Here is a 134,124-nt window from a genome sequence, read left to right as displayed (position 1 = left end):
TTTTTTTAAAGCCAGCATTTAACCCATTCACAAAACACTCGGTGAAACCCTCCCCACACTGGAAGAGCAATCCTTGATGGGCTGCAACCCACAGAAAATGCAGTTCTCTGTGTGAGAGGATCTGGGATTGTGCTGGAGTGCAGGCAGGGCACGCAGAGGCAGGGATGGTGCTGGCCAGGCACAGGGCTGCAGGACCTGCATGTGGGTGTAGTTTGTGCATTCATAGTCCCTGTGGGTTCACAGGTACAAGGTGAGGAAGCCCCTGCAAGTGTTGGGGCTCCCCAAAATGTGCCCAGCCCACGCAGGGATGGCACAGCCCCGCAGTGTTCACTGCTCCCTGCAGGCTGGTTCAGGGCAGCCCCCACCCTGGGTACCACTGCTTTAGGAAGGAGAGAGATCCACCAGCAGCCCTTTGGCAGGACACCCATCCCCAGCCACGGGCACAAGCAGCACTCACATGCCCCCAGCCTGTCCCCACCACACAGTTGCCCTCCAGGCCTCCTCCCAGATCTCAGGTACAGGATTTGCTCCACCACTCTTTGGCACATGTCAGCACCCCGAGCAGCCCCAGAAAATACTGAGTGCAAGCAGGACCCACCACCTTGGCTACTGAGAAGAAATAGGTGTCCAACAGCCACCTGCAATGGAAAACCCACACACGTCCAAGGCATTAATGGTCAGTGCAGGTCCTCATTGCCCTGCCCAGATACCACCACGATGTGCATCTTAAAACAAATAACCACCAAGACCGGTGTGGCTAGCCCAAGATCTCTCTCCCTGCTGGCTCCCAGGCTGCTGCAGCCCCAGCTGTGTGGGCACCACAGCTCTGCAGGCAGGGCTGTGCTGGCCAGGACACCACAGGCAGGGAAGTGTCACATTTCCCCCAGTGCATGAGATGCTAAACATTGCTGCAGCATCCACGACCAGAAGGAGATTTTAAATCTGCCAAAAACACCCTGGCCATCGGCCAGGAGATGGGGTCAAGATGACCCACATGTTAAAGGCAGAGAAGCAACTGACTGCAAATAGGTTTTGTCGTGGCTCTGGGATCTCTAAGCACAACTGAGGGAGAGCAGCACAGCAGAGAGACCCGGTGACCACAGGAACCCCTGGGTCTGTGGGAACGGTGCTGCCCTCAGCATCCCTCCATCACTGGAGCTTACCTGTGGATGGAAGGAAGGTTTGCCCCATGCCCTGGGCACAAAAGAGCTGAGGAAGGGGTCGGCATCATCCCAGCACCCTGCGGCTGTGCCGTGCCCCTCCGCTGGTGCAGGGACCCGCTGCACACCCAACCCAGCCTGGCCTTCGGGATGAAACCATGGCAATTTGTTTAACATTCCTGGCTGCTCATCCCAATCTAAAGGTCACTGCAAGCCTGTGTACATGATATTGATATGTAGGTATGGCAGTGACACCTATATAAACCAGGCTGTGCAAAATGTATCTGTATAATCCACACCAAAACCAGACACAATGTGAGTGTGCAAGCCTGTGTGCGCGTGTGCACATCCCTCTATCCTTCTCTCTCCATATACATATAAAAAAATTACATCTGAAAGGACAAAGTTGCCTGAGACTCACAACCCAACAAAATATATTTCACCCCCGGCCCATATTTTTCTTCCTGAAAAGATGCTGCAAATCTTCCCTCAGTCCTGACACATCTCATCTAGACTCAGTTAAAGTTCGTATTTATGGGCGTCAGCGCTGACCTCTTCCACCTCCGCCCGCGCGGCCTCGCGCCGCGGCTGCCTGGCCGGCCCTCGATAAACAAGCGGGCCCCCAAATCCCCCTCTGCCGTGCAGCGTTATTAGTCTTGGCTCCGAAGGCCAGCGCAGTCCGTAATTCTCCCCCTGGTGACACGAGATGAACGCCGCGACATCAGTCTCCCGGCGGATTGGCATGGGGACCCTCGTTTGTCAGTGGCAGACTGACAGAATTACTGGCCCTTAAATGAAACGATATATCTGGGAAGTTAAATCTGTTTTCAATCTGACTGCCCCGCGCCTGCGGGCGGACGTGGCGTGTGAGCCGATGTCAAGAGGCCATTAGCCCGTGGCCCCCCTCCTTCCCCTGCTGGAGCCAGGGGGGCTCTCCCCAATGTCCCCCAGCCCAACCAACACGCCGGGAGTGTGGAGACAGCAAAGCACCCATTCGGGCCCTCAGCAGATTGCTAGGGTGGGAATGGGAATGGGAGCAAGCTCCAGGGGAAACTGGGAACAAGCTCCCACTGTCCCTGGGCAGGGACCAAAGGCTCGTCCTAACCAGGAGTGAGCCAGCAGTTCCCCATGTCCCTGCGGATTTGCTCCTTCCTCTCCAGGCTCCCTGTGAGGCCTCGGGTCTCTGCTAACAGCCCTGTGGAAGGAGCACAATGGTGCTGGGTGGGCTCAGGCAGGGCAATCCACCACGGGGCAATCTGCCCACACCTCCCCTTCTCACCTGCCTGGGCTTCCTCCCCACGTAGTGCCAGCCTGGCACGATGCCCTGGAGGGGTGTCCCAGCACAGGGCCTTTCCACCTTGGATCCCTGCACTCAGCCAGCAGCCCTTCCCTGCTGGAGCTGGGGACAGTCACCTTCACATAGCGCCAGGGGAGGGAGAGGGCTGCTGGCATCCCTGCCCTGAGGAGCCCGAGCACCCAGCGGGGGCTGCCGGTGCCATCGATCTCAGAGATTGCCATGTTCCTCCGTGCTGGCTTTAGGGCAGAGCCATAAACCCTGCTCTAGTAGGAGTTCATTTACCACCCCAGCAGCCACTTGTTTTTATGTGCCAGGCAGGAGCGGGAATGGGGATTCAGGATCTCAGACCTACTCCAGTCCCACTGGCTTCTCTCCCTCTGGCTGTGGGGTCTGCAGCCCCAGGAGAAGCTGGGAATGCACCCCACAATCACTATGTGGGTAAGGTAAAACGCTTGAGCCCCCAGGACAGCAGTGGTGGATGTGGGCACCCACTGAGAACTGAACCCCATGTCCTGAGCAGGGCAGGACACGTGCTCTGCTCCCAAAAGGACACTGGTAGCTGTGCCCAGGTGAGGCTGTGGCACTGCCATCCCCCCCAGAGTTCCACGGCAGGAGGAGCACCCTCCAACACCGATTCACACAGTGCCTATTTTGGTGGCACAATCACGCTGACAATGGAGTTACAAGGCTACACAACTATACAGCTGGGAACTGAATTTACACTGTTTACAATATCTCCTGCAAAACAACAACCACCCTGTTCCCAAAATCCAGGCTGGACACTGATATGATTGAAACAAGCCCAACCCACCCCCACAATGCCATTTCCTGACACTGTTCTGGCAGACGGGGGCTATTTTGAGCCATGAGGCTCGGCCACACTCAGCCCCATGGCACAGGGAAGAGCCTGGTCCTGTCCTACAGCACAGTCCCATTGGAAGAAGGTGACTTTGGCCAGAGTCAAGCAGCACAATCTTATGCTGGAAACACAAGAAAGCACCTGAGTCTCATCACAGCTTCCCCAGGATGTTGCTCTCTGGGTTTTGGCCATGTTGCAAAAATTTCTCTCCCATTTTTTGCATCAGTTTGGGATCTTAGGTCATCCCAGAACATGAATGGAAAATTTCCAAAAGCTTGGCAAGGTGTGCAGGATGGCAGAAGCTGCTCCAGCCCTGCTGACCCTCTCCTGGTCCCTATGAATGTCCAGGGACATTTGTTAGGGGGGATGTCTTGGCAGGATGGAGGTCAGCTCCGTGTCTCCCAGCTGGGCACACTCGTGAGCAGGCTCTGGAGCAGCCTGGGGCTGCCCTGGCTGCCTGGTGCTAATAGGACCCACCTGACCACATCGATTTTCCTCCTAAAGGCAGAGGACAGAATTGTCTCAACTATAATTCCTCAACGTTACATTTTTCAATTATATCTTGAGCTTGACACCCCAGTCACTCTGCCGGCGATTGCCTCAACACCTGCCCCCGCCGTGATGAATCTGAAATCATTAGCCCCACACAAGAGTGGGAACTGTTCTGGCACCTCCAGCCCTGCTGTGCAGGGAGCTGAGAGCAGGACTGGGATGTGCCAACAGACCTGCAGTGATGGCCCCAGGCTTGTGACCACGGGTGTTGCCCTATCCTCACAAAATTTCACCCTCAATCCTGCCCCCACAGCCACATCCCACCCTCACATGGTGGCAGCCTCAGTCCTGCCCGCCTCCCGTTGTCCCCCCAAGCAGCATCCATCCCACTGACAGCTCCTACCTCCAGCTCCTTGAAGAAGATGCAGCTCCGTGCCCACTCCACGATGGAGAAGAGGGTCTGGTCGGCCATCTTGCACATGAGGCCGAAGGTGCTGAGCTTCTCGTGCCGGCCTTTGCCCTGCTCTTGCTGCAGGCAGGACAGTATCCGTGCCTTCACCTGGGCCTCGTCGGGCTCCAGCTGCAGCAGCTTCAGGATGACCTCGGGGATGTCAGGGGGGGAGCTGCTGGGGTAGGTCTCTGGGTACATGTAAGCAGGCACGGCCTCGTGGGCATTTGTGTAGTGGTCGGGGTACTCGGACTTGATGGTGCGGTTGGGGAAGGAGGGGTAGTGGTAGGCGGGCAGGGGCGCGTGGCCGGGCACTGTCATGCCCAGGGAGGGCGTCCCGTAGGGGCTGCGCTCGTAATCCACGGGCGTCAGCGCGGCCGGGTTGGGCGGCAGCGTCTTGGACATGGCGTGGATGCTGTGGATGGTGGAGGACAGGCTGTAGTCGTTCTGCACTGGGGACATGATCTGAGGCACGGTCTCCAGCTTGAAGCCGTTGGCACGGATCAGAGCTTTCTTCTGCTGCTTTAAGGCACGGTCCCGCTTGTACATGGGTCCAAACTTGTTCCTCCCTCCACGCATCCGGTCTGCACGGACAGCTGGGGACAGAGTGAGGGCAGAGACTGCGGTGAACCCACATGGAGAGAGACCAAGGCTCCCACAGGGCACAGAGACAATGCTGCGGGACACGACTTAGTGGCAAAAAGGGTTTGGGGGCACTGGGGAGACCTTCCCAGAAAGCCGACGGCAGATTGTGTCACTCCCAGCCCAGCCAATGTCACCCTCAGAGCCTCTGGGGATTGCAGGAAAGGAAGACACATTTGGCTTTCACTACAAAACGAGCTGAGGGATAAAGCAGCTTTCATTCTCCGTGGGTTGATGGGACAGCCCTTAAAGCCTGAGCAGAGGAGGGGATTTGACACTCACTTTAGTTTTAACAACCCGTGTCACTGGACCAGCCCTGGGATTTCCTTGTTTCAGCAGAACCTGGGACCCCACAGCCCCCTCGGGACCCTGGTTCTTTCCATGCAGGCTGCATGTGCTACTTCTCAGAAAATCTCTGCCCCTTTCTCGGGCAGCACAGCTGGCAGGTCCCAGCGCATGCACTTCACCCCACTGGCCTCAGGCTGCCAGTCCTGGCGAAGACTCTGCTGGAGCATCCCACTGGCAGAGTCCCTCTGACGGCTGTAGCAAAGCAGATGTTCCCACCAAACTAAAAAAACCCCAAGGATCTGCCACCGTGCAGGGGAGCAGGTGCTTCTCTGCAGAATTAGCCTGTCCTCCTGCACCGCCTTGCTGTGCTCCGGGGGCTGCTGCCCTGGCATCGCCTTGGAAGAGCGTCAGACCGCTGGAAGGCAGGAGCTGGGGCTGCGGGGCAGCGCAGGGACACGGAGGAGTGCTCTGGGGGGAGCAGCCTGCAGTGAGCATCAAAGGCAGAACCCCTCTGCTAGTTTGTGCTCCTGCTGACAGCCAGCGGGTCTTGCTTTGCCTCTCAGCTGTTACCTCTGCCTTTCTTTCGCCTACTTCTCCTGGGGCCCACAGCCAGCCCCCCCGTAGAGCTGGAGCACCTCCCAAGCGCTCCCGAGGCAGGCTGCAAAGGCGGGAGCGTGGCCGGGAGCAGCAGCATTTCCAGGACGAGCAGGAATGTGCTCCCAGGAGAGCCGCCCTGGCTTCCTCCCTCATTCTTTATTCATGAAAACAGCATCTCACTGGGAGCGGGCTGCCAGCGGCAGCCTCTGAAGAGAGGGGTGCTGTGGCCCCCGCTGCCGAGAGCCGGCCCACGCCCCTCTGGGCAGCAGAGCTGTCCCGGGGCAGTTCCTGACTCGAGTACAAGGCAGCTGGCCCCAGCCAGGGTCCCACATAGGCAGCCCGAGCTGACACAGGCAGGTCTGGTAGCCCTGGCCACACACCCTAGAGCCAGAGCACAGCAAAAACCAAATCTCACACCCACTCGAAGTGATGGTATCCCACCACTGCTCGATGTCGGACACTGACGCCCAGAGATCGCATCCCAAAGCAAACCCCGGTGACCCTGGGAAGGGGTGCACAGGCAGAGACCCTCCCAGCGCTGCTGCACTCCCACACAGCGAGAGGTGCTCACGGTCCGGTCTCACAAGCCCTCCAGAGGCAACTGCATACACCTCCTCCCCTCTCCCAGCAAGAACACAAAGGGAGAAAAGGCCTTTTAATTCCCTCCTGCTCTGCTTTTCCTGCCGTTTGTGTTACATTTGGGGTTGAGAGCAACTTGCCATTTGCTGTGTCCCAGCTGACAGCCGAGGAGAAAATGATGCATCCTGACCTCTAGGGTATGGGGGCTCAAGTAGACCCACCCAAGAAGAGTCTGCACCCCCAGCAACCCCCCCAAACCATCTGCAGGCGACCCCACACGGTGGCAGGAGGGGTCTCCAGCACACTGCAGCCCCCTTCCCACCTGCACTGCCTCACCTGCTCTCATCCCAGTGCAGAGCCCTGGCTGGGACAGGCTGCTGGCCAGGCTCTGCCTCCTTTTGGCCACCTTTCCTTGCCTGGGCACAGACATGGAAAGTGCCATGGGTAGTGCCTGCAGGGTGCCTAGGGCTGTGGGCAGCCTTCTGCTAGGGCTGTGCTTCTCCTCCCGGGCAGCTTTCTCTGCCACCTCCCTTCAGGCACTTTGAGGGGTGCCTGTGTCAACACTGTTCCCAAAATCAATCACCTCGGGGTTGCTCTTGTCGTGTGGACCTGTAGATTCACCTCCAAAGCATCACCTTAGATGCCTTGCCCAAAAATACTAGGAGCTGAAAAAGGTGGTCTCTTTTTTTACCACTAAAGAGACGGTTCCATGAGAATATCGCCCTTGGCTGGGTGAGTGCCTCGTCTGCCCAGCTCTGCTAAGGAGCCAACAGCAAGAAAATACACAAGGAAAGGCTATTGGGACAGCTCTAGAACCAAAGCACCTCCATGGTGCACACGACAAAAATGGCTGGAAAGGGACAAATTGAGACCGTGCCTTTTCCCTCCGGGCTCTCCAAGCACTGTCCCTGCTCATCTCTCGTAGGGTCTCCAGCCGCAGCCCAGCACCCAAATCCCCTTGCGACATCGATCAAAACGGCCAGAGCATGCACCGAGGGATTTAGGGCACCAGTAACTCCAGCCCAGGGAGGAGAGTGGAACTGGGATCTGTTTTGGAAGCAAGCCCACGCCGGGAGTTTGCAGGGGTTGAATTTGCAGCTCGATGTTGTGTCTTACTCCTGCGCTTCTGCTCGCAGGCTCCCACCCCGCTCCCGGAGCGAGCGGCCGCCCTGCCAGAACATGAAGGACTTTCCGATGAACCGCGCTGTGTCCCGAGCAGCGAGCCCTGCGGGCGAGGGGCTCAGCCCGGCGGGCGAGGGGCTCAGCCCGGCCAGACTCAGATCGCTTCCAGCCGCTGCAAAACGCAAACGATTTCAAGGGCGAAGTGAGGAGGGGGCGGCTGACTCTGGGGCCGGGGGCTCCTTCTGCCTCTGCTTTTGCTCTGCCACCCCGTGCCAACGACCTGTCCCCCCCAATAAATTTCGTTGCCGGATGCTGAGCATTGCAGAAACCGCAATACCGGCTGGCGGGACCCGACTCTGATGTCGGGATCCTCCGCGCCGACAGAAGAGAGGCGGCGGCTGTGGGGCTGGAATCGCCCCCCGGGGGTCAAAAATCCGTTATACTAAATGTCACCGAGAGGAAAAATATAATTCGTGGTGGGTCTGCGACAGTTTTATTGCTATCCCTATAATTTTTAACGTTTTTCCTTAAGTCTCGGTTTCTGGAATTATGTGCTTAAGGAAAACAGTAATTTATTTGCTATTTCCCAACCTTCCTGCCAGCAAAAAAAAAAAAATCCTGGAAAGTTTAAGCCGTAGCAGCAAGAACCCCGGGGAAACAAACAAAATGAAACAAGGAAAAGAAGGAGACGACGAGAAAAAACGATTTTTTTCTTAACTTGGGAGGGGAAAACGGAATCGAAGCGGCGGCGGGACTGACCGGCCCGGGAAGGTGGCGGCGGCGGCGACAGCGCGACCGGTCCCGGCAAATGCACAGTCCCCGCACAGCCCCGACACAGACCCCGGCCCCGCCGCCCCCCGCCCGCCGTGCCGTGCCCGGACCGTCCCTACCTTCCAGGCGCATCCCCACGGTGAGGCACTTCTGGAAGCGGCAGTAGGGACAGCGCTTGCGCTGGGTCTTGTCGATCTTGCAGCTCTGGCTCTCGGTGCAGGTGTAGTGCTTGTTGTTCTGCACCGTGCGCTTGAAGAAGCCCTGCGGCGGCGGGCGGCGGCGATGCGGTGGGCACCGACGCCGGCATCCCGGCACCGACACCCCGTCCCCGCCACCCGCCTTCGTCAGAGGCTCCGCCGCGCTCGGGGCTCCCGTCGCGGCCGCGCTCCCCTCCCGCCACCGGCCGCGAATCCGCCGCTAACGAAAACGGGCGAGAGAAACCCCGCAGCCGGTCTCGCTGCCCCGGACCCTGCAGAGCCCCCTTCCCGCTCCCTACAGAGCCCCGGACCCCTTTTCCCCTCGCAGCCCCGGCCCCACAAGGCGCCGGTCACGCAGAACCCCGGCCCCGCACGGCCCCAGCTGCGTTTCCCCAGCCCCGCACGGCCCCGGCTCCGCAGCCCCGACCCCGCGCGCTCCGGCCGGTCCTACCTTGCAGCTCTCGCAGGTGAGCAGCCCGTAGTGGTACCCGGAGACCTTGTCCCCGCAGACCGGACACAGCTCGTCCAGGTCCTCATCATAGGAATAGTCCATCCCCTCCAGCGGCCCTGCTGCGGGACGAGCCGCGGTCAGCGGGACGGGATGGGACGGGGAAGGGGACGGACGGCGGCCCCAGCCCCGGCGCTGGGTGCGGACCGGGAGTGGGCGCGGTGGAGACCGAGCGGCAGGTGCGGGAGCCGGAGCTCTTTATAGCGCCTGGAAGAGCATCTCCATGTTGGTGCGGGCTCACGGCCAGCCCCCCGGGGCTGGGGAACCTCCTCTGGGAGAGCGGGCGGCTCGCGGCGGCAGGGACGGGGCGGGGGCGGAGGGACCCGCCGGCCCGGGGACCGGGGACACGGCGGCCGGGCTGGGGAGAGGCTCGGCCAGGCCTCGGCAGCATCAGGGATACCCCCAGGGACTCCCCCAGGGACAGTCAAGGGGCATCGCTTGGCGGGAAGGGGCTCAAGACCCTCCTTGCTCCCCCTCACCATCTGTAGGGAGGGAACAAGTCCCCCAACCTCTCTGAAATGTCTGGCCTGAGAGAGGCAGGATCTGTTGAGAACCAGGAGTCTCGGGGCTGGAGCAAAATTGACCATGTCTAGGCATGAGCCTGTTCTGCTCAGTGCACAGCCCTGGACCACCAGCTTTGTCAGAACATACCATTACCTCCCACCAGCTAGCTGCTCCTGCCAGCCCAGGGAGAGCTGCGTGGGGAACACTGGGGTGTGCAGCAGCTCCTGAAATCTCCTCTGGAGCCACCACTGAGGAGATGAGCTTGGACCTAGCACTGGCCACCCAACCCGGAGCACCCACTCCCAGTGGTGTCCTGGTCTGCCTGTTAGACAGCAGGTGTTGAATCAATGCTTCACAATTAGGCTATTCTGATTAAACGTTCCATCAGGCAACAAACCAGCACAGCAGCACCCTGGCTCCTGGCATGTCCTGTTTGCCAGGATGCTCCCAGGCCACACACCACGGCCTGGGACTTGGCTATGGGGAGGCCCCAGCTCTGAGCCAGGCACTAGAGCTGAGCCTGTCCTGCAGGGCTGACCCACTGAGTCACGGACCCTTCGTGGCTGGTGCAGAGCCTGTCCCAGCATGGTGGGAGCACAGCAGCACTGGGGCCCGAGGCTCTGGTTGCCTGGAGCCCTGGCACAGCTGAGGACTGTGCTGCTGGCAGTGCCTCGCAAAGGGAAGGCATGGCTGATGTCCCCATATGGCTGATCCTGCCAGGCTGACCCTGCATGGTTTGTCTTGAAGGGCTCATCCCACAGATCTCATCCCACCCAGCTCATCCTACACTCTCACCCTACACACCAGTTGCCCACGGGGGCAGTGGGTAGGAAGCGACGCTGGCAGGGAGAGCAGCAAACAGGAAATGGGCTCAACGGAGCATCACTCCAGAGCCACCAGAAATGGAGCCCGGGCTAAGAATAGCAGCAGAGCAGCCTGCAGTGCGGGTCAGCCGCTGCTCGGCCGGGAAGGAGCACTCCCACCGCCGGCAGAGCCCCTCGGCCACGGCCCCCCCAGTCTCCACGAGCTCCGGGGGGAGCTGCCAGGCAGCCACGGAGCAGGAGCTGCCATCCGGGAAAAGGAGTCCAGGAGGGGCTCTAGGTTGGGAGAACTGCGCAAACACTGCGGGGAACAAAAGCAACTCAGAGCCGAAGGCTGTGATCCCTGCCAGCGTGGGATGGGGACAGGACACATGCTCAGCCAACTCCAGGAGTCAAGGGGTCCCAGATGCCTCCCATGCCCACTCCAGGGTGTGGAGCTGCCTGTGCTCCTATGGGCAACTCCCAACCCTTGGGTGACCAGGGACCCCCAGGCACCACCAGCTGGGCTCCCAGGGCCCCTCAGCAGCCAGATCTGTCATTTCTGAGCAGCAGCTTGGCCACGGGGCCAAGGCTGTGGTGAGGCCTCGCTCTGCTGCCCGTGCTCTGCAGAGCCGCCATCCCCACGCCCGCTGCCGGGGACGGGAAGCGGAGGCCCACACACGACTCCTGCTTCCTCGCCAAGCCCTGCCGCATCCCCAGCTCCGGCCTTGGCTGCCACCATGCCGGGGAATGGCGGCAGTGGCTGGCAGATGGGTGGGACGGGGACCGCGGTTCCCCCCACGGACACGTACTCACCGCGAGGCGGCTGCACGGCTGCTGCGCGTGGGGCCGGCGGGTGGGAGAGCCTGGCTCGGCCACCGGCCAGGAGTTGCGACCCGAGGAGCCTCCGTGGGGTGCGGGTACCGCTGCCCTGTCCACGCCGGGTTGGGGGATTTATGGGGACCCGTATCTCTTGGGAAGGTGTTGGGGCTCTGGCTGCGCACACGCCGCCCCGGGCAGGACACCGGCCAATCTCCTCCCCATGGGGGCCAGGCTCAGCCAGGATGGACCCACTTCGGTGCCTTATTGGCTTCTGTGGCCACGTGACCGTGCTGAAAAACATCATAATTAAGCTACAAAACGCTGCCCATAAACTAGCATTAGAAAGTGACAGCGAAGATAAGTGGAACCCCTGCAGCAGATAAGGTACCCCGGGAGGGAGATCCAGCAGGGAGGTGGGGGGCACCAGAGTGCCCCAGCACCCACGGCCACCCTGATTTACGGCCCAGGGCAGGAGGGAGGGAGCCGAGGGCACAGGGCAGGACACCTCTGGGAGGAACATGAGCTCACCTCACCCACTAAGCACTGGGATGCAGCCACGGCCTCCTCAGCCCTGAGAGGTCTCCTCTGCAGAGGAGGACGGGAGAAGGCTCCTCCATGCTCAGGGCCCCACTCCCGGGTCCCTGGGGCTCACAGTGCCCACAGCCAGCAGCTCGTCATTTGCCAGAACAGCACTCACAGAAAGCCAGTGCCCCTGGCCCGAGGCAGCCACGCCTTGGCTGTGTTTTTGTCATGTGTGATTTCCCCATGTTTGACTGCCATGCTTGGTCCTACCCACGGGCACTGTGCCGGCAGATCGCAGCTTCCAACTGCCCTATGTAACACGGGAACTGCAATGCCAAGGCAAGAGGCTGCAGAGCCCCTTCCATCCTGCCAGAGTGGGGATCTGCTCTCACTGCTGGCCCCGTGCTCTGTCCATCCATCACCACAGTGTCTCCCCACATGTTTGCACAGTGTCCTGCTCTCTGCCTCATCCCACAGTGACGAGAGCCTTGAGAAGGGGTGGCTGCCTCAAGCCCCACACCAGCCCAGCAAAGGCTGTGCCACGGCTCTGCTCTGGCCAAGGGGCTGCTGATAACCAGGGTAGAACAGCAGGATCACAGTCCTGGGCTCAGGGAAAGATTTGTCCTCTTTCCGTGTGAGCACAGCCCTGCCATGGTGTGACAGCGATGTGCCCTACAGCATTCCCATGCAGAGTGAGGGAAGCAGCGAGCCCCGGGTGCTGAGAGGAGAGGAGTGGGAGTGCAGGCTGCACAGCCCTGCTTGTTTTTTCCTTGCTTTGCAGCTGAAGAGAGGAGAAAAACTAATGAAAACAGAGCTCTGGAAGAAGCGCCAGGCCTGGAGTGGCTTCCGCCCCGATCCCCAGCAATTATCAGCCACATGCCAGATGTTCCGATGCGATGCCAATGTCAGAGAAAATAAATCTGTGTCAGGTTCAAGGTCCCTGCCGGGCCGGCACGCAGCGGCTCGCGGCTCAGCGCCGCACAAGGCGGGACAGAGCTGCGGGCCGGCCGCGGCCGCTTCCTCCTGCCAGGCATTGTTCCCCTGGGAAGCCCCGGCCTCACACCGGCCACTTGCTATTTTTGCAGCAAGGTGCTCTCGGGGGTAAATACGTCCCTGCCGGCCTTGGGCACTTTCCTCTGCGCGGGCCCTGGCCAAGGCTGTGGCCTGGCTCCTGCAGCGGGCGCGCGGCCACGGTCAGGGCCAGCGCCTGGGCCTGGCTGTTGGCGTGAGGGTGGATTTCGGAGGGTGGCTTTGGGAAGGCCACGCTCCACAGGCACCAGGTAGAGCCAGCTCCTGGCAACCTTAGGGGTTCCTGGGGACAGCGAGGAGGTACAGGAAGGTGACATTTTGGAAGTCACAGCACCTAGGAGGGAAGGATGAGGTGGGCCTGGCTTCCAGCAGCACAGAGAGGGGATGTTCAGGGCGGGGGATAGGTCCCAAAGCTGCTGCCCTGAGCAGCGTTGTCCTGGCCAAGGGAGCAGCACAGCTCTGTTCCCTCGATGGGACCAAGCACTGGCACGTCCATCACTGAAGCCCTGGCTGTTGGTTTGGAGACCGTCCTGCCCCATCTCCTTCCCTCACGGCCACGGCGCAGCCGGAGCCCACAGATCCGCACCACCCGCTGCGGGCCGCAGCGTGCTTTGGCTCCTTGCTGGTGCTTAGCCTTGATGCTCAGCAAAGCATATCTCCTGCTCGGATTTTATCTCCATCCACTCAGCTTATCGGCGCGGGGCAGCCCTCCTGCCTGCGCCACGTTCCCGGAGCGTGCCTGCAGCAGGTGTGGCCGGCACTACCGTTTGCCAAACGCCGCTGCCTGCCCGCAGTCCCTGACTCCGGGCCCTGCTCTGATAATGTGCGTGCGGCGAGGACTTCGGCGAGAGCGTTCCCGATGACATTACCTTGTCCCCCGCATTCTTCCGATGCCACACACGCCTTCGCTCGGGGCGCGGGCGGCCCGGCCATGGCGGCGGGTGCAGATGCTGTGCAGGCAGCCCTGGGAAGTGCTGGTGGTCTCCTCCCGGGGGGACTCATTGACATATCAGTCACATAGTTCTGCATAATTGGGACTTGGATGCAGCCTCTCTTTATGTTTCCTCTTGGCAGTTGCCAACAACATGAAGCACTCCTGGGTCAAAATGACAGCCTTTTGTTTACTATTCCTGCTTATGTACCTCATTTTCTTCAAGGATAAGAGCTCTTTATAGGAATCTTTATTGTGATGAGGTTAGCAGAGAGAAAGATTTCTCTCCAGCTTTCTCTCTCTCTTTCACAGTTGATTAGCAGGGTCGGCCCACGAGGACAGTGATGTGGAGCACAGACCCAGCATTTGCCTCAGGGTCCTCCCAGACATGAGTCATCTTCTCCAGCACAGCCCCAACCTGCTGGCCGCTCAGCACCCAGCCCTGGCACTGCTCCCCTCCCACCCATGGCAGGCTGCAGGGAGAGGATCCACCCCAATAAAGGTACTGAAATCCCAACTGACCCCAAAAGCTTGGACAGGAGCTTACCTGGAGCACACACCTCCTCTCCATGGTCTTGCCAGCCCACCCATGGTGACCCATCCTTCATCTGACCAATGCAGCAGTGATCAACCCCATCAGAAGCGTCCACACTTGGAAAACTGAGATGTGAGAGACTTGTGATGGACCAGACAATGGAGATCCACCAGTCTGCTGCACTCAGAACTCTGTTTTTCAGGTGTGAATTCCAAACGGACAGTGACTGGGGAAAGGACGAGGAGAGATGTGGGAACAGTTGGTGACAAGATGGGGAAAGCTCACGGAATAGACATGGGCAGGGTGGACATCAACAGAGAACCTTCCCCAACTCAGGAGGAGGCCCCACAGGGCCATCCCAGCAGATCTTTCACCCACTGCTGGACTGACTGTGCTGCTGCAGGGAGGTGACCCAGCTGATCCCCCAGCCCTGTCCGAGGCAGGGCCCATGGGGTGACACCCTCCTGGGAACAGCCACTCCTGTCAAGAGGAAAGCAGCTTACCCTTGAAAGTTACTTTGCGAAGGTCAAGAGTGGGACTGTGACAGAGCAGCCTGACAAACACATCTCCCTAAGTCCTTGGGCCCGATAATGTATGTCCCATGCAATGTTGACACTAGTGATCCACCAAAGATCAGGTTAACAAGTTTGACGTTAGTGACAGCGTGATTTGTTCCGTGCTGGCTCTGGATTCATAGAGCCGCTGGCCTTCGGTGATAAACTATTGCGCCGTGCACACGAGGCTGTGGCACTTGTCACCCGCCACAGCACCGAGATGAAAAGGAAGCAGAGCTCTAATCAAAATACAGTGGTCAGTAGGGGTTGAGCTGAAAATTAAAAGGTGCTGGTACTTTTCCCACTCCAGCCTGGCTTTCCAGGCAGCCCAGGGTGAGGGGAGAGGCTGCCTCTGCACAGCTCCAGCTTCGTTTGAAGGTGAGGACAAACCCATCACCCCACGTGTGCAGAGCATCCTGTGCCACCTCACAGGGAGCCCCAGCACTGCTGATCTTCAGGGTCCCTCACTGGGAATAAATTCTGTGTGGCACAGTGCCCTTATCCCAGTTCCCAGCCACAGCAGCAGCGCCAAGGCCTTCCCCACAGTCACAGTCCATTGCAGAAGCACAGCAGCAGACAGGACAGGGCCACAGCCACCAGCCAGAGCAGTGCTGGGCTCACCCTCCCTGAGAGACAGCCACCACCAAAAGGAGAAGGCACAAACAGCCAGGAGACACCAGCGGTGCAGAACATTTCACATTTATTAGTTCATACAGCTAAACACTCACTAAACATGCATTCAACACTTATTGGTCACATTTCCACAGGTAGTCAAGTCCCAGAGCAGAGCAGGGGCAGGGGCAGGCCGGGCTGGCAGGGAGCTGCCAGCAGAAACATTCATTTGGTCGTGGCGCGGTGAGGGGACAGCTCCCGGTGCCTGTGCCCCCGTGGGTGACACGGGGCCAGGCCACCCTCCTGCCCCAGCCCCAGCTCTGAGTGTGCCAATGTTCACTGTGTGTCATGCCAGGCAACATCCTGCTTCCCTGATTTACACAAGGGATTGTGAGAAAAATGAACGGGAGAAACCATCACTGGGAACGTCACCAAGAAGGACCCAACGACTGGGACTGAGCCTCTTGGAAACATCCCTCAAACCAGCAAGGGGCTGACACAAACCTGACCCAGGATGGACACACGAGGCCCTGTGAGGTCACAGGTTACAAAGGCAGCCTCTGCACCAGGACTGAGCTGGAACCAGGTCTGTGGCTTGATGGGCACTGACAAAACCCAAAGTGCCATGAGCCACATCCTCCCCAGGGAGGGACAGCAGAGCTCAGCCTCAGGCACGGGACACACAGCAGTGACAGGAGCCAAGCCCCAGCCCACGGGAAGGGAAACACAACTCCAGCAATCACAGCCCCTGTTCCTCACTGGCAACAGACACTGGCAGTGTTTAGTTTTTCACACAATCCCTTTGAGATGATAAACAGGATGTCACACGAGGTAGTTTAGTTATGGAAATTGAGTCAATAATGTTATCAACTATTACAAGACATTTTATAAATTGAAAGAAAACAATGAATCACAAAAGGCTTTGTTAAGGTTGATCGTCATCTGGTCTCAATTCTGTTTCTTTTTGCCCTTGGGGGCATTTCTTCCACTGAACCATGTTGCTTCTTTCACAGACTTGTCAGAGGGCAGCTCACAGGAGCTATTTTAATTTTTTTTTTTTTTTCCAAGGGAAAGGCACTGCCTGGATTGGCCTTCCCAGCTTTTTGTGAGGCTGATTTAAACTCAGATTTGCAGATCCTGGCTGAGGGTGCTGGGAGGAGGTTTCAGCCCTTCAAACTTTTGCTGACCCAGTGCTGGCTGTGTCTGTGGCTGGTCGGGGTCATTTGGACACTCATAGCAGCTGTAACCCAACCAGAGTCACACACCTGTGCCCTTCTCAAACTGACTGTGTCTACAGCCACAGTGAGAAAATTGTACTGATGAAAATTAAGAATTCCTAAGCAACAAACAGAGTACAGAGCCCTGTAACTGGCTGCCAGGGACACAATGAGAAATTCCTGTTTCCCCTTTTCCATGAGCAGTCAGACATTTAACACCAAAGGCAGAGGGATGAGGTAACAGGGGCAGAAATTGAGCCCCACAGACAGAGCTGGTGCCCAGCTGCTGCGTGGTGCAAGGGCACAGCCTCATACAGCCCCGTGCACCTTTGGGATGCTCTGCCCACGGGACCACATCTGAGCCTTTGGCAGGCAAGCTCCCACAGCCAAACACAAAACTTTTCCCCCAAAATCCCCATATGGGGTTCTTGGTGGGTCCTCCAGACAAGCTGGGAAAGAAGCAACTGTTGCAACATCAAAACTAGGGTTTCTCTGGGTCACATTTTAAATACTTATCCCTGAGCTTCTGTGCATTGAAACAACACACCGTGAACCCAGAGAAACACCACAGCTTGATACTGATAGCTATGCACTCCCCTCCATTTACACATCATCTACAACTTAAAAATTAGTTTCATACTTTAACTAGTTCCCCAAGTTTCCCCCTTTCTCCTGCCTTTCATGTGGCAGGGATGATTGCCGCTTATTATCCTGAGAAATAACAACATTTTCACAGACACTGAGCTTCATAGCTTCAAATCAAAACCAAGAAGGAAGAAAGAACGAATGGGAAATAGCACATTCACAGGAGAATCTTTTTTTTCCTTTTTTTCCTTTAAAAAAATGTAAAGATAAAAGAAATTCAAGTGGTGGCTTTTTTTTTTTTTTTAAAGTTGGTTTGAAGGACAAGACTTAAACACCTTTACCTGAAGTGGCTGTGGGTCTGTGCAGAAGCCTGAGGAGCAAGGACAGATCCTGCTGGCACAGGGAGGGATGGCAGCAGAGGCACTTGAACCTTTGCATGGGTGGGGACGGGGCCACCAAGGCCCTCACCAGCAAGTGAGAGCAGCCCAGGAGCCTTGCTAGCACCCCTGGGACCCTTCCCTTTCATGGGCACCCTGAAAGCAACAGCCCAGCACTGGAAAATGGGTGGTAGGAGGGTGGCAGGTCCCCTGCAGCTGCAATGCCACTGAGCACTGGTCACTCTGAAAACGCCATGCTCCCCCTTCTGCCTGTGTGTGATGGGAGATGGCAAAAGGTTTAAGAATGAAATCTCTGGATTTAAGAATTACAGAAGAATCCAGATGCTCCCTGATGGCCCAAAGCATGCAGTGGCTCTGCAGAAGTGAGAGCATGAAGGGCACTGGCACAGATCACAGCTGAGCAGCACAGGGGCAGGGCAGGGAGTGCCAGGTCCAGCTGCTCATCCCCTGCCCAGGGGCTGGACATGCTGAGAACAGGGATGGCAACTGACCCACACTGAGGGGGCAAGGCTCAGCCCACTTGGAGGAGCCTGAGCTGAAGGGGAACAAAACTCACTTTGCAGAAGGTTTTGTTGAGGCTCCGAGGTCTGGCATTCTCCTGGGACTGAGTCCTGTGAGCAGGGACCCCTTCCAGCCTCCCCTGAGCACGTGAGCCTGAGCACTTCAAATTTATGTCCCAAATCTCTGTTTAGATTAAAAGTAACTCTTCAGCTTTCCATCTGCACAGATGCTTTGAAGGAGAAGAGGGGGTCAGCCAGCCAATCTATCTTTCAAATCGGGGATAAAAATTGACTTGTCATGGCAGAAAATTCTACCAAAGACTATTATTGTTGATAGATTTCTCTATGACAGAAGGTCAGATAAGCAAGAGCAGATAGATACCAAAGATAATGAACTTCCCCCTAGTAGCATTAAGCACAAATAAAATATGAGTCCCTGTAAACTGAATGTTACGTGAAGAATGGAACAAAAATTCCAACCTTTCCAGGGTGTCCTTCAAACCAAATTCACAAATACATCTACCTAACATCTCTACATCTCTAGCTACATTCCTACCTTCTCATAATACCTGAGTTTGCAATGCAACACATTCACATTACCCTGTTTAAAAAATACAAGTCATTAGAGGACTTGGTGCAGAAGATATCAGGAATGACTGTCCAGTGATTCTGTCTGGTCTGTTTGCTGCTTCCTTACCTGTCAGTTCAGGAAGGATTTTCTACTCCCTATGGCAAATGTGTATTTGGGAACGGATACTGCTGCCAATCAACCTTTGTAAAATTTGCTTTCTACAACAGAAAGTGGAACATTCCTGTCTGTTTGTCATCATAACTGAATTTAGGTTTTTGGTTGTTGTTGGTATAGCATTAGTTTTGGGAGGCTATTTTTGAAATTATTTGAGATTATCCAATAGATTATTTTTGTTGGATAGCTGGCAACAAGATGACTGCTTTTATGTACACTAATTAAAACACTTATTCATCAACAGATTATAATAATTCAGTAACTGTAGAATAAAATTACTCCTATGCAATTTTAACAATTCCTTGAGTGTAAAAAACAGCAAGCCAGAAATAACCCGTAATAAAAAGATCACATCAAGCTATTTGGAAATTAAACTTAAAAGCTGAGAAATACATTCTAACTTACAAACAGATACACTAAAATCTTCCCCTGAACACGTGAGGTATGGGCTGTATGCAGAAGGCTTTCCTGAGAATACACACGTGTCTCATTGTACTGGCAGAAAGTAAATGAGATTTATGGAACCACCTTTGGGTGCGAAGCTCCACCGAGCTGAGCTGCTGCTGTGCCCAGCAGCTGTTACCCGTAACATCCTGTTAAATAATGAGAAATGAACAGCTATGGACTTTGAGAAGAGGGAAACCGTTGAGCTGGGAGATGCCCAAGCGGGATGCCAGCGGTGTGACCAGGATGTGCCAAACCAGCAGTGACAGCCCCCTCGGGCTGCAACCCAGGGAACACCCACTGGCCACGGGAGGGAGGGAGAGAGGGAGGGAGGGAAAGACGACTTTGGTGAATGGGATTTTTCTCCTGCTCACCATCACATTCATGCACAGCAGCTGCAGCCCTGCTGAGCTGTGCTCACTCTGTGCCACGCAGCTGTCACCAAAGGTGGTGACTCGTCCCTCCTACCCTGAAGGAACAAAAGTTGTTTCCACAAGTATTTTAAAACAGCATTCAAACACTTATCACCTTGCTAAGTGAATGCCAGATTTACATCTGAGGAGGAAGGGAAGGAAACCCAGCCAAGGCTGTCTAGGAGAGTGACTGGAGTCTTTGAATATTAATTCCTAATGAAGGAGATGAGATCAAGAGCATCTCATCCAACCTCCCCACCATAAGCAGGAAACCATGAGGTCACTCATGAGAATGCCCAAGTTTAGCTAAACACCAGCACTCAGCAATCACTCAATCAGCTAATCAGCTGCCATTAAACCAGTTCTCCATCTGGAATTGTGGCGAGGCTGAGAGGTGGAAAATCCAAGCCTTGCAACACCTAGAACATGGCAGGTAACCAAGTACAGCAGTAATGTCCTTTTTCCTGGGATTCCACAAGGAACAGGGCAGTCCTGGCAGGATATAATTATGGAACACCCATTCCCTGAGTCCAGCAGAGAAAGCCTTGCCAGAGGACACTGGAGTCCCTCACCCCACTACACAGGCCCCATTTAACACAGGATACAGTAACTGCTCCCAAAATGGGAATTGCTGTAACACAGAAGCCTCTCGATCCAGGTACCATGTTGGAGGAACACATTAACAGGGGCAATGCTGCCTCTTCTCTAAGTAGGTTTTTCCTGCTTTTGTAAACCTAAAATGGATTTTAAGGAAGTGATGATAAAGTCCTTGCTGTTCTCTAGCAACAGCAGCACCTTTGTGTAATGCCAGGAGCCTGTAATGAACTGCAGGAACACAATTTCAGAGGAATTGGCAGGTGCTGTGGCAGTAGTAAGAGAGCAGCTGGCCAGGAGGGGCTGGGGCAGACCCCACCTGCAACTCTCCAGAGAGGACAGGGCCAGGGAGCCCCTCAGAGCACTGCCATCCCACTGGAAACCTGCATCTGGAAACTGCCAGGGGAAAAGAAACCAACTGCCTAGACAGACTTCTCCACTCCCTGCCTTTTTAAAATTAAAGAAAAAGCTTGGCACTTCTCTAGCACCCACTTCTCCAAAGTCGTCCCTTTGGGATATAACAGCTCTGTCAACATTTGCTCTCTATGACAAATGCTTTGGATGCAAATCATGGAAAGAGCAGTGCGTGAACAGCATCTTCTCCTTGAGGTAGTCTTAGTCATCTCGGTCCCCAGCCCCAAATACAAAAGAACTAACCCTAACAAACACTGTAACATTAAACATCTTCACATTCTGTAAACCGCTGGAGAATGCATCTGCTGCATTCTTACAGAACCATGTGCATCGTGTTGAAGATCATACATTCAACTCTGTCGTGAAATAAATATATAGGAAAAAGAGTAAAAAAACAAAACAAAACAAAAAACAAACAAACAAAAAAAGATTCTTGCTACAAGGGCAGGGAGGCCCCCTGCCCTGTCTCCTGCCTGGATGGCGTTTGCCCCTCTCCCAGCCCGAGGCTCAGTGTAAGGCACCGGCCAGGGCCAGCTGCGCTCACTCCTTGCTCACACTCGTCTTGCAGGAATGTAGAACGGCCTTAAAAAGGAGAGGCAGCTGCTCCAGGGGGACATTCACCATTTTTCCTGGTAAGAAAGAGACCAGAATTAGCAGCCACTCCCGAATCAGATTTCAGAGACACCTAAGCCAGCAGCACTGGAGACGGTTTTTACCTTGAACCTCTCACAGAAACAGTTAATCATCCTACAGCTACATTAGATATTTGATATGCATTTGGACACAATATGATTTATCATTTAACAAACAGAAAGCAAAATAAATGGGCGAAGTCAGATCAAAATGATTTCTCCACATTGGAGTATTTATAGAAAGTGGGAAAGGCTAAATCCCATCTCACCTCACACCCCCTTGTTGATGTCTGTGAGTAAATTACGAGAGCTACTCTGAGATTATTATCTAGCTCATTATGACGAAGTAGGATGAAGCATACAGAGCCTTGACACAGGCAGGCAAGCATCTCCCTTTGCCATAACATTCAGGAACATTCAGTTTTAGTAACACCAGACCTTGGAGATCTAATTAGCAACACAACTGTAGCTGAGACTTCACCTGCGGATTTCCGAGGTCCAGACGAGGAAATCTGGGAGTTACAGCCTGAACTCTGCTGATCACTTTCTGCTCAGTTCAGGGATCTCCCTAATTCTGATGAGATAACTACTCAAACGAGGATTACACCCTTTTGAGACAAAATGCTCCTCAGATGGGAGTGAAAGAAGAATAAGGGGAGACTGAACAATGTACTTGAATGGTGTCAGGTTGGAGCAAGGCACCTCTTCCCAGAGTGGGACTAACCCTGTGCCCACCTGCATCACCAGGACCATGCCAAGAGCCCCTCAGACTGGATGAGCTCAGGGCAACGGGATGAGCTTAAAGATGGGCAGAAGCTCTTATAGAAAATGGTCCCACACAAACATCCTCAACCAAAGTCCACAAGAATTTCACTGCAGTAAGTTGATTATCTTTCAGAAGCAAATTTCCTTACTTGCTCCCAGCGGGAGCAGTGCTCAGAAGTTACCTGCAATATACCGAATCTCTGGCAAACACATCATTAAATCCGGGAAGCGGTTTGGCTGGTGGGGGTATTTGTACTCGGTGAAGTCCTGGCACACGTACCAGTACCGCTTGTTCAGCTGCTCCAGCTGGGAGGCGTTGGTCAGACCCCTGATATCTGGGAAGGAATACAATTAGAGCAATGAAGACATGACAAAAACATCTCAGAAGAGCAGCAGCCTCACACTTACTGACATTTCTTTGTGACAGACTTTCTGTCACTCTGATGTGGGCCCCTGCTTTGGGGCTTCTGGCTTCCAGCACCCAGTTAGACCAATACCAAAATTCCCATTTCCCTTTCAGCTGTGCCTGCATCACGGATGTGTCTTTATATGTGTGTCTGGATGCAGGATGTCCCTCCACAAAAGGCTGGGAAGAGAACAGCTCATGTCCTACACTGCTCATCTGCAGCTCAGTGAATGCTCTTGGAGAGAACAGCCCCAGCAACTGAAATCCCTGCCTGGCACAACACAGCCAGGTGTCAGGGTTTGGTTCTCAGAGCAGATCAGTACATCACCTCCTCAGACAGAAACACATTGTTTTTAGCTGTATCATCTCAGCTGAGGACAGCACTCGCTCTATAATTTAAGATACCACCACATTTCTCCCCATCTGCTTATGAATTATGTCACGGGAGCTTTATAAACTTGTCAAGCTCTTATTTTTAAATTTAGCTTTGCCAATGTCAGGCAGCACACACAAAGGAAAAACGGACAGGCAGGAAGTCCCAGTGGCACAGTGACCAGCAGCATCAGCACTGACAGGTCCTGGGGAGGATCCAGCACAGAGGAAACTGTGGACCCTCGGAGCAGGCTCGGAGCTGGGAGACCACCTGACGGAAGAGGCATTGATCTACTGCCCAAAAGCTGACTTTTAAAAATAAGTCTCAGGTATTTCACATAAAAAATTGCAAACTTCAACTAAAAATAAAAGAAGACAGGAAGTTAATGAAAATACATTTTGGAAAACAATGGAGACAGCTCGAGAAGTGCATTATCCAGTGTCAGGAAACTGCCCAGGGAAGCAAACCGGAACCTCGGCCCGGCACAGATTGAAGAGTCAGCATTATCTGCCTCTGGAAATGAGCGGGGGAGGAGGGAGCCCGCAGCACATTTTTACAGACTGCAACTATCTTTCATAGTACAAAAGACTTTGGGGACATTTATTTCCAAAATTACAGCTGAACACTATTCACCGAGCATTTGTCTCCACATGGATTTTGAAACGGCCAGGGTCTTGAAGGAGCCTCAACTGCCAGCTTTAATATGCTGCTTAATCAACAGGAGGATACAGCCCTTTCCTGAATTCATGGCCTGCATGTAAATACTTCATTCCTGATTACCTTTCACTGTGAAGAGTCAGATTTAGGTATAGAACCTGAAAAGCAAGAACCCAGCCTAAGAGACCTAAGGATATATCCTGAAGGTAAACATTTTAAAGAGTCTGAAAAGCTCTAAAAAGAAATAAACCAGTTCTACAAATTCACCCTTTGGAGCATAAAAATGAACAAGTGGGGCTGGTGCCTCCTCTCTGCTGCCTCACCTTGGTTTAGGAAGTTGATGGCTTTCATGCATGCATACTCCTCGTTGCTGACCTTCAGCTGGTTGAATTTGCGAAAGAGGTAGATCAGCCGCTCCATCACCTCCATCCCCTCCTCACTGAACCTGCAGGACAGAGATCACACATCAGCACACACAGCACATGCACTGCACACTGAAGGCACGAAGCTTTTTAAAGAGACTTCAGAGATTTTAACAGCTTGCAAGAGAATTTTAAAAAAGAAAATCATCAGAACTGCCTGAAGTCTGCTGGTACTAAAAATAAGGAGGAAAATGTCTCAGTTACAAATGCAGAATCATAGAACCATGGAATGGTTTGGGTGGAAATTACCTCAAAGCTCATCCAGTTTCATCTCCCTGCAAAGGGCAGGGACACCTTCCACTAGACCATGTTACTCAGAGTCCCATCCTGCCTGGCCCAGGGACGGGGGGTCCACAATCCAGAGAGGTTTTTTTCCCTACAAATATCTCTTGGTGATTCAGCTCACCACCAGCCTGTTCTGACTGCAGAGGGGGTTTCACAGAGCCAGGAATCTGTAGTGAAGCCAGTGACAGAGACGGGCAGCACAGGGCACACTGATGCAAAACCTCCTGGAAAATTGCCTGATGGAGATTTTTTGGGTGCACAATGAAGTCCTCCTGCTAAAGAGGGTGCCACATTTCATCAGGAACAATACCCCACGTGTGCACCATGAAAAAAACCACGGGGAAAGAGCAGGCTGGAGCAGAGCAGGAGGGTGTGGAGGGCTGTGGGTGTCTGCAGGCACCTCCAGACCATCCCACGCCTGCCCAGGGCCAGAACAGCCTCTTGGGAACACATCTCACAGCAACAGCCCTGGCTTGAAAGCAGCCACATATTGCAGAAGCGCTCAGAAGTGGGACAGAAGTGTTTCGGGAAGCTTCAGCGTGCTCTGGCATTGTGCAGCACAAAGAATAAGAGCACAGCCAGCAAACCATCTCTGAATAGAACAGAAATAGAACCTTTTTCACTGAATAATACCTTATTTTGGCATGTGTGTTTGTTTACTTCAAAGTTATTTGTAAAATGCATGGTGGGGTTTGACCTCTGCAAAGTGAAAACAAGCTGTCTGAACTCCGGGTCAGTTCTTCAAGAAAGTAATATTGTAAGTGATGAAAGCCTTGTCGGCTAATCTAAAGTTGTACAAGTTTTCTTGCTCTCCAGTTGACATTAAAAATCTTGCAGGTGCAAGATTGCAAAGCTCAAGAAGTTAATGAGCACAAAGACCACTCAGTCATCTGTTGGGTTTAATTGTTTTTAGAGCATGCACATTTTTACCAGCCACTCATCACTTCATAAATCCAGGAGAGCTCTTCTCTCATTCCCGCAGTTGAACTGTCTTACTTTTCTGCACATACTTTCCTCCCCCTTTCAAACAAAGCTGTTCTGTTTTTCACAGCCCTATTTCTTCTCGAGGACTAACTCCTCCACACACTTTTCCTCGCAGTTTACACCAGGCAAGTTTCTGGCTGGGAGTTGTCAAGATCAGCTGGGGAGGAGGGGGAAGGGAAGCGCTATCAGGAGTGCTGGGGGAGGTCAGGAGTCTATTCATTTCATATTCATCTTCAGAAAAACAGCATAATAAAAGAAAACATTTGATCTAGCAGGCAAACAGAACATTTAGCCAGTTGTCAGAAGCAATTAAAACAAAGGGGCTGTGGAGCTCATTCTATGCCTTTGTTTGTCACCTATGCCTTAGCACTGCTCTTGTCATTTTAAGAGCAGAAATTAACCCTGAAGTGCCAGACCATCAGCTCAGCGAGATCTCTCCAACCAGGTGTGAGCCCTAATGAAGCTCCCTTTGCAGTCATTCCTGATCAATGCCAGAAGAGCCAGGGGCTCTTTGAGAACACCCACAAATGGGACACCTCTCCAAAAGAGCCCCTCTCAAATCCAAAGGGACCAGCTTTTCCACGAGTGTTTTGGACAGGGAGACTGATACCCATGAGCTATCCCACTGCTGCTGGAGACAGCCAAGCCAGGGCTGAAGGACCAGTGGGAGGGAGCCAGGCAGCTCCACACCCCTCATCTGTGCAGCTTCCTGATAAATGGCTTTTTGGGGGTGCACTCTCCCAGGTTACTAACGACAATTAGTGACACTTGAAAAGCTAAATCACAAGAAGAGACTGCAGAAGCATTCCTCTCCCAAGAACATCTATTTTCATCCATGTGCACAGATCTCCTCTGAAGGACCTTCAAGGCAACCAGCTCTGAATTGCTGGTTTCTGCAGGGCGAGGATTCCTCCTTTGTCTCGCTGTCTTACCTCTCGCTTGCATTTATCACAAACTCAAAATGAAACAAAAACTTCTCTTGTGAGGCTCTGACCAGGACAGCAGGAACAAAAGGACAGCTGAATGCATGAACAAGTGTTATTGTGGTTTTCTATGACCCTCTGTGCTCCTCGCAGGAGCTGCACCAGATGCACGATGAATGGCTGTGCAGAGCAGCGCTGCACAGGAACCTGTCCCAGGAAATGGGACACCTGGGGCCAGCTCCTCAGCCAGCCAGGGCCTCTGCTTGTCACAGCAGATGAACAAAGGAGCCCCCAAGAATCAGGAGACACTGCAATGGCCGAGGACCACAGCAGTGTTTTAAATCCCTGCTCATCAGACATCCCCTGGTGGCTCTGGCAGCATCGTGAGCCCAGAGCAAAGGGCAGGTGTTTAAAGGGAGGATGGGCAGCAGTTTCTGTAAACCCTGTTTTACCATGATATGGTGAGATTGGGACTCTACTACCAAAGGAAGAATCTGTCTGGCACCAAGACTACAAAATAAAACATCCAAACCAAAAGACAACGACCTGACCAAAATGATAAATGAAAGGCAAGTTCCTCAGAGCATCAGATAGTCTGTACTGTGGAAAAAACAAGAGCTAAGTTGCAACATCTTTAAATTTATCTAATCAAAACAATGAAATAGCAATTAATAATGAACACTTTGATAGTACAGACAACCAGCTATGTGAACTTTCCACTGGACCAAAAGGTTTTTAAATAACACTTTCTTTCCTGTGTGTCAGGGTTACCCAAAGTGTTGGTTACTTTTAACCTCCTCATAAAAAGGTGCTTGTAGGGCTCTGTTAGAGTACAATAGCATTGCTCCATGGAATTCAAACAGCCCCACACATCACCGTGCCCTTCCCTGCAGAAGGAAGTTGTGATCCAGCACTGACTAACCATGATGTGCTTTCTAAGCCGGGAACAACTGTTCCCTAAAAAAATACAAAAGGAAAACAGCCACAGGTAAAGTGACTGTCCCAGGAGGTGGTCAGGGGACATTTGTCTGTTGGGTTCCCATAGCTCCTCATCTCCAGATGTCACTGCCTCACCCTGGGCTCAGCCCATCTCACCTGTGCAGCTCATCATCAGAGGGAGAGTACTTGGAGGTGACATCTGCAAGGTCCCCAAAGATCTGCTTGCTGTAAACAGTCAGCGAGGAGAGCAGGATCAGCTCCTGCCACGTCGAGCTGAGCAGGCAGGTATAGTCCTTGATGGAGAGCTCACAGAAGAACGGCAGCTTCTTGATCCAAGCAATCTGCCTGAAAAGCAATTCATCTGCCAGACGACACAGCAACGCAAACAGCTCTGCCTGAGTCACTTTATACCTGCAGCACAGTTAATACAAAGGCAGAAAAAAAAAAACATTAAAAGCACTGAATGACATCATCTGATGAGGCACTGGGAAACAAGGCAAACGCCAAAGGAATTTTCCAGTGTCCAGGGTGTCACCTGGTGACACCACGATGGTCACCCCCCACCCTGCCCGGGCTGGGGCTGAGGGGAGTTCCTGCAGCCCCTGGGGTCACCCCCCTGCCCAGCACCCCATGCCAGACCCACACGCCCCAGCAGGATGGGATGGGGCGCGGCTTGCTGCTCGCACTTTGGCCGTGCCCCGCCCCAGGGGATGTCCCCGCTGTCCCCGGCGGTCACACGCACCCGTCCTCGATGAGCATGGGGGTGCCGAGGGGCTCCAGGTCCTCGGCACACAGCAGCTGGCTGATGAGGCTGTGTGACTGCGGCTCCAGGCTGCGCGGCTGCGGCGCCAGCAGCGCCGAGTGCGCCGAGTAGCTAAAAAGGTGCGGCAGGTACTGGTAGTGCGTGGACACCGGCGTGCCCAGGTACTGATCCCTGAGTGCAGCGAACCCGTTCAGCTCCACAGACCTACTGGAAAAGGAAAAGCTCTTCAATACGCCCCCAAAACTCCACCTGGCTCGTTGTAATGTCGCATCCAGCTCCATTAACGTGAATACAATAGGGAAAGCATGCAGAATGGAAATGCTTTTGTGCTCAGACTCTGCCCTGGAAGGAGCTGGGTGTGCACTGGCCACAGCCTGGCCGGGCACTGGTTCCACGTGAGAAGATCTGGGAGCTGCTGCTGAGCTGCCATTCAGGGAGCAAAGCAGAAACCCAAAACCCACCTGTGCCCAGCCTTTCCACCCCAGCTTCCTTACGGAGCCAGAATTTAGGATTGCACATTAAGTACTCACACAGCCAGTGAACACAAACAAGGCCAAGCTTAAACTGCAACTGGAAGCAGAGGGATCAGGTCTGAGATTCTTGCTGTGTTTGCAATCAAAGGCTGCATCAGGAGGTTTGCACTCACAGTACCCGAATTTAGTGTAACACCACCAATTACTAACATAAATGGTTTTATTTTCAAAATCTGAGCACAGTGCAGAGGAAGAGCTTATGCAGAATGAGCAGTGAAAGGTGATCAAGTTCTCAAGATCTGCAGAACACAAATCAATATAAACTGAGGGTTATTTTAAATATAATTTAAATTTAAGATTGCCTTTCTTTTCTCATGAACATCTCACTTCCCAGTTCAATTCTTTTCAATCCAGTGCCTGTTTGTCTTAGAACACAATCAGAGAGGTAAGAATCTGCTGCATGACCAGTTTACACCAAGATGCACTCACATGTTTTCCCTACACTGACCCCAAGTATCATTCAGGGAAAGAAATCCAAGATTCCTGTAACACCAAATTCTTTCAGGGGTCATTCCCACCTTGAAGATGGAGTAGAAACAGGTGAAGGCTGGTTGCTCTCAGAAACTCCATTTCCAGGGGAACTGTGGTCACTGTCTCCGTTGTTGCTCCATGACATGTTTGCCTCTCCCTCAAATTCTTGCCCAGACATAATTCTCTCAATCTCTTCCTCTGATATCTGTCAAATACAGGACACAATGGTTACTTTGGCTGGGAACAGAAAAGCAGAGACTCTGTTTGCAAACACCTTGTTCAGTCACATCCAACAGGGCTGACCCTCCTGCCCCCCTGCAGGTACCACATCCTTCCTCTGCATTTAACAGCACACATGAAAAATTCTATTTACAGGTAATCGTGGTGACCTCCAGCCCCTGCAGCACCATTCAAGTGAGGGTAGCACAGCAGACAGGAACTGACACATGAAGAGATGATGTCAGATGGACATGGCAATGAGCTGTAAATCAGACCACCATCACACCATGAAAAACCTGGGAGTAATTGAGGCCAGAGCATTGGGAACATCACTCAGGGCTGAGAGGGAAAGGCAAAGAGGAGGTGGGGCAGGCTCTGGTTTGATAAAGCAATCAAGAGAGGCAAGGTGACACATATAAAACCAGTCAGGAAAACATTTACAGGGAGACACAGTTCTCTGTTTTCCTCCAGATAAGAATCAGGTGGCACCTGAAGTAGCAATTGAGCATCTAATACTTAAGTTCTAGAGAGTAACATATACAAAGCTAAAATGGACTAAATTTTTTTTAATTGAGTTCACTGTAATATAAAGTTTTAAGAAAGTGCTGGGCATGCTCCTGGAGGAATGTTCCACCACTAATGGAGAAAAGGCAACAAAATTTAGAGGCTGCCTTTTTTTTTTTTTTTTTTTAATTCTATGTTCCTTAATGTGAACAGCAGGAAACAGGTTTGTGTGGTTCCAGGCAGGTTTGTGTGGTGCTTGCTTGGCTCTGGGCTGAGTGCTCCTTCCCAGGCACTCAGACTCACAGAAACTCCTTTCAGTGTTATTTCTATTTTGCTAAAATAAACAGTAAACTTTTAAAAGACCCCCTTTCCAGAAGCAAGCTGGAAATGGCCATCATTCCTCAGGCGTGTGGCACAAGCTGCTGTGCTGAATTACCTCGTGCTTTACAAGGCATCTCTGCACAAGCTGTGCCATCAATCAGACAGACATTTACTGGTGCCCTGCTTGCCACAACTGAAGGGATTGCAGCAGGCAGATTGAGATTTACTGGGAGCCATGGAGGGACAGACGTCCTTGTGTGGCTCACAAAGGACAGGGTGCTGCTGGCTGTGTGTCCCTGCAGCACCCCAGGACAGCAGCACCTAGCTCCATTCACACCCCACAGCTCGTGAGGTGTTTCTGGCAGAGTCAGAGCCCTGCCATGCTGCAGAGGCACAGCCAGGGATGATGGAGGCTCAACCAGGCCAGCCCCAGCCCAGGCTGAGCTGCTGCTGTGGCCTGAGCCCAGCCCAGCCAAGGCAGGAGACCAAAAGGGAACATGGGGGGACAGCCACACGTGCTCACCTGGACAGGTCCGATGCTTTTGTTTCTGCCTCCTGGCATGCCATCCTCCCTGATTGCTGCAAGACACAACCAAACCTCAGTGAGCAACACTGCTGCCAGCTATTCCCAATCGACATAACTAGATACCTATGCTGAAAGAAGTTTTTATACCTTAAAAGATTAATTTTTTAAATTAAAGAAGTTTACAGAGAAACCTCCAGTGCCTGAGCAGCCCACACCATGGTTCTCACCCCAAAGGCACAGACACATTGATGGGGCTACAAGCACTACTCAAGGATTTTGGTTTCTTCACATGCTCCTTGAGTGACAGGTAATGAAGAAATAGCAATCCTTTATCACAATTAATTCCAGCATAATTTGAGAAGTGGCACATGGTAAGGAACCCTATCTGAGCCCTGGAAATAACCCAATGAATGCCCAGGACTGCTGAAAAATGAGATGTGGAGGCCAAATCCACTGCCCACAGCCCCCTGAAGCACCATGAGCCAGAGTCTCCCCAGACAGACACCAGCAGGGCTGCCTCCACACAGACACAAAGCTCTGCACTGGTGACTGCAGACCCTGCTGTCACTCCAGAGTGACACAGTGCCACTCCACATCTCCTACAGCCACCACAGAAAACGGAGGGGAGATGTTTGGTTGCTTGTTTAAAACTCCAGTTACCACACTGAGCTGCACAGCTGCATTTCAGAGGGCCAGCCCCATCCCTCAGCTGCATTTTTAAGGTTCTTTAAACGATTTCCAGGCAGCTCCAGTGAAGTCCAGCTAAGGGGATTAAGCTGGAGCAGGTTCTCAGCCTTTCTCTCCCCTCTGGCTGTCTCTGCAGGGGCCAGTGGCAGCCCTGCTCCTCCTGTGCCTCCCTCCCAGGCTGCTCCCCACGTTTATCAGGGCCCATCTCTTTCCCAGCACGACCTGGGCAGACTTGGCAGGAGGCTCTCCCCAGCTGCACGGTGACCTTGCTGCTGCACAGCCTCACCCTGGGGCTGCACGAGGCCCTCCCGCAGCACAAAGTGACACAAAAATTAAGAAAAAAAAAAAAGTTCTGTCCCAGAAAAGCCACGCTGCTGCTTGGTTTGAGATATCCTCAGCTCAGATGCTCCTGGTGCAGCTCAGGGAGAGCCTCAGGAGGGCAGAGGAGAGGACCCAGGGACCTGAACTTTGGCTTCCAAACCCCAACCACTGACCCAGGCAATGCACAGCACTGGCTGTTCATTTCCTATGAAAGCTCTTTATAAAAAATATCAGTTTCTCACTAAAAGAAAAAGAATAATGTAAAAAAAGCTTCATAATTAGTTGTTACCCTCTTTAGGCTTTTTTAACTTACTGGAACTACAGGAATTCTGGGGGAATTTTTCTGATTTTTCAACATATTTTACCACTAACTGTGCTTTAGAAACTTTCCTTCAGCTCATTCCATTATGAGCCCTGGGCATAAATTGTCTTAGTTTTTTGATTTCAGAGCATAATTTTAGCAGACAATAGCTTACACCTGCAACAAAATGTAGGAATGTTTTTGCTGGTGGTCCATCAAAAAGGCCTCAAGAGACCCAAATGATTCCCAAATACAGATGGAGTCTCTGGAATATCATCCTGGCCCTGGGCTGCATGACAGCCACTGCCCTCAACACTGGTTTTCCAATGCCAAGCTCTGCATCTCATCTTAATTTAAAAATGATTGTATTTAGACCTAATATTGAAGGGATTTTGATTTTCCAACCCAACAATACTGTAACTTGGGCACCAGAGCTGGAAGAGAAAGCTCCAGAAGCCAACACCGAGGAGCCTCAGGGCTGCCCGTGGCCTCCCTGGCCTTGGCAGAAAGAACAGTGGTGAGGGAAATTCACGCAGGTGTTTGGAGACGGAAGAAAAAGGGGAGGAGAAAATGAAGAGGAAAAGGAAAGGGATCAGGGAAGGCAGGCGAGCGACCACCAGGTGGCGCTGTGCCCCCGCAGGTGAGAGCCACCCCCAGGTGAGGGATCTGAGCATCCCCCAAAACCAGCACACACCTGACCCCCAGGTGAGGGATCTGAGCATCCCCCAAAACCAGCACACACCTGACCCCCAAGTGAAGGATCCCTGAGCCACCCCCAGACCCACAGCACACCCCTGACCCCCCAGGGCTGATCCCAGCTCTCCCAATCTCGGCCCTGATGTGCCTTCTAAGAAAGATCCTGGGGGATTTGCAGTGGATTTATGGAAGTTTCAGTGCCTCTGACAGGCGGCTTTCACATGAGCAATGGCCCAGAGGCCACCAACAGCCACATCTAAAACCATGTGGTGACACTGGGGTTTGGCAAACTGCCTCATGGCCAGGGGAGCACAGCCAGCTCCTGCTTGTGCCACCAAACCAAGGAATCCCAGCTTTTAACGGGTAGCATCAATTCCAGAGGTTAAACACACAAAAGACTGGAGTGAGGAGTGGAGATGTGACACTGAAATCAACTATAGCCTGTTCTTTACCACCAATTTCTGAGTTACTTCACACTGTCTATCCCGAAGATGGTACCAGAGCCTTCCATCACCTCTGCACTCGTGGGGATAAAGAGTGCCCGTCCCTTACCCAGACCACAACTTTTCAACCAGAGCACGTGGTCAGTGAAAACCCTCACACCTCACTCATGGGCAGCAGCTGCTGGTCTAAGTCCCCACAACAGCAAACAGGAATTTTGGAATTTTCTAGGGATTCTAAAATCCTGTTCAAATGCTTTGATTTTTGCCTCGTTAGCAGATTGAAGCACAGAAACAGTGACCACTTTCCTCATTGTAAACACAAAATACTCTCAAAATATTTATATGTGCTTTCAACTCACACAGATCGTTCCTCCACACAGGAACGAGGTTATCTCAGAAATCAAAATCCGTGCCTCGCTTTCAACCCACGCACGATTTTGCTTTGTTTCGTTTTGCCGGGAGTTTCCAGAACTGCGGTCCAGGACGGCAGGTGAGGGAGGGGCAGCCCCCACTCACCCAGCAGTGCTGTGTGTGTGTCCGTGTGTGCCCCCCGTGCCCGTTACCTTTGCGGTTCATGCCCATCTGCAGGCACTTGAGCAGCCGGCAGTACTGGCAGCGGTTGCGCTGCTTGCGGGACATGACGCAGTTCTTGTCGCGGCTGCAGCGGTACACGCGCTTGTTGCAGATGCTCCTCTTGAAGAAGCCCTTGCAGCCCTCGCAGGAGATGATGCCATAGTGCAGCCCCGTGGCCCTGTCCCCGCAGATCAGGCAGGTTCGCTGATCCACCCGCTCATCTGCAAGGCAAGAGGGGGGGAAAGGCTGTGAGCAGGGCCTGGGGTTCTGTCGGGTCGGGGTCACTGAGGGGCAGCCCGTGAGGATCCATCCCACAGCACTGCAGGGGCGGCTCCATCCTCCCCTTCCCCACTGCCAGGCACGGCCCTGAGCAGCCTCCACTGACCTTCCTGCTGTTCTCAGCAGAGAGAAACAAACTCTGGAAAAAACTCCATTTTTCCCAATGGGGAAAAAAGGGGGTCTAAAATGTCCCACCTCAACTGCACAGAGCAGGGTGTGCAAATACAGAAACCTGGCAGACACCAGCGACAATGAAATCCTGTCACATCTCACACACTCCATGGGACACCTCCAGGCTTCAAAAGCCTCACTGCACCAGCCACCAAGAGAACATCATTACAGAAACCAGGGTACAGCTAAAGCCACAGTGATGTTACTTTACTGATCCTTTTCCAAACCTTTGGATGACTAAAAATGTAAATTGCAGGGCTTTCCACAACAGGAGCTGTCACATTAAATTCAGTATTTTAAGACTCTAACACTGCCTGAGAGAGAGAGCAGAGATGATACTCAGCCTGGTGAGATCTCCAGACAGGGATGTCAAACAGAAAGGAAAAATAAATGATGGTGAAGAGTCCCAGGTATTTAAGCCAGAATCTGCACAGAGGCCTAAACCCCAATTCAACCAAGTCAGCTGTGCCTAAAATAATGCCAGTAAGTTGCACCAGCAGCTCTTCCTGTAGCAGATGTTTCACAGCTCAGCAGTTTAACCCCTTGCACACCAGGCCAAGCTGCCTCCAGCCCCCACCTCGTGTTTTAACCCATTAAAATCCCAACAGCTGCAAAGAGACCTGCACTGCAAAGGTGGGAGCTATTCAAATATATTCAGGGACACACAAACCTGCAGTATGCCAGTATTCTCCACGGGGTTGCTTTCCCAAATGTCAAACAGGCATTACCCAGATCACCCTGGCTGAGGCAGGCACCGAGAAGGGAAAGGAACCACTCCACCAACCCCTCCTAGGGATGCAGGTTAAACCAGGCTGTTTCTGCTGTTCCTTGGCCTGATGGCAGGACAGTGGCATTGCCCACGGGGCCCAGGCAGGACCCAGGAGGTGGCACTGGGCACAGAGCAGGGCACAGAGCCCCCGTGCCCACCATCCACTCTGGGAGCTCAGACGCAGCTGCACAAACCCACACCCCCCGCTCCTGTTTGGACACAGACCTTGAAAAACGCCCCCAGCCTTTGGATGGCACTGGCTTGTGAAGCTGAGCTGAGTCAAACTCGCTTCAGCACAACAACACCAAGCCTGACTTTCCTCGTTTAGATTTGACCAGGGAGTTTTCTGACACAAAGCTGTTTATCTACAGGATGGATTTTTGGAGCAGCAGGAGGCAAGAGTCACAGTGCAGTCTTCTCCAGCCTCAGTAAAGCCCAAGCAAGCTGACAAACCAGGGTGTAGCTTCTTACTACTGCAACACATGTGAAGGCAAGGGAAATGAATGAGCCAAATGTACTGGGACCAGAAATTAAACCAGTTTTCAGTTACACAAGCCAAGTAAAAATCTAAACCAGCTGCTCCTACTCACAAGCAGCTTTCTCCAGAGCTTAAACCCAGTAGAAACCAGAACCAATCTGTGTTAATCTCTAAAAGGTTTGCTATGCACAGCATGCACATTTGCACTGTTCTGCAAATTTCACTGTTACAGAACACTAAAATAAAGGGATGAACAAAGGAAACACAAACTTTAAGACAAGAAACGTTCCTGATCCGCACCAAAACATTCCCAGTTTTACATGATAGACCACCTCAGGTATGTGCTGAACCCAAAGGAATGTGGGTACAGATCAGGAGTGGGGCTATCTGAGCATCTCTGAAGGGAGGCAGCTAAACATGACTTTGTAGTCACCAAGGGCATAATCTCCACCTTCAGCAATCTGATAAACACGGGGAGGGGGCCGGGGATTAGCCAGGACAGAGGAGTCCTCTATCTGCAGGGTTTAGCTCAGGCTCAGCTTCACCCCTGGCCCTCCCCCTGCTCGCACAGCAGTGCCATAAATCCCGGGTGTGGGGGATCCCGGGGTCAGCAGCAATGCCTGCGCTGGGCAGGAATCACCACCGGGTACCACACATGGCCAGAGGCAGGACAGGACACCCTGGGTGTCCAGCACAGCCCCCGGGGCTCCCTCCTCACCCCACAGCCCTGGCTGACCATGTCAATGAGGGCTCATTTCCAGGCACAGCTTTTTTTGTTGTGGGAAGAATAGGGCAGTCACCCAGCCAGTGTGGGAAGCCCGGATGATTAAAGGGAGAAGGAACCAGAATCCTTCCCCTGCCGTCCCCATCTCCCCAGGAGGAATCAGAATCCTTCCCCAGCCGTCCCCATCTCCCCAGTCGAAGGGGAGATGGTGTGAATGGCCCCTGGCCACAGGAACTGCAAACACTTCCAGCAGAAACTACTCCTTGGGTTTCCAGATTAAAATTGGCTGTCGAGCAGCAGCACACCCCGTAAACAAAGACACAAACCCCAGGGACCACAGAGGTGTCTGTGCTCCCCACAAACCTGGCACAAACAAAACTGGGAGATCACAAATCTCCCTACAGAAAGTCTTACAGGTTTAGATCTTTTAAAAAATCCTGCAGGGACCACAGCCAGGCCCACCTTGCTGCCCTGTACCCACGGGTTTGCTGCTCCTGACCTTTGCCAGTTTTCACCCCAGTAATGCAGTGCCTGGTGTGGGTGAAGGGTGGGAGAGATGGGGCAGAACCACAGTGAACTTCACAGAAATGGTAAATCTAAAGCAGTTTTGCACTGAGGGTGCTCTGAGCTCCCTTAGCTTTGAAATTTCACTAGAACACCAAAACACACAATAAGAATAGCAATTTTTAAGTGAATAAGCCCTCCCTCCTCCCTGTCTCTGTCCCCTTTCAACTCACTGATTCCTCTGGTTTCAAATGCTACACAAGACAACACAGATTAGGACACAAAGCAGTTGATAAGAAATTTTTTCAAATACCTGTTTTATTTCGGAGAGAGAGCTGAGGAAGCTTCCCCCTGCCCCCCTGCCCAGTTTTCCTGACGGGGCTTACATTTAACAAACTCATACACGGGATATTCTGGCTTTGTTCTCCCAATCCATTGTAGCAGGGGCCACTAAATCAAACAGTTGCTGCTACGACAAAAGCACTCACAAAAATCTCAACCTCATCTTGAACCCTGAAGATTTTTATGGCTACTCCCTCGCTAGCCCCTCCCCGAAGCCACATTAAAGGATGTATTGTTTTCAGAGGTCATGGTAGGTTTCATACCACATACAATGTAAATTCTCCAAGAATATGACGATGTTACACAAGAATCACAGAATATATGGGGTAAAAAAAGAGGAAAAATCTCTCCTCATCTATGTTTTATACGCTAAACAGCAAAACTAATACATTTAATTTTTCAAGAAACTGACTTTTCCCCTCAGCAAAATGAGCAGTCTTGATAATTTTTTAAAGAAAATTCCTATGGATTTCCAAAAGGAAATACCTTACAATCCTGCTGAAACACATAGCAAAGACCCGAAGAGAAAGCACTGCGGAATGTGAATGAGATTCTAAAACACACAGTAAATAAAGCATGGGACACACAGCCAGCACATCCCTGTCACTGCTCCCACCTGTGCCAGTCCAGTGGGGGAGTGGCACTGCCACATTCCGGGAGGGGACCAGGAGCTGCCTGCATCTGCAGGTCCCCACACCCAGCCCTGGGGACCCGACTGAAAACTCTGCAGCAACTACAGATCCCTGAGAGATTTACCTTGGAAACCTGGTGGTGTGTTGGTGCAGCCGGCTTGTGGGGCTTTCCGTATTAGTGCTTTACGATGGAACAGAAACAAAGACTTTATTTCCAAAAGAAAGGCCAAAAGGGAAGGCACAGCCCCTCACCCAAACCCCGGGCTTTGGCCTGGCTGGAAAGCAAGAGGGAGAACACAGAAAGCTGCTGCTGGCAAAACTTCCCATTTATACAACAGAACGTGAATTTACGGCTAAGGAGATCTTTCACAGCTGAAAAAAATTACAAGCAACACTCAGCACTGCAATTCACTAATATATTTAACATCTTTTCAGCTGTGTGCTAGTTATTTGCTTCTTGATTAACTGACCCTATCGCAGCCCCCTGCAGCACCCTTTAACTGGGTTTAAATCTCAAGCTGCTAAATACCAGCTGTTTGGGGAGGGGGGCGGAGGGGGAGATCTCACACATGTGTTACTTAAATCCCAACCGCATCTCACTCTCCTCTCGCCTCTGGTGATGCCTCGAACACAAACAAACGCCTTGGGGTTTCTTTCCCCCTTTATTTTTCCTAACGATGTTTTTCATTGTCAATTTTTAGTTTCGAGAAAACCATCCTGTGAAACTCAAGCCCCAGAACTGGAGGAACTCTGCCCTCGCTGCGGAGCGCTGCATTGTCCAAACAAGCCCACCCCCAAATCAGGCGCCTTTGCTTCAGGGGCTTTTTTTTTTTTTTTTTTTTTAACTTATAATCGATGAACACAGGGATTAAATTTTCTGCTCGGGACGGCAGAGCCCGTGGCCGGGCGCACAAAGGGCCGGGGCGTCCCGCTCCTGCTCGCCATCGACCCCGCAGATGGGGGTCCCAGCCCCACGCTGGAGGCGGGCGAGCGCTCCGCGTCCTGCCTGGCCAGCCCGGCTCAAAGAGCAGATTGTGCTGCCCCGGATCAGGCCGGCCATGGGGAGAGCTGAATAGAATTAACCCTCTGTGAACTAAAACAAAAACATTTGTGTGCCCAGCTGGGAGAAAGGTTAATTTAAATGGACAAGCCTCCTGTAAGAAAAAAAAAAAAATAGAGGAGGGGAAAGAAAGAGGCAGCCTGCAACCTTATTCTCTGTACTGTAATAAGATGGTCTACTCATAGAATCTCATTTTTAAAAGCAGTACGTGAGTACTGGAAAGAGGAGAAATGCTGCACTAGAGGAATGGCCAGTGCATCTCACTCCTCTCTCCCTTTCCACTAATGAAATCCCAAACTCACGGTCTTATTCCACCCTGATTCTGTTTCTGCCCAAGCAGAGTTAAATAAAAAAAAAAAAAAACAAAAAAACCAAACAACCATTAAAAAACCCCCAGAAATCATCAGCTGCTCCTTTTCGGCTCGGTATAAATCAAGAGCGTGCAGCTGATGAAACCCATCACCCTTCCTCTCTGCCTGGGACACATCTCTATTTGCATATCAAAAACTCATCTGTGAAATGCAACTTCTCCCGGGCAGGGGAGCCCCGGCCCCACGGACCCCACGGACCCCCCGTGCCGGGGGCTGCCCGGGGACACGGGGCGCTGCGGGACCCTCGCCCCGCTCCATTGTGCGGGACGGGGAGAGGACGGATCCTTCACTCCGGCCAGTTGTTGCACAAAGAGTTCGGAACAAAAGCCCGCACACCAAAATGTGCCCGATGGCCGGGACCGCAGCTGGGGACAGGCACGAGGGGCTCGGCCGCGCTGCCCACGCTCACGGACCGACTCCGAGTTGAGTCGCTCTCGCAAGGCATCAACTTTCGCTGATCCAATTTTAGTAAAATAAAGCTCCGTGCGCGGTCCCGGCCCTCGCTCCGGCGCGGCCGCACGCTCTGAATTAACACTGGGTTAGACTGGTTTGGTTTTTTCAATTGATGCATTACAAAGCGGTAAGATGAAGACCTGACCTACCTGCCCTAAAACCTATTCTCTTGGCCCTGCTGAAGCTGTCTAGATGTGCAACCACTGAGAACGATGCTGAATTAAGAAAATCTCAAACTAACCCCACCCCCAGCAGTCCGGGCTGCGGGAGCAGGGCCTGGGCACAACTGAAACGGGGACTTCTCCAATGTGCGTTACCAAACACGCAATGTTCTCTCCTGAAATATTTCATCCTTACTCTGAAGGTGAGCTTTACCGCTGTCCTCAGGCACAGAGGGGAAAAAAGGCTGCAAATACCGGGGGGGACAGCGCCGGTCCCGGGAGGGCGGGCGGGCGCTACCGAGCGCCTCCGTGACCCCGATACTATCCATAATTAACGATACTAAAAAAAGCTCCTCCAGATGGTCGGAGGGATTAGGAAGTTTAAAATATAAACAAATTAAGCCACAAAACAAACTAATGCCCTTTTTTTTTTTTTTTTTTTTTTTTTTAATTGCATAATCCTGCTCTCAGCTCGGGGCTGCGCTGCCCGGCCCCCGAGCCCCGGGAGCCGTGAAAAGGCAAGAAAAGGGGAAAAAACCGCACGGCTCCTTCTGGCCGCGGTCCCGCACCCCGCGGTCCGAGCCCAGCACGCCGGGATGGGGCGGCCCCGGCCCGGTATCGGCGGGAGGGGGCGGCGGCCCCGGGCCCCCGCAGCCTCCGGCGGCACCGCCCGGACAAAGGCCCGGCCCCGCTCACCTTCCATGCAGGTCGAGTCCCGCTTCATCCCCGGCCGGCTCCTAGGGCCGCCTCATGGCGGCGGCGGGCGGGCAGCCCGGCTCGGCCATCGCCGCCGCCGCGGGCCGCCCTATGCTAACGACACTGTGATGTCAGCGCCGCCCCCGCCGCACCGGCCCGCGGGGGGGCCGGGCCCGGCACGGGCACTGAGCGAGCGACAGAGCGACAGACAGAGCGACAGATAGACAGAGCGACAGACAGAGCGACAGAGCGATAGAGCGACAGATAGAGCGACCGACAGACCCACAGACAGCGTGAGTCACTGGCTGAGACCGACGGACAGACTGACAGACCGAGAGCCTGAGCCACCGGCTGAGAATGACTGACAGACCGACTGACCAAGCGAACGACTGACAGACCAACTGCCTGACTGACAGACCGCCTGATCCCTGCCGTGAGCCATGGCCTGGGCAGTTGCCATGAGCCATCACCACCAACCAGTGGCCATTGGCCACCAGCCATCACCACTGGCCACCACTTTGCAAGTCCTTCCACCAGGGAAGTTGAGAGAGTTGCTCACTGTGGTGTGAAACAGGTACCACCAACACACACATCAACAAAATCCAAGGATCCCCAGTATGAAAATAAAAGTTGTGGCTGCCCCCTGGACGTGTTTAAGGTGAGGTTGAACAGGGCTTGGAGCCACCTGGTCCAGTGCAAGGTGTCACTGCTCACAGCAGGGTGTGGAACAAGATGAGCTTTAAGGTCATTTCCAACCCAAATCATTCTGAGATTTTATGACTCTATGAAAATTTTTTCTTTCAACTGATAACAAGTATTGGCCAAAATCTTATGCTCAGTTTTAATCACCCGTGAAAAGCAGTACAGACAAGGCAGCACCAGCCAATGGCACAGCTCACAATGCTCAGGCCAGAGCCCTTCCCATGCCCACACCTGGCAGAGCACTGTGAACATGGACTGGGAATTCAGGTGGTGGTCACAATGGGCCAGGGGACTGGAGCTCTCCTTGCAGGGGTCTGCACAAGTGAGATGCTGGAGCTAAAATGGAACACAATAAATCCATGACTGATTTAGCTGCCCACCTCAAAACAGGCACCACTGCCAGCACAGATCATGGTGAGCTCTTCATCAGACACAGCCATGTGTGTCTGCACCAGAAAATATTTTCATGAAGCTCTTCTTCCCCTTCATCCTCCCTCTGGGATGAACTCAGCCTGGGCTACAGTGCAGCTCATGTATCCTTAGTGCCCAATAAACTGTCCTGGTGCTCAGCTGTGTTTGACCAACCCAAACCAATCCTCACCACACCACACCACAGCATTTAAGGGAAGGCTCAAGAACATTTCTGCTGATGCCCAATCCAACCTGTCCTCCAGATGTCTGGATGTTGCAAAGCTGGCTCTGCTCAAAAGCCACAGTTTGCTTCTGTTCCTCATCCCGAGGACTGCAGCACCCAACAGCGCTCTGAGAAATGGCTGTCTTAGAATAAACAAGGCACAGAGGCAACAAAAGAGGTCATATTTCACTCCATCCCAAGCCTGAAATTTTATTGCTTTCTGGTGACATCCAGCAAATGCAAGTAACCTCGTGAGCAGGCAAAGCAGAGCTCAGTGGTGTCCCCCTGGCAGCCCAGGCCCCCTGCTCCAGCTGACCCTGCCTGGGAGGGGATCTGGCCACCAACCCCAACCCTTCCATGATTCTCTCTACTCATAATCCTGTTTTTAACCCAGCATTTCTGCACAGCAGGTGCACTTGCAGGAGCCAACTCTCGCAAGCCCACCCTGCACTGTTTTGCTGATGCAGTAAATCTGTGCAGTTCTGTGTCAGCCCGTGAGACCCTCGTGGGTCTGAGCTCTCCTTTTCACCAAAGCCAGGCTGGGTGAGGAGCCGGTGCCGCCCTCGCAGCGCACGGCCAAGGTAAGGCAGGCCTGGCTGCGCTATTGACACAGCTGTTTGCAATTGTGCTGCTCCCAGAGCTCCACATTCTTCATCCCATGCGAGCCCTTCGCTGGCTCCCGGCACCCCTCGGAGAAGTGTGACCAGAATGCAGAGTGCTTATTTTGTAAAGCCGCAGTGTGGTGTGGACACAGCAGGCTGAAACGAAGCAACTTAATCTCGAGATAACACAAAGTTGCTCCTACAACTGCTGTTCAGACCCAAAACATAGACACACCAAAAAAAAAAAAAACCCACCCAAAACAAACCCCCCTCCTAATTCTGAAACTACAATCACAGACAAAGCCTGGCTGGGGAAAATGATATTTGCCCAAACAACCCAAATCTTCCAAATTATTCAAAACTCACATGTCAGTTTCTCCATAACAGACCCTTAAGGGCAGAAAATAATTGCAGAGATCCAAAACTATTCTGTAAAATCACAGGCCAACTGGGAATGGGCAAAGGACAGGCAAAGAGACAGGAAAAATAAATTCTCTTGTCTGACCCAAAAAGCCATTCAGCAAGTCTGAGCAAAAGAAAAATAAAGTAGCAGGTTCTTATTTTGGCCTGTATCAGCCAATTCCCGCTGCAGACAGAAGAACCTGATGCTACTGTAACCAACATCTATGATTTTATACTGACACCAGTTCATAACAGTAAAAACCAAAAGCATTGCCAAAAAGTGGGCAAGTGGCACTGCTGCCTGCAAGGGATTTATTGTCCTGATGTTAAAGCCATAAGGGACAGGCACAGGAAGAAGAGGAGGGACTGCCTCTCTCCCCGGGTGCTCCCTGGTCATGTGCCATGAGATCACCATTCCAAAGAGAAGGAATTCTCAAAAGATGTGACTTTCTCAGAAATATGGAGACAAAGTGGTGTCATGAGCCAGTAGCAAAACGGGTTGAACAGGGCCAGGCACAGCTCTCCCAGGACACTCCCTGCCAATACCATCGCTTGCCACAAACAATCCCAAAAACTTAGCTGGAAACCCCAAATTTGGGCAGAGCAGGGCTGGCAGAGCTGCGTGGCCCCAGGACAGGGGCAGCCCTTCCTTGAGCTCCTGCTCTCCCACCCACGGCACAGTTTCATAATTCCCTGTGCTGCAGCGAGGCTTTGCCCATTTTCATGACAATCGGGGCTCTGTTGTGTCCCCGCAGTTTGAGCCATCAGCCCCTTTGTGGCAGGAACAAAGTCTGGGCTGGGGATAACAAAACCCAGCACATCTCGGCGACAAACCCGGGGCTGCCCCCACACCACTGAGCTGGCCACGGACCAAACGACAGCACCGAAGGGGATTTGATATCAAGCAACAAACAGATCCTAAGGAAACACCCGACTCCTGGCTTAGTTTTCATTTTACAACAATGGTGCTGCTGGCAGCAGCTCCGCTGTGCTGAGCCCGTGTGGGTCGGCAGGGCAGGAACTTGGAGAACGAGACCAGAACCAGTCTGGTTTGCAAATGTAGCTGAATAAATGATGAAAGTTCACATTAACACATCTCAACACCCTCGGTACTGTGGATGTTACTTCTTTGCAGGGAGAGAACTGGTTGGAGGTAAACACAGCATGTGCTTTCCCCAAAAGATCTATTCCACTCACTATGTATGCAGCTATTTCAGAGAAAAAAAATTAAAAATTAATATAAAATTGCATAGACGAGCTATGGAAGGAACTGCAAGGAATGATAATAAACATCCACCTAATGTCTGAGCTGTTCTGTGATAATGGTTTAACAACAGATTGGGTAATTCCTCTCCTGCCTGGTGTTAAACACACCAGGAGTGTGGTGCTAATAATTCTAGTGAAGGTGGTCACTCGGTGCACATAAAATTAAGCAATTTTCTCCTTACGAGTTTGTTAGGTCGTTGTGTAAATTGAATCCTTCTATCAATTTCTGGTTTTATCTGTTTATTTATATTTTTATTCGCCTGGCTACTGAATTTGCCATCACAGTCAAGCGAGTGGTTCCATGAAGCGTTTCATTGCAGCTCGCTTGGTGGGTGACAAACAGCAGAGAGAGCTCTGTGTAACAGAGGAAAAGGCAGGGGGGAGGTTAAGGGCTCCTCAGAGGTCGCCTTCAGAGGAAAAAAGGAAAACAAATGGGACTGTAGGCATGGGAAGTATATGGTTTTACTGCCTTAGTGGGAAAGTACAAGAAAGGGGAATTGCAAAGGGAGAAGCTTTACATTTCTATGAGGAGGCAATCGAGCTCCATTCCCTTCCTATGGGATGGCTCCATCCATTCTGAGAGTGCCTCTCCTGTAACTCCCAGTAACCAAATGAGGTCACACAGCATCGGGTCACACTGGACAACACGGGGAGTCTTTGGCCTGGGTCCCTGTCACCAGTGAGAGCCTCACAGAGCCCCGAGCACCGCATGGCTGGGGCAGCAGCGGGCCCAGGGCGAGGTCTGGCCCTTGCACCTCCTCCTGTTTGTCCCAGGGCTCCATACTCAGGCCCAGAGCCCGCAGCAGATGCAGCAGTGGGGCTCTGTCCTCCCTACGGAACCAGCGCACCCATCAGCCAGCAGGGACACAAAGGAGCCCAAATCTCTGCATCCAAACCTGGGCATGTTTAGCAGGATGCAGGAACGGGAGGCAGAGAGTATCTCCCAGATTTGAAGAGGTGGGAAAATTCGGTGCATTAAAATGATAAACTGAAAAGCCAAAATATTACTTTATGCCAGAGTTACACAAACTGCAATCACACAGCTATACCAGCCTGCTGCAGTTGCTGGTGTTTTTAATAATAGCAACAACAGACCAAGTTTGTTATTATAACTGTAGTTATCATAATTCTGAACAGTATTTCCAAGTTCCAGCTTGGTCGTGAGCAGCAATTTTTTTGAATGCTCAGGGAAAAACAAACAAACAGTGAGGACATTTCCTCAAATTTCAGTTCAGATGGCAAAACGAAAAAACTTCCTGAATTACAACTTCAGCCAACACGTTGCTGGGACTGCAGTGGCTTTGGAGTTTCTTTGGATAATTAGGTGTTGGGGAAAGTCCTGTTTGGGAACATCCCGGCTGCTCCATGCCTCTTACACACCAGTGGGACTCGGCAGAGGGACAGGGAGGTGGCACCGAGAGAGAGAGAGACCTGTGTGGGATGTGGCCGCGATGCCGAGCACAGCCGAGCATCCCCGGGCACAGAGAAACGCTTGGATTGCGTCGGGAGGGAGAAAACATCGATTTATCCGCACCCACGGGCTTTACAGGCGGTTTAACACGTGCTGAGCTGCAGGGCTCCTGTGGCTCGGGGGACTCGGGAGGGTCCCCGCGGGTCCGTGCGGCCGGAGCTGGACGGGAGAGGGCAGCACCCGACCGGGGACACGGCACGGCGGGGACGGGGCTGGGAATACCGGGAGAGGGGCTGGGAATACCGGGAGAGGGGCTGGGTACACACAGGGAGATTGGACACATCGGGAGAGAGGCTGGATACCCCGGGAACGGTTTTAATCTTCCTGCAATTAACTCTTCTGTCCGTAGGAGTAGCTATTTAAAATGCCCCTTTCCGCCCCCAGTCATCTTTTAAGTATTCAATTTAACTTGCTGAAGTCTGTAATCCTATTTTCCTTTTTTATAAGAAAAGGAAAAGCTGACCTGAAATTTTCTTCCAAAATTTATCAAAACGGGAACAAATTTATGGAGGAACTATGTGGTATACCCTGACAAATCCTCAGACTTCCCCTTTGTACCCAAGTAACCAGCCAAGAACACATCCATGCAGAAAACAGCATATTCCACTGAAAAAAAAAAATCACCTGAACTCCCAGCTTCTGTTAGAACCTCATGACAACAGCTCAGCTTGGAGACTGAGTGATTTACCATCTAGAACCATCTACAAACAACAATTCTTAAGATTAATTCAAGCTAAACCAAATTGTGAAATGTCAAAATCTATGGAAAATAGAAAGGCAGGGGCAACTGAGGACAACAGCACAAGAGAAATCCCCATACTCAAAAAATCCTTTTGTAAATTCAGCTTCCTTTCTAGAGGGCCTCAAAGCAGCAAGGAAAGGCAACCAGCATGGGAGAGTGGCACAGTGACACACCTGGCCCTGTTTTGGGGGTGATAAGGGCCCATAATTTGTCATGAGCTCTGCATCCTCTTCCACTGTCCAGCCATAACTTGAAGTGCTCAGCTCAAAGCTGCAGAGGGGGCTTCTCTAGAAAAATTTCATCATTTTAAGTTGCTGCTGCTGCAAATGTGACGAAAATGTCCCCATGAGCTACACAGGTTGTCCTGGCTGCAAGGGCAAATCTTTGTGTGTACAGCAGGTTTTTGTGTGATTTCAGCACAACACTGCAGAGCAGAATGGTGCTGGGGAAGTTCTTTGCATCCTGCTCAGTCCTTTGGAGCAGCCTGGAAATATGGGGCATTTCTGCACTGCTCCCCCCTCCTACTAGTATTGGTTCCAATTCTGAATGGGGCAAGAGCTGAATCCTGAACAAATGCACGTTCCCTCCCTGCCTTCCTCCTGCTAAACCTGATCCTCATCCTTTCCTTCTGATAAACGGGATGATTTATACATCACCTGTACCAGCAGCTCCCAGGCCCAGATACCACCCACCCCAGTTAGCACGAGGTTCCAAATTAAGATGTACGTGACTGCAAAGAGCCAATTTTATTAGACAAACACTAGGGGAAAAAAAAATCTTCCATCCTCCTCTCATTTCTGAAGCCACACAGGGCAAAGTATTCCCATGCCTATTCCTGACAGGGAGAGAGGCTGCCCCAGCACAGGGGCTGCTGCTTTGGGTATAAAGACTGAATCGAACATGCAGTATTTAAGACAATTAGGTTTTCAAAGAAACTACACTAAACATTTCTTTCATGTGTAATCAAATTATGTTAAAGCAAACCTCATAATTTAAACCATTCCATTGGTCAGCTCCTATTTGTTTTCCCTGCACCCTCATTTTTGCTCCAGATCTGTCACATTACATTAACACCTTTCCTACTCACTGCCTACAGAAATAACAGCCTTCGACATGCCTGCACAATCCATTTGTCCTGCTCTAATTACTTTTTGACATAGCCTCTTCTGCTGTTATCTTGCCTTTTCTGACCTCTGTCTGTATTAAAGCCATTTAAAACAATCTTTACACTCGGTATCTATTGTGATGTGTCTTATATGATACTGCTGGAGGATCAGGCAGCGACATTTTGTAAATCAAATATTTAAATCTATGGTAATATGATAATGTACTTGAGGAAAGCTACTGCACAGTGGTAACAGCTACAACTGGCTGCTCACAACATGAGCCCCCAGGACTGCAGCACATTTTCAGGATGAAATTTCTATAGTCATAAAACCATTCTACATAAGGAAGCTGCTCAAAGACAAACAGAGTTTTCTGTGTACTAAGGAATTTCCCTTAATTTCACAAACGGGGAGGAAAGCAGGAGAAACAGAAAAGTGGTCACCCTGCACAAGAGAACCCAAACAATCTCCAGACAAATTGAGCAGACAGGAAGAGGATCAGGCAGGGTGCACCAACAATGCAACCCATGACAAATCACACTCTTCTTCAAGCCCCGAGAAGAAACCATGAGTCTCTAATCCCAATATTCCTCTGTTTTCATCAAGCCCATTCAGAAACTGTGCCCTCATTTTCTTTTGTGGTGATTCACAGAAGATGAGCCTCTAATTACCAGCTACTTCCCCAGCTGAAGCAGCAGAGGATCTGCTCTGTGCCAAGTGTCTGCTTTGGAGTCAAGAACTTTTCCACATGGTGTAACTAATTTTTTGGAAATCAAGTTGATCCCAACGTATGTATGTCTCACAATACAGTCTAACTACATCTCTACAAGCTATTTTGCACATGATCCAGCCTCATGCTCACTTAATTGGTATCTAGCAATATTTTAATCACATTTCAAGAGATTCCTCAAATCTGCATTTGCTCTGGTGTATTTACAGGGTAATTATCCAGCTCACATCAAGTCTGGCCTTCTAGATCCAACCAGTGCAGACACAGGCACAGCTCTGCTGGGAAAGCACAGCTCCACATTTTGTCTTCCAGATGACAGCACTATAAAACCAACGGGGGACAAAACCAGAGTCAATTAAAATACATTAAATGCAATGCGACAATTCTACGATTTGTCATAGAGATTTTATTCCTTTGAATTCCTCTGACTGTGTCCTCAGGACATTAAATCCCATGAATGCTGTGGAAAGCTCTTCCCACAACACTTCCCTATGCTCATTTTTATTTTCCCCTTTCTCTTTCCTGTCAGCAGCCCTGACCACAAACCTCGGCCTCATTAAGGCATGAGAGCAGAGAAGGGGCCCATGGCTGCACGACCAGAGCAGTGTGCTGGAAAAGCAGGAGTGTGAGATGATGCTGTGCTGGAGAACACCGATGGAAAGGTTTTTCAGTGAAGGTTTCCAACAGCAGGAGCGGGTCACGCCCACAGGAATTGCTGAAACAGTGAGGATTTAGGGGACCAAAAGAAACAGACACCAGACTTGGAACCAAGGCCACAGAGATTCCCAAATTCCATGTGAGTGAAGAGGCTCCGAGCTCCTCTGCACAGGGGCACAGAGCAGCATCTCTTCCCAGCCAGCCCTGGTGGAAGTCAGGGCCTGAATTCCTTGTGCAGGAACCTCGTGCTCGTGTTAGGACCGTGATTAGTCCTTAACAGACGCCTCTAAATTGCCTGCCCGAGGAATCCACCTCTCCCCGTGACTGCCCCCGAATTAGGGGGGTTGATTTCCCCTCATTAAGCCTGTCCTGAGCTGCTCTCTGCGGGAACCACAGCTCCCAGTGCAGCTCCAGAGAAACACTGGAACTCCAGGAAGCCCCAGGGCTGCCCTGCTTTTCCTGGCTTTGGGAATGCGAAAATGGCAGATTAACAAACCAAACCAAACCAGGACAGACAGACACAGACAGACAGACAGACAGAGCTGGCCTGCTCTCTGCAGCCTCTCTGGCCATAAATCCTCCCCAGCACAGCGGGTTTAGCCAGAGGGATCCTCCACAACGCGAGGTGCCGCAAGAAATGTGAGAGGGTTTGAGAGCAAACATGCAAGATTCGGATTTGAAATTAAAATGATCTGCCCCAACAACAGCGCCTGGATTTCTGCATTGAATTTTTGACATTCCAATGGCATGATATGTTCGTGTTGCTCACCCAAGATAATCCCACGCGGTTTTTTAGAAGTTAAAAATTAAAATCTGTATTAGGGTTTTTATCATACATCTTGAAAAGAAGGCAAATAGAAAACTCCCAGTGCTCACCACCAGGCATCTTATCAGCAAAACTATGGGGCTCTTTGTGCTGTGTTGTGATGACTCTGCAGCATACTCCTGAAAACAGCCCCTGCTACTCACAGGATACACCCTGGATGCTCAGATCCACGGATCTCACCGTGAGGTGCCACATCGTGTGTCAGAACAGCCCAAATCTGAGCGAGTTCCTACCCCAAATTTAGCAAACTGCACTTGCACTTCGTCTACAGGATTAAATGTAAGATGTTAGATAAGGGCCACACCGGGGTTATACACACTCAGTATTTGGTTAAATCAGGAATTAGACTTACGAGTTCTAGAGACATGAATGTCACTTAACAGAACAGAACATAAATACCCACAGGGCAGCGACCCTCTTCTTTAAAGCAGAAGACATCCAGCTTTTCCTGTGTGAGTCTTGCCAAAGACTAATTACATTATTGCTTGTTATTTATAACTAAACATAAACATTTTCCTCATGGCCTGAGACAGCAATCACAGAGGAACCATACACCCTCACCTCAGTACACGCTAGGATAGGATATAAAGCACTCTGATCTAGTCTCATCCACCCACTAAATTGCTCCAAAGTTTGCTTGCACATATTCTCTGCAGGTCCAGGGAGAAGCTGCTTTCTGCACTGGCAATGCAGCGAGCAGGGTGACAGTCTAACATGGTGTCCTGCTGAGATCCAAGAATAGCAATGCCTTAAAAGGCAGCGATGTTGAGATCACAAGGAAAAGAGAATTAGGGCACAGCTGTGGAGTTCTGTAGGCTAAAACATAGACTCAATATGTCAGAGAAAATTAAATCACAGAGCTACATGTAATTTCTAGTCTCATTTGGAACTTTGCTGTAGCTGTGCAGAATTTGTGCTCGGGTCATACATGTGAGTCTCTGTGTTTCTGCACACTGAAATAAAGCATGAAATTATTTTAAAGAGGAAAAACAAAGGAGTTGTATGCTGCAGTAACACACACAGCTATGTTTGGAAGGACGTGTACATGCTACTGCAGCTCACACACAGTTCTGTGGGCAGCTCTGGAGGGCAGACAGCAAAGCCCCAGACCAGCCTGTGACACAGCCTCACCTGCAGCACAAAACACAGACAAACTGATCTGACAGATCTGAAAAATTCCTGTTTTCCTGCAGTTGTCAGACAAGTGAAAAGGGCTCCTCCTCAGAATCGAAGGTACTTGAAGTGATACCAAACTTTAGCATAGGCTCTTCCCCTTGAAGAAGTGAGGTTACATTTTTCAGAACAGTATGTAGATACAAATTTTCCAGTATTTCTTTATCCTTGAAGATAAAGCTAGCTTCTCCTCTGAAAGCATTCAATATCCCACAGAACACTGTCCATTATCCTCTGCCAATATCTACGATTGCAATCTGTGTCCAACTAATGAATCTTTGGGATGTCAGGGTCGTGCCTGTCAGTGCAAGAGCTCTGCCTCGAGCCGGGAGCTTGGTGCCTTCCCCGTGTCTTGTCCCCAGCTCCAGACCAGCCTCTGGAAGGCACTGCAGCACAGAGGAGTCTGATGGTAAAAGCTGTGGATTCCATGGGAGGCCCTGCATGAAAAGCTGACCTTCAGGCAGAGCAGGAGGGTCTGAGCAGAGCCTCACCTGCACAAGAGACCAGGTTTGACCTGACCAGCAGACCAAAATTATCTCTTTAAAAGGCTCCGAAGGCCAGGGACAGATAAGAGAGAAGATGGAGGAGATAAAGCAGCTGGCAACAAGGGAGCAAGACTGATTGGGATGAGGTGTGGATGGCCAGGCTTTCCTAAACCCCTGGTACTTGAGCAGTACTGTGGTACAGAACAGCAAGAAAACAGAGGTTGGAAACTGCACGTAATTACAACTGTGTTTAGCTAAGTGCATTTCCTGTGGAGCTCACAGAGCACTGCTGCACTCGAAGCTGGTGTGTTGGTATCAGCCACCCTTTGTCCTTAAAGAGGTAAATTATACCTCTGATTTGTATATAAAGTTCAATAGCTGCTAACGGTTGTGCCTGAGCTGCAGACAGAGCTGTGGACTGACATCTCCAGGAGTCAATTCCTATGAAGGGATAGTACACTAAGAGATTTTACAAAAGGGGACAGTTCAGCGGACAACAGACAAGGAGAAGTGAGAGCAAGCCAGGGAGGGATGTGCAGGGGCAGCTCAGTGAGGGTCTGGCCGGGGGACCAGGCAGGGTGGGATGGGGCCTGTTGACCCCTTGGCCGTGTCTGGTGAGTGGCATCCCTGCCCCCAGCAATGGGGCTGGATTCATGACCATTGAGGTCCATTCCAACCCAAGCTGTTCCACGATTCTCTGACCCAGCCCCTGCTGGAGCTCCAGAGCTGCGTGCACGTGGCACTGCTCAGGAGAAGGAGGAATGCCTGGGCATCCCATGGGGAAGGAGAGAACGCAGGAGGGATGTGTGAACTCAGCCCGCAGTGATGGAGGAGAGCCCGAAGGGTTAACGGGGCAGCTGCCGAGCACAGGCGCTGCACGCAGGGCCACACGTGCACGCCGCGATCTAACTAACAGAGAAAATGCCAAACGCTGCAGATGAACTGCCCTTCCCGAGCACAACTGTGTACTGCCTACTGTAAGCACAGCCCGCTTCATACATATGCAATGTTCTTCACCAACACCGCACGCGGTGCGGGAAACAATCCCATAAAAGAGGATGCAAAAGGAGGTCACGAATTCTCCTGGAATATCTTTGGGAGCAGGCGAAGGGAGCCCCGCACGCCATCCCTGTCCATCCCATTATCCCATCCCTTCCCATCCCATCCCATTATCCCATCCCATCCCATTATCCCATCTCATCCCAGCCCAGCCGCTGCCAGTGCCGCTCGCCCTGACCCAGTTTCCCGCAGCATTTCTGCATAGCGACAGAGGTCCGAGCAGGACAAGTGGCACCTCCCAGCCCACGGGATTCTCTGTTCCCTACTGCTCCGGCTGGATGTGCCCAGCCTTTACACGCAGGCACACACAGGCACGGCATTGCACACAAATGTGAGCAAACACAGGAAAAGCAGGAATTAGAACAACAACAAAAATCCTGTTCTCGTCCTCAGGATATTCCTCGGAAGTAGATACAGGGTTTTGAGAGTTGCTACATGAATACCCACCCCATGGATCCCCACTGGGAGAAGCCTGGCAGTTCCAGTCTGGCCAAAGCTCTTTTTGCTCGTTTCTGGCTGCTCTGAGCATTCCTGTTGCCCTGAACCATTCCTGCCCTTTCACTTCCACCAAAAGGAATCCTATTTATTGAGCCACCCAGAAGATTACAATTCCTTCATTATCTCCAGCCAAAGCTGTGAGGAAATGCATTTTCCCACCCCAAGCCCCACACACCTCATGTACTGTCCTATTTCCTACTCCCTCAGTCCCTATGGAATTACAGTGTATTGACTGCAGATATACTGGCAGTTCTGATGTCATCTCCAAGGTTTTTATTTTTAAGGTTTTTTTTTTTCCCTAGGTGAAGCATCTATATTTCCTCTGTTCTGAAATTTTGTGCTGAAACTATAACAAGCCAAAAATCTCTTCAATGGGAAATTTCACAAACGGAGGATTATGACTTCAGCTCCAGAATAAGCAGCAGGAGCAGATGGAACTCTTCAGAAACAATGATTCCATTTTCATGCAAATTTCCTTAGTAGTTAAAAAAAGACGACGAAGAAAAAAACCACCAAGATATCAGAATGGTCTCTAAATGGAAGATTTTTGAATGATGCTAAAAGCAAAGGGCTGGTAGCTCTCCAGAGTCCCAAGCATTTTAGCGGCAGCCAGGGTGAAAAAAAAAAAACCCATGACAAACTAAACCCAGACTCCGTCTCCACTCAGAGTCAGGATAAGGGAAAGGGAAAATGGAGTGCATGTGTATTTTAGTTTTTATGATTTTCAACATCCTCGGCTTTGTGCTAATGCACACTTCAGAGCTAATTCTTATGCTCTTTAGGAGCACAGGCTTCATTCATGAAGCAGCATGACAAAAATTCTTTATCCACTTGATGACTACAGAAGGTGACAGGCACCGAAGCAGCAGGCAGCCACGGGGACCCTGTCAGAGTGCTAACCTGCAGCGCTCCTCCTCGGAGGACAGCGCTCCCTGATTGCAGCAACACAGGCATGCATATTTCATAGCCCCACTGTGGAAACGGAGCCAATCCTTTTGTTATTAATACTGGCAGCATACCCTAAAAAACAAATAATGCACAGAGTTAGCAGACCCTGTTTCTGGCTCTTTTACGTACTTCTTACTCGGTTTTGGTCTTGTGCCTTGATTTCCCTCTTGTGTTTACTCCCCCAAGTGAGAGAATTCGAGCTGCTCCCTCACTCTCAGCGTGGTGAGGGCAACTGGCTTTGCATAACAGAGCGTGGCTGTGCCACACTGCAGAACCAACCACTGTCCTGTGCTGCACACAGAACACACTCACGGCAGTAAATGGAATACTTCGGAAGGCCCAGGGAATTGCACTTTTACAGGAAACGATACGCACAGGGGAGCAGGAATGCAACAACCCAGAGCTGTTTGTCAGGGCCTCTCCCTGCACAGGGACCAGGGAATGTGCAGCCAGGTCTGTCCTGAGCAGAGCTGCAGCCCCAGGATGGCTCCTTCAGACCAGCTCCTCCAAATCCAGGTCTCTCCTGCCACAGCTGCTCCCTGATGCTGCTCCTGATGTTTTGCAGTGAGGCTTCATAAGTGTCTATCAATTCTATCAAACAATTTCTATCTCACTCAGTTCCACATTGATTTTTATATTAATTTTATCCTTCCTTTTTCATGTAGAAGGGATACAAATTTGGCCTCAAATAAGGCTGCCAAGAGTAAAGGCCTCTGAGCCATGTGTTCAATACCAAGAATACTTCTATTTAATCCCATTCTACCTACACTTATCCCTTTCATCATGTCACTGGCCAAATCTTTTCACTTTGAATTTGCTCTCAAGCTGAATCTCCTTCCTTCCCCATCAAGTTAGATGGATTTAAGCAATGACAGCTACCAAAAGGACAGAGCAGATACAAAATAACTCCAAAAATGGGCTCAACAAGGTTTATTTTCAATCTCTTCCCTTGCTTACTTCTTAGCAGAAGGATGTGAAGAAACAATTTCCTCACTTAATCCCTCCTTGACCCAAATTAACTTTTTCCAAACTATTTTCTTAAATAATTTCTTTACAGTTGTGCCTGAATGAACTTGACAATAGGCACATCTCAGTCTCCCAAGGGAAGGAAGAGAACAGCAATGGGGAAGGATAAGAAGATAACTTAGCTGGTCTGAGCAGCACAGTGCTGCACATTGGGGTGGTGGAAGAGAGGAGGTTCAGATTAACACTCTGGGTTTCTCTTTATTTCTCAATAAAGATGACACAGTAGGGGAAAAAAAAGACATGTATCCTTTAAGCCTCCACTTCTTCACTTGCTGGTCTTTGTGGTATAAAGAGAAATGAGACCCATCTGCCCCGGGTCTCGCCTGTCTGGATCAGCACATTGGATCTGACCAAAACTCATGGGAAGTCTTCCTTCCTCCTTCCCCTGTCTTGTCAGAGCCTTTCTCCAGGATGGGAACTGCCAGAAAGACTCGAGGATAATTGAGGGAAGCACAAGGGAGTACCGGCATTGCCTCTCCTTTAGATGCCCCAACAGATCTCCATCGCTTTTTCATTTTGACTTGGCTAAATTCTAAGTGGCAAAATGTAACACAGAATTGATGACAGTACAGTAAAATAGCTGAAAGGCCGAAAACTGGGTCAACCCCCACCTCCTGCCCCCAGCCCCATCACCACTGACAGGGTCCTGCAGGGCCCAGCTCCAGCTTGGAGGAACAGCCACGGCACAACGGCCTCGGCTGCAGTGCCCTTGCCTGGGGAACTTGTTCTCCACGGCTGCTCCAGCAGTTCACTTCCCAATGGGAAATGATGTTTTCCATAGATTTAGTGAAACACGGTTCTAATTTAGTAATGGCGATGTTCATCCTACTGAGCAGGACCGAGTGTTTTGAGAATGAGAGCAAAATAATTAGGACGAGCCTCAAAATATTCAAGTGACTCAAACATTTGAAGATCACCTCTGATGTGGGGACAGAAGGAGGCACCTGGAGATTGGCATGTGGCTGTGCCTATACACTGTGCCAAAACCCTGTTCCCTTTTCCAGACCCTAACATTTCATATTTGAGGACTTCTATAGTATTTCTGCTAATCTTAAAATGGGTTCCATAGCTGCACAGATACCTTGTAAAGCCCATATCACCCTCAAAAACACTTAGAGATTCATTTTTATTTTTCATTAATAGGATCAAAGATACCATTTGTTTTTCAGTCAGAAGCCCACTCTCACCCCAGCAAGCACCAGAATACATATTTTAACAACGGCATCAACTGTGTATCAGGAGTATAACTAAACTACTCAAGAAATGAAAGACAGTCCTCGAGGAGGCAGATAGGAAGCTGTCTGGGAACTGGAGAAGTTACTACAACGGTGATTGTGGGCAGAATGGACAGCAGATACGACTTATCTCCTTCACACTCATGACAGGGAGGTGGGAACCTCTTCATCCACATCAATAGCAGCTGTGTGACAGTGATATGAGCCTGGGTCACCATTAAAGCAGCATGTCAAGCTTTTTTTTTTTTTCTTTTTCTTTCCAAATTGCTTCCTTTTGGATGAGTTCCATGTAACTGTCATTTGTTTCCTCATTTCGTTTTCATTTTCCATTTATGCATTCATCCAGCCCTTGAGGGGGAATGCTACAGAAATCCGTGTCAAGAATGCCCACAAGGGCCTTCTGACCCACCCCTCCATGTCCCTGCTAACGACATCATGAGCTGAAAAACTCTGACTTGACTCCAGCAAAGGGCAGGAACTGCATTGCCACTGCGGCTCCCTCCCTTCACCCATCACCTGCAGCTGCCCGGGTGAATGTGCCCTGTCCCAGGGTGCTGGGGCTAAAGCACAGGAATCCAGAACCAGCAGTGGTTGCTGCAGTCGTTATTTAAAGCATTTTAACAGCAGCAAAGCACAGAGAGAGAACAGCCATGCAGTGCTCGAGAATGAGAACCTGTCCCGCGGTACAGGATCGTGGGTCAGAAGGGAGCAAGGAGTCACGCAGTACAAACTCCCCTCCAAGGAGGGTGCCCAGGGCTTTGGTCTCCCCCTCTCAAAATGTACTCAGAAAAGAATAAAAGGTCGGTAACTGAAAAAAGCGGAGAAAAAAAGACGAAGAAACCTGGAAGAGAAGAGAAAACGCAACACGGACATTGACTTCTCCCCAGTGCTCAGCCCTGGGTTGCCTGTGAAAACACTTGACAGAAACAAAGTTACTGCAATTCCAGAGACACCCTAGTGTCTTGTTTCCCTGTTGTAGCACAGGGAAAGGATGCAGACGGGTTGTGGGAGCAGCTTTGAGGTCTGTCAGTTTGAAACCACTGAAACTAGCAAGGCAGTGCAGTTCATTCATCATCAGGTGGTACCGAGAACGTGCTTTGAAGTGTTTTATTCTGTCCTGCCATACAAACGGCCACGGTTGTTGTCACTGCGCTAAGGAATGGAAAGGAAACAAACACAAGTGGGAAATCTCCTCGATGCTCCGTGTGGCTCAGGGCAATGTGATTTGGAGAGGGCTGTCCTGCGGCTCCAGAGGGGACAATCCCGAGCTTTTCCAGGAGCCCGCAGCGCTCGTTAAAGGCGCTGGAGCCGCTCTCCGACACCTTTGAGGTGCCTCTAAGCGCGAACACGAAGTGGCCTCGCGCTATTGCCCGGCTCAGCCCGTGCTGCCGGCGGGGCCGCGCCGTGACCCAGTTTCCCAGTGGCCCAGAACGCCCGGGGATAACCCGGGCGGGGAACTCGGGGGCCGGCGGACCAGGCCCGGCCACCGCCCGCCGGGGCCGGGTGACAGCCCCGCGGCGGAGGCGGCGGCGGCGGGCGGGGCTCGGGCCGGGCCCCGCGGTGCTGCCGGGGGCGCTCGGGGGGCGGCGGGCGCGGGGCAGGTGCGGGCCGGGCCCGCCCGGCACCCAAACAACCCCGGCCTGCGCCCGCCGGCGGGGGCGGGACGGACCCTCCGGGCCGCGGGCGCGGCCCAATCAGCGGCCGGCCCCGCGCCGCCGCAGCCAATGGGAGAGGCGGCGGCGCGCACGTGACGGCGCGCGCGGCCGCCCGTCAGCGGGCGCTATATAGCGGGGCGGGGGCGCGGGCGGCGGCGGCCGCGGGGGCTCGGCGGGTCCGGCCGAGGATCGCGCCCCGCCCGCACCGCGCCGGGGCCGCCGGACAGCGGCGAGAGCTGCCGGACCGTCCGTGCCCGCCGCCAACTTTGGGGAGAGAGAGAGAGAGAGCCCAGCGCGGAGCCCAAGCCGGGAGCGCCCCGCCAGGTAAGGCGTTAATCCGAGTCCCGGCGGGCCGGGGGGAGCCGCCGGGGGGGCGGGGGTCGCGCTGCGCCCCGACCTGCCGCCAGTTGTTTTTTTTTTTATTATTTATATTTTATTTTTCCAGTCTCATTTCTGCACGTGCTCCTTTGTTCTCCAACAGAAGCGCTTTTTTTTTTTTTTTCTTTTTTTTCATATATGTGTATATATATATATCCGTTAATGTAACGCAGCTGGAGCAGCCGCTCCCCGCCGATACCGGGGGAGGGGGGGAACGGGCAGCAGCTCCCCCTTACCCCCCCGCTCCCTCCCCGCTTTATTCCCTCCTCCCCCGAAGAAGAAGGAGAAACTCGAGCGATTCCGCAGCGCTGGAAGTTGCTCGCGGGTCCGGGTCGGTAACCAGACACGCGTGTCGCCCGAGGGCTGGCGGGGAGGAACTGAGCCAGACGGGGACACAAAGGAGGGGGGCAGCCCCAGACACGCCGTCCCCGCCCCGCGGCGGCAGCGCCCGGCACCGCCGAGACCCGGGCGGGGACGGCGAGGAGGGAGAGGATGCCCCCGGTCCCCCCTTTTGTCTGGCTCCGGTGGCACCTGCGGGGGCGAGCGCTCGGCCGCCCCGCCCGCGGAACGTATCGCGACCGGCGACGGATTAGCGACAGTTGTTGTGGCCGGAGAGGGGTGAGACAGCCCCGGTCTCGGCGGTTTGGTTCTGTGGCCGTGCGGGGCTCGATTCCAAAAGCCTCATGTTAATTAACAAAATCATTAAAAATACAAACAACAACAAAAAAACTGCAATAAAACGAGCCCCGATGTGCAGTATTCCCCCAGTTCTTGCTCCATCACACGCGGAATTTTTATAACTTGCTCTAAAAGAAATTTAACATATTTGTTCCCAGACTGTCGACAGTGATTAACTGTGCCGCTTGCAATTGACTCAATACAATATCTAAAAGAAATTTAATGTATTTGCTCCCCCAAACCATCTGCAGTGATTTACTGTGCCGATTGTAATGGGCTGTGTATACTATATCTAAAAAATTTAAGTTATTTTCCGGCACAATCCTCTGCAGCGGTGCTTGGGCTCTATGCATGATTAAAGATGTTCAGCATACACTTAAAAATCTGGTATTTTCTAAGAAAATAATTTTCATAAACTTTTCCTGTCGTTTCCTCAGCAAAAACAACCCATGATGAAAGCTCTAAGCAGAATTCTTCCACAAGTTTAGCAAGTTGAGAAGGGGACGATTTACCCTCCTTGTTTTGTCCAGGAATGCGAGATAGCATATTTTAAAAGTTAATAAGTATTAAAAGCCACGAGGAGCATTAAAAGTGTATTTCCAAGTGGCGTGCTCCCCGCAGCCGCGGCGCAGAGCAGCCAGCGCAGCGCCTGCAGCTCCACGCAGAGCAGAGGTTATTCACATGGCTGTTCGAGAAACTCCATTCATATCTCTGACTACCTGGATTTGAATAGAAACCAGACAGCAATTCTTTGGTCCCAGCCACTATTCGCCCCGCTGGACAATAGAGATTTGTTAGCACACAGGCACAAGCCCTGGGACACAAAGCTGGAGGCAGCAGAGATAGGGGCTTCACTGCACAGGAAATTACAGCTTTTGATGCACTGTTGGCAGGTCTGTCGGTTCAGAACAGCAACATGCCTGTGCCATGTTTAAGAGCTCCTGACTGCCATTTTTAACCACCTAGAATGTCATAAAAGCTTTATTGTCGCAGTACATAAAATCATGAAGTCCATATGGTTACTTTTCAGCTGCCCTGGGTCTGGAAGGCAGAAGCATGATCTGGCTGGAGATTTTAATTTGGGGGAGTGGTGGTGCGGGGGGAGAATTAGAATTTGAAGACAAAAAACCTCAATATGTTTATAAAAGTAGAGATTTGTTACCGAGGCAGCTGACGTCCAGCCTGAGATGGGGTGGTGTTCTAATGGCCTTGGTTTAGTGGTGGCTGTAAGGGGACATGGCTGGGCAGCTTATTTCATCCTAAAAGGTCCAGTAAATTTACTCCATGCAGCTCTAGTACCAGCAGCGGAGAAGAACATTGTTCAGTTGTGTCAACTTGGCAAACACAAAAATAAATAAGAAAAACCAAACCGCTCAGTGTCTGGTACCTCCCATTTCCCCTACTTTCCCCCCAGTCTGGAGTTAAAATGAGAACTGCTCGGAGACTGGGCTTTAATCCGCTGATTGGAGCCAATGAGCAGAAATTATCGAGATTAGAAAACCAACCAGTGGGTTTTATTAGCTGAGAAGCCAGCCCCTCGCTGTGCGCGGCGCCGAGCGCCGGGGCTCGGGGCACTGCTCGCCCAAAGAGCGGGAGGCTTGGGGCTGCTCCTCCTCTCTTTTTGTATTTTTCCATAAATCCTACCTCCCCTACCACCTTAGCACCAGATGAAATACCCGGTCCAACGGGGTTTTAGACTGTTAAAATTCTGCGGGGCGCACGGTGTGAGGGTGTCCCTAGGTGTGAGCCTCGTGGGATGACTTGGCTCTGCTTCACCCAGAAATAACAATGAACGTGAGAGTTGAATATTGCAGTTGGGAAGTGCGTTTGTTATGAGCTGCAGCCATACAAAGCATCATAAAATAGAGAAACAAACGTTGGGCTGTTTGCTGCCATTAAACATGTTTTTATCAACACGATCCTTGTGAGCTCAAGGAAAAGGGGAAGAGTTTTAAAGCAAGGAAGGTCCATCCATCTTCTGTGGGGACACCTGGGAAGAGCAGTGCTAATGCTCTGCACCAGCCCACGAGGCAGATCATGGACTTGCTTCCACTGGTCCTTTGAGCAACAAAAGGCAAAAAAAGGCTGGATGACTAAAAGAACACACTTGTAAAAAAGATGCTTTTTGTACGACTAGCAAGCACCCGTTCATGTGAGGGGCCTGCTCATAGAATTTTCGGTTGCTGTTTCAGAACATTAAAAATATAAATGTGAATGTAAATACTTTTCACAGGAGTCAGTTTTGTCTGAGTAATTATATAACTTCCTTGAATTCTCTTCCTCGTGGAGTACAATGGCTTGGGTGTATTACTTCTCAGAAAAACTTAGCTTGATTGTAATCTAGCCCAATTCTTATCACCTATTTTGATTTTTTTTTTCCTTGCTGGTATTGACAAGCCCAGAAGGACCTACCTAAAATAAGCTTTTGAACAAAAACATTATTATTTTTAATAAAGGTTAAGGATATTGATGGCTCTATCTACAACACATTTTAGGTGTAATTCCATGGTATTCTTAAAATGCAGCAACCTTTTCTGTTACCTGTAAGACTGCTAATACTTAATATTCATCCAGATGCTAACGTTAAAACCTACCCCTTGAAAGTTCTGTCTGAAAAAAATGTGCTGAAAAGTTAAATTCTGTCCTTGCAATTGGGTCGTAAGATTTTGAGTACCTGTTAAGCACATAGTTTTGAATGGAAACCAGACCATGATAGGTAGGCAAAAAGCACTTCTGTTAATCGAAACAGCCATAAGAGGAATGTCTGGGCATAATCGACCCCCAGCAACATCCACAGACCCAGCCTGGACATGGGAATAATCCCATCAGGCACATCAGAAAAGGATGCTGATGGCTCTTCTCATGTGGTCAGGGTTTATTTAAACTGCACATAGAAATAACAGATAATTCCAAAGGCAGTTTTCACAACTCCAGTTACAACTATTCCAAGGGAAAGCTTATAAAGCTGAACCACTGTTACAGCCACTAACAGCCTTGGAAGTTGCAGCAGATGCACAAGACCAGCACGTGTATAATCCAACCATTAATAGATGGTATTGCATTACAGGGTTGGTTGCCAATAAAAATGCGTCAGGTATGCTGAGATCTCACAATACACTTGGCAATTCAACAAAAAATGCGGAATCCTAAGAATTTCATTTTATCTTAATAATAGCCAGCAGATGCTGTAATCGTTTCAAACCCACAGTGTTGATTAATAGTGCTCAACAGTTTCAAATGTTAAGAACTCAAAAGATAACAATTGGGTGTTTTGATATAAGGATAACATGGAAGCATGTGTTTCCCTAAGAAGCACCAGGGCCTGATGACATCACCTTTTCAGACTTCAGACATCCCTGCCCTCCCTGCTCTGCCTGAGAGTAGCTCAAACCATCTGCAGCTGCCCTGTGCCATAACACAAAGAAATGCACCCAGCAGTGACCTGGGTAAAACTGCACATTTCTGAGTGCTGCATCTCAGAGCCAGCAACCCTCCTGCATTAGCAGCTAATTGTGTGGGAATGAATATTGCAGGAAGCCTGGGAATAGGAATTCTGCTATCCAATAGCAGGCCCCTTTCCACCATAACAGCTTTGAGGTCCCACACAGTTTGGGTTTGCCACACCCCATTGCTCAGCCCTGTGGTTAAGCCGTGTTTCCCAGGGAAAGGGCAGGCTGTGTGGGATCAGATGCCTGGCTGGAAGGGCTGGGTAGGCACGGGCAGCACGTGGAGCATTAAGGTGTCCTCTCATGGGCACTGCCATCAGCTCAGAGCTGCTCTGACACATGGGGGACAGGGGCTGTGTGCTCTGGGGTGGCTCCAGCCCAGGCAGGGTGAGCACAGCACTGCTCATCCAGTGCAGGCACACTGGAATGCAATGTGAGTCCAGCAAGGCGTCAATCCCCCAAATTCTGTCAGTACATTTACTGATTCTCACTTTGGGAACCAAATCAGTATATCGTTCTCTTGGAAAATACCTTGTCATACAAGTATTCAGGGCTTTCCTACTTTGCTTTTTCCAGGCTTTGAGCACACATTACTTGAGTATTAGAGCACACGTCCCTCTGTACCCATGTACGAGTCCACAGTGCCTCTGGAAACAGTGCTACATCTTGAGTCTGATGCCATGAACAAAAAGGATTCATCTGGTTTATGAGCAGGAGTGGTCAGGTTTTCACCACGCACTGCAATTCCCAGTCTCCCATATTTACATTTCCAGCTGCACGCACGCCAGTGCCCTGGAGTGGCAGCAGCTCCATTTACATAACCAGGGCTGGCTACCCCGGGGGCTGATGCTGGAGCTGAGCCCCCAGTGCAGGCAAGGAGGGAGCTCTCACCTCCCTGAGAACGCTGCTCCTCCACGGGGGAGCCCAGCAGGGCAGCCACCTTACAGAGGGTGCCAATGCCACGGACAGAAAACCCTCCCCTGCAACTGGGTGTGATGAATGGCTCTTCCTACTCAGATTTATCTCTTTAGGTAGAGCCTCAAATTCAGACTATTAAGATGATCCAACACGTTTGCAGACAAGGTTCAGATTAAAAAGATCCTAGTTACAAAACAGAATGCATTCAAGTTTGCCATATATTATTTTCTGCTAAAGATTTAAATATCATGTGGCTTTAGCTTTCTTTCTGTTCACTGAATATCAAGGTCAATTAGGAATGATGTCTGGCTAGTACTCTCAGAGCAGATTAGACAGTTGCATCAAAAACTAGGACCATGTATAGGTCATCTGTTACTGTGACCTAGATTTCTGAGAATCTGTTCAATTTGTTTTATTGAAAATGTGGTCCTTTCTCAGTTCTGTTTCTCATAGCAAACCTTTCTGTAATAGCAGAAAATAGCTTTATTAGATGCTTAGAGACATTGCTTACTACTTCTGCTAAGACACAAAGAAAATCAAATCCGTGCAGCAGACCTGTGCCTGTCATCCATTTAATTTTAAAATAACTTAAGGTTCTGAAAGGCTTATGCCTTATAATCTAAAGCATTTGGTCCACATGCCAAATACTAAGCAATCTGAAATACATAATAGCTTAGCTGCAGCTTTGTTTGCCCTATTTAATTCATTTTTTGCCTTCAGTAACCAGTGTGTAGATGCAATGTTTCTGCAGTCTACTTTGGAAAAGAAGGAAGTACTGAAATCTTTGAGTGAGGCTGTTTTGTTTGTACCTGTGTGAGCTTTGTGGTGCCCTGGCAGGAGGGTTGGTGTGGATTGTCCAGATCCTCCCAACCCCGCCTGTTTACTGAGGATAAGGATGGTGCTGTCTGAATCCTGACACTTTACAGCACATCCACCTATGCTTGCTGGGTTGTCGTTCTGAAACCACATAAAAGCAGATTTCCATTTGGAACATTTTAGCCAAATTTCCTCTCCTCTCACAGCTCTTAATTGTTCCGGTAGAAAGCAATTAGAACAGAGAACCGTGCAAACCCCGCCGGTGGTGCTGTAAGTACTGGCAAGAGGGAAGACAAGAAGGTATACTTTAAAATATTAGAAACTATTTTCTAAACACCAGCGAGTCCAGTGTAAAAGAAAAACTATAAAAATATTGAAGTGATCGCAGAACTCGCAATCCAAAGACCACCAACCAAATTTGAGCATTTCTGTCGTCATCAGTCTCTGTGGCTTTGTCGTGCTGGGGTACAAAGCACATCTGGAACACTTGAGGTCTCATCACACCCCAGGACAAAACGTTGGTCATACAATCAAACATCAGGAGAAAGGGCACCAAAAAAAGAAAATATGCCAATAGGTTGAGACTCACAAATGAAAATCCCTCCCTCCCTCATACATCGATCCTAGGAAATCTGTTCCCATTTTTTCAAAATTATCTAAAGCCAGTTCTACCAACTCAACTGAATTTTATACTACTTTCATATTCAAACTTTTATGTGCATCTCACAGCACACTGGGACCAATTTATTTTATAGGCGAGATAAAACCCTGCAATATTTGGTGACGTTATCCAAAGATCATTCTTCTAAATGAACAGAAGTACATTTTCTCCTTTTTGTTTCACATGATGGCTGCATTTAAATAGGGTAAATGTATAATTCAGAGAAGAATGGCTGGGTCCTGCTCACCTGAGGGTCATATCCACATCCATCCAATATTTAAAAGCACGGAAAAGCAAAGAAATTAAATATATAAGAGGCGGGGGAGGAAGTCTTTCTTCCAACAGAGTATTTGCCTGGTAACCAGATAGAAGAGACTGCCTCTTTTTTTACCCCCAAATCACAGTTAGTTGTTCTACAAGTCTTTGAAGACACTTCTATTTTAAATTTTAACACCTGAAGGAACAGTTCAAGATGTGCTGCTCTGGCTGAGCCACACACAGTGGGAGGAAAGTCTCACAGAAACACAGCTGAAGCTCTGAAGCCAACACTGGGTGATCACTTCACGTTCAGACCACGTGTAAAGAAGGCTGGATGAATTTGGTGTGAGAATGGGAAAAAAGAGCAAGGAAGCACAGTGGAAATCCATCTGTGGTGTGGATGGGATCATGCTTAGGATGTGATGTTTCCCTGTCAGCCCTGAGCACATCCATCCAAGCCTTGTGGTACCTGCTGGAGCTGACTGGGAGTGCCCCCGGGCAGAGGATGGGAGCCAGGATCTCGCAGAGGTTCAGTGAGATCAGGGCACTTGTTCTGTGTGGCACCCGCTCAGCTCACAGGGAAGACACTCATGGAAGGAATGACACGCTTCCAGCTACGCCAGATGTTGGCAAGGGATAAGAAATTTCATAACCTTTGGGAGGAGGATGGGGAGAAAGCCACGTGAGGATTCATTTTCCTGCTCATTACAATGTCATCGTAATGTCATTTTCTTTGCTTCAGTTATATACAGTTACTGGAAGTAAAATCTTTATTGCACTGAGTGTATTGTGAAATGGAGCCTTACAAGGTGGCAGCGTAAAACTGACCTGGAGGTGCCACACTGCCAAAACTCAGCCAAAAAGTGAGATTTTACAGGTATTTCTTTTGAGAAGAACTTCAAATCTTGACGTCTATCAGATGAGAATTGCTGGATTATAAAGATGAAAACCAGGAACTAATTATCTTCAAAGGGACAGTTATCAACGAATCAGGAGGAGACATTATGATTATGAAAAGCAAATCCTCCATTTGATCCCTCTCCATCCATACTGCTTCCCAAGCAGATAACCTAAGCTTTATCCATATGGAATTGCTAATATTCCAAACAGGGAATCAAATATAAAAGTCCCAATTAGCATTTTTTTAAAAACACTGTATTTTTATAGTGTTGTGTATGATCATTGTGTGAACAGGGACACATGGCAGCAGTTCCAGGGGGGTCACAGGAAGCCATTTCAACGAAAGAGACCTCAGATTTTTCTCCCAAATACTTTGCAACATATTTTCCCCATGTCTGCCCATTACAAGTGCAGGTTCTGGGCATGTCTTCATTATCTCACATGGGAAAACTGAAATGATTCCTGTGAAACACATCCAGGGGCAGGTGTTGTGCTGAGGTGAGCCCACCCAATGCACTGCCCCACCAAAGGCAAGGAGACTTTAACTCCAAACCCAGGATTCTCTGACATTATCCAGGAACAATGACAAGGGAACCTCAGCTGGACTCGTGACCAGCAGGAGCAGCAGTGGTGCTTCCTGCCCTCCCTGCCCAGCTCCTTCCAGCCTCAGCACAACCAGGCAATTCTCTTCAACACAGGAACTAATTTTTGTGAAAACTGTCAGACTGATGACTCTGCCAGCAATTTCTAAAAAGCTAAAAGGTGGAAAACAATCTCGGTAACAGAATCATCTGCAGTTAGGAACATCTCTCTCCTTCCTGAAACAGGCACAGGAACTATGCCTGAATTCACAGCTAATGGGAAATCTTTTGATCTTCACAGACACAAAGCTGCCAGCCAAGAAGAGCAGTCAGCACAGGGGGACCTTCTGAAGAAGCACTTATCCTAAATTCACCACCACAATAAATGTAACACATCCTGGGTCTGAGGCAGCGCAGTCCTCAGTGATGAAGACCTGTGAGCATGTTTAATACAGCAGAAAAGACAACGTTATTTATATCCCACAAAGCTGCTTACCCAGCGTTAGATGTGCCTGGGCACAGTGCAACTGCAGGAATCCATCAGGAGGACACCTGAGATTCCTCTCCATTAAAAGTGATGGATCTAACACAGCCAATCATCTTCATGGCAACAAATGTTATCTTAAAAGACAGGGGATAAAAGTTCACAGGGAAGCTGTGCGAATTCATGAAAAGAAAAATGCATTCCTGGTGACTGAACGCACAGAAGTCTGTCTCCAGAAGTCTGTGTGTGTTGAAAAATGTCTGGAAGACAGGAGATGATCAGCAGGAAATATGCAAGCTTCTCCTTCTTGTATCCTTCTCCAAACATCCATTAGCCACTGGTTTGATTTTAAGAGTCAGAACTGCTTTATTGATTGCAGCCAACAGCTGCATTTCAGTAGTGGTCCCAAACATCCAAAGTAGTTTTTTTCCCAACAAAGACAATTTCTGAAATTCTGTGAAATGAGGTGACAACACTGTTTCTGAGACATCCTGGGCTGAGGTAATTTTGTTGCAGTCCAGGTACAAACAGTTCATAAATGGAGCTGCCTCCAAACCCATCCGTGCTCGTGTGCTCAGAGCAGCATCCCTAGCAGCTCTGGGGTCCTGGGAAGCTGTTACAGACTGTGCTCAGTCCTGGGGGAAATGTGGTGTGGGGGCAGGCAGGGCCTGAGACAAGGCCGTGCTGATCCCTTCACCTTGCACAGCAAACTGGAGACAGGACTGGGCTCTAATCCAGGCAATCACTCCTGGATAAGTAGGTCAGCAAGGAAACCCCTGCCCATGGTTGTGTCTTCCAGCCCCAACCCCCTCCAAGCAAATTTAACAATTATGTCCTTTAGGAGGTCACAGGAGATAGAGTTTGATTCTGAGAGCTTGTGTGTTTGTTCTAGAAATGTAAAACAAGTTTCGCTTAAAAAATAAATCTATTTCACTGTTTTGATAGCTCAGAAAGAGTTGGGTGAAGCACCCAAAAAAATACAGGGCATCTCATTACTCAATCTGGGATGTCAGAGTGCAAGAACATTCAGAGTAGCTCATTCATAATTGTCTTATTTTAAAATATTTGGCAAAAAAAAATCATAACCAAAATAATGTTACTTTACTTTTCAGCTGAAATCACTTGCTTAGTCTTAACCCAGTGTTTTTCAAGCAGCAGTGTCTAATATAATTTTCTTGCAAAATCACATCCCAATAGGTGAAAAAAGCTTTCCATTCTTTCATATGCTTTTGAAACACAAGTTGGTACCTTGAGTTTCTGAAGAGTCAAACCATTTTTCCCTGCTAATACCCACTGCCAAGGTTCTGCTTCCCTGCTCTGAAGGCAGACCCATTCCCAAACCCAGGGCAGGGTTGCAGTGCTCTAACTGGCTCAGTTATGCAGGTAAAGATGTTAAGAGACAGGACAGAAATCCTGAACCTTCACTGGTTTACCTCAGAGAGCCTTACTTCACTGGTGACAATCTTTCTGATTATTTAATTGCTCTCCACTCAAACTTTCAGAAACCTGCCCAGGGCAGCCTGTGCCAGAACTGGCTAAAGCATCCTTTCAGCAGTTTCAGGAGAACTAAATGCAGATGCACCAGGCTGTGCTGCTGTTCAATATTTCATTGTTTGCACAGTAGTAGCAGTCAGATTGTGCAGTTAATTATCTCTGGACAAGTACTGCTCCATGGGCCAAGCCTTTATCCTCACACATGGTCTGTATTCCTTGTTCCCAAACATGGAACTTTGCATTCAGCTTTACCAAAGCATTCACTTACACTTGATTTACCTAGAGATCCAAATCTGTGTCACACTCTTCTGTCTAAAAACCCAAATCTGCTAATATGGGATACCACGTTTCTCCCAGGCCAGAAACTGTGATGCTTTTGGATGTGGCCAAGTAATTCTAAGGTTGCATCAACTGAATCAAATTCCCACTTGGAACTGCATTTAGACCTCCCTGTTTGTCATTTGTTAATCCTTTTAACATTTGCCACAGCAAATTTGTATCATACCAGTTTAAATTGTCATTTGGTATTAAGTCAAACACCTTACAAAAGTCTAGGGTATGCTGCATCCACAAGCAAGCTTGTCAACTTAGAATGAGATCAAAAGAAGTTGGTAAGTCCTCCCTAAATCACTGGAAACTGGTACTAACAGCATTTCTCCCAGGTCCCAGAAGAGCTCTGCATCTATTTTCTCTAGGATCACCATCACAGCACTGTGTTCAAAAAGGGCAAATGGCACAGATTGGTAACCTTGTCTCCCAATTTTATGTAGCCCCTGGACTCTCAAGTAGTACTCCCAAGGAATTTTTGTACAGTTAAAAATAATCTCCAGTGCTCACTGTAGAAGACTGCTGAATCTGAAGTGTCTGGCCATGGCACTGCTAGTTAAACACTCACCCAAATTTCACTGAAACAGCAATAACTAAAATTACCACCAGCAATTCCATGCTCTTGTCTCCCCAAGGTGTATTTGTGCATGCTTACCCTGCTGAAATCATTTACCTCGACAAGGAAAACACATTTTTATAGTACAATTAAAGCTTGTTCCAGGACAAAGCAAATGTGCTTGCACGTGGCATTTCTGTGGATGCTGCAGGCAGGCAGTGAGACATTGTCATGTGCTGAGGACAATCCTGGCCCCAGTTTCCTTCACTGGGGTCACACAGCTCCCTCATGAGAGTCACAGCTACAGCACAGGGGGTGGGAGGAAAAGGGAATCTGTTTGACTACCAGATGCATATGTAAAATTTATTTAGTGATAGTTTAGGGCAGTGCTGTTGGGATTCCTGCCCTGCTGAATAAAAGCCTTATTGTGAGGAGCTAGCAGAATGATTGGATTAGGGTGTAAGAATTGTTCAGGCACCATGAATGCAAAGAGCACAAGAAATATCCACCAAATTAACTCAATCCTGAACGGTTTCTTCTTACAAACAGGTTAACCACTGTGTTTCAGGGTTGTATGCAAATTTTGAGGAATCCATTTTCTTCATACAGAAACCCATTCTCTCCACTGTAATCTGAAAGAAAACCCCATGTGCTCAGAATGTTCAATACTTTCATTCATAGAAAAGGTTCAGCAATCACTGCCCCATGACTGGTGGCCTTACAGGGATCCCAGTTTACAAGGTGTTCTGTGCAGAGAACAGAGTTGGGCTTTCAGGGACCCCTGTCAGCATCTGGGGAGGGTCCACTTAATGCTTTTTTCACAACAAAAAATAATAATTAAGGAATAACAATAGAGGTGGCAGCTGCCAGCTCTGGTTTCAGTGCTTCCTAGGTGAAACAAGTCTGAGAGAAAGGAAGGTATGTCAAAGGTTCAGTGCAGAACATAACTTTTGGAGTGTGTCTTGCACATATTGCCCACTTACAGTTTCCAGAGAACTGTTTTATCTTTTCGGAGTCTGTCCAAAAAATCTGATGGAGAGCTTTGAACTTTGTAAAGGGGAAGGAGGGTGCAGCCAGGATACAGAAATTACATGTACAGTTTAACTTGCAGAAGAAATTCAGGCTCTGAAATCATGAAACAAGAAGATGAAAGTTCCTACCTCGAAGGTCATTGGAGGGATAAAGGAGGAAGAAGTAGTGAATTAGAGAAAAAAGCCTCTCTCACAATGTCGTTTAAATATAAACACACTGTTTTGGTTTGTTAAAACCAAAATTTCATGCTTGGCTTGAACTGAGTTTCCTTGATTTATGTTATACCTACCACATGTAGTCACCCTTCACACTGGGACACTCCTGAGGCTTAACACTCCAGGCTAAGCACTGCTTGTGATTAATTCAAATTGTCTTTGTTCTTTCCACCAGCTCCTACTCCAAATGATGGCAAGAAAAAGGTGAGACTAATTTTTTGAGAATTCTTTTGATTTTCAGTATCAGCTAATGTTTAATGATACCATTAAAATCAATCAGTTTAAGTGCAGGCTACAAACTGTATTCCTGGAGCAAGATTGCTTCAAGTACCTTATTAGACAATACACTTACTGTTAAATTACATGTATCAGCTCAGGATATTCAGAGAAACTGTTAGATCCCTACAACAAGAGAAAATACTCTGCATTTAAAGCAAGTTTCCAGCATTTAAGCAGTAAATTATCCCCACTGACTCTGTAGGCTCCACTGCACTCACAGGAAAGTTATTTCAGATACAGCAGCAGATTTACTTTTTAACAAACAAACTGCAAATAAGTAATCTCTCTGGAACTATGCAAGCCAGGTGAAAAGGTGAAGATAATTAGACGCAATATAGAAATGTAAAGAGATTAAACCCCCTTTCCTTCTTTTTAGGCGAAGGAAGAACAGGGACAGGAGCTGTGGAAATACAGACATCATGTACTCCACTAAGTAGATCCCCTTCTCTCACTTCTGTTGGTTTAGCACTATGGGTGAGCCCCCCACCCCCAGGTTTTTTTCAAATGAATTTTATAAAGAAATCTGAATCATTATAAATATCCTTAGTGCTGCTATTGAGAACATGCATATCCACAAGAGGAAGGGTTTTTTCCACAACTGCATCTCCGATATATTCAGAGCTGGTTTAAGAAATACTAAGTCAACTCAGCATCCATAACCAGAGTGTTACACTTCTGCAATTCATTAGTCCTCGAGGTTCCATTCCGTAATTAAAATACTTTGCAGTTTAAGGCTTTACAATAAAGAATGTGCAGTCCTCAGCAGTGTTTCCACTGCCAGTCTATGGAAAACATATGCATGGAAAATCTGTACATGTATACAGCCATCTTTGGATAGCTTCAGTGAACATTCAACGCTGTCGGTGAGTTTGAGAACTAGAAAAAACCATCGACCGTTGACTGTACCTTGAGGTTTATCACAAACCCTCTGTTAAATGGAAAGCCTGAACCTTCAGAGATTTCACATGTGGTTGCCATTAGCAGGTCATGATTTACAGATTATATTAAGAGCTACAGAGGTTGAGTTTTTCCAGTTCTACGTTCTCTGAAAGTGAATTGGTGTATAAGAAATGCTTGTTTTCTCTTAAAAAAAAAAAAAGGAATTAAAGCTTTATACTAGCATAGAATTTCTGCAGAACAGAGCATAAGAGATCAATGGAAGGTTTTGTATGGGCAGCACAAAAGCAGGAACGTATCCACACCATATGGGACACTTGGAAACAAATCTGAGCATGGTATACGTTCAAAATAGCAGAATACACGCCAGATCAGGAGGGAAACCTTTCCATTTGGGCTGGCAACTTGAGCTTTGCTGGAAAAAGCTTTGGAATGTGAGTTCATTAGCTCCCAGGAACCTGCACTCGATTCCAGCAGCTGCTCACCAGGAGGGCCGGGTGAGGAGCAGCTCCCTCCTGGCCAGTTCCAGCTGCTCCTGCAGCTCAGGCTGTCCCCTGCAGCCAGGCAAGCAGGGAAACGCCTTCCTTTCAAAGGCACAGAAAGCCAAGGGCTTGGCCACCTCAGAGGTACCTGCAGGGAACCTTTTCCTGCCCAGCTGGGTGACTGCAGGCTCTGGCAGTGGGTGCCTTCACAAGGGTGCAGACATTTGTTCTGCCCGTACAGGGACTGCAGAATCCGTAAAATAAGGAAATACCCAAAGCATATGCCAGGGAATTTTGTCTTGGGCTGCTCTAGAGTGACAGCACCATCACCATGGCGTGGCACCTTCAGCATCTAATGGCTGCAATCAACATTCATTGCTGTCGGTGGGTTTTCATTTCTATCAACTCACTGATCAATGAATGCAAACTGCGGACCAGCCAGCCAAGGACCACCCGCTCACACAGCCCAGGACCACCCACTCACATGGCCAGGGTGGCCTGTCCAGCAAGAAAAGAGACACTTTTGCCAAAGAAATGCCATATCCAAGTTCTGCCTCCCCAAACTGTGCAAGGCGGGTCTATGGCTGTGCCATTGTCCCACCAGAGAAGTTCAGGACACGTCATCCAGCTCCTTCCTGAGCAAATCTGAGTGCTAATTAAGAAATGCACAAGGATTTTTAAAGGAGCAGAACAGTTGAGGAGCTTGTTCAGTTTTAATAAAAGTGACACCAATAGGTAAATCGATCAGTAAAGCATAAACCTACAGCTTTACCAGCTCATAGGAAATTAAACTTCCCCCTGAGCGAGCCAAGCTCTGGAACAGCACTGGTCCTACAAAGTGACCAGTGAGAGATGAAAAGAGACTGAACTGTGGGGCTTTGGAATGGAGGAAGCAAAGCAGAAAACAGTGATTTAAGGTACTGCTGCAGAGAGCATTCTTCAGGGCTGTGGTGGGCAGGGCCAGCTTCAATTACACTGGAGAGGTGAGGAGCTGGAGCTGACTGCCTGGGGCAGGCAGGGAGGAGCAGACACATCTCTGCAAGACAGACACACCTGACACTGCCCTGAGACAGAAGAGGTGCCCTCCAAGTGTTTCCACATGACTGGCATGACATAGGGGCATTTCTGGGAACAGCTATCTCTGGACAGTGCCATGCAGTAAAGGAAGGAGGCTCCTGTGGTGCCCCCAGGCCACTCAGAGCAGGGACGGTGGATCTCACTCTGTTCAGCAGTGGTGTCACTCAATTCCCTGGGCAGCAGAGGGTCCAAGCACTTCTCTTATGCTTTGTTTGCTCCTCCAGTTGCTCACAGGATTATCCTGAAGGAGCCTGTTCAGACACGCTGTGCTACCCCACAGGAACCGAGCCCCTCTGTACAGCTCAAGTCAGAACAACTCACCAAGGACTCCTAAACTCCACTTTGGTGAATAATCAAAATCTATCTGCTTGCTCTGTTAAAAGACTTAAACTTGTTCAATTTTACACAGGAACAGCTCCACCCAGTTCAACAGCTACACACTAAACAGACTGAACTTTGCAAAAGTGGAATTTTAGAAAAAAATCTCCCTGAGTCTGATAGCAAAGCCCTGTTCAGTCACCCAGAGTGAGCACCTCCAGCGACAGCCCAGGTAAGTGTGGTGGTACAGGGATTTACCACAGCAGTGTAACAGTGAACAGCCCAAAAGCATGCCTGCCAAATTGTTTTAACATTATGAAAACAAGACAAATGACTCATTTTTGATGCAGTTTGACATTCTGCCTTTGAAATCTCAAATTTTTCAGCATGCTTGGCAGACTCATTCGGAAGTGAGAGTGCACAATTTGGATTTTTTCCAGAGACATCTTACATGATGTACAAGAAAGCTCTTTTGTGTTATTTTAAACAGGCGTTTCGGCCAACTGGTTTTCCTCATGTATACCTGCATGAAAGTAGAAAATATCGAAGTCCCGACAGAGGTGTTCATCTTTACTGCAAGGACATGTGAAAATAATTCACTGCAATTACTCTGAATAAGATAAGACATTTCAGACAAAGAGGGGAAATTACAGTAAAGGGGCCATTACCCCAGTTTGCCAATGCACGATAAGCCAAAGGCTTGAGCAGACATTCCACACCTCTCAAAAGGCTCTGGATGCACAGATAAGCTTAAAATTTGGGTTCCTATGTGGCTGTAAAAATCCTCCAGTTTGTTTGGTTTGTTTTTTTGGGGTTTTTTAGGTTTTTTTTGTTTTCTGCTTTAATTTTGGTAAGGAGGCAACAAGGGAAAACACTAAGGAAAGACAGTTTAGCAGGCATGTTCAGAATGTTTTTAAATCCATGCTCGGGAAGCTTTAGATGTTTGTGTCAGCAACTGTTTGCTGCCTACCAGAGCCACCACCCCCTGCCCCGGGGCACATGAGGGTGACACTGAGCACCAACACGTTCAGTGCTGCCACTGCAGCCACGGGACAGCTGGGACTGGAGCAGTTTGGGACCTGCCCAGCAGGAATTGCCAGGGCTCATCCATCCACACCAGAGACCAGCAAGGGCTGGGACATTGTCGTGACTGACCAGAGTGGCCACCAGCACTGACCAGGTGATCCAGAGACGGCAAGACATCAAAAGAACTCGAGGAGCTCGGTTTATTTAGTTTATCAAAAGTTTATATAAATATCTTCATAGGGAACAGACAAGCATTTTTCAGTTTAGCAAAAGGTAATAACAGACATGAAAGCTGTAGCTAGACAAATGCACACTGGCAGTAACATACAGTAATTTAAGGGGGAAAGAGGGTCAGTCAGCTCATGCTGGATAGCCCTGCCCTTGTTTTGCAGATACATTCTGCTGGGAGAACACTATGGAAAATTTAGTTATGTTTTAATACCTGTCAATGCACAAGAGTAAATATGAGCTATGTCAGGCCACAAAGATTCAACAGTATTAGCCAATATATTGTCATGAACTAACATGTCTCTAGATGACAAATTATTCTACATATGCATGTGAAATTACCTGTTTCCATATAAAAGTGATATAAAACCGCATGAAATATAAAACTGCATGAAAACGTAGCTAGATAACCTACAAAGATGTGTTTTATTAATCAACAGGCAAATAACTGCACACATATTCACAACTCAGAGCCTACCATGCATGCATCCCACTGGGCTCTTCTCATCATAAAGGAAGGAACCAGATTTTCATTCCCATCATACAGGAACCACAGTTGTGCAGTGAAAGTAAGTGCAAGTCCACCAGCACAAAGGCACGTGGAAAGGACCATGTCCTGGCCCTGGGAGGCTTTTAGCAGTTGTGAACATCTGAGTATTATTTTTGAAATGAGCTGTCAGTTAAAAGTCTGCCACATTTGAAAAATCCCCAGTTCCCAAACAATGAGATGAAAAGTTGCTCTGGATGAGGGGTTCTCAGCCCAGTCCCACCAGTCTGACAAGGGCCTGTTGCCATCTAGTGGATTCCCACTGACTGGTCCCTCCGCACAGCAAATGCCACTAGATGGAGCGTTACGAAGGAATTCTGAATTCCTACTTTTTTAGGTGTCCAGCAGCTCAGGTTTTCAAAGTCTCAAAAAGTTACAGGCCCAGAATTATCCTGAAATTGAGGAGGATTTCACCAACTGCTCTCAGTTTCATGAGAAATTCCAGGCTATAGATTTTCAAGTATAATAATGAAACACTGCAGAAAAATACTCCCATGTCAACATAATTTACATCACCTCAGGGGTTTCTATCACTCATGCAGGCATCTCCTTCACTGAGATATCTCTGATGGCAACAGATCTTACACAGCCTGCACGCTGCTGGTGTAAATAGTGATGTGCAGACCTGGTCTGTGCTACTTTTGTGAGAAATTCCTCATCAGCTCTCAGCTGTGGGAATCCCCACTTCCATGAATAAGCATCAGCTGTAAAACTTCTCCAAGTCTCTACCATGGAGTATCAATTCACATCTCTGGATTATCATAGAATGAGAAATTCTACCTGGTCACACATGGCAAGAAAAGGGGTACTTACTGCCCATGGAGTTCATAGGGAGGACAGGAGAGGAGGAACTCATCTGCTCCACATCTGTAGCTAATGGGAAAGTGAAAATGAGAAAGATGTGATGTGCATGTTACTGAGAAGGTTTTATTTTGAAAACTTTCATTTACACTGAAATCGAATACACATGTCTTCAATCACCTGAGGAAACTGCTTTGAGAATCAGGTCGTTTTATCAGCATCAGCTTCCCCCTTTCAAGGTATTTCTATCATACACATTATCTGTAGATCTACTCTTCTCAGCAGTCATATTATAATTTGTAACTTGTGATGGTTTGAGAATATCAATTCAGAGCAACTTCCAGCACAAAGAAAGTCTAAATTACATCAGGTTTAAACTGTATGCAGAGCATTACTATGGAATGAAAGGACATCATGATCTCCCATCTGTGTCCAGTGAACCTTCAAAAGATTCCTGATCAGAAGAGAGATCCTCTTCCAAAGGCTGGCAAGCTGCTGGAATTTGATCTGGAGCAGCATCAGAAACAAGTGTCTTTAAGCACAAGCCACTCCAAAGCTTTATTTTCTAACAGTTGAAAGAAGAAACAGAACTTCCTGCCTGTATCTGCCAGTGAAAACCCTCAAAGTCAGAGCATGATCAGAAACAAATGCCAGATTGCCCTCTGTGTTTTGGAAAGGACCCACCTTTCCAGGCCCCAAACCAGGAGAAAACCATCTTGCACTAACAGGGTCAGTTTTAACACAAGATTAGGTAAAGCCAAGATGCATTTTTTGGGCTTGGTCTCTCTCAAAAGACCACAGCCCCTCTCAGCACATCACCACCAACACCCATCTCCAGTCACCATCAGTCTCCATCTCCATGATTTGGTGCTGGTAGGTCCCACATAATTATATATTCTGTAACTCTTGTTTAGCTCTAAGACCCAATAAATGCACACTCCAAGTTTACATTCCTGACCACAGAACACAGCCCCAGAAGCACAGCTCAGCCCACAGCCAGGCTTTGCTGCCAGCCCAAATCCTGCCTTTCACATTCTTGCAATTCCCATTTCTCAGGCAGCAGGCAGTTCCCTCAGGACCACTGTTTACACTGAAAGTGCAAAGTTCTGCTCTAATTAGGCAAACCACAAACAAAAGTAAACACTTCAGCAGCCCATTTTTACAGAACGTGAGAGCAGACACTGCACCACACTAAATCCTCCTGCCATACTCTGGTGCCACTCTGAGCCTCCTTGGTGCAGCTACTCAAAAGCAGCAGCTTTAGTTCATCATATTAAACACCAGCCATAGCTGAGAACAGCAATAAACACAATTACAGATTTATTCAGCAATGCCCTGGTTTCTTCCTGTCCTATTCCCCACTGAATTACCAAGGCATTTACTGCCTAGAACATCTACACGTTAATTTATCATCTTGCTTGGCTCTTGCAGCAGTGCTCAGAAAGCTGCATGTGCCACGCTGACTGCAGAGCTCCCAACAGGCTCTGGATTACACTGCACAGGTCTGATGTGCTCACAGAAGAAAAATTATTTGGCATCTTCCTATTTTCCACCCTAATACTATAGTCTCCCTAATTTAGAACTAGCAAGCCATATACTATTCATGTTTTATAAATAAATAAAAGATTCTTCATATGTAATACAGCCATTTCAGGTTCCTGGAAAAAGCTTTTGCCTATTGACATTGTATTCACATACATCCAAATCAAGCCAAAAAACTGAGTGCAGGTTAAAGTTACTCTGACTCTTTTGAGAGTGGTGCAGAGTCAGCAGTGAGCACAAGTCAGCTTTCGGGGAGGCTGAGGGACCAAGCCAGCAGATGGTCACTCTGAGGTTACCTGCTGCTCTGGCACACAGAGGTCACTGCCCAGCACTGGCCAGATGGCACAGGGCAGGCACTCGAGAAGCTGCTGTGAGAGCAGCAGTCACTTAGGGCAGTAAGCTACACCTGCCAACATCTGGAATAGTTTATCAAGTATCATTCAAAGAGCAACTAAATAATGCATGTGCCTTCCGAAGAGAGGCTTCTGAGCGGGAAGTGTTTAGAGAAAAGCAGCGCAAATTCTCCAAGCCCTGAAATTTTAGATCGTTCATTGTAATGCCACGTTACAGGCTACAAACAACAAAGTGGAACTATTTCTCGGCCAGACTTGGAAATTTCAGCTCATGCTTGAAATTATGTGTTTTAATGACTCTTTGTAATATGTTCACCCATGCAGACACCATGCTCACACCACCCAGCTGCTCAAGTTTGAGGTTAGAATTCCCTCCCAGTCCTGCCCTGTGCTGCAGGAACGTGGCACAGCTGTGGCATCCAAGAGCAGCAATACATCAACATTTCTGGTCTTGTGCTACTGCTGGCAGATGGTATTTGTAACATATTAATCTCAAAATCACACTTGGATTTTTTTGTAAGCACATAAAAGCACTACTGCTTATTCTACACCCCACCTTGAATAGATAGATTTAAAAATTTCTCTCAATATAAAAAAAGCAGCTGTTTATGAAACATGGCAATGCTGGTTTGCTCTCTTATCCATAATCCCCCACCCTTCCTTCCAGCCCTCTTTATCTTCATACTTATATGTTATCTATTAAATTCCTAAAAACAATTCATCTATGAGAGAAGAGATATGGACTAACAACCAGACTAAGATTTTGGAAAGTGGTTTGCTCTAAAAGATGAAAAGGACAGAAGTCTGCTCAGCTGTGAAGAGCGGCTGCTGCCAATACAAGAATTTACCTCCTGACCTCTCCTCTGCCCACTCAGTGAACAGTGCCAATTGTTTTCCTGTATTATATACTGTTTACAAGCCCTGAGTGGCATGAAAGGAATTAATAATTCAGCTCATGGAGCTGATGACCTTTATTGGGGTACCGTTATTTGCCGAGTAGGAATCAGAGCAAAAAGCTCCCTTGAAGCCACAGGGTTTCTTTAAGGTTTTTCACTTTACAGCCTAATTGGCCACCATAACATAAATCAATTATTTCTCCTGTTTTAAGCAACAATGCTACCTATTCTCAACCCCTCGATTTCTGACTTTCCTTGTATCAAGCCAGGCCTTGTTCTTTGACTTTTACAATGGTCTGGTAAACACACTGGCAAGGCCAGCATGGAGAACTTTGCAGAATCAGAAACATTTGGGAACACCAGCAAAAAGACTTTATACTATTTTGAACTTCTCTTGACCTCTGCCTGCCCTTGTTCCTGTTTATGCTAATTGAAGGAGCATATGAGCTACTCCTAGAAATGAACTTAGCCTGAACCTGTGACACAGCACTGGACTTTGAGGATGAGCTGTGGCACCCCCTCCCCATCTCAGGTATGGAGGGGCTCAGCAGGTGACACAGGGTGCCCCGAGCACTGCAGGGATCCCGAGGTGGGAAGGAGCAGAAGGTGCTCACTCAGGGAGTGCCATGGTGCTGCCCCTCCGCCAGGATCAGTCACACACATGGATCTGTGGGGCTACAAGCAGAGATGCACTTGGCACAGGCTCAGCCTGCTCCAGAGGTGGCTCTGCCATGTCCCACAGAAGGCACCAAGTGCTGCTGCCAAGCTCGTGGCCATGAGCTGCCACAAGCCCAGCCTGACCCAGCTGTGAGGCTCTCCAGGAGCTGAGCTGCTCCCCAGCCTGCACCATTCCATGGGGTTATGCAGGTGCAGGGCTTGATCTTTGTGTCTGTCTAACTCTGAAGTTTCAATTAACCTTTTCCATCAGGTTATTGAGGTCCTTCTGAACAGCAGCTGTGCCCTCCAGAGTATCAGCCTGGTGTCATCTGCGAGGCTGAGGGGTTTGTCCATCCCACCATCCAGGTGGTTGGTGAAATTGCTCAATAGTATTGGCCCCAACACTGACTCCCAAGGACAATCACAGCATAATGGCCACCAGAGCTTGAACTCGATTGCCACCCTTTAACCCAACAGTCCTCGTTCCCACCCAAAGTGCCTGCAAGGATGACATGGGAGCCTGCATCAGAAGCCTTGCCTAATGCTAAAGTTAACGACAAAATTACCCTCTCCTCATCCATGGATCCAATCATTTCATCACAGAAGGAACAAGGTTGGTCAGGCATGATCTCTCCCCCTGGTAAACCCACAGTGAATGTTCCCAATTACCTTCCTGTCCTTCAAGTGCCTGGAAATGCCTTTTGGGAGGATTTGCTCCATACCCTTCCCACTGAGGGACTGAGACGAGGCTCACCAGCCCTGCAGTTCCCCAGAGCAGCTACTACTCAGCAGAGCTGAGTCAAAGGTGATTCATTATCCCTTATCAGCTAAATTTTACTATACAGAGACATTCCTCCCCTTTCCCCTACATTGGGTAGAGCTTCTCACCTCAGCACTGAAAACACACGCTGTTTGCAGAGAGGAGTGGGAAATAAGGTCATCTCATGAGAAATATTTTTACTTATTTTCATTTACATGGACAAGAATTCCAGTTCCTGCTTATCAACAAAACTTAAAGGAAACCTACATGGAGCTGAATTTTCCCTGTACCTGCATTGTATTCTCAATACACTCTCTACAAACATTGTTATTTTAAATGCCTGTTTACATTCCAGTAAAATTCTGTCAGCATGGTAGCTGATTTATTGATGCCATCAAAAGTCACAGGATTCCTGACATGCCTCCTGAGGCACAAAAATCAAAGCAGAAAGGAGATGCATGTTGCTGTGCTATCAGCATTACCACATTCCCTATGGGCTGGGTTTCCAGAAGCCCTCTGTGATTTCTGGGAGTTCTGGAAGGCTTCCCTGAGAGGTTCAGCAGGCTCTGCTCCTGAAAAATGGGGTGACGTGGAGGAAATGTCCTCAGAGCCAGCTCGTGGTAACAGCAAGGCTCAGGACAGCTCTCAGCCAGCTCATTCTTCTGAAGGGGACTCACATTTGGCATCTTATTTTAGACTTTCAGGCTACCAAAAGGGAAAGCACAGTCAAGCACAAACGCTTTTTAGAAAAATTATGATGAAGAAAAAAGCCTGTGCTGAAAGAAGGTGATCATGTCTCTGTTACACACCCAGTGCCTCTCACACACAGCACCCCAGCCCACAGGCACATTGTCTTTGTCCCTGGCCATGAGATTTCTGCATCTTCTCTGCCTCGAGGACGTTTTGGTTTATTAGGATATTGCCTACCAGGCAGCCCAGCCTACTCCAATATTGAAAGATCAATTGCATAATCAGTCTGTAAATCTGGGGAAATTCTTTATTGACTTTTTGATCACTGATAAACTGTTGGCCAACACAAAGCATTCCACTTTAGCAAAATCCATCTAGAGTCCAGTAGAATTACCTACATTAAAAAAACCAGAATTGACTGATATCATACAAGAGATGCTGTTTTTTGAAGAGCTAGTCAATGCAGATTAATAGTGATCTCCCGATAAATAACAGCATATTGTGATACACAGAATAAGGCAGAAATCGTGTTGCAAATTAGCCAGTGTTCCCAGGGGCAAGTTGTTCTAGACCACAACCAATGCACCAGGTTAGAAATTCCCCTGTGACTGGACACCTGCCAGGATGGGACCAGAAATGGTGTGGCCCTCTCACCTCTGTGAGATCTCCACTTCCCACAGACCACCTGCAAGTGCCTGTGGCTCGTGCTGCAATACCTGACCAGTGCTTGAGACTTCAGGTTTTTCTTCTATTAATGATTTCAGCATCTTGCTGATGAAATTCAGTGATCAGAGCCCCACGGAGCACTTCCCTCTCAGCCCAGCACTACCAGCAGCCCAGGTTTTGTTGCAGTGAAAGGCTCACATTAAGCATTTGGCCTCCCAGGGATAGGGATTACAAACGGGCAGGAATCAAGGGAAATTTGATTCTTTCTCCCCACCTACCTCTCTGCCTACTGTCTCCCATGTTTGCAAACCGTATTAGCTCCTGCTGCTTGCAATTCCAGAAACACTTCCCTTTCTCTTTGGGGCTCATTCCAGCCACATCTGCCTATTGCTATAATCTCATTTTGCAGGATGCCTCATCTCTTAGTAGCTTTTAATTGTGGTAAGACATCTAAGAATCTTAAAAAGCACATCAGAAACCGGCTGACAGATATAAAAATGCTGTTCAGAATAGAAAAATCCTTCCTGATATTTGTCTCCACTTGTACTAGAAAATTACCTTAAATGCAGGAAAATATCTACATTTTTAAAGAGAAGGCTCCTAATCTCTTCAATGAGAAATTAATTTTGGATTGAATTTAGTATACACTGCTGCTCTTAAGAACAATCTGAATCTTAACTGACTTTTAATCTAAATTAAATAATACAGCAGTTCATGTTTTGCCAATTTCCATGAAAAGACAGTGCATAATTTTTAAAATCTATGTTGGAAGACACATGATTACAAGTTTTACAGTTTTAAAATAATTGTTACATACATTGCTACAGGAGATCCATTTGTATTCTCCCTTTTGAAGCTGCTCAGCACTGGTGCTCCACAGATGGTCGTGTTCTGCTTGGGCAGTGGTGGGTGAGGCTGGACCCCCTGCACCCCACCAGCCACAGACCATGGCCATGCCTGAAACATCTCCCTCTCTTCAGGAAAAACCATCCCAGCACGATGCACTGGGCTAAAGGAGATGAGAAAGGCTGTGGTGGCACTGCCATTTATTTTGCCACGATTATGGCATTTCTTATGCAGCAACTATTACAAAGGTTTTCCTAGGGAAAAAAAAAAAAGCTATAAACAGCTCTCTTATTCCAACTTACAGCATCTTACTAGAATACTTTGTAGTATTTCTTATTTGAGCTCTTACATGAATTCAAATAATCTCTATCCTACAGATGTTGGCAACTACAGTTCACTTCTTATTGGGCAATCTATAGATACTTCTTTTAGCATAACCAAAGATAGAAAAAGAGGTCAAACACCCAGAGGTGCATTTCCTCCCCTGTACCAGCTTGCAACAGAAGCTGTTTCAAACTTTTTTTCATTAAAAAAGTGCAAAGTTTTAAAATTCTGATCCTGTAGATAAAAACATGATGCTGCTGGACCTGCCACTTCAGAACATGGAGGTTTGGGAACAGGAAACAAACCCTTCACCTACCAGCTACAGAAAAGAGGTAAATAAAAAAAAATAAAAATCTAAGAACAAAACAACTCAGCATTACTGAAAACAAAACCTTAAGTGCAGGCTGGGGTTGGTGCAGCACAGCCTGTGGTGTGCACAGAGTGCCTTTTACAAAAGCCTTGCACAGAGGGTGTAAGTTACCACTTGTGAGTAAGGACCAGCACAGCCCTTTCCTTCTGTCCACATGCAGGAACATTTCTGGCAGGGCTGGCAATCCCTGTTTCCCACATTGTGTGATTGATTACACTCTCCCCCTTAGAAGAGTTGATTGGTTTCCTGGTGCCAGGAAAATGATTGATGAATATTTCAGGCCATGGGCCTCTCTTCCTGCTGGGTGTCCTTTTCACATGTCTCCAATGGGCCTGGGGATTTTTTTCAAGACTAGGAAGTGTCATTTTTATGGATATCATCCTGTGATAGGGACAGTTCACTGAGCAGAGCCCTTATGTAAATCCAAGTGAAATACTAAAGGTCAGCTCAAGTGTTAAGGTGATGGACCCAACTGGCAGTACCAGGTAAGCAGGAAAACAGAACCGGGCAAAGAAAATCTTCAAAAAGCAGCAGCAAAGCAGCCACACCCTGAGCTTGGTACAGCAGCAAACTGGTACCCAACACTGGCTCCCTTCACTTTTGAACAACACCACGAGTACAGTAAATTTGCAGGTAGGAATAACCCCTGCCTGTGACCCACAGAAAGGGCATTTCCTTAGCACTGTTGGTAAAACAGGCAGAGGATAGAGTCTCCTGGCAAAAGCACTCACAAGACATCTGAAACAACATACTTAGGAATAATTCCTTGTAAGTATTGCCAAACAACATACAGCTACAGCTGTGAGACTGAATGAAGAGATTCTTGGAGGACAAGCTGGTGTTTGGCAGAACTTTCAGAGACTCAGAGTTCTTTCACAGATTTTTACTACAACCACGACAGCCATCATTTAATCACTTGGCTTCAGGATCTGAGGGCTCCACAGCAATTCCAGCAGGTAAACCCTGGGCTTCTCAGCAGCAATAATCAGAATAAACCCTAACACTGACAGGAGCCCCGTGCTCATTGCCAGCTCAGGAGTGCAGCAGCAGCAGGTTTGTGAGCAGTGCAGGGAGCCCAGCACACCTTCTGTACCACCACTGCAACCCACAGCCCCTGCACGAACAGCTGGGGAGGCTTCACCCAACTAAGAATTTGGGATTTAGTCCGAGGGATGTCACAATCCCAGATTATGTTCCCACAAAAACTACTGAAGATTTCCCCTCAAGTTTCAGCTGGGAGGTATTTCCAGACAAGGACATCACAGCAGTTTGCAGTCAGCCTGGCATTAGAGCTGTGATAGATTTTTACTGGGCTTTTTTTTTTTTTTTTTTTTACAAAGGAAAAAAGGGCTTAAAAAAATTAATCTTTCACACTGACCTGACATTTCTCTAAGTTTAAATTTCACCACCTCTACAAGCCTACAGCTGGGATGATTAGGCAATGGAAGTTAGACATGTAACTTGTGCTCTCTGAAGGACGGGGGGTCCACCCTGGGTAAATGAAACCTCCTTATCAAAGTGCTGGGGGAGAACTCAGATACCCCAGGCATATACTGCTTTCCAGATAAGTTACTGGCAATCATTTACCAATAAAGAACTTCACTGAAGCCAGCCTCTCCGTGGAGTATTTCCTCTTTCTAACAAAACCTGTACAGAATCATTTTTATCAACACATAAAATCTGGAAGTCTTCTAATTATGTAATTAGAACTGTAATAATTAAGACCAAAGCTAAAGCTCGAAGGGTCCCCTTGTCCCCCAACTTCCCTTTCTCAATTAACTCTGCACAGTGATAACCACTTTGGCTTAAAGGCTAAAAAAAGGACAGGATCAAAAGGCTGGTTTAATACAGCTGGAGGGAAAGAATGCATTTCAGCTCCCCAGCAGCCATCTGATGAAACCCTGGGCCAATTCCCTATGTAAATGACTTAATTAGAATTACCAGATTACACTGCTGAAGGCTTTATTTAAATAGGCAGTTTATCAACAGGATAAACTGTGCTCCCATTCTCACAGAATGCTGGTGTAAATGCATCTGTTCAAAGCTCTACCACGTAGGAGGTGAACAGTAATTCAATAAACCACTGGCATATTTTCCCCACCAAAAAAAGAAATGCCACAAAGGACTTGCCAGAGGCAGGACAGAAAGAAAGCTATTGCTCCCCAACAATCAAGAATTAGTCTCCCAGATGAGAAAGTTCTCTCATTTTCTATAATACAGTATCTTTATACTGTTTTATAGAAAAGCAGGGGAAAAATCCTGTTGTTGCAGTGTCACATCACACATTGCATCTGCTCAACATACAGCACTAGTCCTGGGCTCAGCACAAAAAGGCATGCATAAACCCATTTTCCTGATTAATGATCTACAGAAGCCATCAATACCAAATTCCAACTTTATACCAAGAGGTGTTTTTCCATCTTTACCATCACTTCAAACAAAGGAGTTAAGTTGCTCCTAAATTACAAGTCTTTCATTTCCCATCACAGAACTAAGTTCAGAATCCTATGCATTATTTTCTTTTATTATTTACAAAAGCGAGAGACATCCACATCCAACAAGCCAACGCTGAGCTGAAGTAACACTGTAGCTTCTTGTTTATTCAGAGACATTTGACTTCAGCACGTTGCCATTCGACAACTCCATTTGTTTTTCTTCCTAAATCTTCAAAGAAATGTTTATAGCAAGTAAACTAAGACCCAACTATATCAATGAAATAGTCTTTGTTAAGCAAAGGCTTATCTCATCAGATGCAAAGCAACCAAGCATAAAGAACCACTAAAAATGTCAGTGTGTGCCAGTAAAGTTTGGGAATGCTGTGGAAAAGGGAAGGGATGCAGGCAAAGGGGTTTTTCTTTGAAACCCTCACATTCTTTGTGCTCTGACAACTTTCCTCTTTTCTCTGGTATGAAGTTTATCCAGATCAGTAATCTGCCCATCTGAAACTCTGACAGTTTTACAGGAACACAAAATTCAAGTAGCTTCCTGATAAATCTGTCTTCCAAGACTACAGTACATAAGAAAGTTACCTTAATTCTAGATAACCTCTTGTGTCCCTATTTTAGCTAAAACACAAAATAATTAAAACTGTGTAAAAGCCATCATGTCTCACTCACAGAGGAAAAATATGTCAACTGAAGCTATAGTAAAACTGATTTTAAATGAGACCCTATTGAGAAATAATTGCTACTACTGCAGGAAAAATGAATGCCTTAAAGAAATTGCTTTTAAGAAAACCCTGGTTTTACATTGCCATTGATTTGCTCAATGAAAAACTATGTTTCTTACATGGAAGAGGAAGTACTCAAATTGGCAAGGGAAAACCATCATCTTATGTTCTAAGAACGTCAAGTGTCCCCTCAAATAATGAGGCTGCAATTGCCCGTAAGTGCTGAAATAAAACTACGCCCCTGCATTTCAAAGTTATCCCGAGGCTTCTCTCACTGAAGGCGCCAATAAACTTGCAGCAGTTTACTCTGGGTTAACACAGAAGCCACGTGCAGAGCTTAAGTTCATTAATGATTTTAACATTAACATTTTAACACCAAGAACACAATCTGACTTTTATACCTCTTTCCTCATACAATTTTTCACTAGTTTTGTTAAGAGTTAAGATGCTGCTCCTCGAGGTATCAGAAGTACTACGAATCTTTCTTAAGAAAACGAAACATTCAGGGGTTTCATTTGCCATTATCATTTGCAGGTAGTTTATAAAACCATGAATTAACAACCCAATCTTTCCTGCTCCTCCCCCAGAGGCTTTAGAAAGACTGAAGGTCAAGCAATGTCTCAACACCGCAACAGCATTTCACATTTTTTAAGGCAAAGTAGTAAAAGGTTGTTACATCACCCATTCAAAAGCCTAACCACAGCCACGGCTACGTCTGTCACAAGCAGCAGCTACACAAGAAACCCTTAAAGCTAATCTGATTAATCAAAAGAGATTTCCCTCAATATTCCACATCTGTGGGAAAAATACCAAATGCAGACAAAGCATTAACATCGTTGTACTCTTAGGGACACTAAAGCAACAGAGACTTCACAAATTAAATCAGAAAGTTCAAAAAGTATTAAGGCTGTATTAAAGTATTAAGAGTGTTATTAAAGTATCTAAGAGTATTAAGTGTCTTTCATCCAACTGGACATCTAATTAAGCGAGGAGGAATAAAGTGCTTCCAGGGACAACTCCACATTAGGCATCAGGGCGGTTACAGAAATGCCCATTTCTGCAATTCCCACATTGCCTATCTTTTGGTACCGCCTGTATCTCGAAAACCGAGGATGCTGCCTGATAAAAAGCCTCTTTTGTCTGAGCAAACCCTTTGTAGAGAAGCCGAGTACCTTAAGATGGTAAAATGCAATTGTAAACCATAAAAATTGGCAGGGACATTCAAGTGCAGATGCGGCATCTGCATACGGGAAGTGTAAAAGGGTCCCAAATGGTGCCCATAAACCGCGGGCAGGGAGCGGCTCGCAGGGACCGAGCCAAGACACCCGCGGGGCACCGGGAGCAGCCGCGGGCACGGCCGGGACCCGGCGGGCGGTACCGGGACCGGCGGGGCTGCCCCGGGACACCCGCCCGGAGCGCCCGGACCGAGCCCCGCGCCGCCCCCCGGGACACCGAACCCGGATGGGGGAAAAGGCGATTTCTGCCAAAACAAGTGAAATTCGCAGGGATCGCCGCGCTGTCCGGGGACACCCGCTGCGGGTCCCGCCGAGCCCCGGCCCGGGGGCAGCGGGGCAGGGCGGGCAGCGCCCCTTTGTTGTGCCCCGCGGTCGCGGAAAGTTGCGGGCCCGCATCGGGCAGGCGGAGCCGCCGGTACCGCCGACCCCGCGCCCCCGGCCCGCCCGGACCCTTCACGCTGCACTCACCGCTGCGGGGCGGCCCCTTGCTGGCGGCGCGGGGCTCCGGGAGCTCCGCGGGCGGCTCCAGCTCCATGGCGGCGCCGGGGCCGCGCCGGGCCGGGCCGGGCCGGGCCGGGGCTCGGCGGTCTCAGCGGCCCCGGCGGCCGCGCTGCCCCATGGCCGCTCGGGCGCTGCTGACAGCCAGGGCCGCGCCGCGCTCGGCCGGGCCGGCCGCGCCCCGCCCCCCCGGGGCACCACGGGAGCCGTAGTCCGAGCGCCGCCCGCGGGGAGCCGCGGCCCGGCCCCGACGGCCGCGCCCCCCGGCCCGCCCCGAGCACCCCGGCCCGCCCCGCCCCGCGGGCTCCGCGCCCCGGCCCGCCCCGGCTCCCCCGGGCCGGTGCACCGGGAGCGGCGGGGCAGCAGGGGGCACCCGCCGGCCGAGCCCCGAGCGCTGCCCGCGGCACCGCGCACCGCGAGCGGGGAATCGGGCACCGAGAGAGGGGCGAAACCGGGCACAGGGCACGGGGCATAGCCCGGGGAAACCTCGGGCGAGGGTCCGGCCCGGGACTCTGCCCCCTCAGAGGAGGGGATCGGCCAGCCCGGGGAGGGAGGGCAGCCCCGGACGGGGCACCGGGCAGCCCCGGTACGGCGGGAGCCCCGAGGCGGGCACGGCCGGCTCCACCCGGGGGGAACGCGCCGCCCCCGCGCCGCGGCGCCGCTGCTGGGGCCGGTGCCGCCGGCGGGACGGGGCGGGGCGGGACGGGACGGACGGGCGGACGGGACGGGCGGCTCCTCCCCGCCGCCGGGACGGGACGGGCCGGGCCGGGCCGGGCGGAGCGGGCGCTCGGTGCGGGCGGTCACCGCCGCTCTCGCCATGCGGGCGCTGCTGCTCCCCGCGCTCCTGCTCCCGGCGCTGGCCGCGGTGCGCGGCGCCGCCACGGTAAGGACGGGCCGGACCGGACCGGCACCGGCACCGACTGGGGTCGGGACTGGGATCGCGATCGCGGCGGGGAGCGATCACGGCGATGGTCGGGAGCGGGCAGGGGCAGCCCCGTCCGTGCGGTGTCCCCGGCGGTCGGTGCTCTCTGTGCCCGGACGGAGCGGAGGGGGCGCGGCCGGACACGGACAGCGGGCGGGGGTCCCGGGCAGGGCTGGGGTTCGGTGGCGGTGCTCCCATCGCGGCGGGGCTTCGGCGCTGGGAATGACCCGGGCGATGGGCGCGTTCGAGCGGTTGGAAGGTGCCCAAGCCCCGGCGCTGCGGCGATGGGCGCTGCAATGAGCGACTCGGTGCCAGAGAGAACAGCCCAGACAAGCCTTCCCCCGCGGGGATGGGGAGCAGGAGCGGCACCGGGCAGCGGGGGGAGCCAGCCTCCCCCGTGCACCCAGGAGCCCTCGGTTCCAGCTGGAAGACGTCTCCTATGGGGTCAGTGGCCGTAGCGAGGCCGGCGCAGGGACACCGGGACCCAGCCCAGAGGAACGGTGGTGGGAGCTGCTACTGCTAGGATCACCAAATGTTAAAAAGACGGGATTTTCCAAGACATTTGGTGGAAAACGACGCTAACACAGCTGTTGTCGGCAGCACTTAGCTTGGAACAGATATCCAAAGCCTGGAATGCCCTGCTGCTTGGGTTCCCGGCGGGGTGCCAGGGGTGATGCTGGCAGCACTCAGTGATCCACGCGGTGCCTCCTCCATCCCTCCCTCCCTCCCTCCCCGCAGGTGCTGCCTGCTGTGCTCAGAGGTGTTTTCTCGGTTCTTGCCGTTGGATGAGATCCCATCGGTGGGCATGCGTGTGCCACACAGGCTCTTGGCACGGCTGTGTCCCCGTGACCAACACGGGACGCCCAAACAGTGCCAGCGCCCGGGGCCTGGCCGCCGTCAGCCACGGCCCAGCCCTGCCAGCACCGTTCTGCCTCAGCTGCAGGACGTGTTCGACACCTTGTGCCAAGCCTGGGAGGAGGAGGAAGAGGAGGGTGACATGGTTTCCCTCCCGTGACGGGGACATGCCTCCCGGCAGCTGTGCCAGAGGCGTGCGGTGCAGCAGCTTATCAACACAGCGTGTTTTCCTCCGAGACGAGTCCTCTGGCAGCAGCCGCAGGACAGCTTAAAAGCTGGCCAAGGGTCATTGTCAAAGGTCCCGCTTTCTCCAAATAATGTCACAAACTCTGTGCTCACATGGATGCTCTTGCAAGAGGTCCCGGAAACCGGGAAAATTACCCAGCTCATAAAACTTGCAGTGAGGAAACCCTCAGCAAAGTGCAGGGACGTTCTCCCACACCAGCCACGGGTGTGCAGCCCCCGTGAAGCCGGGACCCGCTCGGGAGGAGAGGCAGCAGCTGCCTGCCAGCACCCTGGGCTGGGGACTGCAGAGAGTGGGGGGATCCAAGGAAAGAATCAGCCTCCCACACAGGATTCTTGGGGAGCTCATAGGTTCCCACCTGGAGAAAGCAGAGCAGCATGGGCTGCCTTCTGCACCCATGTCCCCAGCCAGCTGTGCGCTGTTGGAGAGGGTCTGTGCGTTCCCTGCTGTGGCTGTCCCCTGCAGAGCCGAGTACAGCCAGGCCGGGCTGACAGAGGACAGCCAGCTGATGTACCGCCCTGGGCGACCCTCACGGAGTGTCCCCACGTGGGAGCCTGTTTTTTAATACTTCCTTGCTTATGGGCATTTCTGTATAAATAGAACATGTAGTTCCTGTTTGGGCAAGCTGGTGACCGGCAGAGCGAGGTTTAGTGTTACGGCCCCACGGGCAGGTGGGGAGATGCACCGGGCACGGTGCAGAGACACCCACAGCGCTTTTGCTGGCAGGAGCGGGGGACCCCAGCTTGGAACTGAAGTCCAATGGGGCACAGCAGGATCTCGCATGGGATTCCCACGGGGCTGTGTGCGCACCAGGAGCTCCGGCAGGACGCTGCTCATGGCCAGGACAGCTCCAGCTGCTGCTGGCTGTGTGGAGAGGGGCCAGGCTGTGAATTCTGCCTGTTTGCACAAGAGCCGGCCTGGCCATGGGGGAGGTCAGGGGGCCCGGGGACGTGCGAGCCTGGCGAGGTGGTGTTTGGGGAGGGGGTCCCTGCCCCGCGCCCTGCTGAGAGCTTGATTAGATTCTGCTCAATTTACAGCCCTTTGGTTTCCTGGTGTTTCCCTTCAGCCAGCAGGACCTGGTTTCCCTTTGAACGAAAGAGGTTTTTTTGAAATGCAAAATGTGTCAAGTTTTGCAGCCCTTCAGAAAGGGGAGGAAGCCCCTGGCCCATGTGGTCTGTGGGGAGCTGGGGGTCCATGCCCAGCTCAGGGAGAGCCCCTGCCCCAGTGCCACCAGCACAGCAGCCCTGCTGGAAGGAAGGAGGGTCCCTGTGTGGCCATGGGTGCTGCCTGCAGGCAGGACATGGACCCCGGGGCCTCTGCCCTTTCCCACGCCGCTCTGTGCTCCGCTGATGTTCCAGGGAGAACCGAGAGCCAGAGCTCAGCTTGTTTCCCAGCTCTGCCACCGTTCTGTTTCCCAGGATGAGTCAGAGTCCCTGTGGGCAGAGCCCTCTTCCCTCCGGGGTCACCACACTGCCTCTCCCTGCTCTCCCACCCTCCGGGGTGTGCAGAGCAGGCACATCCCCACACATGGGACACCCAGAGTGGCCTGGCCATGCCAGGGATCCCTGCGGGTGCATAGCTGGCGGCAGGGGGTGAGAGGGACTCAGCTCCCCTGAGCACAACGGGAGAAATGAGCTAAAATGAGCTAAACCAGCCGAAAAGCACCCTGGGCTCTGTAGCGTGAATCAGGGCCATGTGTGGAAACAAGGGAGTCCTTGAGCGTGTGCCTCGGGCCATCGCTGCAGACTGAGGGGCCGAGCTCACCCCGAGGTGGCTGCATGTCACCACAAACAACGAGCCCTGTGTGGGCTTGGAGCCCACACAGTGGGGGCACAGAGGCGCTGCTGGGTCTTCTTGCCACCATCCCTGCTCACGGGGGTCCTGCTGGAGGCTGGGAAATGAGACTGAAGTACCTGGGTCACAAAACACTGGTGACTGCAGGGATGAGCAGCTCCCTGGGCTTCATCCCTGTCAGCCTGGGTGCAGAGCGATAGGACGGGGTGCTCTGGACTAGGCAATGCCTTGCACTCTTTGGGGCACAGCCATGAGCCCCAGGGGCAGTGGGAGATCTCTGGGCAAGCAGCAGCGAGGGAGTTGGCTGTGCTGGTGTGCTGGGGTTGGCCCTGAGGGACACCCGGGTGGGACAGCAGGCTCATCACATGTCCTGCAGGCTCTGGGTGATGTGGATCAGGTCCGGATGACCTCGGAGGGCTCCGACTGCCGCTGCAAGTGCATTCTGCGGCCGCTCAGCAAGGACGCCTGCAGCCGCGTCAGGAACGGCAGCGCTCGCGTGGAGGATTTCTACACCGTGGAGACGGTGAGCTCGGGGGCTGACTGCAAGTGCTCCTGCACCGCGCCCCCCTCCTCACTGAACCCCTGTGAGAACGAGTGGAAGATGGAGAAGCTGAAGAAACAGGCCCCTGAGCTCTTCAAGGTATCTGTGGTGTGGTGGGACTGGGGACCAGACCCCCTCCTCATGCTGCACAGCCATGCCCCTTCCCCTGCCCCGTGCCCCATACCCTGTGCCCTAGCCCTCACCCCAGGCCCCATCTCTGCCACCTCTGCAGCTGCAGTCCATGGTGGACCTGCTCGAGGGCACGCTGTACAGCATGGACCTGATGAAGGTGCACTCCTACATCAACAAGGTGGTGGCACAGATGAACACCCTGGAGGAGGTGAGCGAGCTCCAGCAGCACCATCCCCACGGTGCTTCCCACTGCAGAGCTCAGAACTGCCCGTGAGCTCCCTGAATGGGGCTCCAGCCTCTCCTCTCCTGCAGACCATCAAGACCAACCTGAGCAGGGAGAATGACTTCATGAAGGAGAGCGTCCAGCACCTCACCGACCAGATGAAACGCTACGAGAACTACTCTGACATCATGATCAGCATCAAGAAGGAGATCTCCAACTTGGGCTACCAGCTACTGCAGAAGGATGCAGCTGCCATCCCTGAGAGCAAGGCACAGGTACCCCAGAGCCCAGCCCCATGAGGGCACACTGGGGGCTGCCAGGCAGGGCCAAGCTCCCGCAGGCTTGTGGTGGGTGCATTGGGCTAACCCCTGGGCTGCAGCCTGTGCCCACTGCCTGGCACTGTGCTGGAAGGGAAGAGGAGGGCGTGGGCGGGAAGGGGGTCTGACCAGGCTGTGCCCCCCAGGACACGACAGGCGGCCGAGAGAAGGAGGCAGGACGGTACCCCAGCACCCGCAAGGCACTGGGGGACAGGGCTGGCCCCCGAGTGCCCAAGGAGAAGCCGTTGAAGCCCGAAAAGCCCAAAAAGGAGAACAGCAAGGCCAGGGCGGGGTCCCAGCCCACAGCCAAGCCCAAGCCCCTGGCACACCAGCAGACTGTGGTCCGAGGCATCACGTACTACAAGGTCGGGCAAGCAGGAGCGGCCGAGGGTCCGGCCAGCGGCCGCGGTGAGTCTGGGGACAGGGCAGGGATGGGGGGCCCCTGCAAACACACTGACCCCCAGCTTGTCCCCCCACAGAGGGCCCTGTGAGAGGGGCAGTTGTGTCAGAGCAGCAGGAGGAGAGGGGTCCCCTACCCCCCTCAGCTGAGGGCACCCCAGCCCAAGCTGTTGTGCAGACGGAGACCACCGTGCCCAGCACCACGGCTGCACCCAGCACCACCCCGGGCACCCGCAGCACCGCCCGCAGCGCCCCCGGCCCTGGGCTGGGGCAGGGGGCTGACAGCACCAGGGACCCCGAAACACCAAACAGAGGTGAGTGAGCAAGGAGAGGGCACCCAGCCCTGTGCTCCCAGTGCCCCTGGCCAAGCTAAGCCAGCGGTAATCTGCCACTGGGGACAAGGAGGACTCAGCTGCCTGGGGCAGGGATAAGCCTTCCTCTTCCTCCCCCTCGGTACCCAGTAAAGGAGGCGGAGTGCGAGGGCACCATCGAGTCAGTGGAGCCCCCCATGGAGCACCACAGCTACGGGCGCAACGAGGGGGCCTGGATGAAGGACCCAGCAGCCAAGGATGATCGAATCTACGTCACCAACTACTACTACGGGAACAGCCTGGTGGAGTTCAGGAGCCTCGACAGCTTCAAGCAGGGTGAGTGGACACAGGGGCTTTGGCTGCTCCTAGGTGGGTGTCCAGTGCTGTGTGACACCAGCTAGGCTGGGCCCTGGGACGGTGGGCAGCTGAGGGGAGCTGGGGAGCATCCAGAGGGCAGCAAGGGGGATACAAGTCCCCTGCTGCTGCCAGCATGCTCTGGCCATCGTGCATGGGATCCCAGTGCTGGCGAGGGTCCCAACACCTCTCCCACCAACTCACAGGCCGCTGGAGCAACCTCTATAAGCTGCCTTACAACTGGATTGGCACCGGGCACGTGGTGTACAGAGGGGCCTTCTACTACAACCGTGCCTTCACCAAGAACATCATCAAGTACGACCTGAAGGAGCGGTACGTGGCAGGCTGGGCTCAGCTCCACGATGTGGTGTATGAGGACACGACGCCCTGGAAGTGGAGGGGCCACTCGGACATCGACTTTGCTGTGGATGAGAGTGGGCTCTGGGTCATCTACCCCTCGGTGGACTATGACTACTCACAGCAGGAGGTGATTGTCCTCAGCCGACTTGACCCCGTGGACCTCTCGGTGCGCAAGGAAACCACCTGGAAGACGGGGCTGAAGCGCAACACGTACGGGAACTGCTTCATCATCTGTGGCATCCTCTATGCTGTGGACACCTACAGCCAGAAGGAAGGGCAGATCTCCTATGCCTTCGACACGCACACAGACACAGAGGCAGAGCTCCGGCTGCCCTTCCTCAACCACTACTCCTTCACCACGCAGGTCGACTACAACCCCAAGGAGAAGGTGCTCTATGCCTGGGACAACGGCCATCAGATGACGTACGGCCTCCGCTTCGTGGTCTGAGTGCCCGGGCGGGTCCCACTGCACTCCTGCACCCCTCCTGTGCCGTGCCTGGCTGGGGCACCCTGACGCAGCCTGGCCCTGGCTCCCCAGCTCCAGCCAGGGCTGTGCCAAGAGCCCGGCTTCCACCCCAAAACCTTCCCCATCTGCTATGGCCATCACCCGCACCGTGCCCACTGTACTGCAGGGCAGGGAGAGCATGTAAGAGCAGCACCCAGCAGACACCCCTGTGACAAAGTGGCCCTGGGGCTGTGGCAGCTGGGCCAGCTCCTCTGCCACTACTGGCAGTGCCTGCCCTGCTCCAGCACACTGAGCACCTCCTGCACTGCCCTCTGCCCAGCCACACTCCCCACATGCCCACCGGGACCGTGTGTGCCATCAGCTGCCAGCAGTGCCAGTGCCGGGACAGCCCCATGCCCTGGCCCCGTGGGGCGGGCGGGCCCCCTCACTGCCAGGCGCCAGGAACAGGTGCCAGTCGCTATTTTAGGAAATGTGGTTAAGACGCCTTTGCTTTTGCTGATCGTGAGTTTGTTATTTAAATGCGTTCACTGGAGCTCTGCAAGTCCCCTCCGGCAGCAGGCGTGGAGGAGCCTGCCCGGGGTGTCCTGCCCGCACACCCACCTGCACACTCACCTGCACACCTGCCCTCACACCTGCCTGCACCCAGCACTGGACAGGGCAGCCCTCGGGCCTCTCACGCTCCGTGTGAGGCAGAGCGAGGGGCTGCGAGCGCTTGGCTTGGTTTTGGTCATTTTAGACGTGAACAGTATTAAAACATAACAGATGTGAGAGTGGGCTGCGTGTGTTGTCATTTGTGCTGAAGCTGGGCAGGGAGGAGTGGGCAGGGTGGGTGCTCACCATCCCCGTCCCTCACTGTCCCTGTCCCTCGCCATCCTTGTCCACTGACCCGACAGGAGTGCCCAGGGGTTGCTGTTACAGCTGTCGCACACCTTGCAGGCGCATCTGCCCACACCCCGCGTTCCCCCAGCAGCACCTGCACGGTGCCACGGCACTGCAGAGGCACGAGGGTCCCGGCGCACCCCGGGACCGCAGCCCCTGCTGCGTCGTGGGGAAAAGTTTTGGCATTGTCCAGCCTGAGCTGCAGCCCCAGAGCCGCAGGGAGCGCGGAGCAGCTGAGCGTGGGCACGGGGAGCAGCTGCCCTGGCGCTGCTGCGGGACTTGGCAAGCGCGGAGCTGCCGGGGGGGCCCCGGGTGAGAGCGGCCCCCGCTCCCAGCGCCCTCCCGTTCCTGTCCGGGGGTGCGCTGGCAGCCACGGAGCTGGCATCGACCGTGTGTATGAAGCCGGTGCCCGGCGCGGGGCAGCCTGGCATCCCCTCTCCTGGCCCCACGCTGCTCCCAGGTCCTCCTCGGGCTCACGGCAGCCTCTGCTGTCCCTGCCCCTGCCCCTGCCCCTGCCAAAGCCCTCCTGGCCATGCACCCCTCGCTTGGCCGTGGGTCCTCGCCACCAGAAAGGAGCCGGCCGACTTTTCCCCCCGACTGGGTCCCTGCCAGGCTTTTATCTAGCGATCCCCAGCAAATCCCTGTACAAACAATACGGATTTCTGACATTTTTTTGTGGTAAAGTAAACTCCCAGCACATCTCTAATTCCAGGGCTTTGTTGTTCTTCCGCAGGGGCTGCCGTGGCTCCGTGCTGGGCTGGGCTATGGACACCCCTCCGCTCCCCTCGGTCGGAAAACATGGGAAGGGAGGAATGAAACCCACATGGTCAGAGCACTACGCTGTGTTCGGTCCTTTGGGGAGTTTCAGTCCCAGCAGCTCTTTGTGAGCTGATCCTTGTCCTGGCACGAGTCCCCGATGGCTGGTCTTAGTCTCTGTCCCACGTTCTGTCCCTGGTCCCAGTTCCAGTCGCAGAACAAGCGGGCTGGGGAGGACAGGGGGCCGTGAGTGGCACACAGTGGGGACATGTGGGTGGGGGCAGGATGGGCTCCCGCTGCGACAGGAGCTGCTGACTTCCAGACATTCCTCCTGTGCGTGGCCGGCACCACCTCGGCTCATAACGTGATTAAAAGATTAAAATCTCTCAGTTCAGCAGCAAGCAGCAAATGAAGCTTGAGACAGGGATGTTGGGGGGCTGTGGTGCTCGAAGCCCCCGTGACAGCGATGTGGCGCCTGGGGAAGGGCAGATGAGGCCATCTGGGCAGGTGGCTCTGCTGCCACAGCCCTTGCTCCCAAAATCTCCTCCTGTCCTCGGTGCAGCCGGGCAGCGAGCTCTGATTCCCCCCCGCCTCCTTCTCAGTTACCGGCCGGGCTGGTTTGTTTGTGGTGGTTTTGCCTCCTTCCTGGCCCCACTGCCCAGGCTGGCGTCCTGCTCTCCCCATGGTGCTGGCTCAGTGCTGAGCTGTCTCGGGGCTGAGGCGAGCCAGGGGTGGCCAGTCTTTGGATGGGCAGGATGTACAGTGGGCAGGTGACATCCTGGCCAGAGCCTGCCCATGGTTGCAGTCTGTTGGCACCCACTGAGACTGCACCAAAACTTCAGTCCTTGTTCCACCTCAGGAACTGCTTCTGCCCAGGTCCCTTGCAGCTCAGCTGTCGGGGCACAGCCAGGCTCCAGGACCAGGGGCTTGTAGAGGGTTCTGCTTGGGACATGGGTGTCCAGCCACACCAGCATCCCCCAGGTCACCCCTGGGGAGCAGAAGGCTCAGTGCCAGCGCCACAGCCCTCATGCTGTGCCCCCACCCATTTGCTGCTCATGCAGGGATGTGTTTGGTAGGAGAACGTTGGTGCCACCAGGGCCTCTGGTGAGTCACCAGGAGCTGCAGGGACGTGGTGTGATGTGGGGACACAGGTGCCAAGGCTGACGACCCCGAGCAGCTGTGGGAAAGGGCTGGGCAGCGGGTGGTGGGCGGTGGCGGTGGCCGGAGGGAAGGGAGGGGAGCCACGGGCCTTGGCGGTGCCGCCGCTGACTCACTCACCAGTGGAAACAGAAATCTTTCCCAGGCTTACACCACCAGCTCCACAGCACCCTGGCCTCGCCATGGCAGCCCCTGGGGTTGGCAGGGTGCACCTGCAAACATCCCTTCCCTGGCAGCACCCACGGCACCCACGGCACGACAGGGAGCAGGGGGCTCTCATGGCCAGGCTCAGCTCAGCCTGATACAAGGGCATTCTCCATCTTCCTACGGAGCACAGCCAAGCTGGCTGGGAGCCAGGAGCCCAGCAGCAGCAGCCCCCAGCCCTGGCAGCCCTGGGCCACCTTTCCCCGGGAGCCCCCAGGACGGCGGGAGCAGAGCCCCGCGGCGCAGAGCCTGCACCCAGACACTGCCTGTATTCATGGAGCAGCAGGACCAGGGCACTGAGGGGGCAAGTCCTCCCCCAGACTGGCCAACAAAACGGGCATTCAGGGCCCTGGGCAGACCGAGGCTGTCCGTGAGGCCAGCGGGACACGGAATTTTCCTGCCAGCCCTCACAGCGTGGGGCTTGTGGTCACCAGATGCACCAGACACGCTGCTCGCACGCAGCCACGCAGGGCCAGCTCTTCCAGCATGCCTGTGCTGGGCATGGCACAGCCAAGGGCACCGGGATGTGCCCAGGTGGTCGTTCCCAAGCTCCCTGCCCCACAAAGCACTTGGGATGTCTCTCCATGGCCCACTGCCCACACATGCCACTGTGTGCAGAAACCAGGAGGAGGAGGGTGACAGGAGCATTGCCAGAAGTGTTAGGAGACCTGGGCATTGTGTCCATCACAGCAAACATCAGCCAAGGGAGGTGGGTCCTAGGCTTTCCTCAGCAATATTTGGTTTACAGTTGGGCTCAGTCTTGAGGTTCTTTTCCATCCTAGAGTGCTCTGTGATTATATGGCTCTCATCTGCCTCTGCCCCCTCTGCAGCCCCTCCTCCCCCAGCCCCAGATGCAGAATCGGGTCCAGGGGTGGGTGCTGCCAGCTCCCACAGACACCATCCACTCCGGGACGGTCCTGCTGTGCTGGGCACAAACATCTGGCCCTGTTGGATGCGTTCCAGGGCACAGGGCCAGGGTTCCCTCTGCAGCAGCATCAGCCCTGGGCCGTGCCCTGCAGCCAGCCAGCAGCTGCTCCTCCATCCTCATCCCCGCCCGGGAAATTATTTATTTGTTGAGAAACGTCTTTTCCCAGGAAACCTCTCCAGTGCTGAGGGACATCTTCAGTTACAAGGAGCAAATAAACAGTTGGAGTCTCGAAGGTTCTGCAAACACTGGTGCTAAACCCAGGGCTGGAGTCGGGAGCTGTGCAGGGTCAGCACTGCAGCACGGCGGGGTCCCAGCCACCCACCCCACAGCCAGGCAGCGCCCTTTGGGGACACGTGTGGGGACAGCCAGAGGGGGACAGGGCCACACAGCCTGCGGGGACACAGGGGACGTGCTGTGTGGTCCCCACAGAGACACTGGGATGCTCTGGGGAGTGCATGGCCCTTAGCTGGGGGCTCCTGCCACTGGCCTCTGGGGACCAGCAAGGCTGGAGTGTTCACTCAGCCCTGACAGCAGCGGCTTCTGCCAGGGAGCTGGGGCAGCATGGGCAGCCTCTGGGAATGGCTGATAAAGTGGGAACCAGCACAGACCACCAGAGCCCCTAGCCAGGACAGGCTCTGCCTTGCTCTCACAGCAGGAATGAATGTTCTCCACCTGTGCCTTGAAGGAAGCTTATCACTTCACCTGTGTGTCCTCTCAATCAATCTGCTGTTCCTGGTCACTTAAAGGGCTGCTTGTCTGCAGGATGTCTCCTGTAACAGGACAGGGCAGCTCTGATGGAAGGGCTGGACTGGTTGGTTTTGTCACACAGCTGTGGAGGTGGACAGAGTAATTCTGCCCCAGGATTTAGTGCAGTGCCAGAAACATGTTCACCTCCTCAAATGGCTTCTGTGGCCTGAAGCCTCAGCTGCTCTCCAGTACTGCCTCCCACTTCAGCACGGAGATGGCTCCTGGATGTTCAGTGCCTGCTTAGTTGGGGTTTTTCCCCATTTTTGTGTTTCCCACCCTCTTGTTACTGATCAGCACACCAGTGATCTATACTGATTGGACACTTGAGACAGCAGATCCTCTCTCAGCAGTGCAGCTTCTCCAGAGCCTGGGGTGGAAGGTGACACCTGGAGCACACCCTGACACAGCCACCAGTCTCTGAAGAGCAGAGTTCACACCGTGTTTGCTTTGCTGTGTTGTCAGGAGTGCTGGCAGAGCCGCCAGGCTCCCCTCAGCCACGCTGCTGGAGCAGCACAGGGCACACACCTCTCCAAAGAGAAGCCCAAATGCAGACAGGCACGATCTGGCAGCAGCCACCTGCCCCAGCCTGCCCCATTCCCAGCACAGGGGATCAGCTTCTCTCCTGTCTCCTTCTGGCATCGGGCTCCTGGGATGGGTGTGTGGATCTGGGATCCTCAGAGGGGCTGCTCCTGCTCCTGGGGGGCTGCCTGTGCTGGGCAAGCAGCTGGAGCACCTCTGGCAGCACGGCAGGACATTGAGCCATGGAGACACAGCCCTCTGTAACCCTGCCTGCCTTCCTGGGAACACGGGGCGAGCCAGGGAGCCGGTTCCCACACGCAGCTCGCCGTCCCACGGCACGCTCTGGCAGCCTGGCCCAGCGCTGTGCCAGCCCCAGCCCGCTGTGCCAGCCCCAGCCCGGGTCCTCTCGCTGCCAGACACGTCCCATCCACCCCGGGCTCCAAACAAAGCCATGGCACAGCCAGGGTGACATCACAGCACAGCCACCCCTCGCAACGCCACCATGTAGGGGAAAGTCCCTGCACCACACGTGATTAGGCCTCTCTGGATAAAACTAGCTTGAGGCTTAAAAATCCTTAATTGAGGGAGCAGAATTAACATCTTTTTCCTAAACAGAATCTGGATCCAATCTAGGAACTCCCTAATGGATGGGGAATTTTTTATGTTCGAATGCATTGGCAGCACTAACTCAAACCATGAGTGTTGCAGCCCTCACGCTCCAGCAGCACTGTGGAACTCTTCCCCACAATCAGGACCAAAAAAGGCTTTTGGAATTGCAACTCCATCTCTTGAGTGTCACAGAACCCCATGGGAGACAAAGACAAAGCATTTAACCCATGCTGTGCTTTGCAGGTAGAAAGAAGTGTGGAATTGTGAGGCCACGGATGCCCTGGGAGTCCAGTGGTGCTGCCCTTGGAGCTCAGACCTTTTTCACACCTGAGCTCACGTGCCCTCAGCAGCACCCACGCCTACACAGAGAACACCTGGTCTGAAACTATCCCCCCTCCCCAGGGGGCTCTCAGGAGCTATGAGCTGCCCGGGGATCTGAACCAAGTGCTGGCAAGTTTCCATCAAGTCCCATAAAATCCCTCAGCTAATTAACATTTAAACTGGCACAAGATTAAACTGTGATAAGTAGTGATAAATACTGACTGACTACCAACATTAGTGAAAAGCTTTCCATTTTACATCAATCTCAGGTTAAATACTTCTTACATGCCTGGTTGAACAAGCCTCACAGATCTGTACCCATTCACTGCTTGTTCCTCAGAGGAAAATAAACTGCCAGGTCTGTATTTTCATTAGCAGCCACAGTTCAAACACTTTCTGTGAATCCTTCCATTTCCCTCCATTAAGCTGATGACTCCTTTATGGCCCCTTTACCCACCACTACCAAAGAAACCACGAGTGACACTTCCAAACCAAACTCCATTTAATGAGGCATCCCCAGCTCCCCAGCCTGGAGCTGGGGATTGCTCAAGGCTATGCCTTGATGGCGAATTTCCGGGCCGGGTACAAACGCTCCTTTCGCTGCTGCTTCTTGGTCTTCAGGTTCTCCTCGTGCTTGTTGAGCCTGCGCCGCATGGCCCGAGTCTTCTTGGGCCGCAGATCCAGGGGTTTGTACTTCTTACCCTGTTTGCAAAGACACACAGCAGCTGAGTTCAGACACTGCCACAGCGCCAACGCCACCGAGCCTCTTTTCCTTGGGACTATCATTACAGCCTGGAAGTTTAGGAGACTTCTCTCCACTGGGAAACACGAATGGATTGTAGCTTTTGCAGCAGCTCTGACTCAGGTTTAAGTAATGCCTAATCTTACAAGCTCCAGTTATCCAGCACCTCTTCAAAAGTTCTTTTTTTTTCACCCAATATGATCTAATAAAAACTCCAGGAAGTGATATTCTAAAAATTACAGAACCTTGTTGAATTAAAGAATTTCTTGGTCATCTGCAAGATGATTAAATTTAAAATAAAAGAATATCTGCATTTCTGCAAACTACATCTCCCAGCAAGTTCACCCCATCCCACAGAAGGGATGCTGCCAGAAGACTCTCTGCAAAAGCAGACTCACACCAAGATTGCAGAATTCTTGCACCAATATTTAAAAAGCAACCATGACCAGAGAACTTTAAACTGAACATAAATTATAGTTTTTAATTGAATTTTAAGCTTTTAAGTAGCAATTCTTCCTAGGAACTTTGTAATTGAGAACAGCAAGAGTGTAAAGGCCACTTACAGAAGATGTTTGTCCTTACCTTGTAGAACTTCCTCAAGTTCTCCTTCTGTGTCTGGTTGATGACAGTTAACACTCTGGCAATGGATTTGCGCACCACACGGCTGCAGGTGGGAAAGAGAGGGAGCTCAGGGCACCGTGTAGGACCAGCTCATGGATCAAACCCAGGGTACAGAAACCGAGAGTGCTCCGGACCCCTTACACTGTGCCACACTACAGCAAACAGCGGCAGCGCCCGGCTCATCTCGGCCCGACACCTCCGAGCAGACACACGGAGCGGCCCCCAGGCCTCCGGAGGTGTGCTCCCCTGCCACGCCGGTTTTTTGGTTCTTTTTTTTTTTACAGCACACAACAACCACAGCCTGAGAGAGCAGCTCTCGGACACGGCGCACCCGGGGGCTCGGCGGCCCATGCCCAACTCCCCTCGCCCCCCGGCCCCACTCACATTTTGGACAGCTTGGAGGCGGCCCCGCCGGTCACTTTGGCCACGCGCAGCTGCGACAGCTCCACCTTCAGATCCTCCAGCTGCTTCAGCAGCTCCTCCTTCTTCTTCCCGCGCAGGTCTCGGGCCTTGATCTTGGCCTGCAGGCGGCGGACAGGCCGTCAGTACCCCCGCCCGACCCCCGGTCCCGCATCCCGCCCGCCCTCAGCCCCCACAGCGCCAACATGCGGGCCCAGGGCCCAGTGCAATACGGGCGGACTGCCGGGATTCCCGGTCCCAGTGGGAGAGCGGGGGATTCCCGGGTTGCCGTTCCCGAGGGATGCCGGGGGACCCCGGGTGCCATTCCCGAGGGATGCCGGTGGATCCCGGGTACCGTTCCCGCGAGATGCCGGCGGATTCCAAGCCGAGCTCTCTCACCATGGCGGGCGGCTCGCGGACGGGGCGGAAGGGGCGGAAGCAGGGCAGGGACAGGCCGGAACCGCCGCTGGACCGTACCAACGCGCGATGGGCAGGGAGGGGAGGAGCCTGCTCGCCGCGCGCCCCCCGCGGGATGTACGATGGTCTCGGCCGGGGCGCTGACAGGGAGGGCGGGAGGCACGGCTGGCCCCGGGCTCTGGGGCTGCAGCCCCGCGGGAGCTCGGTGCTGCGGCTGCCGCCCCCGCTCCCTCTCAACCGCCGGAGCCCGGTCAGAACGCAGCCGGTGTTCCCGCGCTGGCCGAGGTGCGGCACTCTTACACCGGCAGTGATGGGGACGTGATGGCGGGTGGGGCGGGAGTGGCCGCCGCGGCACCGCGGGGCAGGAGTAGGGCCGTGCGCGCAGGCGGCCGCGCGAGACGGACGGACGGACAGATAGACGTGCCGGTCTCGCTCCCCGCGGTGCCGCCGCCGTATCCAAGCAGCCGCCGCGGCTCACCGGCAGCTCGCGGGTGGGCGGAGCCTCTTGATTGATGGCCGATACAGCCAATCAGAGCGCATTCTCGCCGTTAACCGGGGCGTTCGGCCAATAGGAGCGCACGGGGGCGGGGCTGGCCGGCGCGGACCGGCGCGAGGCGGCAGCCGCGCTCCCCGAACCTCGGCGGCGCTGCGGCCGCGCCCGGACCGGGACCGTGGTCGGGACCGGCGGGTGCGGACGGTGAACGGGGCCGTCCGGCAGCGCCTGCCCCGCTCCGACCCGGCCTCCAGGTGCGAGGGGCGGAGCGGCGGCGCGGGTGGGGCGGTGGCGGGGGCGGGCGGGAGCGGCGGCGGCTGCGGGCGCCTCGGGGCAGGCCCGGCGGCGGCGCGCCCCTCACCGCGGTCTCGCCCCAATAAAGCTCCGGGCCCGGCAGAAGAGCCGTGCCGCGCGCGGGAGCCCAGGTAAGGCGGCAGGTGCGGGCGGGGGCCGCGCGGAGCATCTCCGGCGGCGCGGCGGGTCCGTGCCCGGTGCCGCGGAGAGGGGCGGCGGAGGCGGGAGCTGCCGAGGCCCGGCGGCGGCATGGGGCCGTGCTCGCCGCTGTCTTTGCTGCTAACGGAGAGGAGCAACGCGATGTGACACGTCTAACGCTTAGGCCTGGGCTGGCAGCGTAGCTGCAGTAATTACCCAGACGAGCTCCTCTTCATTAACTTCTCCGTTCCCCGCGCTCCGTTCCCGCTCGCGGCGGGCGAGGCTGTGGCTGCTGGGCACGCCGGTGACAGGTAGCGGCGTTCGGCAGCGGCCAGCGAGCCCGCTGGGGTGGAATGTGGCAGGATTTTACGGGAGCAGTCTGTGCATTGCTGGATATCCAAGCTGCCGGTTTGATAGAATAATCACGGGTTTGTTCTGATTTTAAACTTCTATCCTAGCAGTTCCCTTGTCACCAATTTTTATTTTTTGTACATAGAGGTGTTTTGGACAATAGGTGACATGAGATGCCCTTGGGGACAGGAGCTGGATGGTTGTTATGTTGTGTCATCCCCTCAAATTTCTTGCCCTGTAAAAATATTCATAACCTGTTAAACCATTCAAGATCAAGACTGCAGGTTTTCAGCTCTAGGTCTCATCTCCCACCACAGAATAGGACCTGTTTTCATTAATGTCTGAGTTGCACGTCTGTCATTTAATAACCAGCTTCTATGCTTTAGCTGTGTCTGGGCCAATCACTTCTAGTCCTCCAACCTGCAAAATGGACCCCTTAATATGAAAAGAAATCTAGATTTTGCACGAGCTATCCAAATGCAACCTGTAATTCATGGCATCTTGTCCAAGCTAATGCAAAGCAGCGCTGTGGGACCATATGAAGACTAAAATGTGAGTGAGTCTCTCAGCATGCGTGTGCTTCCCACCGCTCCTGCGGGCACAGGGACTGCTGTGCTGGTAGCAGTCTTTGCAAATCGTAGATAATCATCCTGATATGGGTCTCGCTGTGGGATTTGCAGGTGCAGTTCCTGCCTGGGGTCTCCTCACCCCGTCTGAACCCGTGGTGTGATGGTTGTGCTGTCCCTGGAGGAAGCACTTCGGGAGCCTGGTGCCCTGCTGGGGATTGTGTGTGTAGAGAAAAGGCTTCATTTTAAAATCAGATTAATACGGTCTCATTCAAGATGTTTGGATAAATTGGACCACGATTTATGTTAAATGAAAGAGTGAGTCACTTCACTAGGAGCAGAGAGCATTATTCTGGGCTGCCAGAGCAATACAGGCAGTCAGTCATGAGTGTGATGGCCAGGTCCTTTACTGCAGGAAATAGAAAAACCATTCACAGGAACTATATGGAGAGAGGGAATATTTTGTTGTGCTACAAAGGAGAATGTGATCTTTGTTTTGTCTTGAAATGTAGCTGCAATACAATATCTAAATTCAGTTGGCAATCCATGTCCCTTACAAGCCAGGGAATATTTTATCACAACTGATGTCTGGTTGGGCTTTGCTCTATGTGTAAGAATGATCCTGCGTTCTGTGCTCATCGTGCTCTTTTGACAAAGTCGATCTACAAGTGATAAAGATGCTGAAAGTGCATTCCAGCGGGAGGAACACGAAGCTCATTGTTAATCATTTGTGTCCCTGTTTTATTTTGTGGAGGGAAGTGTTAAAAACGGAGCGTAACGATTCAAAACATCGAGAAGCTTCTAACCCATGTCAGTTCTGCATTGGGATCAGATGGTGGTGTCCGTGGCCTTGCAGGAGGGCACAGATTTGGGGAGGTGGGAGCCGGGGGCTGCAGCTCTGCTGCTCCTGTCACATGATGCTCTGCACAGTCCCCTGCTCGCACTGCAGCTGCCTCGCTGCCGTGTGCCACTCTCATCTCCCCTCTTCTTGCATCACTTTTATTCTGGTTTAGCTCTGTTGGCGTTAAATGGAGTTGTTGATGATCTGCTGCGGCACAGATGGATAATGGGAATTCATTGGATTATCTGGACACGTTACTTTGTTGGCTTATCTTTTATTCTGCTTGGTGTGCTTTGGGTAAGGAAGGAAGATCTCTGGTGTGAGAGTCTCTTCTGAGGTGGTGTTAGTGCCTAAAGAGCTGAAATGGAACATATATTAAACAAAAACCCCAACGCTCCCATTAGCCCCCTAAATCACAGTACAGTTATTGGATTCTGGCCATAAAATCCTGGATATTGATGTCTTTTTACACAGAACTTTACACAGTTCTCATTTTTTCCTAAAAAATGATTGCATTTGTTGGAGTAATCTTGGGAGAAGGACAACCAGGACCTGTAAATGCAGATTTTATAATAATTTTGTTTGGTGTTCTTGCATAAGAACATTCTGCAGGCTTGGCTTTTATAGCTAAGGTGCACTGTTGAAGCTCAAAAGCTCGGTTCAAGATGTGAATAAACAGGCTGGAGACAGAGGTATGGTATGGAGTGTGTGTTGCAGCAGGAGACAGTTCAAAGGAGTGGACCAAGTTGTGTGTGGGAGCTGCTCTGAGGGTCAGATGGAGGTCTGGTTCTGTAAAGTATGTAAGGAAGTTGCCAACACAAATATTACCTTGCAGCTTCCATGTGCTGAGAGAACGCAGCACAGCCCTGCAGCAGGGATGGAAAAGAGTAACCATCAATCTGGTTCCCTGAGGATGTCAGTCAGGAAAGGAAGTGTGCAGTGCCAGAAAGCCTGGATGGAACTGCAGGTTTAGAGGACTTGTTGTTTGAAGTATTTTTAATTATTGCTATTAATATAATGGAACACCAACTAGAAGCGGAGTTTTTAAAATATAATTAAAGCAGAAGTCAGCAGAGGGATTTCTGTGCTGTGAGGCAGACACGGCTCAGGAGCAGTACCTGCTCAGGAAGGTGAATTCCCAGAGTGATGGTGCTCTCCATGCAATTCCCAGACGTGCTGGCAGCTCCCACCAAGCTCTGGTTTGGAAGGAAGAAGTGAAGCAAAGGGATCAGAAAGCTTTCCCAAGCTTGTCCTGCGTTCCCTTTTGTCGGAATACAGTTCCAGTTGGAAGGCAGCCATTGGCACCTTGGCTGAGGATGGGAACAGGCTGCAGAGTGTGACGATAGCTGCCCTCCAGATCGGGCACTGGCCTCAGCTGCCATTTGGGCCAGCCAGAAAATCATTTGGCTCGCTGGAAGGAAGCCTCTCCATCCCATTGCTGTACGATGCAGCCTCACGTTAGCTGTTCCATTTCAAATTAATGAGTGCACATAAGAGAGTTAAAGCATCAGTTGTTGTCAGAGGAAAGAAAGAAAAATCTTTCTTGTAACTGGGATGCTTTTCAGGAACTTGGCTGCTGGGAAGGCGAGAGGCATGTGCTTTTCCTCCCCGCTTTAGGTGATGGCTTAGTTCAAGGGGGCCCAGATTTGGCTCAGTCAACAGTTGTGTTGGCGTCTTGCCATCAAATGTGCATAAAATGGAGCTGACTGCAATTCCCTCCTCACTCTAACATGGAGGGGCAGCCGCAGGGACCCGAGGCTGCCGTGCTGTGCCGTGGGTTGGCTCTGAGGGTTACCCTGGGATGTGCAATCCCTGCAGCACGAGCTCTTGCATTGTGACTGGGTCGCTGCTTTACTGAGTCTCCCTGGATTGTATTTTGGTGTCTTGTCATAACGAATGCATTTCAGCCCTTGTTGTGCCTGTGTTCCCAAAATCTCCCTCCTTTCTCACAGTGGCTTATGTGCTTTTTCCAGATGTAGGGGGTTCATCTCTCATTTGCAGACTCTTCCTATGATTCTGTGGCTTATGCTCATTGCCACAAAATCGAGATAAAACACAACTGGCATTTTAGCTGCTCCAAGAACATTGTGTGTAAATAAACCACTAAATAGTTCAGCCTGTGAAATGTAAATACACACAGCTCACTGCCACAGCTGATGGTGTTTTTCTGTCTCCTTTCTACCCTCCCACCTCTGCCAAGAGTGGGCCAGCCTGGTGGGTTTTTTCCTTTTGCTCTTTCATACAAAGCAAATGACTGCTAAGTACCATGTAGGTGGTATGCAGGCACCACGACAGATTCATGATTTGAATTGGATGAAAAGAAACACTTGTGTCCTCTTCCACGTTGCTTCTGCACCATCTTCTGGAGATTCCCAGACTCTGATGACCCAGAAATTCTTCTTTGGTTTGACTTTGAGCTTGAGCCTATTTTTAATAGCAAACCAGTGAAGTCAGTACAAGAGCAGAGGCCCAACTGTGATGACATTTTTAGCCTGTGCCCTTTGTTCATCCTATACACACAAGGTCGTGAACTGCAGTGAAAGAGGGATCACAGAGGGCGCAGAACAGACAAAGGTGGAACAAATTGTCAGTGGCAGAAACATAAAGAAGAGAAGCAAAAGTTTTGTGTTCTGAAGGCGATTGAAGGCCACGTGCATCCCATGGTGAGATCATGTCTCTTGTGTTCAAAGTGAGTCTGCCCAGAGTGAATTCAGAGGAGTCTGCTGCTGAGGTGTGGCTTCCATGATCTCAGTGTAGGAGGCAGGAAGGGACTACACGGTTTCCATGGCATGATGTTAATGAGCACCTCCGCATTTTTCTGAGAGAAATAAGCCAAAGCTGCAGTTCTGGATACAGACAGGTGTGCTTCTAAGCAGTGAAAGGATTTTTAAAGACGTCTGAAACATATGAAAAGCCTGATTCTACAGACGAAGCGCTTACTTGAAGTTAAAATAATGGGATTGACACTGCATGTTGTATTTTCCTACTCATTTGACTCAGAATGGAGTTGCATTTGTGGTGTTGCCTATTTTCCTACAGGAAGTGATGAGGCTGTTCCTGATGAGATGTCACAGGTAATGCAGAGGTGACAGCTGCCCTTAACTCTGAGGTCTGGCTGTGAGGCTGTTTGCGGATCGTCTCATCTAGTGATGTGCTGAGGAAGGAATTATGCGTTCATGTGAGAGTAGTAAACTTTCAGTTTGCAGTAATAAAATGTGTGTGACTTGTATAACAGTTCTTGTGTAACTGTGAGTGCCTGCTCTCTGCCACTTCCCTGGCCACAGCAGTGTGCAGCTGGGGAATGTGTGTGTGTGTGGGTTTACCTTGTTTTCTTATTTATCCCCTGCCTGCTGCTTTCTCTTTTTTTTCTTCTACTCCAAGCAGCTTTTAAATCCCTTGTCTTTTGATCTAGGGAGAAAGGTCCTAAAGATTATCTAGTGAGTAATTTTCAAAAAATCAAAAGAAGTTGGAGTAGAGTGATGTGTTTAGTGCATCTGTTGAATGGAAGGACAGACAGAAGAAAGTTGTTGTGTTGTAGGAAGCATCTGCCAGCCCCTCAGAACGTGTGGAGCCCCAGGGCAGTGGAAGCTTTCCCTGTGCTGGGCAGAGCTGGGTTTGTTGGGATGCAGAGGGAAGGATCAATCCAGGTCAATGTGGGACCAGGCTCCCTGGCCCTGACTGCTCGTGCCCAGGAGTGTGGGTGTGTTCATACACAGGCTCACTGGGCTTTGGGTGTTTTTATCATTTTTTTAAAATTGCTTGCCTCTTGCCTAGTCTTTAGAGGTAACAGTATTTTTGCAAGTTAGCTGTAAAAATGTGTACTTTAGTGGGAGAACCAGTTTCTTGGAGAATTCTCAATAGGAGGTAGTTGCTAGACCTAGTTGCATTTGCAGGTGATTTTTGTCAGCCACGCTGTAATTTGTACATGAAATCAGGCTTTCACCCTGGTAATTAATTTCTCTTTAGTGCCCTTTCAAGTTATCAAACTTCCAGGCAGAGAGAACATGATTTGACCAGCATTATCAGTTAAATGCCACAGCTACTTGTTTCTGTTTCTTAAGTTAAAGTTGCTTATCATTGTGGCATTCAGACAGAAGCGTCCCCAAAGCCCAGGCTGTGTCCTTTTCCTTGTGCAGTCCCTGTGCACGTCCACAGAGCACTGAGCAGAGCTGGGACACAAACACTGTGCTTGTTGTCTGAGCTGGCCCTGGGCATTGCTGTCCCCTGGGACTGAGCCTTGCCAGGAGCTCAGGTGTGGGCTCAGCCTGCTCCCAGATGCCTCCTGCAGCATCCAACGAGCTGCTGGAAAAGGAGCTGGATATGTCTGCAAGAGCTGCAGCCACTGCAGTGCAGACGTGCCCTGAGGTGAACAGTGGTTGGGGTGAGGAATGTCTGATTTGTTCCAAATTTTACTAAAAAACCTTGGAGTAATAAAGAAATCTTCCCCCCCCCCCCCCCCCCCCATTTTATAAAGAAATGGTTTGATGTATAACTGCTCATTGCCATTCCCTCTGAATTCCTGACTCCAGCAGGCTGTGAGGTTTTCAGTGCCTGTCTGGGGGAATTACTAATTATTTATTTCAGTGTTTCTCGGGCAGAACCGAGTGCTGTCTTGGGAACTTCAGGGCAGTGGCTCTTGATGGAGAGTTAGGTATTCTGGTAAGAGGAATGAATTTGGTTTCTAATGCATTTTGTGTTGTCTGAGGCTCTGTCAGGACTAGCACTCTGAGCAGATCACATGGAAACACACAGATGGTTTTCCCAAAACGTGCAGTATAGCGTTGAAAGAAAACATGAGACATGAGTGTGCCAGTCTGCAGAAGAAAAGGACAGGCAAAGAGGGAGCCAAGGTAGGCATCCTGCTTGGTGAAGGTAAGATCAGCTGTTTTTTGATAGAATTTTGAGGCATGATGGTTCCAGGCTTTGTGTGTGAACGATCAGGAGCTCAGTATTATCTGTTGTTAATTTGCAGATAAGAAATAGATACCAGCTGGGCTTTGTGTCACATCCCCTTTTGGCAGTGATGCTGTGGGAGATGTGTAAGGATGAAAAACGGAAAGAGAGCTGGTCTCTGACTCAAGGTTTGACAGCTTTAAAATCCTGATAGACTGGGATGTGTTTTCCACCACTGGTTTCTGTAGAGAGCAGTTCTAGGAACATCTTAGTTTGGGGGAAATCCTGTATCAACAAGAGAGATGAACAAAGTGTTTGCTTTTGGTTTTTGGTTACCACTTGTGCCTCTGAGCAGGGAGTGGGAAGCATTTTAAAACGAGTCAAGATTACATAACTGAGAAGTAGTGATGGCTTAAAAAAAAGGCAGTTGGGTTGCACAAGTGCTCTGTCAGGAGGTCGAGGTGCCACATCCAGCCAACTGCTGTGCAGCTTCAGCAAACTGCTCCTGATTTTACCTGTCCTCACTGATAAATGAGATTACAGACCCCTGCCATCCTCCTGTCCACTGTGCCCTCTGGTCACACCACGGCTGCACCTTCAGTGTGTGAGATTTTATTTGCTCATACACATTGGGTGGGAAGGTCTGACCCTCCCCTTCCAGCAGGCAGCTGAATGGCAGCTTACAGTGATCCCGGCTATATAGCAAATCTAAGAGGATGTAATGCACTTATTGAACATTTCCATGCTGGACTTGCATTGTCAGCTTGATTTCCCTGACCCGGAGCGTTCCCTCACAGCTCACAAAGCTCGCCTTGCTCTGAATCCCAGGGCAGGGCCAGTGGGGAGTGCATACCATTAACTCCAGCACTCTTTTTCCCTTCCAGCTAAGCCTGGAAAACCGTAGCCAAAAGACAGCAAACCACAGGGAAGTGGAGACGTGTGTGATGTAAGTGACATCTGACTTTAAAAATACTGTCCAGCACCGTGAAACTGTCCCTGTCCTGTATCCCTCCTCCTGCTGCCCTCCAGCTTTACCTGCCATCCTCTGGGATGTCTGTGAAGCTCTGCTACCCTGGGTCCTGCAATGAGATGAATTTGTAAAACCTAATAATGTATTGCATTAAGCAAACCTAGAATTGTGTGTTCTGAGAGCTTGTAGGGAAGAACCTGGCACACCAAGTGTGGGGCTTGGCTAGCACAGGTTTTCTGCCTTGTATGGCCTGAGGAGTTGGCAAAATCTTTGAGAGAATAATAAGTTCTGCTGGAAGCCACCATTTTCTGACTTACTCTGACAGTCTTTTAAACCAGTGTTTCAATGTCTCCTTCTGCAGACTCTGGAGATCATTTTTTTTAATGTGTTACTTAAGAGAAATTGTCATGCAAAACAGCCCCAACAGTTTCTTTTGTATGAAAGAAAGCAAAAAGCATCAAACAGAGAATAAGAAATTAAGTAGGTGATATTCCTGGTATAGTTGGGCTGTCAAAACTGGGAGAACTGTCTGTCTGCAGACGAGCACAGATCCATGTGATAACTTCTAGTATCAAAGGGAAGGAGAGGTGCCCGTTGTGGATGTGCTCTTGGTTGCTTTTTTATTTATGTTGTTCATTTGGAGCTGAGCAGTCCCTCAGGAAAGGGCGATGTCAGGAGCTGTATTCCTCCCTTTACTGTGCCCACTTGCTGTTCTAATAATAATTCTCCCTCCTGTCTGTGCTGCTGCTGCATTACAACACAGTCCTTAGTGCAGGAGCACCTCCTCCTTTCCTGAGCTGCTCCTGATAGTGGCTCTTCCTTTGTACAGCACCAAATACCACCCCCCTACAGAGCATGATAAGCCAAAAACAGTGCATGAGATAACTAATTTTATTTTCCTTCTCTGTCAGCTGGAAAATCCAGCCTCGCTTATTTTTCCTTCCTTCCAATACCTTTCACATTGGCAGGCTATGGATTTTCTTGTGTATCTTTTATTGATTGCATAAATGGCCTCTTCACAGTGGGTCTGGTGAAGTCCTTGCATGTGAGAACTACTTGGTTTTAAAAAACAACCCAAAGCCTGGTTGGTGCTATTTGCCTGTGCCAGGGCTAACACAGTTTATGTTGGCAGTGGTTGGGGTTGTTGAGTAGTATAACTTACGGATAGTGTAAAATAAAATTCACTGCCATTAAATTAAAAGACTGCTATCTAGACTGTATGAAACATACTTTGCAACTTAAGCAAGCTCCTCAATTTCTGCAAATGTATCTGAAGCTGGAGTGCCTGGACTGCCACGGTGGAGCACAGACCTACGGGCTCGCTGCAGGATTTAAGTCACCCTTGCTGCACGGGACCTGGGGTATTGTCCCTCTTCCTGAAATTCCTGAATCACCTCCTGGCTACTTCTGACATCTGTTTTTGAGGTCTCACTGTTCGCTTCAATCTCATATGTTGGCGCTTTGAGTACTTGGTGTTGTTTGTTCTGTGCTGTGTAAATGTGAATGTTCAGAGCTTTCAGACACAGGCTGGGGCTTCACAATCTTCACGTCCTTGCCAGGCTCATGCCGAAGCTTGTGACATCTGGATGGTGTGTTTTGGACTCTGGCACCCATATTGCAGTTACCTGACAATGCAGAGACACTTTTTACCTTTTTCTGGAGCTCTTCAACAGGTTTGTGCCATGCCCCCATGGCCTTGCACTGGAGCTCTGGTGTGCTGTTACATGGGTGTGTAAAAAAAGTCTATGTGGGCTGCATCTTGTCTAAACTGGGAAATCATGAGACTGCTTGGTTGGCAGGGTGGCCCTCTAACTTACCCCAAAAGCTGGGTGGGAACTTCCAGTTTCTCCTGCATTTGTTAGGCATGAGGTATTTGTTCAGGGAAGCATTTTTGAAGCCTCTTTAGTTATTGTGAAGGATTTTTTGGTGGCAGTTGCTGAAAGATGCTTCTGGGTGCTTCCCGATGGCTGGAAAGAGTGAGCTCTGCCATTTCCTGGCTTGGACTGGGACATGTAGGCAATTTTTTGTGCAAATAGCATCCAAACAGAGCTGCTGCACAAATGGAAACTTGTTGCACTTACCAGAACTGGTAGAGAAGCTGCTGGAAGTAAAAGCTCTGCGTGTGCCCACTCAGAGGTGTGTTTATCTTGCACGAAAATCCTGAGCTTGGCAGAGCTGAAACCCTAGCAGCCATTTCCAGAAATGTTTGGTTGTTGTTTCTGCTGCAAAATCTGTAGCTCATCTTTGTATGCTCAGAAGGATAATTTGATATCTGTGTATGTTTGGAGTAAGATTTTTTTTTTAAAGCCACTCTGCCTCTATAAGCTTTCATATTCCCTTACTCAATACTACAGTTATGTACACTAGATCTTAGCTTTTTGTTCAGGTGATTATTGTACAATATAACATTTTACTCACATGAAGAATAAAAATGGATTTGCAGGTATGATTGTGGGCAGTGCAAGGCATGGAATTAAACAGTCATGAGGATGCAAAGAGGAAGGAAGGTAGAGTACTTTTTAGCATTCTGGCTGAATTTGTCTTGTTTTAGCAATAGGAGCTATTGAACTGCAGTTTTCAGCAGTTACAGAAGAAAATGAAATGTAAAGAGAAGTGAGGCTGGTCTCTAAATACAGCTGCAGGATAAGTACCTCTGCAGAAGGCAAATTTGGAGAGGATTTATTTGTCCAAGTGTGAAATCCAAGTGCTGTTTGTGCTACAGTCCTTTCTTTGTCAGTTTTGTGTTTGTGAGGACAGTCCTCAGAGTTATTTTATTTTGTGACTATTGTACCACTGTTACTTTTAATTTTGCTTTGTTAACTAGTGCATTGTGCAGTAATTAGTCCAATGCCTTGATTCTCAGCTATTTTTTTTAATGAGTCTTGAGAAGAGTAACCTGTGGAGAACTGCATGCTCTGTGTTACATCCCCATGGAACTGAACATGCATCTCAGTCTGGATGAGTTCATAGCAGCCCTTGATTTTTGAATAATGTGGCTATTTTTTTTCTTCATAGGACTGAGCTTGCCCTAAAAGAAATCATGTCATCAGGGGGAGCTGAAGATGATATTCCTCAAGCAGAGAGAAAAACGGTGACAGACTTTTGCTACTTATTGGATAAATCTAAGCAGCTCTTCAATGGCTTAAGGTTAGTGGATTTTTGACAGTATTCCTTCAGAAAAGCCTTGGAACACACACACTGCAGTGTGTGATGCTGAAGTCAGTGAACATTTCAAACCCAAACCCAGTAAGTTTGTTTAGGAGAGAACAATGCACCTCTGTGTGGGTACTTTTGGACCAGGTATGTAGGAATGTTTGTAGGAACAGAGATTCCAGTCAATAGTAAATAGAAGTTGAAAATCCCATTAAATTGATGTGATTATTGCTGAAATGGTGTGTTTGAAGGCCACAATTAAGGATTAGGTGTGACTGTGTGCAGTTCACAGCATGCATATCCAAAGCACTACTGTCTCTCTGGACAAAGAAAGCAATGAAGAGGATTGGTCTGGGTGGGAGGAAAGGAGGAGAGGGAATATCCTTGGGGAAGAAATTTAGGAAGTGATAAACAGAAACATCGAAACCATACCCTGTATGTGTGTGGTGGAACAAGTGCTTAATCTGAACTGTGGAGAAAGGTAAAATCTACATTTATCTACTAAGCAGCTGCAACAACAGCTGGAAAGTTCAACTGCTTTGTCTGCAGGGGGAATACACGTTTGGACAGTAATATGGGTATCCTGTTTATGTCAATATATGCTAAGTTAAACAGCATGTATCCAAAGCTGCTTTATTTCTAAGCTTTGCTGTAGAGTCTCTTAAGTAACAGGGCTTTGAGCTCATATCTGGTTGGCAGTTCAGCCTCTTACTGGTCTCTGAGTAATGCTGTATGTTTGGGCCCTTATAGCTTGCTGTTAGTCAAACACAGATGGTTAGCAAAGATGCTTTTAATTCCTCCGCCCCCCGCTATTGGTAATCCTTTCATGTGCTTTAGAAGTTGATTACCAAATCCAAAACAAACATTTTGTGCTCCAAAATATGAATGGCAAATGGGCAGTAGAGACAAGGAGTTCTTGGTGGTTGAGTTTGACCCCCTCCCATGAAAGACAGCCTAAGGCAAAAGGTCTGAGATCTTGAGACCAGGATTTCCAGGACTATATATGACATTACACTGGCTTTCTGATAGATTGTGCTTGAAATTTTGGCCTGAGTCACTGAAGAGTACAAATGAACACAGTTCATGTGTGGCTGTGTGCTGCTCCAGTTCAGATCAGAGAGGTGGCAGAGAACCTCCAGCCATTCTGTGTCTCCTTTGGCCATGGAGGGAGGTAGTGCTTGTATCAGATATCAAGATGAGAGATGGAGTTTCTCAGTATGTCCATGGTACTTTTCTAGAAAGAAACCTTCTTGTCCAGCTAAATGAAAAGAAAATGGAAAATAAAAATAGAGATGGGATTAAGCAGCCAGTTCTGCTGTGTGGAAATAGGAACACTGCAGAACAAGAACCTGCCCCTGTCCTTACTGTAACCTGATACGGTTGCTTCTTACACTTGACCACCATTTCACCTCTAAGACCTGTGATTCCCATGGGCATAATGACAGGATAAAGCAACATTATAATTCTCAGGTATCTGCCCTGTTAGTGCTTGTTCTCTGGGGAGTTCACCTGGAAATGTCTTGGCAAGCATCCCAATTCTTAGTCCAGTTGCTTGCTTTTCCCTCCAGCATAATAAAGGCATTTGATTCATGTCTGACACCACCTGTTTTGAAGATGATGATGGTCTTTGCTGCTGTGTTTCATGCTATTCTCTTGCCCCTACCACGTTTCATAGAAAATAAGTGATGGGGGAGGGAGAGGAGAGCAATGATTTCCTTCCCAAAACCTCCTCTGGGCACTTCAGCTACAGGGAGCTGAGCCTATAGCTGTGTTGGCAGCTGCTTAGCTGTTGCTGCTGCCAAAAATTGCAAGGGCTCAGCCTGCCACGTCTTTGTTTCAGTAGCATTTCCTTCCTCTCTTCTCAATACAGATGCCAAATACAGCATTTGAGGAAAACATATGATGGTCTGCCAAGGTTGCTGCTCGAAAGTGTACTTTGTGCTCGTGCTCCCAGTGATAGCATCTCCTGTGGCCATGCCTGCTGGGATAACCCAGGGGGGTTGTCTTCATAGTGTCTCTATCCTGGGCTATAAGTTAGAATAAACTGTTAATGAAGTATGCTGCAATGGCTCTCTTCTCCCCTTTCCCCACTCCCACTTGCTTTTTTCTTGAAAAAGGCTGGGAAGAGGGAGGGTGTAAGGAAGCATTTTGTCATGATGTATTGTCACTGGTATTTTCTTTTAGATGTTAAAAAGTGCTTAAATGTGCTCAGTATCACAAAGAAGCCTGAAACTTCAAGGAATTAAAAGACTTTCCACAGCTGTGTTTTAGGGAATTGATTGTCCCTTTGTACTGGGCACTGGTGAGGCAACTTGTCCTGTTCTGGGCCCCTCACTGCAAGAGAGACACTGAGGGGCTGGAGCATGTCCGGGGTGGGAACAAAGCTGGGGAAAGGTCTGGAACACCAGGAGCAGCAGAGGGAGCTGGGGAGGCTCAGCATGGAGGAAAGGAGGCTCAGGGGGTACCTCCTGGCTCTGTGCCACAGCCCTTTTATCCCACTGCAGCTCAGGTTCTGGGAACAGGAGCCTGTAACTACTACAAGCCCGTGAGCATAAAAGGAAATTGTCTCTTTTTATCACCTGTCAAAACTGTGAATGTATTTAAAGCTTTGAATGTTAAACTTGCAGTTATTGTAGCCTTCCTCTTTGAAGCTTACTGATGAGTCTCTAGGATGTTCTCAACATCTTTAATGTCCCCGTGTGACAACTTCCATGTGGCACTGGCCAAGCACACCTCAGCACCTTTAATTGGGTTTCAGCCAGTATTATCTGGCAGCGTGGCTGAAATGAACTGACAGAGAATTAATTATGAGCATATAAGTAGTGCTGGTCTTTGTGGAGACAAAGAGTACAGCAAGAATTGGATAAAATTCTGGTCTGTCTGTGAAATTTATCCACCAGCCACACTAGTGCAGCAAGAGAACCTGTCTTCTGTGCCCAGTGTGAGAAACCCATCATTCTAGAACATCAGAGTTTGTCTTCACGTCCCATTTGGAATGTTTTAAAAGCCAAGAAATTGGAAATGGTTTCCACTTGTTGTTGCAGGCTATTGTAGTGTCCTAGATCAAGTCTCCAGTCCCTCCTCTGCACTGGGATTCGTTTGGTTGCCCCTTTATCCCTCCTGTAGTGGTGTTCTGCCAGAGCAGGTGCCCTCCTGATGCCAGCAGCCTGGGCTGGGCACACCACAGGAAAACCTGCTGCCTTTGTCTCTCCTCACTGCTCTGGTGCCCTTCTGTAGATCTGCAAGTAGCAAAAAGTCTTGCTGTAATATAGGTCTTGAGCTCTCAAATTGGGTGTATAATTGCTTCTGGGTCATGCATTCCCTGTCTCCTTTGGTGGGAGGAGCTGTGTTCAAAGCCCACTCTGCACTCAGCTGAGGCTTTTGGGATTCTTTTGGGCTATTTCTCACCAAATAATGCACGTCCCCATGTTCTATTAAAAAAACTGCACTAAATGTCCTCTTTTGCTTATGCATCCTTTCTCATGGTAAAATTTCTCTGTAGATGAGAGCAGCATGTGTGATGTTCAGCACAGAGCAGTAGAGGGATGGCAGGAAGGGCAGCTCTTGTCTGCAAAAAGCTGTAGTGAAACCACAGTAATGTATTGTCATAAATGAAGTTTTATTACAGCCATGTCAGAATACTATCAAAAGAACAAGTGCTACTGTCTGTTTCCATGGAGATCCTTCCCATTCCCTGGGGAGCCGAGGAATCCATGGTATTGTGCAGCTATGCCAGCTGCAATTAGGCGAGCAGGCTGCTGAGGAATATCCGTGTGGACACACAGCAGTGGCCAGACACACGGACACTGCACTCCCAGAGGCTTCTGAAAACATCCTCATTTCCACATACTCAAATCTGATGCAGCACAGTGACTTGAGCTGGGCTTTATGTTTAGGTTATGTTGGAATGTTTAGGCTTGTGCAGAGAAGGTGGTGGAGGTGACAGGTGAGGTTTAGAGTGTGTTAATTAGCTGACTGATGAGGGATAGATGCATGAGTATCATCAGCCCATAGGTACCTCTGCTTATTGCTTAGCTTGTGCAGATACCAGTGTTTGAGAGAAGGGTGTTTTTCTGGGTTCAGGTTCTTCAAGTCAACTTGTTAATTCAGTCATTCTGTAAGCTAGTGCCAGGGAACTTTTGATTTGTATCATTTTTTTTTTAATTATCCATTTTAGTGTTTTGTATTTATGCATTTTTAAATACACTTTAACATTGAATCTTGTGGATGTGCTAATTAAATTATAGCTGCCTCTTGCTGTGTTGAAGTCTGTGCTGTATCTTGGGTGTGTGTGTTTGGACAGTGCCTTGGCTTCTTTTGTTTAGCTAAAATGTTTACATCTCTTACAACAAGAGAAGGTGGTGAGTTGTTCCTTGCAGAAAATGCTTTAAATTTGCATGTGTTTTTATCATGCTGTACTTGAATGAAGATGTTGGTACCCTGAAGCACATATTTATATTCCTGTTTACCCCTTGCTACACCAACATACGTTGCAAGATTTTGAGCAGCCAGTTGCAAGTTTGAAGTGATTTCTTTTAAAAATTTGATAAAATCCTGCCCAGATTCCTTGGCATCTTCATGGAATATCAGCAGCAAGTACTGGAATGCTTTTCCAGGCTGGTAAGAGCTGTAGCTGGTAAGGGATTCATTTTACTTGTAGTAGCTGAGCTAGGTCCCTTCAAGCTGTGTGGGAAGTACAGTTGGCTGATGAGCAGAGGAATATTAATTTCCTTTCCTACCTCGGGTGCTGTTAAAAGCAATTACAGTGAGCAGAAACAGACCAGAATGCTGCTCTGAAATGCTGTGTGCTGCTCTGCTTCTCTGGCTCCTTCAGAGAACATGGCAAGGTTTCTAAAGGTGGTGCTTCCCTTGGTCTCTACCCTCCAGCCCTGGAAGTGGAATGTGCTGCTTTTCTGTCTGCTGAAGGTGCTACATGAACCAGTACAGTGATTTGAGAAAGAATTCCTTGTGGAAATCAATCTTGAATCAAATCCAAGAGGATTCTGTCTCGGAAAAGCTGTTCTGCTTCCTCTTGTAGAGTTGTGTACCTCCTTTGAATGAGCTTTGGTGTAGATGTGCAGGGAATGTGTGTTCAGTGGCACTCGGGTTTGGTCTCCTCTGCATTTGTTTCAAGATCCACTTTTCTCTTGGGAGATGGGAGGAGTGAGGGTTGAGAGCACAAATCTTTACAGCCAAAATCCTTGGGAATATGTCATAGTTGTGGGGTGGAAATACACCACAGCATGGAAATTGAGGGGAGGTGAGAGAGCAGAACTGAACTGGGTTGACTGACTCACCTTGGAGACTTGACAAGAAAAAAAACCAAAAGTGCTCAGGTTGTGTCACGTGTAACTGTGAGTTAGAGGGTGACAAACGTGGTGATGGTGTAACAGAACCCAGTGAATGTGAACTGTGAGCATCCATATGCTGCCTGACCTGGTACTGGGGCAGTGGTTTTGTGTGTGATGAAATAGGCTCTGTTTCTGAAACACAGCCATACCAGTTTGAAAAAGGTTATTTCCTTAATGAGTAATAGTAAATATTATCAGTCTAAATTAACTAATTTCCATTGGGTTATTCTGCTTGCTCTTGGGTAGGGTTTTTCTGCATTATATTTCAAGAATCCAATCTGTCTTTCTGTGCACATTACCATAAAATTGTTTCTCTTTTAGCAAAATTGTAAGATGTTTCCAAACACCTGTTGCATATAGTAACATGATCATTTCCTATTTGGAGAGATCCAGGAACAACAGGTTTTGAGAAACTCTGGCAATCATGGTTCTTGTAGTTTTGGGTGCAGTCAGAATTCTTAAGTATGTCAAATGAATCCTGAACAAAGCAGTTCTGACTTTGACACAAACATGCTTCTGTCATGTTGGGCTGACTGGATTCTGCTTCCTAATTCTTTTGTCACTTCTCTTGCAGGGATTTACCTCAGTATGGGCAGAAGCAGTGGCAATCCTATTTTGGGCGAACATTTGATGTTTACACCAAACTCTGGAAGTTCCAACAGCAGCACCGGTAAGGAAATGTTGGAGGCAGATGAGTTGTGTGGGTTTAATCTCTGGAATGCCCAGGGCCCCAGCTAAGATTGAGATTTCACTGTGCTGTTCAAGCATGAAGGGAGGGAACAGCCACTTCCTGCAGTGCTCACAGTCTATTGAATTAAAATGTTGCAGAGTGTTCAGTGTGACTTTTTCAACAAATCCTTTTGCTCTACCTGAGTGTGTGGTGCTTTAATTCCTTACTGGGGAGGTGATGGATTCTGCAGAGCACAATCTGGAATGGTGTGAAGTCTCTTGCTGCAGTGTGGGCTCTGATCCTTCACACCTTCCTCTGGCTGCACAGTCTGAGTGTTCTCCTGGGAAGTTGTGACCTTTTGTTGTGTGCATTTTGTGCAACACACTTAAGTCTGGTTCTGGCAAGTTTATGCAAGATAAGTGGCCCTTGTTGTGGGGTGTGTGTGCTCTTGGCTCTGTGAGGGGCTGCTGGTGCTGTACCAGTAATGAAGGCTGAATTTGCTCCTGCAATGGCTCTTTGTCTTGTCTGGTGAGATGTTCTGGGAAATTTGGGAATCCTTTTAATCTTTCTTTTCTCTCTTGCAACATAGACAAGTATTGGACAATCGGTATGGGTTGAAGAGGTGGCAAATTGGGGAAATTGCTTCCAAGATTGGGCAGCTCTATTACCATTATTAGTAAGTAAGCACAGAAGAGGATTCAGTGGGCAATGCAGGGTTAGTGGCAGCTGCATGGCAAATGTGTGGATGCTCAGTCAGGAGGAATCAGTGGTTGGGCTGAGGGCCCTGGGGACTGCATGGGGTGTTGCAGGGAAGGGCCCCTGTGAGCCTGGTGCCACGTTGCTGGTCACACTGGTACTGCCCAAGGACTTCCTCCTGCCTCCAAAGTGTCCTCCCTGCGTGCTGCATTGGATTGTTGTGCAAAAGTGTGATTTACAAGTTTGGGAGCTTGATGTTCCTTTAAACTGTTCAGTGACCCTATCACCTGTACGTGCAGGTGTGAGATGGGCAGCTTTGTTACCTGAAACGGGCTCCAAGCTCTGACACCTGCCTTCCCAGAGTGAGCCTCTGGCTGTCATAGGATGACACAAGAGGAGGGAGTTGTGCCTTGGCTGCCCAGGATGTTGAGGGGGCAGGAAGGGCGGGTTGGGCACGGCTTTCCCTCTGGGCAGTGAGCTGATGGCCTTGTTCCCTGCAGCCTGCGCACCTCTGAGACCAGCTATCTCAACGAGGCTTTCTCCTTCTACTCTGCCATTAGGCAGAGGTCCTACTACTCCCAGGTCAACAAAGAAGACAGGTATGTCTGAATGGAGGCCTTTGTTTCTTCAAGACTAGAAAGGGCTGTGGAAGCAGCAAGGAGCTAGAAACTGTAGGAGCATAACTAGGATAAAATCGATGTTGTTGAAGGAAGTTTCTTTTAATCCTTCTGCCACAATTAAAAAATTCACGATAAATAAGAGCTTTGCTGTATGACTGGAAGAATATTATATTACCTGGTCCTGATAGAAGGCTATTAGTCCCAAATTTTGGCATTTAAAATCCTGAGCAGTATCAGTGCTAGGAGCTGGAATGCTGTGGGTGGAAGATGGGTCAGCTGGGCTGAAGCAGAGGAATCTGATTCTCATCAGGCCTTTCAGGGGAGCAGCAGCTCATACTGCAGTACAGCCATGATGTCTGACTCTCATGGCCCTCATGTAAGGAGGCTGTGGCTTTCTTAAATTACTTTTATGTCCCTGTACTCAATTTTAACTAAACCTCCAAGCAGCCACTGGCTATTAATCACCACATGAGTTCGGTCAGAACTCTTAATCTGCAAGTGTTCAGCCCTGCTCTGGTGTTAAACTCCTCCCCTCCCTTACTCCTGCTACCTGCCTCTGTTCTATTTTCATCTCAAATTTGGCTGTGGTGTTTTTGTTGTTGTGTCTAGGCCTGAATTAGTGGTTAAGAAGCTGCGTTACTATGCAAGGTTTATCGTGGTTTGTCTCCTGCTCAACAAGATGGATGTTGTAAAGGACCTTGTAAAGGTATGCTAAAATCAGGATAAAGGTGCTGGGGGGTTGCTGATCATTGCTTTTCTAATCTGACATCCAACATAGGGGAATACCTTCTGTGATTCAGACATTTAATAATGACACTTTAGGATCAAATGGTTTGATAGCATTGTTTGAACAGCAAATAAAAATATTCCAATAGCTGCAGCCCAGACAGGGAGGTGCCCTGGAAGTGCAGAAAAGGAACAGCAAGCTGCTCCCCACAGCATATGCTTCCCAGCCCCTCTGACAACCTCTCTTCAAGCAGTTCCTGGGCTTGACAGCTTTGTGTAGGTTGCATTGCTGTCTGTGTCACAGCTCCCTTGAACTGCAGGCTTAGCTTAGCACAGCTAAACCAGCCACACCATCCCTTTTCTCAAGGTATTTAAAGTTACTTGCAAGCTGAAATTTGAGTCCTTGGTATCCATATCTTATGGTAATAACCAGTGACATAGCTGTGAGTGGGATAATTATACTTAACTCCAGATATTCTTTGCATTTGGACCTACGTAAAAGACAATTTGCATTGCCAGAACTCGGTGTAGCATTGGCATTCTGTCTGCTGAAAGAGCGCGTTTTGGCTGGCATGTTAGGAGTGTGCTGCATATGTTCTCAAGGAATTTATTTATTTATTATTCTTAAAGGCCAGCACAGCTAACCAAATAGAAGGTTGCTGACTGCCTGTTAGGTTCTAGGACTGACTGTCTCTGAACTGTTTCCATCAGGAGCTGTCAGATGAGATTGAAGACTACACGCATCGTTTCAATACTGAAGATCAGGTGGAGTGGAACCTGGTCCTTCAGGAAGTGGCAGCATTTATTGAGGTGAGAATGCCATCCCCTGTAGTTGTGTCAGAGTTTTCTGTCTTGTTGATGGAAGTGTTCCTGTATCACCACATCTGTGAGGGAAGCAGGTGTCCCATGAATCACTGATACACGGTCACAGGAATATTTAAATATTGCCAGGATGGGTGGCAGCATTATCATTCACTCTCCTTTGCTATTCATTTCTTCAAAGGGAAGGCAAGCTAAAATAGGCAAACTAAAATTATAATGAATGTAGGAATATTTAGTTCATTCTGCATGAGTTATCTGCTTGTCCCATGTATTTCTTGCAGAACTTGGCTTTTCCAAGTGGGAAGGCTTTACCCTGTAGCCTGCATACAAATATATAAATACATGTATGGCCAAGTAATTTAAAAAGCTGCCTTGTTTGTGAAATGTTTATTGTAAGTGCTGAGACCTATGGACTTCTCTGACTGGAAATGTGTATGCATTCCTGAATTCTTGATTTATTCTGGTTGCTTTTTTTAGGCAGACCCTGTCATGGTTTTAAATGATGACAACACCATTGTAATCACCTCTAACAGGCTTTCTGAGACTGGAGCTCCGTTGCTGGAGCAGGGCATGATAGTGGGACAGCTTGCTCTTGCAGATGCGCTCATTATTGGGAACTGCAACAACCAGGTAAAGGAAATTCTGGGCTCCTGGGTTTGCATCTTTGGAGTCCCCCATGACATCCCTTCTGATCCTACAACAGGGATTCCAACAGAGGAGAACATGGAAATATTGTTATTGTGATGATTGCAGTGATAACAAGAGGAAGAGGGCTCTCAGAAATAAGAGCTAGAAATGAAATGTTAAATACTAGACCTATGGTATTGACCTCTTATTGTTTATATTCAACATGTCAGTTAAGTGGATAAAACTGATTTTTGTATACTGGATTATTTGTAACAACATTCAAGCATGGGAGACCTCTAAAATACATCTAGAAAAAGCTTGACTTAAGCTTTCATTTGACTCACTCCAGCTTATTGCAACTTCAGTGGCAACAGGAAGAGGTTTTCAAAAGATATTCTAGGTCCTGTTTTTAGATGATAATGATAGTGAAGTTTTGCAAATTGCATTACTTCTCTCTGAGTTCTTTTCAGGTAATCAAGGGAGTTGTATTTAAACTACACTTCATCTGTTTTTGTCAGATTTTGTCTGAATTCATAGAACACAGCCATTTCAGCACCTGATTTGTACACATCCCAGAGAAGCCTGTAATTTGGAAGCAGGGGTCTGCAATGCAGTGACTTGGCCTGGTAGATCAGTAACAAATAGACTTTGTCTTCTGTGAGCTCTTCTAGAAGTCATTCACAGTTCTTTAGAGATTCAAAGATGACACTGACAGAGAATGGCCCTGAAGGAGAATGGTCTCTCTGGAGTGTTGTGGAGTCTCTTAGCTGAGTAATTCCAGAGAAATTCTGTTTAATGTGTATCTGGCAGAATAAACTGTGTGACTCTCTTGCAGGTCAAGTTCAGTGAATTAACAATTGACATGTTCCGAATGCTGCAAGCCCTGGAGAGGGAACCCATGAACTTGGCATCACAAATGAACAAACCTGGAATGCAGGTGAGTTCCACTTCAGTAAAAAACCTTGCAACACATCTTAAATGGGTTTTTTGTTCGACTGATTGGTTTTAAGTAGTGTACTCCTTCGGTATTGTCACTGTGGAGAGCAGGTTAGTAAAGGTGGAGTAACTTTCAGTAGAAATTAGGAAAGGTTAGCTCAAACCCATCGACTCAGATTACTAAGTAATCTGAAAGTTAATATCTCCTTCAGAGAAAGCGTCAAGTGTTCTGTCTGGGGCCAAAAGAAAATATGAAGATTTGTAATTTATTTAATTGAGATGAAGTGTGAATTTTGTCACTCATTTCTTGGGTGATGCTTGAGAGCGTAAGAAAGATTTAGTTCACAAATTTCAGTGAGGGATAATAAAAAGCTCTGGTTTGAATACTGTGCATCTTGCTTTACTGTGTAGTAGGAGATGCAGAATGGGCAGACCATTTGTGTGGGTGGTGTGTTGGAGATGAGCATTCTAATAAACAGAAGTTTAGAGGGTTATGAAACTGCTTTGGTAATGTCTGGTTGTAGGGTTTTTTTTTTAGAAGTATTTTGTTTCTTTCTTTTAACAGGAATCTACAGAGAAACCAGCCAGGCGGGAAAACCCCCATAAATACCTACTTTATAAACCAACTTTTAGCCAGCTATATACATTTTTAGCAGCATCATTTAAGGTTTGTGAAATTGGTGAATTTATTTGTAATAAAAAAATATCCAGGACTGTTTGTGAGACTGAATGAAATGTGGATCTTCACTGATCTGGAGAATAGAAAAGTCTTAAAAGAGTACTCTTTTATTTCATAGCATGCCAAGCACAAACCAAAATCAGGGAAGTGCATCAGGAGATTGTTGCTCTCAAGCACTGTATAGCTACTGAATCTCAAGTACTGTACCCCACTGGAACTGTAAACAAAGCTTCCTTTGTGATGTTTTGGGAGTTGGGGTCTGCGTGGATCTTGGCAGTTTTGGGTTCCATATCTTGGAGAGCTTCAGATCTCGATAGATAGAGTCTGTGTTGAAGGTGATGCTTTCTCAGTGCTGCTTGGAGCTCTGATATCAGCCCAGAGGTCTGTGTGGAGAAAAGTTGCAGACATTTCATGAGGTGACACTTTAGGCCTGTTGGAAGGGGTGTGTGTGGTGGGGCTGGGCAAATCCATGTACCAAGAGCAGAGTGGAGGGCAGCCAGAGGCAAGAATAGCACAATTATAATGACAGTGTGTTTATGAAGGTGATGATTCAGTATTCAAATAAACTTGTACCTCTCTCCCCCTGGCACTGGGGCCCTTGTTTGCATTGCAGGAGCTGCCTGCCAACAGCGTGCTGCTGATTTACCTGTCTGCCACGGGCGTGTTCCCATCAGGTCGTTCGGATAGTGAAGGTACAATAAAGGAATGCTCCCTGTCATGAACAGGGCTTGAATTCTCTTTATGTTCCAGGACAAGTGACCAAGAAAGATGTCACAAAGCTCCTTTAAAAAGACAAGTCAATTCGATTCTCCTGTCTACTTAGTAAGATAGCCTTTGTTTTCCACAAACAATAATTAAATCTTTGTGTTTTAATTAGTGTGCATTAACCTGAGAACTTTTCAAAGGACACATCCAGTTTTTGATGCATCTGAAGTATTAAAAGCCTCCTAATTTTGAAGACCACATGGCTCAGCTGATGCATCAGCACAAAGTTGATAAAATGGCTCAGTGGCACTGTGTGATTCTTTCCAATGCCCAGCACCAGGAGAACGTGTGGCCAGGACATGGGTGGTGAAAGGACTCAAGCAGCTGCAGGGACTGGTTTATTTGCACGCTCATTAACCTGACAATTCAAGCCCTTCTCATGATTTTTGGCAATTCCCCTCACCTCACCCTCCTGTTCTTTTCAATCTAGCAGAATATTTGGATGCAGCTGCAATGTAAAAGCTGAAAACTGGTTGGCTGAAGTAAACATGGTCCAAAGATCTGTTTATATAATTCAAGAAAAAAAATCAAAATAACTTTTTAACATCCTAAATATTGTAAAAACCTCATCTGTTTGAGACTTGCATTCCTTTATAAGATGCATGCTTTGTCCTCCCCAGTGCATGATTTATAGAGCTCTCAAAATGTTAAAAGAAAAAAAAAAAAAATCCCTGTCAGCTTTGGATGGTGGCAGTGATTTTTTAAAATGCTTTTAACATTTTACTTCTTGCTGCAGCTTGGTGATAGGTCCTAACTGAAGTGTGCTCTCTGAAGCCTGTGGTATGTCCCCCTCTCTGCATGTGTTGTTTCAGCTTCAGACCTTGTGGCAGAGGCGTCCAGGCTCAGTCACAGAGGAGCTGCACATCCAGAGTGCAGCTTTTGCTCACTGAATCCATCACAAGTGCATTCTTTTAATAAGGTGGTGTGGTCTGCACACAGTTCTGCCTTATTAAAAGGGAGAGCAGCTGCAAGTTGCACTGTGCATTGCCTGCAAGCCGTGTGTTTGGCAGACCATGTGAGGTGTTTGTAACAGTGCTAAATTAATGTTTGTTCTGTTCCTGATTTTGTATCCCCAAAGCTTCCCTTAAATGGAAAGGCGCCTTGTATCCAAACCTGAAAAAGTTGCATTTGGTGGCCAAATGTGGGTCAGCCAAGTCTGCAAATGTATGACAGAATGAGGAAACTCTAATATTTTATTTTACTAAAGTTAGTGATATTTCATACCCATACCAATGGCAGAAATATTTCTTGGTATCTTGGATTAGATATTTTTTTATAGCCGTTGCTTTCGTCTTTGCACTCTATCAGACATTCAGGGGTAGCTTAGTTTTGCAAATTTAGCAGAATATTCAGCTTACAGTGGGAACACATGTCCAGGGCATGTGCATGTGAAAATTATGAATTCTGACTTGGAAATCATGAAATACAAACCTTTGCTACAGATTTGAAATCTGGTTAAAGCTGTGTTGTGCCTTTGCCATTCTCTGAGTTCTCTCTTCTCCCCTTTGCAGTGTTAGAACTGCAAATTACAGTAGTATTTCTAGTCTTTTTGATGCATTTAGCCTTATGTTTTTATGATCAAATTCTGACTCTGGAATATGCAAACTCATATAGTAATTTTACAAAGGTATTAATTTCCTGTATCAGATGTGTAATGGGTTTTAATCTTTTTTCTCTATAGTGTAACAAGAGCCCATATTTAGATCACTTGCATTAATGTTTGTGGGTAAATAGCGAATAACTAAATTAGAAATTATGAAGTTGCATTCCTTGCTTCTATTTGATAGATGCTGAAATTTCTAGAAAAGCATAAAAAGGAATATACAGTTAGTGAAATCTCCACATTCCTCTCTCCCCTCCTTACAACTGCAGTGGTTCAGATTCCCTTAATTTTCTGGGATTTGTTGTTGCTTCCTCCCTTCCGTGTAAGCACTGAATGTCTAACAGGGGTGAGTTTCCCCTGCTGATTTCAGCTTCCTTTTCCCCCATGAAGGTCCCTACGATTTTGGGGGTGTGCTGACCAACAGTAACCGGGACATCATCAACGGGGATGCCATCCACAAGCGCAACCAGTCCTACAAGGAGATGCACTGGTCAGTGTCGTGGTGCACACCTGCACGTTCACAGGAGTTTGCCTTTAACAGAGGAAAATGCATCCAAGCCTCTGGAGTTCAGACTCCTCAGGGCAGGGCATCATAATGGGGGTTGGCTTGAACATTTAGAGATGAATGTGCAGCTTTAAATGATTAAACACTTCAACCTTACTTATGTAAGTTAATTAAGTTCTTAATTACTGGAAAACTTCAGATCAGTGGTGGATGACTTCTCAAGAAATTAAACATCTCCTGAACTAGTAAGAAGTCCTACAGCCCATATTATAGACAATAGTGCAGTTGCTGTCTGAGGATGAATCTGGGGACTGGGACGTGGGAAATCTGTCTGCTTTCTATCTGGCTGTGGGCAACTGTGTGGCTGAGACACTTGTGCAGTGTCAGAGCTGTGCAGCAGTTGTGGTGCTCTGAGGTGTCCCTTTCTCTTTGCAGCCTTCACCCTGGAGATCTCTACCCTTTCACCAGAAAGCCCCTGTTCATCATCGTGGACTCTTCCAACAGCGTGGCCTACAAGGTAAGGCCTTGGAGGCAGTTCTCGTGTGGTAGGATACAGTGCCAACCCCTAGTTAGCTTACACTTCTAACAGGCTATTTTTTTAAACAGTTTGTATTCAGTCTTTCTTTTCTTTTGAGGTTGTGCATGCTAGTCAGGATCTGACCCTATGAATAGGAACAAGAAGGAGAAGCACATGAACAGCCGCTCATTGGAAAGTAATAAATCCTCCTGGAGGGAAAAAGGTTCAAGATTTCCAAGGTCTCTGGTGGGAGGTTTACTTTTGTTTTATACCAAAGACAAATCTCGGTGTGTGTGCGTGGGGGAGGGAGATAACTAATGTGCTTTTCTTTTTTCCAGTCATCCAACATTCAGTTGCTTTAAAGCAACAGAAAGGAGTCAAAGCATTGAGCCTGATCTTATAAAACACGGGGTGTCTGTATCTGAAAAATGTCTGAACCAAGGAAGTAACAAGCCTCAAATTAGCATCCAGTGTCACTGTAGAGTGGTGTTTGCTTGGACACGGAGCCTCCTTCCTAGGGTGCTCTGGACTTACAGTAGAATTGCTCCATGCCAAATCACCTCTGGGAATCTGCAGTTCGGGTAATACAGAAGCAGGCATTGCACTCGTGGTGGCCAGTTGAATCTGGAGAGCATTACACATGTATTTCATTCATGAATGGGGTAATAAGAATGTGCTATATCTGGGGAAAGTGCCACTTCTTCTGTGTTCCTTTTTATAGCTCCATTATGTGCAGTGAGGGAAGGGAGCATCCACAGCTGCGTTTCAGAGGAGGAACAGGGACGTCTAGTGGCCAGAGGAACTTGTGCCTTGTTCAGTGTCCACAGGCTGTGCTGGTTGTTTTGAAGGCATGTGTTGGCCAAGGAGAGGTACTAAATCAGTGGTCAGTGTGATTCAGGATAGTTCTGTACTGAGCCAGGGAACTCTTGCCTGACAGGCAGGTAATGATCTGTCCTCTCTGTTGGCTCTTTGGTTTGTTGTAGTGTTTAAAAAGCAGCACTTCATTTATTTAATCTCTCATTGAGTTTCTTTTCCTTGTTCTGCAGTGAGAGCTGGCAGGGGTGTAAAACCCATCAGTCTGTTCAGCACAGCTGGTGAAGAGCATCCAGCTCTGACTGTGTGGAAGGAGCACAGAAATGTGAGCTTTGGAAGTATTTCAGGACAGGATTATAGAAGTGGCTTCTAGGAGCACTGACCCAGATCAGAACAGTGTGGGCAAAACTGCAAGGAACCTAAAAAGAAATATGTTCAGCATTTTAGAAGTGACACTCACCTTCCCCATCTCTTGCCACTGAACATAGGCAGACATGTGAGGGTACTGGTTTAGGTGGCTTGTTTTGTTTTCCACTGAAGGTTCATGGCAGAGCTCTCAAGGTCAGTGTTTCCAGCCCTTGTACACTCCTGCCTGTGGTTGTGCTGGGGTCCCAGAGTGCCCTGGCAGAGCTGTGACTGTCCCCAGGGGGCTGGGAGGTGTCTGGAGGCTCAAGTGCTGGCATGAACAAAGAGGTTCTGTGCAACCCTGTGAGGAACTGAAGTCAATACTGACTCTTCCACGTGGCTGCTCTGATCCTTCCTGGTAGGACAGGAGCTATCCTGACATTTAAATGTCACTGCCAGCAGTACCAGCAGGAACAGCAACTGCTCACACATCTTTTTCTGCAGCCCGTTCCTGCTCTCCTGCACGCATCCCCATCCTCTCCTTCTTTCTGGAGGACTTAAATGGTGATGACTGAAAGTAAGTCCTGCCAGGAAGTGACTTGCCAGTTTGTCAAATCAGCGGCACTTGAACAGCTTCCTCCCCTGTATATTTAGCTGAAAGTGGAAGATAACTGCAAATCGAGCAGATCTACTGAAAGCCGTGATTTTTTTTTTTAACACTTCAATTTAAATATAGCTGTCTGTGTGTTCTTGTAAGGTTACCACTGCATATGTGGATGAAATAATATTTTTAAATCAATATCTTCCTGTAGCCGTGGTTGTCTAGGATCATGGTAAAATGCAAAGTCTTAAAACCAAACCAAAACCTCCAGCCAGTGAGAAAGCAAGGCCTTTGTCAGTGGTATGGTATAAATACTTGGCTTAGCAAAGCTTAAATGTGAAGTGACTTCTTTTGGAAGATGGACAGCTCTTTCTTGGAAGGTGTACATGACATGCATTGTAAAAGTCAGCAGCACTTCTCTTGGAAAACTTGAACACTGGAGTAAAAAAACCAGTCAATTTTGAAACAAGCTGGAGTTTATCCTTTTTGGAGTTCTCCATGCACTGAAGGGTAGGGCATTCCATATCTAGACCTCCTGTCAACATCTGGATTGCAGGGCAGGTTTTCCTGGCTTAACCTGTGCTGGGACAGAGTCCAGAGTGCTCCCAGCCAGTGCCTGAGAGCCACAGGTGACCCAGGGGTGCTCGTGGCTGTTGGACTGCAGGGACACTGCAGTCTCACTGCTGGCGTGGCTGCTTTGGTCTGTGCCTGAGTGACACACGATGGAATTAATTAAACATGTCAGTCTGCTCAGGATTCGAGTTACTGCAGAAGGTCAAACCTTGCCAGTGTGTGTACAATTCATTCCAGCAGTGTCTGCAGTGACTCCTGAACTTTTTCACCATTTCCTGGGCTGGCCTGTTGTTAATGTCTGCAAGGGAGTTATTTTTCTTTCTTCCTTAGAGACCAAACCTTAGTATCCAGCATTATCAGTCTTCCCTGGGCTCCTAATGAACTAGAAGGGTTTTTAGCTCTACTCAGCATTCTGTCAGAGATAGGAAATGTTTTATTTTGATTAGACCAGGTTTCTGTCTCTAGTATTTAGCAGATTTAGATCAAATTAATTCTGTAAAACTAATATAACTGAAATATACTGCCTGGAAAGGAAAATTCAGTTGAATTATGCAGAGGCTAAAAGGAATTAAAAAATTAACTTTTTGAGGATTCTATACAGGCAAATGCTTGTGGTGGTGTATGTCTTACACTTGTAAACTGCAGTTTTAAGAATCTAATCTGCAGATGTGTGTGGCACTCTTGCTCTGGAGGCAGGTTTGATTCTGTGCTCTGAAAGGATGCAGACAATCACATTTTCTGTAGTTTTGCAAGCCTTGAGTTTTAAAAAAGCTGTTCTGGTGAGAGCTAATGAGGTTTTGTGCATAATTTTTAGCTTTTTTCCCTTTGTGATAATTGTTTACCACCAGACAGATACACAGTAGGACTGTTATTGGGTAAATATTGCTGAAAGTGGTCAGTGGTGGTGTTTCAGGTTCTGGAGAAATTCTTGTGCAATTGGACACTGGAAACATTTAAGGTGCTGGTGAAAGGGGCATGAAATGAGAGTTGTAAAATGAGGGTTCAGTACAGCAGATGTTAAGGTTGAGACACACTTGCTTTAAAGGAAGCTTACTTTAAATCTTTTCTCTGGGCTCTCCTGTTTCATCAGACCTAGCTCTTCCTGCTAGAAAGAAAAGGGGAAAGAAATGTTTTTGACTGGGCAGTTCAGTTGGTGTTGAGGGAAGATGCTAAACCCAATTGCTCTCACTTTTACTGCAGAACATGATTTTTTTATTTTCAAGTAATGTGTTACTACTGAAAGCCAATTTCCATGAAATTAGTGTCTGCCATCAGTAGCAATGAAATGAGAGAATTGTAATTCCTTTAAAATGTAATTGGTTATATTCCTTCTGTGCTGTGATCTCTGAGTAAGTGAACTTGCCAGGCTCATTGCCAATGCTGTGCTGTGTGAGGGGCATTAGTGTCTTCTGTCATTAATATGATTTGTACCCTTGACTTGCTGAATATTCAAGGCAAGCAAAGTGACCATCAATACTTCAAAATTCTTATCTGTTACAGAATTTCACAAACTTATTTGGACAGCCATTGGTGTGCTTGCTTTCTCCAACAGCATATCCAAAAGCATTACAAGGTATGTGCAGTATTGCATTTCCCAACAAGCTGCAGTTGCATCCTGTGTCTGTGCCAAACAGAACTTAGATTCCTCAGGAAAAGACAGCTTCTCACTGCTGTGTAACCCTAAATCAGGTTACCAGTCCCTGAAGTAGTATGATAAAGTTTAGCTGTTGTATTGGTAGATAATTTGTTCCAATGCTGATGACATTTCCACAGATGGCTCCAACAAGAGCTGGGAGCAAAGGCTCTCCCTCCTACAAGGAGGCTGAGGAGGTGGCAGCCCAGCGTGGGGTGATGGTGGTTCTCACAGCTCTGAGCAGCTTTATTGCCCCCAGGAAGGGAGCAGAGTCAGTGGAGGTGTCCTGGTGTCAGTGCCCATCTCCAGCAGGCCTTCAGTGGCAGTCGCTGGTCTGCAGAGAGAAGGTGCAGCTGACACACAGGACTGCCTCTCTGTGAGGGAATTTAGCGGGTGAGCGACTTCCTTGTGTGGCAGGGACATTTTCTGTTTCATGTGCCAAATGTATCCCTTTGTCTATTGATTTATTTTTCCTTTTAGATCAGTCTCAGCGGGGTAGCCTCTTCACACTCTTTCTGAACAATCCGTTAATGGCATTCCTGTTTGTCTCTGGATTATCAAGCATGCGCCGAGGGTTGTGGGAGAAGTGTCAGGATTACCTCAGAAAAATCAACCGGGACATTGCCCAGCTGCTGACCCACTCCAGATCCATAGGTACGGCCTGGCCAGGCCCAGCTGAGCCTTTTTGGGAGGGTTTGAGCCTTTCTAAACTGAGCTTTCTTTGCCTTCTGCACAGATCAGTCCTTTCTTCAGTTTTTTGGGGATGAATTTCTTCGCTTGCTTCTCACAAGATTTATCTTCTGTTCGGCTACTATGAGGATGCACAAAATCTTCCGGGTATGCAGGGATGTCTGTGCCTTTGTGGGAGCCCCAGAACTGTCCTGGCTCAGGTGGGAGGGTCCAAGGGACCTCAGAAAGGTGACTGATGCTCACATGCTGTCCCTGCAGCTTGTCTCTCCAAAGGCACGAAGCCTTTGGCTTGCAGGAGCCTCAGTCCTGCACCTAACACAGCAGGCACACTCCAGTTCAGTTATGGCACTCTGGATAGCCTTCTCTGCTAGAAAAATCCCTCTTTATAACTTAAGATTATTATTTCTACACAACCAAAAAGGTATAGAACAAGAATACAAGAGGAAGTGG

The 134,124-nt window shown here is 49.9% G+C and overlaps 5 protein-coding genes and 1 long non-coding RNA gene across 26 annotated transcripts in view; 3 read left to right on the top strand and 3 right to left on the bottom strand.

Moving 5' to 3' along the window:
* Positions 1-9,005, bottom strand: part of NR5A1 (nuclear receptor subfamily 5 group A member 1) — a 15,305-nt gene extending 6,300 nt beyond the window's left edge. Inside the window, exons 1-3 of the mRNA XM_014880006.2 lie at positions 8,904-9,005; positions 8,375-8,516; positions 4,212-4,852 (exon numbers count right to left, since the gene is read on the bottom strand). Coding sequence (XP_014735492.1) covers positions 4,212-4,852; positions 8,375-8,516; positions 8,904-9,005 — 885 coding nt within the window. The remainder of the gene's footprint in view (positions 1-4,211; positions 4,853-8,374; positions 8,517-8,903) is intronic.
* A 6,335-nt stretch (positions 9,006-15,340) lies between these two features.
* Positions 15,341-87,647, bottom strand: NR6A1 (nuclear receptor subfamily 6 group A member 1). 3 transcript variants are annotated; one of them, XM_088177622.1, is made up of 10 exons: positions 87,556-87,647; positions 75,592-75,651; positions 33,314-33,544; positions 30,300-30,355; positions 28,780-28,937; positions 27,708-27,935; positions 27,122-27,376; positions 23,736-23,857; positions 22,159-22,311; positions 15,341-21,208 (listed from the first exon to the last, which is right to left on the bottom strand). In XM_088177622.1, exons 1-10 carry the CDS (start codon positions 87,620-87,622, stop codon positions 21,120-21,122), a joined length of 1,419 nt encoding a protein of 472 aa, XP_088033748.1. In that variant the 5' UTR covers positions 87,623-87,647; the 3' UTR covers positions 15,341-21,119. The 3 variants fall into 3 exon arrangements, with proteins under 3 accessions (XP_088033748.1, XP_088033749.1, XP_088033750.1); XM_088177623.1 differs by having other exon boundaries at positions 27,708-27,932; XM_088177624.1 differs by lacking the exons at positions 75,592-75,651; positions 87,556-87,647 and adding an exon at positions 39,964-40,062.
* On the top strand, positions 57,325-85,051 carry LOC148221401 (uncharacterized). Its single transcript, XR_015808091.1, has 4 exons — positions 57,325-57,504; positions 70,100-70,128; positions 73,069-73,209; positions 79,299-85,051. It is a non-coding gene; the product is annotated as an uncharacterized LOC148221401 (long non-coding RNA).
* A 743-nt stretch (positions 87,648-88,390) lies between the features above and the next one.
* Positions 88,391-95,273, top strand: OLFML2A (olfactomedin like 2A). 2 transcript variants are annotated; one of them, XM_088177621.1, is made up of 8 exons: positions 88,391-88,468; positions 91,777-92,040; positions 92,174-92,281; positions 92,386-92,571; positions 92,760-93,021; positions 93,093-93,326; positions 93,474-93,659; positions 93,884-95,273. In XM_088177621.1, the coding sequence occupies exons 1-8, from the start codon at positions 88,403-88,405 to the stop codon at positions 94,483-94,485; spliced, it is 1,908 nt and encodes a 635-aa protein (XP_088033747.1). In that variant the 5' UTR covers positions 88,391-88,402; the 3' UTR covers positions 94,486-95,273. The 2 variants fall into 2 exon arrangements, with proteins under 2 accessions (XP_088033747.1, XP_014735460.2); XM_014879974.2 differs by lacking the exon at positions 88,391-88,468 and having other exon boundaries at positions 90,575-92,040.
* A 5,835-nt stretch (positions 95,274-101,108) lies between these two features.
* RPL35 (ribosomal protein L35) lies at positions 101,109-103,841 on the bottom strand. Its single transcript, XM_014880010.2, has 5 exons — positions 103,409-103,841; positions 102,786-103,276; positions 102,372-102,508; positions 101,949-102,030; positions 101,109-101,326 (listed from the first exon to the last, which is right to left on the bottom strand). The coding sequence occupies exons 1-5, from the start codon at positions 103,839-103,841 to the stop codon at positions 101,177-101,179; spliced, it is 1,293 nt and encodes a 430-aa protein (XP_014735496.2). The 3' UTR covers positions 101,109-101,176.
* Positions 103,070-134,124, top strand: part of SCAI (suppressor of cancer cell invasion) — a 37,130-nt gene continuing 6,075 nt past the window's right edge. For 2 of the 18 annotated variants that reach the window (XM_088177617.1, XM_088177613.1), the window contains exons 1-18: positions 103,405-103,550; positions 111,264-111,325; positions 112,626-112,710; positions 114,365-114,496; positions 120,428-120,523; positions 121,113-121,199; positions 121,720-121,818; positions 122,449-122,545; positions 123,277-123,375; positions 123,865-124,017; positions 124,850-124,951; positions 125,516-125,617; positions 126,243-126,321; positions 128,388-128,487; positions 128,938-129,019; positions 132,852-132,924; positions 133,465-133,638; positions 133,721-133,821. In XM_088177617.1, coding sequence (XP_088033743.1) covers positions 114,390-114,496; positions 120,428-120,523; positions 121,113-121,199; positions 121,720-121,818; positions 122,449-122,545; positions 123,277-123,375; positions 123,865-124,017; positions 124,850-124,951; positions 125,516-125,617; positions 126,243-126,321; positions 128,388-128,487; positions 128,938-129,019; positions 132,852-132,924; positions 133,465-133,638; positions 133,721-133,821 — 1,551 coding nt within the window. In that variant the 5' untranslated portion in view covers positions 103,405-103,550; positions 111,264-111,325; positions 112,626-112,710; positions 114,365-114,389. Of the gene's footprint in view, positions 103,089-103,402; positions 103,551-103,673; positions 103,722-107,422; positions 108,561-109,999; positions 110,337-110,396; positions 111,326-112,625; positions 112,775-113,792; positions 113,857-114,364; positions 114,497-120,427; positions 120,524-121,112; positions 121,200-121,719; positions 121,819-122,448; positions 122,546-123,276; positions 123,376-123,864; positions 124,018-124,849; positions 124,952-125,515; positions 125,618-126,242; positions 126,322-128,387; positions 128,488-128,937; positions 129,020-129,137; positions 129,259-132,851; positions 132,925-133,464; positions 133,639-133,720 lie in introns of those variants that run through there. The other 16 variants (XM_088177616.1, XM_088177612.1, XM_088177605.1 and 13 more) reach the window with 15 other exon arrangements.

This window comes from Sturnus vulgaris, chromosome 22 (assembly GCF_052056855.1).
Source record: "Sturnus vulgaris isolate bStuVul1 chromosome 22, bStuVul1.hap1, whole genome shotgun sequence".
Classification (NCBI taxonomy): Eukaryota; Metazoa; Chordata; class Aves; order Passeriformes; family Sturnidae; genus Sturnus; species Sturnus vulgaris.
The sequence above is the reverse complement of the archived record's forward strand: the minus strand, read 5'-3'. Positions and strand labels throughout refer to the sequence as shown.

What these genes read in the sequence shown, in the direction of transcription:
- NR6A1 (XM_088177622.1), bottom strand. Translation starts at nt 87,622, where the DNA reads ATGGAGCTGGAGCCGCCCGCGGAGCTCCCGGAGCCCCGCGCCGCCAGC. An exon ending in CCCTATGAACTCCATGGGCA is followed by an intron (nt 33,545 to 75,591) that starts GTAAGTACCCCT and finishes CTTGCCTTGCAG; the next exon opens with ATGAGCGGGTGGATCAGCGA. An exon ending in AGAGATTCGGTATATTGCAG is followed by an intron (nt 21,209 to 22,158) that starts GTAACTTCTGAG and finishes CTTTCTTACCAG; the next exon opens with GAAAAATGGTGAATGTCCCC.
- OLFML2A (XM_014879974.2), top strand. Translation starts at nt 91,624, where the DNA reads ATGCCTTGCACTCTTTGGGGCACAGCCATGAGCCCCAGGGGCAGTGGG. An exon ending in AGATGAACACCCTGGAGGAG is followed by an intron (nt 92,282 to 92,385) that starts GTGAGCGAGCTC and finishes CCTCTCCTGCAG; the next exon opens with ACCATCAAGACCAACCTGAG. An exon ending in CCCCGAAACACCAAACAGAG is followed by an intron (nt 93,327 to 93,473) that starts GTGAGTGAGCAA and finishes CTCGGTACCCAG; the next exon opens with TAAAGGAGGCGGAGTGCGAG.
- RPL35 (XM_014880010.2), bottom strand. Translation starts at nt 103,841, where the DNA reads ATGCCGCCGCCGGGCCTCGGCAGCTCCCGCCTCCGCCGCCCCTCTCCG. An exon ending in TCCGCGAGCCGCCCGCCATG is followed by an intron (nt 102,509 to 102,785) that starts GTGAGAGAGCTC and finishes CGCCGCCTGCAG; the next exon opens with GCCAAGATCAAGGCCCGAGA. An exon ending in ACTTGAGGAAGTTCTACAAG is followed by an intron (nt 101,327 to 101,948) that starts GTAAGGACAAAC and finishes CTTTGCAAACAG; the next exon opens with GGTAAGAAGTACAAACCCCT.